Here is a 142,644-nt window from a genome sequence, read left to right as displayed (position 1 = left end):
GCGCACTACAGCTGTCATCAAAGCAAGATCAAAAAGCTGTAACTGCGTATCTGTTGAAAAGACAGAGATATGTGTATTGAAGACGCAGCTTATAAAGATGCTATGCGTCGATAGACCGGTCCTGGCATGCAGCCTGCTCCGGGGGGGAAACCTTCCAGTTCAACCACTTGGCTACAAGCAGATGATCCTAAAAACGGGCAGACAACCTCTTCATGACTATGTGTTTTTTGTTTTTTCACCTTCACAGGTAAGACAAGGACGAAGGAGAAGTACAGGGTAGTGTACACAGACCATCAGAGATTGGAGCTGGAGAAGGAGTTTCATTTCAACAGATACATCACCATCAGAAGGAAATCTGAGCTGGCTGTCAACCTCGGTCTGTCGGAAAGACAGGTTGGTCTCTATTAATTACTGTTTTATTTTCTGTCCTTTTATTGATTAAAGAAACGACAATTAATATCATATAAATATACCTATATAGTAATTTCTATATGAAAGAATTATCACATGGCATAAAATATATAAATACGTAAAATAAGCTGTATGTTTACATGTGCTTCTAACCACAAAAGTAGGTCAGTATTGTCAGGCAATAAATTGTGCCTGTATTTATATTACAGCCGCATAAATTCATTATTGGACAGGGAGGGTCTGCAAATAATTTATGATTGGAAACATAAATTATTTGTAGTTATTTCGGTGATTTAATTACGCTTTGTATTATACATTTTCACATTTCTGTTTGAAATTATTCTATTAAATGCTTAATTTAGTAAATATTCAACATTTTAATGTAATTTTGTTAATTTTGTATGACAATAAATAATTCAGAGAATAAAAAATGTCAGAGTAATGCCTTACTAAAAAGATAAATAAATAAAAAATACGAGAAATGCAACAACAAATTATTTGTTATTTATTTCCTTTCAAGGCCTATTTTTACAGACCTGGATTTTATTTTATTTTATTTTTCATTATGCCAGTGGACAAAATAGAGAAAAAATAGGGAACGCCCAGACTCGGGGAAAAGGTTTCTAATTGGGTGTTTTTATTTAATTTAATTTTATAAAATAGAGAATAAAATGAAAAAGCAATTGGGTTATATATACTTGCTTTTCAGGCCTATTTTGTGGACCTGTTGATGTACACGTTATTTGCTTTGTATGTTAATTATCAAATTATATGAACAGGAAAATATTCATCAAATAATTTTTTCTTTCTTTCTTTTTGCGTCTCCTCAGGTGAAAATATGGTTTCAGAACCGCAGAGCTAAAGAGAGAAAGTTGATCAAGAAAAAGATGGGTCAGTCCGACGGCAGCAGCGGGTCTGTGCACAGTGACCCGGGTTCAGTCAGCCCTCTGCCGGTTCCGGGGTCTCTCAGTCCCACGGACATCCACGGCTCTATGTACCCTCCTCAGGGAATGAACACCTTGCCCTCTATCAGGAATATACAGCAAGTGACTGTGACTCAGTAGAACAGCTCGCCCTGAGGACGATCACACATAAGTGGGCACTCACAGGACACTTGACAGGAAGCCAGAGGATCTGAACCCAAGTCCTGAAGCACAAAGCTGCGGATAAACAGCTGCTTTAAAGCAAGGAAACGCTGGAGGCTCTTCAAATATTAGTTTTTATAGAATAGTTTTAACGAAATGGGGGGGAGAAAATCGAAGTATTTTTAAACTGTTTTAAAACGTTTGTGAGTTAATAAGATATAAATAGCTTATCTTTTTTTGTATTTGGTATGACGTGCATGTGTTTGTGGATAACGTGAGAAATCAGGGACATGCCATTGAAGTATTACACTGGACCTCGTGAAGCTAAATCTAACTGGACAAATCGTTTACGCTTTCAAGCACAGTTTTGTGAATCAATCAAACAGATGGTACGGGTAGAGAGGTCGTCTAATGGCAACTTTGAAAATGTAAATAAAAGGTGTTTTGCAGTAGATCTGTCAATTTCTTTATTTCTGAATTGTTGTGCATCTGGGATTCACAGAATAAAAACCTAACCAGGCCTGTTCACTGGTATATCAACCAGGGAATTATCATCTCAGCATGGCCTTTTATTTAAAATTTAACTGCAAGAAGTTCTAAAAAGCCAGGGACATCATCCGTGAGGCTTTTTTCCCCTTTGATGCATAATTTTTGCGTCATTTCAATGCATCTACTTTTAATTTGGAATTTTAAAAGATTTGACAAGTGTAAACATGAAAAGAGTCGGTAGCCTTGCAATAAACAAAGAGTTTGAGTGGCCTACATGCAAAGCTTGGCCTTTCAGTATGTGGCTAAAAGAATACATGTAAATGTATACAAAAGCATCAGATACAAAAGAGTTAAATGGGATTTTTAATTTCCTGATCCATTTGGACCGGTTCACATTGTAGATTTAAGCCTATGTTAGGGTGCAGTTTCATTTGTCTGGAAAAGGTCAGCAAAGCAGGTTATTGTCATTTAAAGTGAGTAGTTCAAGCCTCTGTAGCTGACATGTGGCTTATTACGGGGTGTTCCTGACTTTGACCCTCTGCATATGTCTGAAATGAGGAAGTTCATTGATTATCCCCGAATATGAAACTTTTATTCTGACATATTCTCCCATTGGAAAAATACATTTCGAGACGGGCCAAGGCACAGAATACATACAAGAACAAGAGCAAGTGGGGGGAAAGAAAAAAAAATAGAACTGGGGAATATTGGGGATATGTGAATTATCTATACTTCATTAATGATCAAATTGGGGATGGGACAAAAATTAACAGCTAATAATAAGAGTAATAACAATAACCCCCATCCTCCTTGTATACACTCATGCACACACCTGCACATACACAAATATTACCGTGGATTATTAAATACATGTATTTTTCCGGTCTAATACCAGGCCTGGTCCTTCAGGACTCAGCTGGGCGATGGTTTCTTCTCCTCTATGCACACTGTGTGGCTCTCTCGCGCGCGTGGCCTCGTGCGTCCGTGCGCGGCCCCGCCGTAGACGTCATGAGCGTCTTACTACCCAACATGGCGGACTTTGATACCATTTATGAGTTAGAAGACGAAGAGGATGAGCACGTAGTGAGCGAGGAGCACTTGCCCAGATACTGTCCGGAGCCCGTGGTTATGCGAGGGGCCGGGCACATCACGGTGTAAGTGGAGCCACGTTTGTGCTTTCTTTCTGTTTCCGGTATCGCCTGTTTAGCTGAGGCTAGCCTGCGAGCTAACGGAAATCAAAACAGTTAGCCATATGTTTGGTCGAGGGTATAGCTGTTTCCCCGTAAACCCACGTTAACGACTTTATGTCAGCATGGCAACCTAAAACTTGGCAGGCGCAGCCGTTGTTAACGTTGGTCAAGTTTACGTGAGATGCTCTTTTAGCTACAAGTCCTCATCCTTGTGTTTTGACTCGCATTACATTACCTGTCGTGGGCTAATTCGCAATGGTTACTGTAGTTTTCATAATTGTTTGTCCCTTAACTGCCTATATATGATGGAGACCTTTGCACTTTATCATGTTGATTAATGGGGGATAGAGCCCGAGGCACGTCCAACCTTCAGAGGGACTTAATAAGATGATGTTTGTCACTGTCATCGCTATCAGATCCACCCTTCATCTTCATCCTTCACCTTATGAGCTGATGCCGAGGCCAAGCTGGAAGCTTTCTTCAACTTGACACGTGGATGCTATTAAGAATAACTACGACAGAAAAAAGCCCAAATTTGAAAACATAATCAGCTGTTTGGAAGGGTGCTGTTGCTGCTAGAGGATTGCTGCACCCTGCTGATTTTATTCTGCAGAACTTTTTCAGACTCAAGTAGTCATCCTCGGGTACTGATAAGGCTGTTATCAGATTTTTAGGGATAAGTTCTGATTGCATGCCAAATATCAAGTAAATACAAGGACTTGCTGACAGTTATTTAATCAATGGACTAGCAATCATGCAGAATCCCATGGATGTGGCTCTTTCATCCTTCTTTACATCAAGAAATAAAGTAACCTCCAAGTGAAGCTGCACTGATTCTCAATTATTAATGTTTAAAATAGCAGTTTGGCTGATTCCAGTGGTGACAATCTGATTCAGATATTCCATCTGTTTGAGCCAGGGAGAGAATTAATGAAATCCTTGTCTTAACAAGGGTTACTTTATCCACTGAAGAACTGAAACAGCAGATCGATATAAAAAATACCCACCATTGATGAAGGCCATCTTATTACCCAGTTCTGCAGTGTTGGTCAACATGTGTACATGGTGACATATAAGTGCATTTTATCTACTGTTTTAAAAACAGTAGATAAAATTTATGCTTTTGCTTAAGCCTGTCAAGAGACACTGACACAAAAGTCAAGACTGTCTTTAACCCATGGGAGTGCAGCATGATCTCTCTACAGTGGGCCTATACACCATACAGAAATAGGAAACAGTCTTTGCTGACATTTTTAGTTTAATGTTGTCCTTTTTTCTGTCATAAAGTTATAATTAAAATAGGTAAATAGTGTTAAATAAGGAGCAGCTAATATATTTTAGCTTTAGATTAATTTTTGTTGTTATTGAGTGTTTGTTTTTGACATATCTGCTCTGTTTTGTTTTGTTTTTTTCAGGTTTGGACTGAGCAACAGATTTGACACAGAATTTCCCTCTGTTCTCACGGGAAAGGTACAGTTGCTTTTTAAGTTTTTCTTGCACTTCAGTCTTGCAGACTGCTTTCTGTTCAAATCCAAGTGGGAAGAATTGAGCAATTAAAGCTGCAGTGATTCCTTAGTTCTTTTGGGCTTTTTACAGCCCTAACTTCCCCAGTCCTCCCCATTCAGCCTTCCGTGAGGGGTTTTGATCTGATGGAAATTCATTATAAGTAGCGTACCACACTGCATAGAAAAGGAGCTGCTGTCCAACTCTGTAAATGAGTAAGCTGGCTATGGTGCTCAGTTGGCGCCCAGTGTTTCGGAGGGTCCAGCACCAGGTGATAAAATAATGAAATGAAGACTCTGCCGTAGACAAGAAAGGAAAGCTTCCTGGGTCAGACGCAGAAACACAAAAAGGCTGCAGGGGTAAGAGCAGGCCGAGGGAAGTGTGGGGCAATAAAAAGTACCTTCGGTATTGTGACCCAGGGTGACATGTGATGGATGAGGTCACAATTATGATGATTGAAGGGTGCAGATCAGGCCCTGCTGGGCTTTATTCTATGGTCTTTGGCTGTTTGCAAAGAGACCTTTGCATCCTGTCATAAAAGATTACGACCCCTGTTTTATGGCGTACAGGCTCAGAGAGGAATGAGCATCCATTCAAGTTGTTTGGCCGGCGCTGCCACAGGCACTGAGCTTATCTCTCCTTTGAGTCCCTCCTTGCCTTGAACAGTCCAAAGCCTGGTTAGCAAGTTGGGGGAATGTATTTAGATCTCATCTCTGGACAGCATCTGCAAATATCTACCTGTTTGGTTTTCTAAAGCTCTTTGATCCTTGTGCACAGGTTTCTTATGCATTGAGAAATCTTTTCAAGTCAACATGACCAAGAAACAATTGAATTATCCAACTTCCTTGTTTTCTGAGAAGTTCCCATGTTCATTTCACTACGTGTCCTGTCCCTTTTTCTTTAGGTAGCACCAGAGGAATTCAAAACCAGCATCAGCAGGGTGAATGCTTGTTTGAAGAAGAACTTACCTGTGAATGTGAAGTGGCTTCTTTGTGGCTGCCTGTGTTGTTGCTGTACAGTAGGCTGCAGCCTATGGCCCGTTATCTGCCTCAACAAGAGAGTAAGTCTCAAATCTCCTGTGACACGAGTTGGACAGTTTAACTCTCCCTTACATCAGTGCTGATTACTCAGGGGCTGTTATAGCAATTGGTCTAAGTGTAGACGGTAATAACAACTTGCGTTCAATAATAATAACTGTTACCTGTTCACGTGTTAAACTGAGTAATGTGTATTTTTGTTTGAATTAACGGGCATGCCCTTTTTTCCCCTCTGTGGTCTGTTCCCGAAGACGAGGCGGTCTATTCAGAAGCTGTTAGAGTGGGAAAATAACCGACTATACCATAAGGTAAGGAGGATGGCTACAGTTCACCTGAGTAAAAGTGCTTAATTGGTCTGTGTCAGTGTGTGTAAGATGAGTATCATCGTGATGGATAAACATCATTAATCTGTTGTGTAAGTTTTAACCCGCCAGTCAGATCTGGTGCAATCTGGTACGCAGTGCCTGAAAGGACCGTGAGGTCAGCAGTAAAAGTCCATGTTAATTTTGTTTTGTCTCGCAGCAACAAATTATAGCTAGTAGCCGTGCAAAGGTATAAAGGAAGCTCTTCAGGGTGTCTGGCCACAGTTTGACCCCAGCGAGACCAGACAGTCCTTCTCTCGAATTCCCCTGACACTGAAGAGAAGATTTCCTTTGTTTGTGCATTTGTGTGTGTGTCTTTGTGTCTGTTTGAGAGTGAGGGAGATGTCCATTCATTGTATCTGTCTTTTTTCTTTTTCTTTCATCAGCTGGGGCTGCACTGGAAGCTCAGTAAAAGAAAATGTGAAAGCAGTAATATGATGGAATATGTAAGTAGGCATGGATTTCTCAACTATGCCCTTTACTGATCAATCTGCAGATCATTTTTAGCTGCTCAACTGTTTTTCGGTAAAATGGATTAATAAAAAAAACAGTCCAGGAAACAAGGATGAGCAGTTTCTATGACAAAGGACCAAAAAGGGAAGTGAAATGTTATATAAATATATAAGTGTTATTTGCAGATTATTTAATAATGACTCATTTTCTAGTGCTTTGCTAGAATGAACTGATATTTAATTGTGAATTTGTAGAAACCTTTCAAAGTAAAAAAGAAAGTTTGTACTTAATAAATGAGGAATTATTTGGTTTTTAGTACCACCTTTCCAGCTCCAACTAAATGTAAATATAAAAGTCAAGAAAAATATATGACGTATAAAGTCTGTCTGTTTATGTAGTAACTTGGCGTAATTAAATGCAGCCAAATACATTCATTGTGTTATAAATCCTCCCTTCATGAAGGTTGTGATGTGTAGTTACTGTTGAAACAGTTTTAGAGAGGTGGCGTGTGTTGTTTGTGTTGCTGCTGGTCGTCATTGCTTTGACAGGTTTTTCTTCCTATGTAACCAACCCCCGCTGATTTAAATGATTTGCTAGGCCGCATGTATGTGAGTGATCCCGCAGCTGATTTTCAGAGAAATCCAGAGAAACTCAAATCTCTTACTTAAACTTAAACTTTTGATTACTTTGTCTTTGTCTGTGTAATAAAGAGATTAGTTAAGTAACTAGTAATGTTTGTGCTCTGGTGAAAACAGTTGGATTTTAACCTTGCGAAATTGTGTTTTTCCTCTCTTCAGGTGATTCTTATAGAATTCCTACCCAAATATCCTATATTCCGACCAGACTGACGAGGCCGTTGCCAGACTGGATGAGTGGCCCTTGAATCTTATCCTTAGTGCCTTGTATATACAGTATGTTGGAAAAAAGGGTCTGCGCCGCTGTGTCTCGTGACGACCCTGTAAATCTCCCAGTACCTTGTACATTAAAATTTGCAACACTGTCACTTTGCTTTAGAGCAGATTTTGCACATTTCCCGACAGAACTACACATGTTCCCTTTGTTGCACTCTGATGTGTTTTTGTTACATGTGAGAAAAAACAAAACAAGTGATACTCTCAAAAAGTGCATTTACCCCAAAGAACCATCAGCCTGTATCCCATCTATTAAATCACTAATCCCTCGCAAAGAATGTGATGCCTCCACCTCCGTAACTATCCTTGCCTTATGTATGATTTAAAAAAATAGAAACTACATGTAACAGGAGGAGGAAGGCTTTGGGTAATTCAACAAGTCTGTAGGCTCAGATGCTGTTTGTTGGGTTTCCCCTCTTTTAATCCAGTTCTTTGCAGGTAGATGGGATGGTTGAGATTGCCTAACGTACAGTGTACGTCATCACCCCGTGTTTTGTCCTTACAAGAACCCTCTGTACATGGGAACTAGCTAGTAAGAACTTGACCTGTAAATACCATGTTAGAATAAGCTGTACAGTGGTATACCATTGTTTACATAAAGTTACTTAGCTCTTTAGTTTTTTTGCCAATATATTGCTGTACAATAGTTTTGATTATGAAAGATGTCTACGTACCTTTCTAGTTTATATGGACCTGTTTATCTTGTAAGCCATATAGTGACTATGTACCTGATGCCAGAGTTGGGACTGATTGTTGCACATGAAGTTCAGGATTTCAGACTGGAGTGGATCCTGAGTTTTCTTCCGGTGACAACAGCAGTGCATGTTACCATGCGGTTTTTGCCAATTAAGATGACATTCAGTGATTGGTCATCCGTTAAAGATGGAGATGATTGGAAGATTTGAATTTGAACTCTGCACTTCCACTCATTTCTCTCCCACCCCCACTAACTTTGTATTAATTTTGTAGTTTTGTACTTTTCCCTGTGCTGTGTTTGGTCCTCCTGAAGTGTTAGGAAGCACATGCTTCTACAGATCCTGATGTGTTGAGCTGATGGTTTCTTTGTTTCACTCATCCTTTCAAGTGTTGGTTTTGTTTTTCAGAATCTTAGTCAAAAGATTGCTGCATTGCATTGTATTAGAGTGCCTCTGGTATAGTTGAAAACCACAGAGAAGTGCAGGTTGAAATCTGTTCTCCTGTACAAAGGAGAGTTTACTGCTCCCAGTATTGTCCCTGTTACATTTTGTTTTGTAAGTGTTTATCATGGTGACCTAATCCCAATGGAGAGAAAATAAATTGTCGATTTTGAATTTAATTTGTTGCCACTTCCTTCTTTTTTCCCCCTTATGAAACCTGTGGTGTGTCATGTTGGTAGAAGCAGGTTGTGACTGACCTTGGCTGATGCACTTTGACCACAGCCTGCTGCCCCGCGATGAAAAATGTGGCTGTTTGTCATGTTTAACAAGGTGGTGAATCGTTAACTTTAACAAGACAGCCTGCAATTACTCAACATATATACAACTCAGGAATGCTGTTACCATAACGTACTGCTGCTTCCTAATGACACGGACCAGCAGGCAGCAAGCCGAACATACAGTTTCTACTGTACCTGACCACAACAAGTACTGTAGTGGTAGGCTTCACTTTGGGGTGGAGGGTTTTATGGTCCTCTGTGCTTTTTGTTTTCACATTCACAGCCTCTCCTGGTTTAGCTCGAGGAAGTGTTCAGTAACCTTTTACTGCTGCAGTAGTGTGAAGTAGAAATATCAATTGTATTGCAACATATGGCATCCTAAAAAGCCTTTTTAAATTATGAGAAACTTGGGGACATGCTACAGTCTGACAGTAGATTCCCTGTGTGGTAAATATACTGATACATTTAGGTTTTGGGGGATTAAAACATCAGGCTTTTAATGGCAATGTATATATATTTAAAACTTATTTAACCTTCACAATATAGACAGAAATAAAACTAGCACCGTAAGTTGGTGGTATGTAAGTGCTTATGAAGTGAAGATTTTGAGAGAACTGGCAAATCATAATTGTGAGAAATCACTGTTGAGGACTTCAGAGCATGATTTTAAAATTGCATAACAGGCCTGTGATAAAGCACAAGATTAAAAGGTAGTCTGTATTTTATTTTTCTTATTCTGCCTTTGTTTTACTAAGTGTTTTATCCTATTGTAAAGTGTCCTTGGGTGACTTGAAAGGCGCTCATAAATAAAATTTATTATTATTATTAATTACAATAGTTTTATTTTTTTAATTCATGGATACCATGGTTACTTTAAAGGTTTTACAGGATGGAATCTGGAAACATTGGCCACTTCAGTCCTTGTGTCCACTAGGGGTCAGAGTGAACAGGCTAATAAACCGTCCAGCCACAGACTTTCAACATCAGTAACTGTAATAACTTATTTCTAACATTTGCACCCTTCCTCTGTGAATACCGGTGTATTTATAATCCCCTCTAAACTACCCATCCATCATCAAGTATAAATAAAGGGTGGCTTGTAAAGCTGTGCCTTTACTACACTTAACCTTCCTCCCCAAAAAGCCCAAAGTGTACAGAACATTCATAACAGAAAGACGGAATGGTTTCATGATTTTATTGAACATAATGAAACGGTGGACAGGCTAATACACACATTACCTGCTGTAAATTTTACAGCCATCCATAGCTTTTCAACAGGTATCTCACCTATAAAGATGCAACAAAGGCCACCGGGAATGTGTCGACACAGATCTATCAGAGCAAGGCTTTGAATTCCCACAAACAGTAAATATTGAGAAGAACAAATAATGAGGAAAACACATTTTTGGTGGAGCAAAACATTTAAGGCAAGTATAGATTCTGCTTTGTCCTTTGATATCTACAAGGCACCTGCTTATTAAACTCGTTCATTATGAGCAACTTTATCATTTGGAAAGAAACGGAAAGATGATATACATACACATATTCAGTGAATACAGATTAGAAAGTTTTGATTAAAACTCAACGTTCGTCAAATAATCTATATTATAATAATAATAATAGCTTCTTTTAAACCAGCTTAAGAGTTTCACAACACAGGTCTAAGTTTCCTGTTAAGAGCTTACAGGAAATAAACCTGATGCAACCCCTAGCAACACAATGCTGACTAAACGCTCTACACATATTTGTTGAGTAAAGAAGCGTGATCTTTACTGTCATGATGTAGACTTCAAATATTTCTGACATTTTAAAATCCTTTAAAATTTGTTTTGTCCAAAAAAAAAAGAAAAAGAAAAAATCTCACTGCTGATATTCTCCATGTAGATGCTAATTTTAAATTAAAAATGTCAATTTAAATCAACTTAAGACTTCACTTTCCTGAAATATTTGGTGTCAGCATATTGTTAACAATAACGCAATTCAACTATGTACATATGTTCATTATCACTTAACATCTAATACCATCCACAGGCTGTATACAAAGGATAGATGCAGCCGTTGTATCATAGTCCCGTTGTGCAGACTCGAGCTGAGGGGGATAGCGGTCACCATATTGGGTTTTTATAACTGGATGTGACGAGTGAGGCGAGGATCCGACTGAAAATCCACAGGACACTCCACATTCAGTCACTTGTCAGTCACAAGGCCGGTCTGCTCTAAAGCGTTCCCTGCTTTATCGTCCTGTTTCACTCCAAATAAGAAGATAATTTACAAGATGAACTATATGCTATATTCATTAAGGCATAAAACTAGCAACTGAGATCATAAACTCATAAGGAAAATGTTTATTGAGGTTATAGAAAAGGGGGCATCTTCCCATAGACTTCTGTACAACGGGATGTCTTTTTGCAACCAACGAAGTCGTCCCCTGCAGGTCATTAGAAAGAAGGCACTTCTGCATTAGTTTCACTTTGCAGACCCTAAAGCTACATTTTTATACACAGTCTAAGATGTAATCGCTACCAAATAAAACATTAGGCAGATAAGCTAAAAATATACATACAACTTTCAAATGGGATCAGAAAGACACTCCAAAAAAACGAATCCTTCCAGTTTGTCTTTAGCACAAAATTCATGGATTGTCATCATTGTTACACGACAATATCGCAAAAAACAGTCCACCTATGGAAAATCATCTATTGTACATGGGATGGTTTTGAAGAACACGCATCTTCGTGTATGACATGACCTCAAAAATCTCAACTGGTTACATGTGGAAGGGACAGTGAGATTCCCAGTAAAGAAAGAAAGGAGATCACAGAATGAGCACGTGAGGTTTGCTATACTAGACTTCCCGGCCAGGACACCACAGTCAGCGTGACTTTATTCTTCTGTAGTTTGAGCATTGGGATGAGAGAGGAGTTGTTCATTCCCACAGTTGTAGCTCCGTTCACCGCCACTATCTCATCACCACACCTGAGAAAGCCACGGGACATTTTTGTTATCAGGGTCGGTGCCGAAAAGATGCAGGAGCGGATGATGTAACATGGGAGTCAAAATGTGGTTAACTTACTTGAGGCGTCCATCAAAGTGAGCCGGTGTTCCAGGCACAATGGTTTTGATGAAGAACGGCTGCTGCCCGTGGCTCTCCTCATAACCCCCAACGATGCTGAAGCCCCAGCTCTCGTTGTTGGTCTTCTGCAGGACGATGTCCCGGCACCAGTGCATGTGACTGAAGAAACGAGTCAGAGTCAGCTCTTTCACATAAAGCAAAAACAGCTCAAACAGCACTATGACCGTGATATAAATGATTATACTGAGTTGGCTTTACCTTGGTAATCCCAGCCAGCGAGTCCACAGCGGGGTCCAGTTGAGGGTGTCATCTCGTGAGTCTTCTGCAATGTCGAGTTCGTCATCGTTAGCCTCGGTGTCCTCCTCTGACTCCTCAGACAGAGTCTGAATGACACGAAGCACCACCTGGGACTGAGCTGTCTGAGCCTTCAGCACAGAAACGGCCTCATTGTAGGTCAGCTGAGTCAAATCAACACCGTTGATGCTCAGCAGAACATCACCTGAAGAAATACAGATGATGTTAACAAGGACAAGGCCAGTTCAGTTAAAATTATTGTTTCTGTGTTTAAAGTGATTTTTTTTAAAAACTCCAGATGTCAGTTCAACCACAGAAAAAGTGTGGGATGGATATAATATTTAAAGAGCAGCTCTTAAAGAAGTCAGAGTCAAGGCTCTATTTTAGGACATCCTCTCAGTTTTAATGGTCCTTTAGCAGCACACTGTATCCTGGAAAAGAGGCAGGAAAAAAAGAAAATTGCCCTTTTCCTGTACTTTTGTAGTGGATTTTCAAACAGAGCTGTCATTTCCAAAATCTTTACACTTATTTATTAAAATACATTGTAATTTTGTTTTCGTTAAAGGCTTAATCGATTGAATTTATGTACAACTATCTCTACAAAAACTGGCTTACTAAATGATTAATCAGTGGACAGAAAAGATGTTCAATTTATTCTGTACAGTGTTGATGGCGTCGATGGTCTTGGAGGTCCAGGGACAGCCAAAAAGGATCCCACATGACTGTAATCATGCATGCCCGTTTATGATGTGTTTAAAAATAGTTTTTTATCCTTAAAGTTACTGTGTAGCCTGTACAGATGACCCAGAGTTTAGGTTTATTAATCAAATGTAATTGACTCTTGTAGTTCTCTTTCAAACATAAATTTAACAAGTCTTACTTTGCACTTTAGTTTATAACCTCTGTTTTGTGCACTGTGTATGTGTGTGTGCACGCACACAAGTGCAACAGCATGTAAGTGAGACTATGATTGCACTCTCCCCTTTATATATATATATATGTATATATATTTTTTCTTTTTAATTTCTTATTTTATGGAATGCTAAAGTGATTTGAGCCAAATGCCCCCCTGTCAAAGTTGGCCGCCTGTCCAGTTCATCACGATCACTGGCCCTAACCCTGGTTATACATGATAGAAAACTGGCATTTATTTGAAACCCAAAAGTGAAAAGATATCATCGTGACATTTTTTGGGATTTTTACATTTTCTGACATGTTACAGGCAAAAATGATTGAGGATATCTGAAGATGAATTAAATATTGAAATAATTTCTAGCCGTTGCCCTTGGCCAAGAGAGCGTTACAAAGACAAGAACACTCTTTTTATTCCTGTGGTTTGTACCTCTTTTGATGGTGCCATCTCGGTGCAAACAGCCTACAGGCTGCACACTTGTGATGTAAACCGGTAGACGGCTGCGACAATCCCTCCCTCCAGCGATCGTGATGCCGAGGGAAAGCCGAGGCTCCTTTTTCAGACTCACGGTCTTCTCCTGACTAGAAAATCCACCTGGAGGATCCTATGGAAACAATGAGACACATTAACACCAAGCAATAAGAAACATATTGACCATCTTCATTGTATCGGTTTTTAAATTCATGTCCTCTACCTCATGTTTTCTCCACAGGAGTTAACCTTTTTTTCGTTTGGCCTAACATGCCAGCTAATCACATTCTCTCCAGGATCACTGACTTAATGGATCCCCCTTACAAAACCACTTGTAGAAACAAATGTGAAACATCTGAGATGGAGCTGAGAGGTAAGGGCAGAGGGAACGTGTGAGGTTCAGCACTACGCTCTCGTACTGGAAAAGATGTGTGGAAAATGACAACTTCAACCAGTGTCCTTGTGGCTCTCTGGAGTCTGTAAACCATCAGAAGGGAAGGTGGGGGGTTCTTCCTCTCCACAGCAGGGAATCCCCCCCCCCCCTTCCCCCCAGCAAGACGAAAAGGCTCGACTCTGCAGGCGAAAGCTAACTGTTACCAGCTTTGATCCTCTGTCTCGCAAAGAAACGGCCAAAAAAAACAACAAGACAGTGGCCCCGTAGCGGCAGAGCGAGCAGCACCCGGGGCCTTTTGATCAGGCCAGAGGGAGGCCCCAAAGAAGGGCTTTTATCTCTGCTCACCATTGCAGGTGTCTGCTCTCACCCCTCAAACGGGGGGTTGCTGTTCTTTCCACTCACTGTGTATGGTACAACTGAGTGTGAGCGACACAGGAGTGAACGTCACAATTACGCCGTGTAAACATAAACATGCAAAGTTTGTAAGACACTGCTACCAACGTTGGGGTGTTAAAAGACAACAGCTGGAAACCACCTGGAAACATGGATATAAAATATATAATTAAAAAAAGACTTGGGAGGAAACTGTTTGTGTGTTACCTTCATGTAGGTGGACCGGCGCCTAAAGTACTGCGGCTCAGGCGTCCTCCTGGATGTTCTGCTGCTTCCTCCTTCCTCTTGAGCCTCCGCAGATCTCATCACCACAAAGTTCACACGCATCTCACTGGCCTGTTGGCACAAAGAATAAAAGCAAATGATTTTACACAAACAAATTTCATACAAAGCTCCTATTATGAATTCCTCTGCCAGGTGGTGTTTACATTGAGGGTTTTGCATGTCTGGTCCACTAACTATCACCTAGGATACATTTTCCATGCTGTGATTGATGGCCCTCCTGGGTGCCTTTGGTCTGTAGAAATTTTAAGATGTATTATGACTTGTAAAGACTTGCTGGGGACAGAGTCCATAATAAACATACTAACAGATGCTTCTTTCATGTCTGTACAAGTTGTAAACAACCTGTGTCCCAAAATGTTGTCAATCAGTTCAATGTTATTTCTTTATATAGCACCAAATCACAACAACATTTGCCTCAAGGCACTTTACATTGTAAGTTAAGGGCTGCACAATAATAATGTTGATGTCACTTTTTGAATAACTTTTGTGATGTGCAAGTCCTTTTTATTCTTTGTGTTTTTACTTACTTTAAACAGCATCTTAACTTTGTTTATTTAAGAAATAAGGGTGCAGTCTGTTATCTACCTGTATAATCTGGGCTGCACTTTCAGGTGTCCCATGCCTCAGGTCATGTCCATTGATGGCCAAAACTTTGTCATTGTTCCTCAGTTTTCCATCCTTAGCTGCCAAACCACCAGCCAGCAGGTCCAAGATAAAAACCCCACTCTCATCTGATTTGCGGATGAGTTTGATGCCGAGCGGCTCTGTGCGCTGGCTCTTCACTAGCGTCACCTGCAGGACTGTACCAGGGTTGTTACTGGAGGTAGCGTTGCTATGGGGACTGTGAGAGCCCGGGGAGCCGGTGGAAGTGGGTTGGTTTTGGTCTGAGCGTTGATCCCTTAATTTGAAACCTTTCTCCTGCATGACGGTGAGCCTGAGGAGGGAGGGCAGCTGCAGCACTGCGATGGCCCGAGTGTGGGGAACTGAAGCCAAGCTGATGTCATTCACCTGGAACACGACACCACAAAGAGGAGAAACAACGCCGTCACTGATAAAGCAGCTGAGCGCAAACATTACCTGCCTTCACTGTGTACAGTTATTTGTCAAGCATAAAAGAGATCAACCTTTCTTGACAGTGGTGTAATTTGATGTGCTTGGAAATAAAGCTTTGTCATATCTGGCTTTAATGCTATTTAGCATGGTTGCCACAGCAAGATGAACATGCAGATTTTGGGTTGTTCTTGCTGTTAGGCAATAGTACTAACCACCGTGTCGCCCCGCAATACAACGCCCTGCATTAATACGATTTCTGTTTTCCAGAAAAGAGCTGACGCGACCTAATTCAATGATTCTGTACAGTTTTCTTTTCACAGGCGGTCCATTTGTGCTCATTGTGTTTCAGCTTCTTTAACACAATTTGGTTACTTTCATAAGTTTCTTTCGGCTGGACAGAAACACCAACTGGCATGGATGCAAAAATAATTGCTATTAAGCAGTACAATACATTTTAGGTTGGATTTTGAACTGTCAGTGAACAGCCTGTACTCATCTGCGTCGTACACACAACCCAACAAACCCTCAACATGAACGCAATAAAGAAAGTTATCATCCATTTCAATGAAGGAAGATGATTCTTCTCATCACGTCCTGCAGATGGAGTAAACTGGCGGCTGATCACTATATACTATTGTGAGGTAAATGAATTGAAAAGAGAGGGGGAGCCATGCAGGATGCCATATACAGACAGAGAAGCAGAAGGGCAATGGCATAAAATTCAAATAAATCATCTCCAGTAGAAAGAATTTTTTTTTCCTGTAGTCAGGAAGTTTTTCTCACTCAGTCTAGACCCAAGCCACTCAGTTGTTTCTTTTGGAAGATCCAAATCTCATATTAAGTCATTTAACTCTGAGTAAATAACTGCGAGTAATCTTCAAAGTCCTCATCACTAGAATGTTGTGCATCTGGAGACAAAACACCATCACACGCTCGTCTCTCATCAGCTGGAAAAAATGAGCGGTGGCATTTCATCTAAATGTGGTGCAGGTCTCATGGCTGATGGCAGGTTAGGGGAACTGATAAATGATGCAGTTTTTGAACTGTATCCAGAAATATTGACTAAACAGAAGCCACAAAGCCATTCTGTGGCTTCCTCCATGCCACTGAAAACATTAAAACCAGACTTATTTTGCCCTTGGCTGTCTAATTTCATACCAAAATAAGCAGAGCATGTTTTTTCCACAAAACCTGTTATGTTTTGTTGTTATTTGGCTGAAGTGAAGCATCCACAGATAGGAAAAACATCTGGATCATGTTTATAATTGCCATTTGTAAAAAAAAAAACAAAAAAAAAAACAACAAATTAGTATTACTTTTGAAATCAGTGTTACATTTAATAATCATTATCTGCTCCACAGTTTAGCTTTTTTCTTCTTTCTTTTTTCACTTGCAGCAGGAATCCTCCCCTCCGTTTACATTGTTGTCATTAGGTTTGTTTAAACACAATCATGCATGCCACTTGAAAAGGGAGTGACTGGAGTCAGGTGGGGACGCCTAAGGGAGGCTCAGGCCTCTCATACTGTCACTACAAACTGTGGATTATTGCTGTAGTTTAAAGTTCATCAGCCCTCAGGGGCCCCCCCACTGGCCTGGGCGCCCAAGCAAGGTGCTGCTTGCCACCAGGCAAGGCAGGCAACTGCTTATCTGTCTGGAAATTCGAGCTTCCTCCCACAGTCCAAAAACCATGCATGTTAGATTAACTGGGTATTCTAATTAGGTGGGAGGTATAAACGTGAGTGTGAATGGTTGTCTGTTTCTCAGTGTTAGCCCTGAACTGGAGACGCTGAAGGAGAAGGATGGACATTACACTTTAGTTTTGTTGTCCTCTTAATAAAATAATCACGATTATCACAGCTACGTAAACATTAATTCCAAGTCTCTTCTGTTTGAAGTCTGCCTCACAAATCTAAGAACAGGCCTCAGCAAAAATCAGTCTGTTGTTTCAATCATCTTTTTAGGTTCACAAACAAAGGAAGCAATTGTTTCGCGTCCTGAAAGCGAGCTGTTCTCCGGTACGGTTTTTGTTTTCATTTCCAGGTCTGGGATTGCTTAGCTTTAGAGGAAAAGTTAAAATGTATTTCACAGAAAATTTATTTCAGAGCAATGTGAGGGTAGAAATCGGATGTGGAATATTCTTGTTATTGATATTCTGCACTCCCATTATTCTCTGCGGAAACCAAACGCAGTTCCTCCTTAATGTTTGAAGACTATTAAAGTGAAAGGCAGTGGGTAAAGTTGCTCAAGCTAACATGACGCACTTGTGCCAGGTAATATTAACCACGCCTTGTTGCCATGGAGACAAAACTTGTTTATCTTGAATGTCTACTTTCCCACCCCCTCTAACGAGCAGTGTGTTTACAATACCATGAGAAGTAGTCATAAGGTGTTGTGTGCGAAACAATTTTGACCTCAACTGTCACGCTATGCCACGACACGAGATTTCTAAATCCCAACACTGAATAACAGCTGAATACGACTTAATCCCAGCTCTTCCCTCGTTTTTGTTTTCTCTCACCTCTAAAATATGGTCTCCTGGTGCCAGCCTGCCATCCCTAGCTGCTATTGAGTCCCGCACAATTTCTTGTAGGACTATGTTTCCCAGCGGTGTGTCTTTCCCCCCCACGATCCGAAGGCCCAGCTCCTCTCCGGGTTCATCTCTGATCAGCTCCACGACAGTGGCCTCGGCCACCAAACTGGACCGCAGCGAGTTGTGGTCTGTAGGAGAGGGAAAAAGAAAAGCAACAGTAATAAACATGGCTGTATGTCCTGTTTACTCCCAGTTCTCTCCTCTTTTTCACTGGAATGAACCTTGCAAAATACCCAATGCAGGAACACCAGCAGAAAGAAGGAAACAAACAAATATAATCATACAAGTTTGAGCTGTTTGGAGTCCAGCTTGACTCTGATTAATTATGTTTTTGTTTTTTGTTTTTTATCTTTGTAAACTGTTCTTATCTTCCAAATATGGTAACTCGCCCACAAGTTAAATTCTAACCCTACTTTACTGAGGTGTCACACTTCCATAGATCCAAAAACACAACAGAAAAGGCAAAGCTGGTTCAATTCAGTGGTGTAAAAATACAGCTATTCACACCAGCACTTTAAATTGTTTTTATTCCCTGCAGGATGTTTCAACACGGCATGCAAGTAAATTGTTAGCATAAACAAAACCTGCTCAAATCCCAGGCTTGGATCTAGAGCAGGGCGATATGACCAAAAACATTTATCACGATATACATTTGAAAATTTGCGATAACGATATAACTGATGATATAATTGACACTAGACAAAATACTTTACAACTCCACAACTTTATTAGTGCAAAAAAAAAAAAAATCAATGTATTTTCACTTAAACAAGCAGCTGTTTTTTATGTGGATTAAAGTTATATAAAAATTTAACAGTGCAAATGCAAATTCCTTGCTGACTGTTTAACCAAAAGGCATTTCCAGTGGAAATTGGCCGACATATCCTCAGCATAACCATGTATAATATCCACAAAACTTAAAAAGAGGTTATACACACACAATACGGTAATATTATGTTGAAGCACAGTACGTATCACTCCGCGAGGCTCCTGCCTACAACAGCCATTATGCTCCGACAGCCCATCAAGCGGTGCGGCTTCGTAGCTTAGCAAAGTCGTACTAAAACATTTGACAGATTTTCCAGCGCCGTGTACATAAAATCGTTTCGAGGTCAGTAAACACAACCAGAATTCATACATAAGGCACACGGGATTATAAGGGACTCTGTCGATTTTCAGAAAAATCAAAGGATTGATTTTAAGTGTGCCGTATTTTCCAAAAAACACGACAATAACGACGGCCCGCAAGCATGCGCTACCAAAAATAGTGCTTTGTTGTGTATCTGACGGACGAAAGCTAAACCAGTTCCACACCACTGAAGTTGCAGCATTTTTACAAACCAATTCTGGTTCATCCGTTTCATTTAACAATCCGCCTTCGCCCTTCTCATTCTCCGTCGCTGCCATGCTTTTTCCGCCATGTGCGTATGAAAACAAAGGCACTGCGCATGCGCCACTTGAAAAGTGATATTTTCGCGATATTTCATTTTCTTATCGTTGCCCGACATTATACCGGTATTACCGTGAACGGTATAATACGGCCCAGCCCTACTTGGATCATCAAATGGGACACTGCCATTAGGACAGAGGATGAGGGGAGGAAAAGAAGCTATAAAAGGAGCATGAATTGTGCTGACCATTTAATAATATTTTCATTGTCATCGTGATATAAACCTACTAAACAAGTCTCCTAAGGCTGTCTGAAAGGCAGTGAATAGGAAAAGTAATTCATATTAAAACACATGAATACCTTCACACTCAACATGCAAATATTTGACAATGTTCAATAAAAACTTTTTCTTAAAAAAATAATAAATTCTTTATTCAGTAAACATAAGGTATTTAGTGCTTGGTCGCAGTGCCAGCAGCGTGCCTTTTAAAACCACAGAAATTGGAAGCTTAGTGCATATTTATTTCATAGACCCAGTATACAAACATTTTCATTGACTGAAACTACAGAAGAAAATAGTAGACGCAATCTAAACAGTGACGAGTGACTCCAGAAACTATTTGGAAGCAAAAACAGGCCCTTCAACACATTAATGGTCTGTGACTATGTGAGGGTCTGTTCGAGTCTTTGTAAAGGTCAGTTGTCCCACAAAACACTACAGCGCAATGCATCAACGACACATGCATTCTTCAGGTGAATACGGGGCATAACGGCTACTCGTCCATGGCGTCTGTAGCTTTCCACATTCTCTTACTTATTCACTTTCTATTTCACCTCGCATAAAGTTAGCTCAGATACACTGATAGCTTGTTTACACATTTCAAGATGCCTCTTACCCCATCACCTCTTTTCTAGCGATGTCACAAGCTCTCAGTAAACGCCCTATTAAGCACAACTAAGTTACAGGGGATTTATACTTAAATCTACCCTGGACCTGACGTGCACCTCCATGTCAGTAGATTGTGATTGCCCTGCTCAGTACTCCAGATACCTCCTGTGTATGTCTGGCAACTTTGGTGAGAATGATATTAATCATTGCTTCAGTTTCTGAATTTGCAGATGTGTGCAAATTCTCAGAGGGAGAATGCTGCAACTATCAGAATGGTTGAAGGCAGTGGAAAAACATTATATGTCCATATATGGTACATTATATGGACCATATAATGTACCACAAGTATTAATGTTGGTGTTGGCCAGTTGTTTAGGTTAAACATTACATATAAAGGATCAATGTTGTAATCAACTGTTAGTTGACTTATACTTTAAAACAACTCTACAGAAATAGAATCCAAACTTTAAATGATCTTCCTGTTGCTGCAAAATTCACAGAAAACCCAAAGCGTGAAGAGCAGGCTGTAGGAGCATTTTTTGTTATGTTTGTGTTCAGATAAGCTGAGCATATCTTGTGCTCATCTTTTTTCCTGAATGCAGAGACAGATATGATCGTCTCCTTTAACTCCCAGCAAGACATTTTGGTGAGAAAAACACCGTCTTCACCAACATTTTAGAAATGTCTATTTTCCCATAGATACTTACATGGAATAACACACTATGACATAAACCAGTAAATCTGTGTCGTTTGTGTTTCCGGGATGCGCTGAAGAGTATCGTGAAAAGGAAACAGAGTGACGCAGAGTGGACCTCAGTTTGTGATTATAACAGTGAGATAGCGCAAACTCTGCTGCACTGCACAGCCTCGCTCTTCCGTGGAAATGGCCTGTGCATACACACAGACCATACAAGTACTTACATGCTTACTCCTCAGCAATACTACCAATGTATTTGCTCCCATTCAGTTAGAAAGCTATGAATTTTACTAGCGGCAAAGATGGTGAAACCTGGATTATTCAACATGATGAAGTTTTCATGCTGGGGGGGGGGGGGGGGGCACCATTACTAAACATAAACATGCTGAGATTTTAACAGAGATCTTTCAAAAATCAAATGACAGATTATAGTTGCACAAATATAAACTTCACTGTGGACACCTGGTACCAGTTGCTTGGCAACTGTGTTTTACTGAACTTTGGTCGGTGATGCCGGCTTGCAAGTTGCTTTCAGGGTTTTTCCCACCCATGATGCAACTGTCTGGTTAAACTGTGTGTTAGCTGGTACATGTTCCTACAGCCAGGCTGATGATTCACCTGAGACAGACAGAATCAAACCCTTAAAGGCTAAAAGCAGCAAATCGCGTGTGTGCCCTGACAATCACCCTACCAACTGGAAATATTCCTGTTAAGCCTAGAAGCTTCTATAAAGATTATTTGGTACTGTTCTAACGCACACCCTGAGAAATTGCGGGTTTTAAAATAATAAAATAACTCCATACCTTCCTCACCTTCCTCATAGGCAGGATTAATGAGCCCAGGCTCGGGCTGATCCCGGGTTGAATTTCGAGACAGTGTTGCTGAGTGTTTCGCATCTCCAGACCCTTCTCCGTCACCCTTACGCCCCTTTAATTCATTCCATGAGGGCCTCTTCCTCTTCTCTGCTTCCTCTCTGAGTCTTCTAAAAACAGGACATCTGAGGATTGACAGAAGCATGAAGAACATTAAAGTGGGTGAATTAGTGATGTTAAAAGGAGTTTAAAGAGGATCTTTTATTACAATTTGGAGCTACAGCTTTATATTCTTTTACTAGAGTATCTTTCCAAACAATTCTCATTTCCCTTATGCTGTGCAGCCCATCAGTCCATCCACTGTCTGAAACAAGCTGCTTTTACTTCCATCCCTTCCCTTTAAAAAACAACTTTCCTCTAATTAGCTGCTCATCAGAAACAACGTTTGAAGAGCAGTTAGGTGATGAAGCTGTGTTCAAGACCAGTGCTGTTGAGATGACAACACCAAGGAAATCCCCTCCCATTGACATCATACAGATCTGACAGAAAAGAAAAAAAACCGAGCATTACAGCTGTCGGAGTTTTTGGCTCAAAGGAATTAATTCTACATATGATTACATCATTTGAACTTTGGCCACATTTAATAGGAGATCCCACCTTTGTAGCTGTATTCATATATAAGTGAAGATAATGAAAAATATTATAGATACATGTACAGGAACGGCTGAAAATGAACTCAGGGAACAAAATTCAATGTTAACTGTGTTTTGTGAGAGCAAAGAGACCAGAGGAGAAGCACTATGCAGATTTCTCTGCATTGCAGAGTGTCTGTTGAGACAGGCTGAATCTGATTAAGCCTGTGCTGGAACCGGTGCCTGGTCTTCATGCCTGAACTTTGCCTCCTCACTGTTTACACAGAGAAGCTGCAGCAAGCTAATTTTCCTCCCACAACTGACTGCGTCATAGCGGCCACTGGATGATAAGCACCACACTCTCCATGTGAAAACAAGAAGAGTGACCTGTGCCTCGTATTGAACACAATAACTACACAGCTGTGTGTTCACAGACAAACTATGCTACCAGCAGTAGCTGGTAGAGTTTCAAAGAGGACACAGCTACGGTGGCCCTGAAAGGTCAAACGGACTGCGAGTTAAGAAAACACCAACAAACGGAAAAGCATACAAAACATGACTAAAATAGAAAAAAGAACGGATATAGAAAAAAAAAAACACATGACAAGAAGTAGAAAAACATAAAATCTCACAAAATACAACAGGAGTGTTTATGTGACACAATAACATGATGGACCAGGTGCAAATGTAACAGAAACCAAAACACGCAAAGGTTTGCACTTTTGGCGTTTGAGGATTCATCTGTGTTGCGAGAGAGAAAAAGATGCAGGTGATATGCAGTTTAAACACATGATTCATATAATACTGTAGATACGTGTTTGTTATTAGCCTGTTAGCTTGTCACTTTTTATTTTTAAATGGCTTTTGCTGCATCTTTTCTATTTCTGTTGCATTTTATTCAACTTCCATTGTGTTTTGTGTGTTTTCTTAAGCTTGAGCACATTTGACCTCTCAAGGCCACCGTACAAAAACACAGCTATAGACGTTATGTTTTTCTTTTCTTTTTTTTCCCGGCAAAGTAATCAGAATTTTCTCACAAAACCCTGCAGATCTTGTGTTTATCTAAGTTTTTCTTCTTGTTGTCGTTTCGACGAGAATGGTAAGCTACAATACTCGTGCCTGTAAGCCAAATATGAGGCTATAAATAACAGTTATCTTAATCGACAAACTGGAAAAAGGGAACAAATTTAGGTGGCTCTTTCCAAAGCTTAAAAAAAAAAAGAAAGAAACTGCCTTCCAGCACTTAGTCATCTTACTAATTAACAAGCCTGCAATAAATCTTTAATCTGTCACATGAATCCCCCTGTAAATCTGTGATATGGCCACTTTACACATCAACTGTCAGATTAACAAACAGTTTCCGCAGTTCTGCAAGGTGGACAGGCTAGATGTCTTCAAGCTAGGCTAAACTAAACGAAAGCCAGCTGTAGCTTCAGATTGAGTAAACAGCCATTCAACACTTGTCTTAACTCTTACCTAAAAAGCAAGAAAGCAAATGTTTCTGAAAAAGTGCAACAGTTCTTGTGACAACCACATGGCCGATGAGTTAGGTCGCTGGTAGTTTACACAAGAAGGCATCAGAGATGAACATGAATATAACATAGGACACATTACATAAACACCATCATAAACTACAACCTTTGTCTGAAGCAGGCAGATGGTTCAAAATGAAGGAAAACTAGGTAAAACTATTGCACTGCGTATAATGTCGTCATAAGATACTCATAATAGCTTTAGAGTTTCATGTGTGTTAGAACTGTGAAGGTCAAACAGTATCCACAGTCAGCATCCCACTGAGTCTTACCTGTTGTGCAGGTGAGGCTGCAATTCACAGCGCTGCATCGTCTGCTGGCACTCCGCACAGTGTGGGCACATAACGGTCAACTTGTCCAGCAGGTTCCTGACCAGCAGGCTGGAGGGACGGCACTGATGTAACTGCAGCCGCTGGCGGTCCACAGGGCAGAAGTCCTGCTCCTTCAAAAAGCTGCTCAAACAATGAAAGCAGTAAGTGTGGCCGCACGGTGTGTCCATTGGCTTCAGTAAAGGCTGCAGACAAATGTGGCAAACCAGTTCATCGTCCACCTCATCCTGGTACTCGTACAAGTGGGAGTCCTGGCTGTCGTGCTGCTGGCCGCACTCCTTACAGACGCGTGCCCACGACAGGCCCACAGTGCTGCTGCCGCTAACTTTGGTTTCTGTTGTAGCCATTATCTGAGAGAGCTCAGTCCAGTTTTCTGTGTCTGGAAAGGATCAGCGCGCTCTTATCTCCTCACAAACTCTTTTAGTATATTTCATAAGTCTACGTTTGCATTCCCACAGCCAAATCCACTCCAGCAGTGAAACAGTTTATCCAGAGTCGAAAATGTTATCTCCACATCTTCATGTTGATTCTCTGTTGAGAGAGAAACACAGTTAAGTGTACAGCAGACCATTCCTACTTAAACTGGGCAGCTACACAGGAAATGACAAATCCACAAAGCTGCAGCAATATGGCAGAAAGCTACAGCTGCTTCCTCTCAGCAAGTTTCCTGAGGGACAAAAGGAATTCTCATCTCAGCTAAAAGTCACAGTGCTTCTCACTGAAAGCGCTGAACTCTGTGAAATGAGCCAGAAGAAAACAGACTAAAGTCAACCTTCTGTTAATGGGAAGGAACAAAGGCAAAGCACGCACGGGAGTAAGAATTCTGAATGAACTGGGCAGAAACACAATCCCCTTCACTAATGACCCCTTGCACCCAAACGGCAGTGGTCTCTATCCCTTTGTGCAGGTCGTAATCTCCTTTTAATTCCCTCTCATAAGAAGAGCACTGATTAGAGAGAAACTGGAGAACTTTTAGACAACCTCTCCAAATAAGAACAAATGAAGAAACATCACAAATTACACCAAATGTACTGAGGTGGATATTGTGAAATCTCCCACCGAGGACACATCATCCATCAAAACAGTTTGTTTGCGGATGGAAATAATCAGTGATTATTTATTAACTGCTTTATTAACTTGATTAGCAAAATAGCTTGATGTACTTTCAGAATACTTTGGACTGTCAGAAAGGCTAGGAAATCCACAAATACCATCAAATACCATCATAAGACACATGGCTTTATCTTACTGATGCAAATCAACTAAAGACAAATGTTCTGTTGCACATAAGAACATGACAAAATGAGCCACCACAATAAAGTCCCTATGTTCAGGTCCCCTGTCTTTGTGATCGCAGCGCTGATTTCAGACACAAAAAGACTGCTTTATCTTCGGTGTTATTGAAGCGACTCACCCGAGAGGATATCTTTGCTGTCAAGCGCCCAGTAGCCACTGCACGCAAAGGAGAGACTCTAGCAGTTGCCTGAAGCCTGAATGAAACCAGAACCCTGCCTCCTCACCAGCAGACCGTCAGAATAATGACTGTGTGTGTGTGAAAGAGAGAGAGAGAGAGAGACTACGTGTGTGTGTGTATGTGCATCAGTGTGGATGTGTATGAGCTCCAATTGCACCGGTGTGAGGAATGCAGAGGGGAATTGAATATAACTAGGCACCATGAGAGGAAAGGAGAAATGGTTGTTCTGCCTCCATCATCAGTGCCTCGGTGTGTGTGTGTGAGTGTGTGTATGTGAGTACGTGCGTAGGTTTGGGGGTTGGTGGCTCAGACTGCTGATGTTGCACTACCACAGGTAAAGTACTCTCAGTAGCTGAATGAATGACTGCAAACACAAAAGCCTGGTTATAAATATGTGCAAACATCGCTCCATATACATGTACACAGGCATTCTCCCTACTCTTTCTTCACTTTGTACAGCCGATACCCATTCCTGTTACGAATCGGGGTCAAGGATACTGTAGCACAGAGACACACAGAGTAAAAACCAGGCTACGCTCCATTTACCTTGAAAACACATCACTCGGTGGATGACGGTAAAGTAAAATCCACCATCTGAATTAATGAAGAGGTAACAATTCAGCCAGGCTTTACATTAAAGGTGCATTTGATTTGTGCTACAGTGACATGCACTAGCTAGTCTTAGAGAGCTTCCGAAAGGTTTTGTATTCCAACACGCCCTCATTAAACATGGCTTCATAGGAGGATAAATAGCATCCTGAAAAATGATGGTAATCTCAGAATCGCTGGCTGTAACGCTATTAGCCTTTTAACCATGTTCCTTTAAAAAAAAAAAAAAAAAGCAAAAAAAAAAAAAACATGACCTCGATCAAAGTACTCATCTTTCTTGGGAATTCCCACGTGAAATGGAGAGTTTTCAAAAAGTTACAGCATAATGTGGTCAAGTAACAACCTCCAGGGCTGAAAAATGAAGCCAAAGTAAGAAAGCGCTACAAACTGCAGGCACTGCTTTTGTTTCAAAGCGTGTTAATCTCTTTAAAATGTCCAATGTCAAAGCAGAAAAAAACCACTTTAAAACTATGCAGAAAAAAAGGTTTTTTGTCTCTATAGGTCATTCTACGCTTCATAACAGGTAAAGATGAATATTTCATAGCTGATCCATTTAAATTGTGTTATTAAGTTTGTATTAAGTATTAGAGGTGTGGAAATGATAAAGTGTCTACTTTAAAACAAAATTAAAGCCCACGCTTATGAAACCAGCGGTTTTGAAATAGATATGGTGAAATATGTTAAGAGGCAACCAAAGAGGAAAGGCTACACCAGGGAACACCTTATCCAAATCAAATGCCTTGTAGTCATGTGACAGCGTAAGCTTTTGAAGGAAGTGTCTGTGGCCCTACAGAGTACTTTGGTCTCTTTTAGAGGATTACCTGAGGTGGCGTTTCTTCAAAGCCGGGCCCAATCCCATGCCTTGATAGCTGATATGAGTGAATCACATGTGCTGCCACACCCTCGGTGAACACAGGTGAGGCCATGTTAGACAGTAATTTCTCAGGTCCATGAGACAGGAGGTGTGCCATGTCTGCCTCTACCTTCCATTAATGTCTGGCATTAAATGACAATACCGCACTTAGAATGGAAAATTAATGCAATTAGTTACCCAGACATGAATAACTCTTAATCATCAGGCGAGCATTTCTCAGAGATTAAACCACATTTTTGCTTATGACTTGAATATGTTCTGAAGCCTGTAATTCCTTAAGAAAATTACACTGCCTTGTTTTTCCTCAGTCCAGATGATGAATCGTTCCAGTGGTCAAGGTAACGTGAGATAAGCAGGATGCCAGGAGACTAGGGAGAAATGTCTTATCATCCATGGTGGAAGTCTGACTGATTACTCTGTGTGTATGTTTTACTCCCTGTTTGTAACTCTTAGCTTTCAGTAACTTTATTATCTATAATAAAGATTACTTTTTGATTGCAAGGACTATTTTTTCTCTTGAGCGTCTTGAACTGAAATTGAATCTAATCTTTATAATCAAAGTTCAACGCCACGTGTTTTGAGCAGTCTCTGAGAAATCTTATGTAACTGCTATAGCAACAGGATGCAAAGTCCTCTGTTTTAAATACAATCACCAGTATTTGCATTGCATATCTACTGTGTGTGGACAAAATCAATAATCATTTCCAACAACACAATAAAACCATAATTTGCCAAAAATGCCTTCCCCCAGTTTAGCTTCTCTTTGGCTCAAATATACATACAAGTAAAGCTTCTTAAAGCAGACTCGTGCACAGTGTGGTGTGGAGCCAGTCTCATAACCACAAATCATGCACAGAGGTCAAGCTTGTTTGCACAAGGCATACAAGCCTCCCAGTGTACAGCAGCCAAGCAAACACCACATATGTATGTAATTTCATTATGTTATTACAGAGAGAAAACTGGGGCTGTAATTCATGAACAAAATCCCCACGAAAAAATCCTCAGCAGAGGATTACTTTGTCAACAGTTTCTTTCTTTTTTTAAATTTCTAATAGTTCAGCATTAAAAAAATTGCATCCTCTGCTCTGGATTCATTTACAGCAGGAGTGACACAAATATAAGATTCCTGTGTATTTGATTCAAGACGTATAGTTATTTAACTGAAACAGGTTAACTTAATCCAACTGTGAACAAAAGAACAAAAGCAGTTTCAAGCCATTACAATAACAACACCACTACACACAATTACACTATAACAGTATAAATTTAATACCAATAGCACAAACAAAAAAAACAGGCCCACTGAGGCATTTTGTCCATTTGTAAACTAAAAATAATGAGTTTACTCCAGAGGCAACCTAGCAAGAAAAGATAAATCAACGCATATCAACTCTAGCAAACCTCCATCGAGATCTGGCAAACACACAGTCAGTGTTAAATACCAGAGCTGTGTGGTAATCAACCAACACCTGCGGCAAGGTCTTTAACCCTTAGAGAGTGTTGCAACCAATACACAAAAGACCCACGCACACATAGTGAAGTTTTTATATTTGTGCCACTTTTGCAGCTTGTAAGTGGTGAAAGAGGTTCTTAAGCATAATGGCTTCTTTAGAGTACATTTATTCTAATATGTGGTGATAATATAAGTCATATACGGTATTAGTTTTCTGGGTAAGTAGACATGTTTTGATCACATGCCACAAAAAACAAGTAGTCTTCACTGCACTGATGTGGAACATCTGGAGTTCTTTGTGGTTTTAGTTTAGGAACGACTGATCCTATTGAGGGCTAAAGGCCACCGTTGGGGAGTGTCTTTGGTTTACATCAAACAGAGTTAAGGTCGATTGTATTTTTCAAAACATCAGGATGAATCAAGGTTTCTCAGCAGAACATCACATTTAAGTAAATGCTAACTAACAGACCCGGTCAGTGGATTTAATACTGTGGCTCATCTTTATTATTTCCTCTCTGAAATTTACATTTCATAGAAATAATAAGGAAAGCAGGCTAAAAACTTCAAACGCCTTCAGATTGAATAAATAACCATTTTCTCTGCATAGTTAAAAATTTCGCACATGAAAAAACACAGATACTCGGTGACAGCAACAGGGGCATCTGCGATCATTTTCCACTCTGCCTGCATGGGTGTGCGTGCTGTCACTGCCACCATAAATAACTCACTGTCCCTCCATTGACAACCGACGGCTGTTGCTGAGCTCCTAATCACAACACCACCTTGACAGATCCAAATGACAGAGGGGGCAATAAAAGCAGCTCTTCATAGGTATCGGCCAGGATACTGGTTAATGAGGCAGGTAAAGTGAGAGCATGAAGACATTGCTTCACCTTCAGCTACACCGTGTGTGCCCCGCGGAGAAAGCGCTAACTGCTACACACCTTGAGCGACTTACTTTTCCGTGAAAGCGCGAATTTACTCGTTTACGCGAACAGAGTGCTCACATGAAGCGTAAAAGAAAGAATACAACGGCTACTAATGATATTTGTACACAGAAACGAAGAGAATTTGCCAAAGTCGAAGCCGAAACTCGTCTTACCTGTGTGAAGGTTGTTTTCCGGAAGCAGAAGCAAACGTGTCGCAAGCTAGAACAGCGAGGTCTTTGTGAAGTCGGACAGCAGCGAAATGAAAACGGCACAAAGTCTGGCCAGTGTCTCCCCCGAGCTGGTTTTCATTAACTACTTTTTTCTTTTCTTTCTTTCTTTTTACCACATAGCAGCCGTTGACCTGTCCCAGGTGCAGCTGAACCTGCAGGCGAAGACTGGGCGTCTTTCCCAGTTTCGAGCAAACACACTGAACCAAAAAGAGGTTGAGCACCGGAGGGAAGTCCATGCAGGTGTACACAGTACCGTCCCCCTTTTCCAAGGCAGTAGGTTTTACATAACAGCCCGCTCTTTCCAGGCAGACAAAACACTCTTTCAAAGCAGTAACTCACCCCAAAGCATTATATTTTGCTTTGATATCTAACTCTATATATCCATCTATGACAAAATGGAAAAAACACTCCCATTATTTTAAAAAGAGACGCATATTCATGCCTTTTTTTTTAAATTTTATTTTCATTTTTTTTAATGATACACAAAGTATGCAAGTAATTAATTTTTTCACTTTTTCAAAGTGCCTTCATCTCAGTTATTGTGAGTTTTGTACAGTGCAACATTCAGTTTTAGATGTGTGAGGTCACAGATGCTAAAACAAAAAACACCAACAGCCAGCCTGTTTACATATAAACTGGTGTGCTGGTAATAAAAACCCACTGTCTGGTTTCTGCATATTCTCTGATGATAAAGAAAATAAAGGCTATATGGTGAGATAGCATGTAGCAGAAATGGATATTCATTTAGAAATATGCAATTCTGTACATATGGAAAGTGTGTTTAGTGTATATTATATCCATTTGTAAATGGCAGCAATAACTCTTGTGCAGTTTTTTGGCCTTTTTTATTTATACGCTATTTTTCTAATATATCTCTAGTTTACTCTTTCTTGCTGGCCCCTGTGCTGGTATAACATGTGAATTTCCCCAGTGTGGGATTAATAAAGTTTATTTCTATTATGAAACCAGGTTTGCAGGGGTTTGACAAAACCTGTTTTGCTCTTTTCCAGGTCCATATTTTTTATTCTTGGACCCCAGTAGAACCCCTTTGTTCATCCTGTGACTAAAAACACGATTTTAGCTCCTTTCCCTTTGGATCTTCATTGGATCCAGTGCAGTTTGCTTACCAGCCTGGCGTCTGGGGGAGGACGCCATCATCTACCTCCTGCACCGAGCTCTGACTCACCTGGAGAAGCCTGGAAGCACTGTGAGGATCATGTTCTTTGATTTCTCCAGTGCTTTCAACACCATCCAGCCACAACTTCTGAGGGACAAGCTGGAGCTACCAGGAGTGGACCACCACATGTCCCAGTGGATACTGGACTACCTCACAGGATGCCCACAGTATGTGAGGACACATGGCTGTGTCTCTGATATGCTGGTCTGCAGTACGGGGGCCCCACAGGGAACTGGCACCGTTCCTCTTCACCCTCTACACTGCAGACTCCAACTCCCCACGCTGCCACCTATAGACGTTCTCTGACGACTCTGCCATAGTCGGTCTAATCACAGGTGAGGACGACTCAAAGTACAGACAGTGGACTCTGGACTTTGTGGACTGGTGCTAGCAGAACTACCTGCTGACCAACGCCGGAAAAACCAAGGAGTTGGTGGTGGCCAGTGACAGACTGCTGTATCCTAGATGCATGAAGGAGCGTTTCTGCAGGTCCTTCCTCCCTGCAGCTGTCAATCAAAACTGCTCCCAACAAACATGGATGTTTACATCAGCGCTGTAATTTGCACTAATCAACCGAACAACTACTAATGTTATAACTTGAACATTATTTTTCTCATTTAATAAATAGATAGATAGATAGATAGATAGATTGTAGCAGTGTGTGTACCCCACAATTCAGTAGCTTGTAGAGCCACCTTTAGTATAACTTGAAGTTATTTCAGGCAGGTAGAGGTCTGGACTTTGGCTGGGACATTGCAAGAGCCTTTCTGTTTAACCCATTCAAGCACTCAGTTAGAGTAGAAAAGTGCTATATAAGAACCAGTCCATTTACCAAATACTATTTTATCATTCTATTGTAGATTTGCTGCTTTGCTTGGAATTATTATCTTATTTCATGACACAGTTTTGGCCAAGCTTAAGTCCTCACATTTGACTTTAGAATACTTTGATATACAGAGGTGCAAAGGTCCTGTGGCTGCAAAACAAACTTAAATCATCAGTCCTCCACCACCGAGCTTGACAGCTGGTATGATGTATTTGTTTTTTACCAAATGTGTCCACTTTGGTCTGATCTGTCCAGAAGACATTACTAGAAGCACTTAATTCAGTAGTTACTTTGTTTCCTATGGAAGCAGTAAATGTCTCTTTACTCTACTGAATGAGCATTCAGCCAGAGGGGGAAGGAAGAACTCTATTTTAACAAAAACAGACCTCCACCAGGCTCAGGAAGGCGCAGCCATGGATAAGAGTTTAATCTGTGATACAGCAGATACATGATACACAGCCTGCATTAACTGTGCGATGTGGTGTAAGGTAACTAAGAACGTTTGCTCATGTACGATCCTTTAATTGTATATTTCAAACTGTCACTGTCTAAATGTGCATTTCTACGATGTTCTGGATGGAGAAATGGGAAGTGTGATACTTGCTACTTGAATCCCAAACTAGTGAGCTTGCAGCTCACTTGCAGAGCTCTCTAAAGGGTTCCTGCTCTGTATTTGAAAAGGCCGAATATTTGAATCACTTTATAGCAGCGCAATAAAACATTTCCCTTTGGGTTTTTTGTTTTTTTTTTGCATGTCTAGACTTCAAATTTGCATCAAAGTCAGCATGAAGATTTTAGACAAAATATACTTTATACATAATTACTAGGCTATAGTGCATATGATTATCCACAGTGGCCGTTGTGATTATGATAGCTGATGCATGTTATGTGTTTTTCTAATTAACTGACACATATACAAATGCCAGGAAGTTAAAAAAAAAATTCACAGCACAGTAACTCAGAACTAGCGAATGCTGGCATTTCCCTTAATAAATTACTTTCCAAACACCTTTGCAAAACTGTAGAAAAATACTAGCAGTTTTGGCACTGCACCAGTTAAAAGGGCTGTGACACATGGACAGTGTAAAGCACGATACCCCCTACAGAAAGGAAGGGAAGTCTCAGTGCCATAAAACCTCTCTGTGAAAGCCTGTTCACCCCAGGATTTATAGCTGTGTTAGGAAGCTTCAATTCAAAGTGACATTTGCTGATACAAGCTCACAGAATGAAGCTCTCCACGAGGCAATACAGATGTCACGTGGTCTGTATTTCATAAGAGAGCAGGGAAGTCGGGCCGCACATCTTTCATGATCTTTAGGGTTTCTTTGCTGACATTATTATTAAAATTAGAACATAAATAAATCAGTTGTAAAAGCACAATGGAGCACCTTTCATTTGATTTTGTGGAAAGATCTTTGCATAATTTAAAATGCTGTGATTGCTTACCCAACATTTTCACAACAACAGAAAAAAGAGCAAATATCTAACTAAAAGTCACTTTAAAGTAGTCCAAACAAATATTATGAGTGCTTGTATTTCATAACAGCACTTTTTGCTGTCAAATTTAAACAAATCATGCCAGAAACATTATTTACAGCAACCATATTGGTATGTGATACATGTGAAATGGGTCACAAAAACTATGAGGGCCTCCATGTGTTGGTGAAATAGATGAGAAAGAGTGACACCATGTGTTTAGGTTAGGTACTATAACTCAATTTATTTTTTTTTAAAAAGTACTAAATGCAAATATATATAAACCTACTAATAAAGCTAAACACATATACACATATTGGTAACAGAGTATCTGTGGTTTTGATATTTATTGATTAAACATGAAACAGGATATCTATCAGAAAATCTCATCTCAGTATGCAGAGCCTTTGTACAGATCTGGTTTCTGTCATTGACAAAAGGCATATGTCTTTCCTTGTCTTTCTTTTTTTGAATTTTGGCCCATGATGAGAAGGTTGGAAGTAAGTTGCAACGACAGATAAAAGACAAACAATGGCCAAACAATAAAATGTATCCCAAAGCCTCGCTCTCGCACACACAGAAAGGACCCACAGCTCTGTGTTTGACTTGTGGCGCCTACAAACAAGAAACAGGCTGTTTGTCTTCCCCGGGATCAGTAAACATCCTCAACACAAACAAGTTCTTCTGGAGTGAGAGAGGAGAAACTCACACCATCAGGGCAGCTGCACTCTCACTCCACCTCAGCCTTTGATGTCCTTCGGAGAGAGCTGATAATGAAGGCTCCTTACATCTTAATTCTTTTAATTGGAGTGTGGATGTAACAGGTTGCTGATACCAGATTCTTTGGCTTGATGAGGAGAAATTTTGTCCAGTTTCTTTCATAAAGAGTCACACCTCTCCTGATAGATCAGGGTAAAAAAAAAAAGACATACGGGGCATGCCTTCAAGCACAGCTCACAAATATTCAGTTTGTTTTCTTTGCTTTCAAAATGACACTTCTCCTAAACAGCTGGGTGCTGTAGTTGTGACCAAACACGACTTCAGCTGCAGTAAAAAGTGTATTAGACTAGTGTTCTTTTCAGGTCTTACACAATGGCGCATGTAAGATTACATAAAATCCATTTTTAAAAAGCGCTGTAATGAGGTAAAAGGTCACTGTGATGTGTTTTTTTAATGATTTTTTGGTCCACTGGGGACCAAGGGCTCAGAGGCATCAATGACATAACAATGCATGTAAGACAACATCATTTAAAGCAACTTGATGAGAATGAAGAAAACTACTAGTTTCCTTCGTCTTTGTAGTGTAACGCTTCTCATTGGGCCTTACTTTGCAAATGAGCGAAGGGGCGTTTGTGTGTGTGGTCTTTTGTTTTTAGCTGTTGCTAAGGGGAAACCAAGGACACTGTAACACTGCAGCAGCTTGCCTACTCCTCCTCTGGCCACTCCAGGCAAAAGAAAGAAAATAAAAATAAAATAAACCTTCTGCAGCTCGCCCTGGGCAAGACAACGAGGCATTTGGTTCAGGCAGCAGCTTGCACTGTAGCCTCAGGTCCTGTCTGGCTTGCACATGATAGATTTTAATCAGTGACTTATGACCCAAACCAGACTACACTCACTGCATTCAAGCTTCAGTAATCTCACAGTCAGCTGTGGTTCGTTTTGGACAACACTGCTAAAGATTTGCTGAGTCATAGTTAATTTTTCTTTTCTTTTTTTACACTGTTAACTGTTCACCTATTTTTTTTAATATTCTTATAAATGCACCATAGGGGGGCTTGGGGTCAAAACGCCATTTTCAGTATACTACTGTGTATATTGTTGTATTGACAAGTCCTTGAATCTTGAATTGAATGAATCTTGAATTTCTTGCTGTTATTTTCTTATAAAATTACATGTTATTTGTAAAAAGATATAAGCCAAAGAAAAGTGTTTGTGCGCGAGTCTAGGGTTCTCCTGTGTATGTGTGCTTAAGACCAGGATGATCTTCAAGGGCCTGCTTGTTTGTACCTGCTGTGTCATTCTGCTCGTCCTCTCAGCATGACACCCTGTAGCCTTGGATCAGCCCCTTTGACATCAAAAGACTTCTGTGATTCTTATCAGATAATATTCTTGTCCCTCTTCCCTCCCTCTTGAGTCTAGTCTCCTCACACTGTTGACCTGGATCACGCACACTGTTCGTTATGGCCCCTTGGTCTTTCCTCCTCTTATCACCGTGATGGCCAGGCCATGATAAGGCAGGTCCAGGCTCAGGACGCAGGGAGGAGGGAACTGAGCACTCTTTTAAGCAGTTGCACAACTTCAAGGCAGTAAAGCACTAATCTTAGCTGTGTGCATGAGGTACTGTTGTTTACACACTCACAAAAGTGACATATTTTCTTAAATGTATTCTGACTTGTGCAATGCAGCTTAAACTTTAGGTATTATTTTAATGTCAAGTTTATATTAATGTGATTTAGGAGTACACCTGACCTAGTCATACTTATCTTCTTAGTTCAGCTACATCTGACATGTGACAACAGCACATCTGTCTCAGTGGCACATGCATTTATGAGTATACCGGCTAGGGCAGACAGACAGAGGAGACTGGTGTCCAAAGTCACGACCCTGCCCTGACCTGAATGAAGGAAATGGTCACACTGCTTGAGACAAAGCAGGTTAAAGGAGAGTCTGAGGGGCTGGCTGGTCAGGCTCTAACAATGGGTCCGTGCTCTAAGACTGTGGGCCACACAAAGGCCACAGAAACCCCCTTTTTCTACTCCCACATTGCAAAAGAGATGGCATTTCACACCGGCCTGTGAACAGCCATTCAATCAAACTACTGTTTAACCCGACCCCTGGCCTTAACAGAAATTAAGATGGGTCTGGCGGGATGTATTTAGGTAACTGGCCACACTGAACTCACTTCACCTAGCCAGCATCAAGTGAACCAACTGAACCACGGCTTTTTTTCAGTTAATATTACAAGACTTTGAATGTCAAAATCTGAAAATGCATTCTACGTTGTAATCACTGCTAAAAAAAAAAGTGGATATTCTTTAAAGCATGTAATCAATAGGTGTCTCAATAAATAGCACCCTGGGGAATAAGAAACATGACCAGACCCTTCGTCTGGGTCAACTACCCTCAAGCTGGGGCTGAAAGAGGCAACCACATGACCCTCTCTCTTCTCAATGGACTGCTCCTCCCTTCTACCTGTACGTGGCTCGGATCAAGGTGTGGGGGCTGAATATCAAACAGACTGAGGCCTTTGATGTGGATAGAAACACAAACACTGATTTGAGCAGAGTCGTAACAGCTTATTTGTTCCCTTTAGTCATTCATTGAGCTGCTTGTTGAATGTGCATGTCTTCAAAGGACCGCTGCATGCACCAGTGGTACAGTAGCTGAGGAGGACCTGAGAGATGGCTGTCCTGGAGAGGTTGTGGGAAGGCCATCTGGCTTCCTGTTCCTTAGATTTGATATTGATTTATTGACTGTACATGGAAAAGATAAGGGGGGGCAGCAGCTGCCAGAAGTTCTCCACCGCATCCTCACAAACAATGGACCTCCTGGTCATCTGCATCCTGACTAAATAGTTCATTCGTAGGTTTTTACAGGGAAAAACATGTGTTACAGAGAAACAAGTGTAATATAAGGTTTGTCTTTTTAAAGTAACGAGAAATGTCAAAGGTCACTAACACAATTACACAAATTAACCCCTTTAAGGCCACAGATTTATCACTAATTTTACACTTTATAGTGTATATAAACACATTTACTGCTCTGCAGAGCTGACATAATGGCAGTTTTAACGTGCGTTGCGATAAATACTGATCCCAATAATGAGGTGCAAAATTGCATTCACTATTCCTAACAACCCCTAACAACCTTTCACAGTTTACACAATCACAGAAACCATTAATTCAAATTTAAGCTCCCATGAATAACACGTCTCCCATTCCTGTTAAGTGAGCCAGGAGCAGTTTGGCCTGATCCCTGTTGTTAGAGGTGTTAAAGCAGTGCCACAGTAAATTGTACTCAAGCCTCATCACCAGTGCAACACCCCCACCCCCCCTTTAAAGAAAGACACACTCACAGAGAGAGACTCTAGTGTCAGCCACCCAAGCCTGTTCCTCTTGCCCACCCCCGAGCCTTTCTTCCCTTCCCCTGCCCACACAAGCCTGTGATGTGACTGTCTGAGATAATGAGGTGAGAATTTTACTGCAGAGCTCTGTGAGCCTGGCACCAATCTGTGAGGAGGAGAGCCACCGGGCTCTGGTCTGCAGGCTCTCTGGTATGGAGCGCCCTCTGTTGATTGCTGTGAGCTCACAACCACTGCTCTCGCGGGTCTGCAATGCACTTCAAAGTGGGAGATCAAGGGTCGACTTGCGCATGACATCCAGAGAATGACAATGCCTCAGCCAGCCTGCACCTACTGCAAGATACCAGTCCCCCAAACACAAAGGGACGCAGGCAGCGCCCGCAATACTTTTCTTCATGGAGGAAGCACATATTCACGACAGTGATATACATACAGGAAGAAGGTAGTGCTCTATCTGCATTCTACACAAATACTGTTGGGCAGAGGCAGTGTGGGAAAGGACGGCAAAGGAGACATACTGGCAACAGATTCTTTGAGGCGCTCTGTTTGACTGCTGAAGCATTAATTGATAAGATACAGCAAGAGCCATCATCACACTGCTTATCTTTACAGAAAGATACCTCATTATCTTGTGTATTTCAAGACAAACATGTATAACAGCGTGATCAAAGCGTTTTCAAAGTGGCCTCTTTCAGCTACTTTAATATTCTATAGTTGAAGCACAGATGTGAATAACAGTCACTCCAGCTTCTCTTTAATAAATAAAAGCGGAGCAGTTGCATGAATAGCAAATACGAACTTGCAGGTTTAGTTAGATCCTGTTCATAATCATTGCTGCAACTGCACCCTGATTGTTTCGTGCAGCAGTGAAAGCTGCTTTCCCGTTCACACACACGCACACACACACACCCTTTTCCACCCCAGCAGGCAGCTAGAGGTGAGCCTCTTGTGATCAGGCTGTCGTTTCCTCTGTTATTCCAGAAAGCCTTTGTAAAGGAGCCAAGTGGCCCAGGCACAGACAGAAGGTGGGCTCCTCGCATGCATCTGAGGATGTCAGGCAGGGGAGGGAGGGAGGGAGGTGCTCCTGGCAGGCAGAGACAAGAAGAAAACAAACATGGAGCTGAAACAAGACAGCAGCATTAAATCCCTGCTGATTTATACAGTAAATCAGACCAGATTTACATTGTTGTTATAATAAAGAAAACACATCAAGGATTTACCTGATTGACACGTGTTAACAGATCCAAAAAAAGGGTTGAGATTAAGTGTATGCTCACTTTAAACAAACCATGTGTTGCGCAATTCTGGTCAACACGTGTTTGGAGAAGAGTACAACTCAAAAGAGGATCCTGAAATTAAATGAATAAGAAAATTGGAAGTCTTTAACTGTCTGAAGTCTCTCAAATCAAGCATTCCCTTTTAAAACTCAAAATCAACCTTAAGCTGAGTAGGAAACTCAAAAAACTGACAGAAAAGACAATGGTTGGCGTTCTGCTGCTGACAAGTGTTTGTGCTTTACAACGTGTTTTATTGTGTGGTCTATGAGCAGGACTGCCATGTAGTAGCCATGTGACTTTTCAGAGCCATGTGACTTTAATTTTTTGTAAAAAAGCAACTATGAAAGGCTGTGGGTGTGGAGCCTGAAGCGGAGGAAGCTGTCCAAGCTACAGACAATACTGGAAAATCCTGCACACAAAGCATGACATGCTGGATAATTACAGGAGCAGATTTATCAAAAGAACCGTTCCACCTCAGAAGATCACAGGAAATCATTCCATCAATCTTTACAACTCCTCCCTATGATTGTTATTGGGAATACAGACCTACCCCTGGATTATTTCCACTTCTCATTATCATGTATGTGATTGTTTAGGTTTGTTCAACTTTGGAGTATTTATTTTAACACACAACAGTTCTTATTTTTCTACCTTTCATGTTTAAATTTAAAGTGAGAACATTATAACAAGGCAGTTTCTCCCCCATGATTAATAAATTATTCGGATTCAAAGCATGAAAGCCTTAAAATAAAAGCCTACATGGCTAAGGTTGCGTAATAGCATTACTGCTGACTGACCCAGTGTTATAATTTTTTTCATTAAGCACAGGTTGAGTTTTAATTTTTTGTTAAACATAAGATTTTATTTTCTAATGTTGAACTTTTTAAGTCAGATTTGTTTGGGGTTTTTTTAATGTTTTTTAGATGATGCAATAAAAAGTCTACGAAAAAGTCTTGATTAATGTGTGTATACACTAATACAGCAGTAATTACACTAATTTACAGAACAATACTGTGCAAGGGTCTTGAGCCACCCCTCAATAATTTATATGCTGCTTCCAAGTAGTCAGACTTTCTTTCAATTTTTAAAGTTTTCTTGTGCAGTAGTTCTCCAGACTTCCTGAAGGTCTTTTAATGTTTTTCTTCGGATAATGGATGCTTTTTAAATTATTTCCTTAGGAAAGATGCATCTGGCTTTTCAGTTGATCAATTAGTCATCTGACGCTTCATCAGAAGTGGTCTCGGTGGAAGGGCGGCTCTCAGAAAACCATTCTTAAGGAAGGGAAACTGGGAGCAAAGGCTGATGTAAGCCAAAGTATCCAAGAACTGGACTGAAAATCAATGACAACAGGTCTTATGGCATGACAAGTGCAAATTTGAAAGTTTTTGTTCATCATTGTCAGCATGTATGGAGAAGGTCAGGAGAGAGGTCCAACAGTGAGTGTTTACAGCCATCTCCTAAACACAGTGGACACTCTGTTATGGTTTGGGGCTCCATTTAAGTTGGTGGTGTTGGGCATTTTGTCAAAACTGATGTAAATATGATCACAGAAAAGCACCATCGGAGTTTGAGTCACCATGCAATATCATCTAGAAAGCATCTGATTGGAAACCGCTTAATTTTTCAGCATGAATATGATCCCAAACACACAGCCAACTCAGTAAAAGCATACCTGGGTAGAAAAACAGAAGGGAACATTATCAGTCATGAATTGGCCTCACCAGAATGTGGACCTCAACATTATTAGAGCAGAGTGGGATCATCTTGACAGAGAACAGAACAAAAGGCAGCAAACATCCAAAGAAGAACTTTGAATGTCCTTCAAGAAGACAAAGAAAGTTCAAGATGTGTTGAAGAACAAAGGTGCTTGTACCAAATAATGATTTTGAAGAACTTTTATGCTTTTGCATCTTTTATGCTTCTGATAATCAGCAGGCATGACTCACATTTGTAGGGACTTTAATTTGCGGCATTGCATCGTCTGTACGTAATAATTGATCCGAGGTCAAAGCGCGCCCTCTGCTGTTCAATGCTCACCCACGGCAACGACCAAAGTGACGTGACTGTCACATTACACCGCCGGTCGGGATGGGCAACGGACACCTCCTTGCCATCTATATTTAGATGTTTAACCTGTATAAGCAAATCCTAGAAAACTGCAACCATCGGGGGAGCCAGGCGGTTTGGAGCATTAAGGCCAGGCAGCAATGGCCACAGTGAAAAAGGACGACAGGCTGACGAGGTCTCAGAGCTTTGTGTGCGTCGGTTTCGCCGGGTTTTTTAGCAAAACTGTCACGTCACCTTTAGAGGTGGTCAAAATTAAAAGTCAGGTGGGCACCTTTCACTCCAAGAGGGGTTTCTGGCAAAGTTTTCTCATCATCTACCAGAATGAGGGGCTTAGGGGATTTTGGAAAGGAAATCTCGCCTCTTGCCTCCGGTTGTTTCCCTACAACGCAGTTCACCTCGCAACATACAGAAAGTGAGTAAAGTTACTTATACTTATGGTTTGTCTCACGCTGTGTGGACTGCAAAGCATTTTATGTGATCGTTCGACCCAAATTTATCCTAAATAGTTTGTTATTCGACTTGGGTCACGTGACGTCGACTTTGCGTTTGTGTTTTGAGGTGTAAAACGGAATGAAACACGCTGAAATTACAGAAAAAATAATATTCAAGTTAATTCTTTATGTATCAGGACCTAAAATAATAAAAAATAGTTGACGTAAATGGTCTGTTTTTTTTTTTATCCCTGAAGTTAAAGATGCACTTCCTGTTTCTCTATGTGAGTCGCACGCTCCATTTTAAGCCAATCAGAAGGCTGGATTTTCTCAGCCGAGTTTTAAAGTCGAGGGTTGTCTCTTCCCCGGGTTTTGTCTCGCAGGTAGTGTGCCGTTATTAACCATCGTATTCCTGAGGTGCAAAATGTTATATATTCCCGAAACTGGTAGAAAATGGTAGAACTAACGTTTATTTTCTCATAATTTCGGCTTACTATCGAAATTGCGTTTATTACTGAGTAGATCGAAATGTCCAATTTTGACTTATGGATGGCAATGGAAGACACTGGCGTCACTTCAAATTCAGTCAAACCTTTAAGCCGTCCCATTTTTTTTTCAGTAGACTCAAGAATCCTTCAAATTTATTAGGTTAAACTGTTGAAATAGTTGTTTTTGCTTGACAAATTGCTCAAATTATTAATAAAACCACATCCACAATATTTGAGATTTGGGGTTTCGTTCTTTGAAGATGTCCCAAATTTCCCAGCCCCGCTTTGTTAGGGTTTGTTATATGTTGCAGCTCTGATACGTAGAAATATAAGCAGTTGGATGAACTTTGGTTTGGGTCTGCGAGTCCTGTGGTTTTACAAAAAATCCCAGTGAGAGGAAATAATGCCTATGAGGCAAAAATGAGGGCATGTATACCGATTCACTGCTGGGTAACTTCAGGACAAAACACAGGCAGTAAGCAGCCGGCAAGACAACAGTAATCCCGCAAAGAATAGCAAATCTACTGCCTACTATCTGTATTAGTCATTATGTTTCCCGATGAGGTGTTTTTGTTTCGTTTTGTTTCTTATACGCGTGTGCGCACATAAATAATACGCCCTGAGTGGCCAACCTGGTGTCCTATGCTGTACACACAGTTCCAGGAAAAGAAGGCCTTTTCCTATGTGTCTGTGACACTCACAAATACACACACGTGGATTCAGTTATTCACGTGCTTCTGTGTTGGAGGCTTCCAAGAAGTGCTCTGAAATAAAAATAGGTGCAGTAGATGTCCGAAAAAAATATTTCAAAGCAGCAGAGCTAGTCTGACTGCTCTGAATACACTTAATGTCATTTGCATGTGTATTTTAAATACTAACACGATGCATAAACAAACAGGGTGGCCTTCGATGTTGTGAACAACCACTTGGATCTTGTCTTTTTATATATAGCTATCTATTTATACATGTGTATCTATATATCCATGTGTATGTATTGTGTTGGACTGTCTACAAGACAAACTGTCTTACAGGGACATCTGAGTTTTATTTCTCATAGATTTATTTCTTTCCTCTGTGTGCAGGATAGTCCACCTTCACATGGATGAACTGGGCTTCATCTCTCAGTGGAGAGCCATATTTGCTGGTGGACTGGCCGGTGTTGTTGCTGCTCTGGCCACGTACCCGCTGGAGGTGGCAGAAACCAGGCTGATCATTCAAAACTGCAGGCAGCCCACATACATCGGCGTGGCTCACTCCTTGTCAAAGATCTACAAGAACGAGGGGCTGCTCGCCCTCTACAGGGGATTTTCCCTCACTGTCTTGGGTTCGTATACACGTTGCTACAAACTAATTCGTTTTTAGTGGATCGTGTAAGATTTTGCATATGAATCTCATGTCACGAAACTCCACCTTTACCTTTAGTTTCATGTCCTTACAGGTGCAGTTCCCTTTTCTGTCGGATGTTATGCAGTTTACATGAACTTGGACAAGCTGTGGCAGGAGCCTCCTGTTCGCTTCACTCCCCTGCAGAACTTAATAAACGGCTGTTTGGCAGCAGGAGTGGCTCAAACCCTCTCGTACCCTTTTGAAACTGTAAAGCGGAAAATGCAAGTAAGTTTACAGAACACCTTTTCTGCTTGTGGGGTATGTTTGGAGAACTGAAACAGGACTATTTTTTGTTTTTTCAAGCTGGAAGTAATTAAAATAGAAACATAAAGATAGATACACCATAGATATTTTTTTAAAGGTGTTAAATGGAAGTGTTACAGCTGCATACCGATGCTGGAAATACTGTGTTGGTCTTTTTAATTAAGTTCATATTTCTTCTACAGATCTCTCAGCTGCTGACTGAGTAATTGGGAAATGATTGTAAACACAACACATTTACAGTGTAGATGCGCCTACATGCTGGCTGTAGTACCATATTTAGTCCATAAGAGGGCAGTAGATGTTTACCTAAGTACGGGCTGACCTTACTCAGCCACTCAATGATTTTGAGTATGTAAAGTTAACATCAGAATTACTTCAGTGGTGATTTACCTAAATATAAAGAGAAGAGATATTTACTGCATGTGTTTTAAAATGTTATAATCACAGGAGTCGTTGGTCTCCACCATGTTGCTTTTAAATAAGGGTGTCTATACGCTGCAAAGGACTCATTGGGAACAATGGTGTGGCAAAGGACAGGATTCTACATCCGGTTTTATCTGCCTATTATTAGATGGGTTCAGCAGAACAAGGTTCAACAGCAGCTGGGAATGTGAATGTGTCCCAGCTCTGCAGAAGCTATAGATATGTTCTCTAAAGATAGCCAGCAACTATCAGACAGCCGGCGTGTGTTTCCAGTCTGCTGAAGCATCGCACCGACGTCACTTACTTTAAAGAACAGTCCTGCGTAAAGGCTTCATTTAGCTATTCAGCTGTAGTGTCTGTCATTAAAAAGCTCAGAGTTAAACATTAATTCGGGACAGAGCACAGAGAATGGGGGGGAAACAGCGGATGATGTTTGCTGAGGCTTGGGGTAATGATTTAAGACGTGTATAGTTTAACTTGCTGGCTAGCTTGGCTAGCTTTAAGTGTCCTCTACAGATGAAGCTGTTTGAATAGTCCTATTGGTCTCGTGCTTTATCCATGAAACACAATAATCTAATTCTGATAGTTGCTCTCTGAATCTTTGGCACTACTTTGGTGGCCCCTCCAACAATATGAAGATATTTTATATTTACCTGTGACTGTCCTTTTGCATTTACTGATAAATGACAGCTGAATAAAATCAAACGCATAGTGTCACAATATTATGTCCTCTGACCTTCCCGGTTCTGAGTTAATAAGCACCTTCAAACTCTGATTCACCATTTCCTATTTTGGCTTTCATTCTTTTTAACAGGCACAAAGCGCCCGTCTTCCCCATTTTGGAGGAGTCGACGTCCATTTCACTGGAATGATCGACTGTTTCATACAGGTGATTAAACACAACGGCGTCCTTTCACTGTGGAACGGCCTTACTGCCAACACAATAAAGGTATGATTCACTTATACATTGGTAGCAATTTCTTGTTATATGGCCAAAGTACGGGTCTGTTTGATCTTCTGTTATATAAATAAGAGCATTTACGTGTTTTACGCAGGAACAAGGGGCGGGGCATGGAAAGCAATGTTTAGTGTGCGTAGTTCACAGCAGGAATTTCACTACCAAGGTGGAACAGCATGCTCCGCTCTTAAAGCTACAGATCCCTTCATAGCCCAAAACTGTTTTTACTTGTGACCGTTTTAATGAAAATAAAGTGCATACCGAGTACAAGTTCTCTGTCGATCTGTGATCAAAATAATAAAGTGTTGGCGTGACTTTAAAATGCAGTTGTCTTTTGTTACTCCCCTACAGATTGTTCCCTACTTTGGCCTTCTTTTCACCTGCTTTGAGATGTGCAAGCAGGTCTGCCTTTACCGCAACGGTTACATTATCTCCCCCTTGAGCTACAAGCTCACACCGGGGGTCGACCAGAGCCTCGGGCCGAACGAGCTGGAAGAGGTCAAGCGCCACTTGAAAAACAGGAACTTTGGCTCAGGGGATTCGTCTTTGAGAAATCGATGGTGATGCTTTACGTGAAAGATGCCTGGTTTATTAAAATAAACGAGAGAGAGGGAGCGAGAGACTGAAAAATGACACAACAGCAAATCCAAGGGCATCCAGGAGCCTACCTCTCTCAGACTTTTACATTTTATTTAAAAGTATTTTAAAAAGTTGTTTACCCATCCATGATTTACGATGGCTTTTTACCTGACATGTGCCTTTTAGGATAAATATTTATTTTGGGAGCTCTTTGCTGCATTAGAATCAGTGCCATAGTCTGCTCACATAAAATAGTTTTTAAAAAAATGCTCATGGATTTTGTGAACTCTGACCATCATGAGCGCCATGTGACAGGTTATAATTTTAATGTATGAATGAAGGCAAAATTTTTAATGAGTTTTAAGTTAAAGTATGTCATTATTGATGATGTATTCCGCTAACATGGCAAGAAAGAAAAGTGTTTGTGAGGTTTAAATGATTTGTTTTTCATTCTGAAGGTAAAAACATTGATTTAACCTCCTGTTTGCTGAAACCCACATTCCTCTACGGTGACTTTGCCCTTAAGTTGTCTGTCAGCAGTCTAACCCGTTTTCAATTGTTTAAAGTTACTACGGACATGCACCTTATTTAAGGTGCTTGTACTTTACAAGTATTTCCATTTTCTGCTAGTATAAACTTGACATTGACCTCTACTGTTTTGTTTACTCCAACAAGCTACTTTTCAGATTCTGTAATATGTGACGGATTATTATATGAAAAGATATTAACAAGAATTTTTTTTATAGCTGAATACGTTTACTGGTTTGTTTCTGCATTTTCGGTCAACTCTTCAACCTCCTCTCTTGCTTGTAGTGGTAATTTGCTTTAGGCCAATTTGTTATTTGGTTTAAAGGTCTGTGTGCTCAGGTTGAGAGTGAAATCAGTCAGGTGACTGTATCACGTCAGCTCACGTGGGCAACTCAGTGGCAGCCAAAGGACGTTAACAGCTGGGATGACCTTTACCATAACTGTGAGGCCTCATCTGCCCCAGAATGACATTTGACACGACCTTCAGGTTAATCTGAATAAGAATGGTAATAATATAACGCCGTGACGGCGCCTCTCACTTCTGTTCAGATGCGACTTTGCAAGTTTTGAAAAGTCGCAAAAGTAATTCATAAACTTTCCCTCATGCGGGACTGATCTCGTGCCTCGATTTATCTGAGTGACAAGGGAAAGCTCCAAATCTGAATCGAAGGTCATCGCCTGGCCCCGCCCACTACTCCTAGAGCCGGCCAATCGCAGAAAAGAATCGACGTTCACGTTTTTTCTCGCGCACAGCCTCCTTAAATCCCCTCACTTCTAGATAGGATTCGGCCATTTCAACCCCACCAACAGAGTAGCTGGACGGCGGCTGATAGCAACTGAAGATGAGTGAACAAGCTATTTCCTTTGCCAAGGACTTCTTGGCTGGTGGTATCGCCGCTGCCATCTCTAAAACAGCTGTAGCTCCCATCGAGAGAGTGAAGCTTCTGCTCCAGGTGAGTGTGAACTGCTTATATCCCTGTGCAAACACCTGAAAACCTAATGACACTGTAATTATTGACATCAGTCACATACGTGTGTTGACTACTGCTGTTGCTCATTTGCAGCTTTTCTTCTTATTTCTTATGTTTGGAGGGGAAATTATTAAGATGCTTATGCATGTGGCAAATGGTTTAAAATCTAATAGTAATGGAAATCTGCTGCATCGTCAGGAGTAGAAACTGGGCTAAAAATAGTAAATCGAAGCGGCTCTGTCAGAGATTGGTGCAGGCACAGATGAGGAGCGAGCATAATCGAGGCGCACCACACTTGTTATGTAATAGACCGGCCTGAATGCTCGCATGAAAAGCGGCATTGTGACAGGAGAATGTGACCGTCTGTTGCCACTGTGGTGTTTAAAGTTATTCTCGTGTCAAGACAGGTCATTAGTTTGTCTTGACATCAAACAGCCAAGGTCACAGCAAGGTTTGCGCCATGGCGCTTCACTGCTGCATTGGGCCCGGCCTCAGCAGTGGCAGGGGGCGGGGCCGTGAACTGTTGAATGAAAGGGCTGTCCACCTGCACATGAAAGCAAATGTGTGCGACTCAGTAGAATAACGGGAATCTCCCAGCTTAGACAACTCAGAAGGTGACCAGGTGAAAGCTTGAAGAGGAAACGGGATATGACGAGCTTCACTTGTTGCTGCCTCTAATGCATGTCTCTGCTTTGTTTACAGGTGCAACATGCCAGCAAACAGATTGCGGTCGACAAGCAGTACAAGGGCATCATCGACTGTGTCGTTCGTATCCCCAAAGAGCAGGGCTTCCTCTCTTTCTGGAGAGGAAATCTGGCCAATGTCATCCGATACTTCCCCACTCAGGCCCTAAACTTTGCTTTCAAGGACAAGTACAAGAAGATTTTCCTCGACGGCGTGGACAAGAGGAAACAGTTCTGGAGATACTTTGCGGGTAACCTGGCATCTGGCGGTGCCGCCGGAGCTACCTCCCTCTGTTTCGTCTACCCCCTCGACTTCGCCAGAACACGTCTCGCCGCTGATGTCGGCAAAGGGGGCCACGAGCGTGAGTTCAAAGGTCTGGGAGACTGCTTGGTGAAGATCTTCAGGTCCGATGGCCTTAGGGGTCTGTACCAGGGCTTCAACGTTTCAGTACAGGGCATTATCATCTATAGAGCTGCTTACTTTGGCATCTATGACACAGCAAAGGGTGAGTGTTTGCTGAGAGACATTACAAAGCTTTATGTCTTTTTACATAGCAGTTTTTAGCCTTGTAATCTCACCGGCTAATGTTTCTCTTACAGGCATGCTTCCTGACCCTAAGAATACGCACATTATAGTGAGCTGGATGATTGCTCAGAGTGTGACTGCCGTAGCTGGTCTTACGTCCTACCCCTTCGATACTGTCCGTCGTCGTATGATGATGCAGTCTGGACGCAAAGGAGGTAATAAAACTCCAACAAAATCAAAGTATAACTTCCTCTTCTTTTTTTCCCCCACTGTTCTATTTAAATGAGGTTGTAACATCTGTGTGATTCTGTCTCTTCCCCTTCAGCTGACATCATGTACACGGGCACCATTGATTGCTGGAAGAAGATTGCACGCGATGAGGGCAGCAAGGCCTTCTTCAAGGGAGCCTGGTCTAACGTGCTGAGAGGCATGGGTGGCGCCTTTGTGCTCGTCTTGTATGATGAGCTTAAGAAAGTCATCTAACATGTTTTTGTATGTTCACTGTTCATGTTGTGAAGTTTAACTGTAACATATCTTGTACATTTGGAAGGACTTAAATGCCGAGCTATATTTATAGGGACCAACTAGTATTTTCTACTAGTTGTACTGGGGGAATATGTTATGCACTCTTCTCTTGGCCCATTCATTTTCTTTTTTGTTTTGCCCCTTACCAGAATGTCATTCCCTGAACACAGGAACCTTGCCAGTAAGCGAGAAATAAAGGCAACCTACAGAGTGAATCTCCGGCCTGGTTTTGAGGTGTAATGCCATGTATAAAGTGTACGCGACAGAGTGTGACTGAGATCCCTGGCTGCGCGTCTCCTCAGTCACGCCTCCTGAGGAAGATATTTGGCTGCCTCTTGTGAGAAATGTAATCTTAGACTTGCAGGTTGCAGTTGGGGGGCAGCCAAAATCAGCTGCGAACGTTGACCCGCAGACGATATTTTAACCGAGACATGCTCGCAGCGAAATGATTCACAGAAAGTCATTAGCTTTAGCAGTCTCCTGTGCATTTACAGAATTATAAAATAGTTTCGAAGAACATTTGCACAGGTGACTTCCTCTAGGATTACCTGTTGTAAGGTGGATTATTCCAACCTTCTAAATATACTTTTATCTCCTGCCAAGCCTCTTCTGACTCCCAACTGGTGTGACTGACGACTACGACCTTGAGCCATTTGTCCAGTTACCAGTTTGACACACAAGTTATTTACTGTCACGCTGAAGGGATCTCGGGATGAAATGAAAGTGTATTGGAGGAGATTTCTGCATTCTGGCTGGTTATTAAAACACATAAATGACAATGTAGAGGGTTTCTACTGGGGTGCACTGCTTGTGTCCACGTGTATTTAAAGGGGGTGTCATAAATTCCTGCTGATACATGATCCTGGCATGCGTAAAGAGGCACATGATTGTCGCTTGTGTAGGACAGGACATAGTGTTCTTACTGGTCCAGCTAATCGAGGGTGGGCAGGCCATTCTATAAAAGTCAGCTGCAGACTTTGTGCTCTTTGGTTTAACTCAACTTTGGTTCAGTTATGTCTGTTTAGTTAAATTCAAACCTAGCTTAATGTTTGAAAGTCAAGAGAAGTGTATATTTAAACAGTTTGATCTAACAGTGGCATCCTGACACATGCTGGGTATGAGACCATGGGGACACTTGGCCACTTTAATCTGCTCTCTTTATTCAGACATGATAGAACTGCTGCCCCCTCTGAACATCATCTCTGCATTTATGCATTTTTTTTTAAAGTTTCATTTTAGAGGAAATTTGACAAATGTTACTAGTAAAAGAAACTGAGGGGGAAAAAAAATCTTTGTAACCCAGGTTCTGGATCAGTGCAGCGTATTCAAAATCTCTAGCCGCTGTGGACTGTTAGCGCCCCAGAAATCCTCCATGAGTCTTAAGTCACTGCTTTAATTACTCTTACCATGAGTGAATGAGAATATTAAGGTCTTTGACTCACTGTGCAGCTCTTAAAGTTCATCAGAAGTTTAATTCTGTCACTGGCAATGTGCCTTTAGTGTTTTCCACTCTTTGATCCAGTGATATGTCCTCAAACTTAATCACTTACTTCCAAGATGACAAGCAGAATTAATCAAATTAATCTTGATGAGACACAATGACTACGACTTAGACGCTTAACCCAAATTGATCCTGAGTGGAGGACACAGTGCTGCTAAAAAGAGGCTAACAGATTACATGATTTACTCAGCTGGACTAATCTTGCTTTCAGTGATTCACAACGACTTGGACCCGACCTCTTACCCACAGAAATTAGTTTTAATGCTGTTTTCTCCAGTCTGGTCTGAAAGGCCCTTCTCAGCAGGTAGCCCATAGTTAATCCTTCATTCAGTAGGCCTCACGTTACAGCTGTCCCATTACAGCTTTAACAGGGATCACAACCTTTTACTCACTGTCTGCGTGGCTTAAGATATGCCACAGCTCCTTGAAGTAACACGAGTCCTTTACTCAATTCCTCAGTCATAAAAATAGATGAATTTTGCTGGTGGACTGTATTACTATTTCTCAATATTATTTCATAGTGGCTCCAGTAACCACTTGAGTAGCGGTTTATACATTTGCCTAAGAAAGATTTAGTCCTGGGAGTAAACACAAAGGACATCCACAGTAAAATCTCTGCCAAATCAAACACGCAGAGCTGCCCACTGTGGCAACCCCTCATGAGTAAGGGAGCAGCCGAAAGCAGCTTCTTCTCATTATTTTTAGTACCTTTATTACAAACAGAAACACACGCTGCTCCCGGACATTTGCAGTTTTTATGATGGAGAGTAGGCGATAGCTTCTTAAGTAAAGGTTGCACTGCCACAGGGGAAAAAACACTAATGACATGTAAAGCCACATAAAAAAAAAAACATTACCTGAAGCATAACATGACCAAATATAAACATAAACTCACCCCGTGAGTGTTATCTCTCTGTTTTACTACTAAAACTGAGGCTTTAATGTCTCATTACTAGTGTTTTACTGTTATTATGTTGTTATGAAAAAATGTGGTGTCGTTAAAAAAAAGTAATATTTACACAAAATGAGTACAATGCTGTGCTTATGTAAAAGTACATAGTTACATTCCCGTACTACGCTATGCAGGTCTACGGATCACTGAAGATACCCTTTACTACCCTTTACTCTGGGCGATGAGAAACTTCTGTCAGCCGGGCTGTTGCGTAATTTCGGCTGTTAGACCGAGTTACGTCACGGGGTCATGACCTCAGAGCTTTCCACTCATGGCAGTCTCTTCTACCGTATCTATCACATGATCCCAGTAAAAACAAAGACTCGCATATGATATTTGCTCTAATATATATTAATACAACAACGATTCTGGTACATTTAAATGTTACTATGTTAAGATCATTATGCGGGTGCTTTTTGCGTGCTAAATGTGTAAATAAGCTAACTATTACAAAACGTGCTGGAAACCTTTTATTTTGAAGGTTTCCAGCACGTTTTGTAATTGTTAGCTTATTTATACAATTTAAGTCCTGCCAGACATCAGACATGGATTTTTAAGATTTTATTTTTATTGACGACAAAAAATAAATAAATAAATAAATAAATAAAAAAGAAATAAATTGAAGAGCAGTGATTGCGCCACCTTGTGGTCTTTAGAAGAAACATCACAACACAGCTTTGCTAAAAGCTCTAACGTTATATTTAATGGAAAATGAAGCAGCCAGAGTCTTTCATGTTTTGTTTTTTAATAACGATAATACTCTATTTAATGTAAGCTTTCATGAACACACACACCTGTTGCTATCTTCTTTCTCTCTCATTCACTCTTTGTCTGTTTAATGAGCTCCACATCCTTTTCTTCCTTTCACTGGCCCTTGCCAGTATCACAGTCTGAAATAATGAAGCAGTGCTCAGAGAATTTTTCTTGGGATGTGAGCAGGAGGAAAAGAAGCAGAAGGAATAGACTTGTTTTCCTTGTCCAAATAAATAAATAATAAGTTAAAAATAAGGTTGAACCTGAATGTTTAATTTGGAACAAATACATCATATAACAATATACTATTCAGAACTTGTCACTGTGTATTTTGCAATGTGAAGTTGGTTTTATTAGTGTGTGTTCAAATATGGAACTTTGCAGAAGTGCTGGACTTTTTCTTTTAAGTGGCCAATATTCAGATATTTTTAATGCATCTGAATACACGATCTTTGTTTATGTTGTCCTGAATGACAGATTCTTAATCATGTCGATTGTATGAAAGACCAGTGAAAATTTCAAGCTTTTATCTTTAACAGTTCTTTAGATCTTAAAACATTCAGTGTTCAAACATTGGCTCAGCTTTCGATGTTTGAAAAAATATTTAAGTATTTGCTTTATGAAGCTAAAATTTTCCAGCTCTCATTATATATGTTCAAACACTGGACCATAACATGTTCATGCAACTCAGAGATCCTAGAGCAGAAAATGTTGTCAGAGTTTGCTGATTTGAGATGGAATGGTCCACATGATTAATTTGATAAAAGTGGAAATTTGGAGGACTTTAACCTTTAATGAAACATTTCTGTGTTGTTAGATTAATACTTTTTAGGCATCTGAATATTATTTACATTTACTGAAGTACAAGTTCACAGTACTTTATCTGAGTACTTCAGGTACTGTGTGATTTGCAGCTTAAGATCCACCAGCAAAACTTCTTCTTTCGGGTGCTCCTTCTAGGGGTCACCACAGTGGATCATTTGCCTCCGCCTCACCCTGTCCCTAACACCCTCTTCTATCACACCAACCCTCCGCATGCTCTCCTTTTACAAACCTTCTCTGAGACCCCTCTATTTTCCTCCTGCCTGGAAGCTCCATCTTCAGCACCCTTTTCATCAGTGCCACCTTCTTTAAACCATACATCATACTAGGTCTCACTACTATCTTCTAAATCTTCCCTTTCACTCCTGCTGCTGTCTTTCTGTTACAAATCACCCCTGACCTCCACCCTGCCTGTCCACTGCTTTGGTTGGTTCGCCAAAGCAATAGTATTTAAGATAAACCAGCAAAAAAACCAAAAAACAACAACAAAAAACGGTAATGAAAGATTAGAGTTAATGAACAAAGGAGGGAATCACCAATCAAGTATCATATTCGTAAATAACTCGTGTTTTGGTGCTTACGGATAATTTTGAATAGAGTCGTATTGTGCCACTCTCGCTGTCAGGTAAAGGTGTCGCCTGTAGATGGCACCCTCATACAATTAACTAGTCGGCACTCGGGGCCTGCCCCCAGCCAATCACAGCGCAGCTTTAAAGCAGTTCAATAAAGTTCGCTTTTTCCGCTGTGTGACTTCGCGCTAAGAGGAAACAGTCGCTTCTTGTCCGTGCAAAAGATGTGGGCGAACAAACCTACTCTGGCTGAATGTAACACAGTCAGGCTCGAAGTGACAGATACGAGCAAAAAGAGCCTGTTTTAAGGAAGGAACATGTATCTATGGCGCTTCTCCATCGCCATAACCCTCGGCTTGGTTTGGTATTGCTCAGACTGCGGACGCACACTGACTCAGTACTTATGTTTTCTTCTTTGCATTTCCACCCCGCTGCTGTCTGCAGTCAGCGGGCGAGAGAGCGGCACACAGACGGACGAAGAGGCGAAGGACGACCCAGTTCAGGTAGTTTGCGCAGTTGTTTGTGTTAAAACTAGTTGCAAAACCACCGTAGAAGTGTTAATAATTACAATTGTGAGCGTGAGGTGCGTTTTACAGTCACGTGATGGTATTTTGTATCACCTTATCACCCTTCTATGAATCACCGGTGAGGGTTGAAATGAGGGTTGTTGCTTGTTTTACTCATAACTTTAACGAAAGACCACACCAAAGCGTAGGTGGGTCATCCCCCATGTTTACACACATACCTGAACTCTGAAAATGTACATTAAAAATGAAAGTGTCCAGAGTCCTGCACTTTAATGCTGCAATTTTATAGCCCCTGGCTTTTAATTCACAGTGTTCCTGTTTTCCAGGAAACTGTTGTTGATGACTTGATTGATGGAGACACACCGGACCTGGCTGTGCCGCTGGAGTCTCAGTATCCACACGTGAAGAGATCTTTGCAGCAAGGTGAAGTATGTCTTTTGCAGTGGAGTAATTTGTCTGTAGAGGACGGGACTGTGTCTGTCATTGCAGGTTAGCAGTGCTTTACACGAGGACCGAAAGTGAGGGGTCAAAGTCGGGCCTGTCTCAGCAGATTTTCAGTTCTGTTTTGACTTGATATAGTTGGAAAGAACAGTTTTGCGTTGACACAGACTGGAACTGGAGCTCCTGTTACACAGAATGTGGAGGGATTTCAAGGAAGAAAAAGCTAACCAGCACACCCACAGCAGATGGGTATGCTACACATCACTGTGGCTGTTAAGCAGGAAATAAGATGGAGGTTTTCATAAAGCTTTGTGTTTATTTATGCGCTTTTGAGCACTGGTAATTGGTTTGTGGTAAGCCCAGACCATATGAGGTTTTTAAACAGTTTTTCCTCTTCCTGCAGAGATCTGCAAACCTGTGACAAAGTAAAAAGATAATATAGCTTCTTTTTCTTCTTCCTGTTTTTATAATGATACAAATGAATATGCTGTCTACCATTTGGAGCTTATGTCTGTATCTATTGGGCACCACAAACATATCTAAAGTCACTCTAGAATATTTAATAAGAACACTTTTTAATTTTGCATAAATCTTGTTTCATTTTTATACAAACAAAATAGAAAAATGCCAGATAGTTTGCAGGTGTCTTGTACATTAAATATGCACCCACCTGGAAGTTTGATTGGTGCACCCGTTTAGCTGCCCCTAATTCAAAAATCTAATTGGCCAAATCGCATGGCAGCAACTCTGTATATTTAGCAATGCATACAAATCAAGGTGACCTGGTGACATTTGAAGTAGGCATGAGGAATGGGAAGAAAGGTGACTTTAAATTTCGTTGAATGTGACATAAGGTTTTGGTGCTACATGAGTTGGTCTGAGTATTTCGCAAACTGCGCATTTACTGGGGTTTTCACAGCTCTCGTTCTGGTTCTTGTTTACAGAAAATGGACTTAAAAAAGAAAATATCCAGTGAGCAGCGGTTCCCTGGGCTTAAAATGCTTTGTTGATGCTAGAGGTCAGAGGAGAAGTTCGAGTCAGAGTTTGGAGTAAACAACATGAAAGCGTGGATTCATCCTGCCGAGTATCAACAGTTCTGGGTGGTGTTGACGATGTAATTGTGTAGGGGATATTTTCTTGGCACATTTTAGCGCTCTTAGTACCAACTGAGTATTGTTGAAATGCTACGGCTTATCTGAGTATAGTTGCTAACGATGTCCACCCTTTTATGATCACAGTGTGCCCATCTTCTGATGGTAGCTTCACATCATAGATGTAAGGCAGACAAATTTGCAGCTGTGGTGTGATGCTATCATGTCAATACGATTAAAATCTCTGAGGACTGTTTCAGCAAGTTGTGGAATCTGTGCAAAAAAGAAATATGGCTGTTCATAATGCAAAAGGAGTACTAGCAGGGTGTAACTAATGAAGTGGCCAGTTAATTGCTAAATATGAATAATTCTCAAATATCCCTGCAAATTAAATGAGAAACTGTAACAGCCCCACATTAACATTGTATTTGATGTTTCTCAGCGTATCTGTGAAATAAAACTGAAGTTGTGCTAATATCAAGAAAACAACAGCAAAAAACCTGCTCAGTGAATTCACAGCTGAGTAGCTGAACTCCAGATGGCCTGGTCTTCAAAATCTCGTCGCGGAAATGTGTGCCAAGATTTATATAAATAATTCTGGACTTCAGAAGTGGGAGCTTGAATTTTTCTTTAAAAAAAAAAAAAAAAAGCTTAAAAGTCAGCGCAGTTGTTGAATTTGATGCTCAGGAGGTGAGCATGGGAGCACAGTGTGAATGTAACTTTCCTTTGTGACTGACTTGCTGTGTGCCTGCTGTCCTCGCAGTGTTTGAATGCGCCTACGCTCAGCTCGTCCTGCCTTGGTACACCGTCCCCGAGTCGTGCGAGCAGCAGCCCCTGCACCAGGTTCTCAGCAGGGAATTCAACTTTGTAATCGACCGCATCATTGAAAGGGCCAAAGACTTTGATGTCTCCCACGCAGTCGTGGGCTCCATTCGGATTTTGACCCAGCACTTGCATAATGCGAAGCAGTCTGACAGGTGAAGCTTTACACTTTCTTTTATTTAATAGGATTCAGAATTCATGCTGTTGCTTCTTTGCACTCAGTAACATTTGAGAACTCTATAAATACCTCCAGTGTTTTTTATCACCTATGAATAATTTACTTTTTACTGTACCTTGCGATAATGCATTTTTCCTAAGGCACATAGTTTTAAGAGTAGTGTGCCACATCAGAATTAAGATTATGATCACGCACTTGTGGCGATAAACACTGAGCACTTACTCATAGTTGCTGTTCTTGTTCTTTTGCTTTCTCTTTCAGACAGCTCTTGTTTAGGTCCAGAGCAAAGGAGATTGCAGTTCTCCGAGAGCTCTCTGATGCTCTGGTATGTAACCTTTTCCCCAAATCTCTCTGGGGCCAAGAAGTCAACCGCTGTGCCTTAAATGAGATCATTGCCTTAAAGGGTAAGGAAGCATTAAATCATCTCTGCAGCAACAGTCTTATATAAGGACTAAGCCTCACATGAATTCTTTGAGGAGTGCGAGTTGTGTGTAATCCCTTATTGTCAGTGGCATTGTAGAGCTTAGACATGAATCTTAGGTTACATAAAAAGAAGGCTCCTTCTGCAGTGATCTGCCAATCCCCCCCTCAGGGTTTTGTCATTTTTATAGTAACAGATGAAATGCTTCATCCGGAGAGAGACTTGCTGTGGGGTAGGTTTTTGCAATTACGCATGCAATAAGTGATTTTTACAGCTGTGCTGTTTGGTGGTTAGAAAGTGCTAATTTCTGGCAACTGCTCATAGATCTGTAACTAAAAGATTTGGAGTAGTTGGCAATGTTATTTGTAGCTTCAGTGTTGCAGTAAAAATTCTGAATACTCATTTACTCTAGCAATATGGTTTGTTTTATCAATTCCAGTTATTCATTTCACAGAGGAGTTGATGTGACACCTTTAAACACTTAATATTTTGAGGAAATGCTTTAATTTTCTCTTATTGCAAGTTTTATGCGAGCACTGTCTTAAATATAAAGATGGAACCAGCATGTTGTATCTTGCATAATATGTGTAAAATCCGAAGTGTGCATGACACGTGCTTCTTTTATGGGGATTGTAGGGTCTGTATGCATAAGTATCAGGGGTGTGTCTAGCGCTGCTTTTCTGCTGGCTATTTTGAAGGTGCAAGTGGCTTTGTTACTGCTTCTCCTTTGGATTATCACCAAACCTCAACGCTTGCACGTGCAATACATACATGCTTAAGTACCACCAGAATTACCTCTGAGAAATACACCTACAGTATTTGGTAACTAGAATAATCAGGTTGCTGATCAGTTGGGTCATTACTTTTCTTGTTTTACTGATAGTCTGGTTAAAGCTCCATTCCAAAGACCTAACTCAAGGGATGAACCAGTGTTGTATGAACAGGCAACTTTGCAAAGAACCCATTTTGAATTGTGCTTTCAGGGACTTTGTTGCTAACAGCATGTGACAAAAACTCGTCATTTGTTCCCATTTCTTTTGCTGAATTTATGAAAAACCCCAAAGACAACACAGTTTGACAGCAACAACAAGGTGATTCTCAAAGAATTCAAATTTGGCAACATATTTTGGCATGCTGTGCAGTGTCTTTAGTTAAAAAAATAATAATAAATAAATAAATAATAATAAAAATGAGTAAACTGGACAAGTAGAGGGTGGGTGTCAGGCACTCTTTCATATGAAAAGGAAACTAACAGAAAAGACTGTAGCCCTCTATTTTCTAGCACCCCATACTACCATAAATTGAACGAGTAGTTAAGGAAATAGATGGATAGAAATCTAGATTTCAACACTTCCAAGTGGAAACTGAGTGTGTGTGTGTGGGGGGGGGGGTACGCTTTTTAATTCCTTACATGCTCCCAAAAGTTGGCTGATTTAGTTTTACTGATAATCCAGGTTTTTAGGCTTTGTGGGTAACTCAGTGGTAGCTCCCCATCAAAACACAAACTGAAGGGTGTTCAAACCACAAAAGCAGATTAATTAACATATAAATGATTTGTTTTTGTCTTACAAGCTTTCATAATGAGAAAAGGCAAATTTATATTTTAAATGAAAAAGCCTTTTAATCGAGGCTACATAACAGCAAAAAACCTTTGAATGAATACAACAAACTCATACAGCGGTTGGAACAAAACCCCTAAAAAGTCAAGTTGCATGTAATTTGCAAAGCAGTTTAAGTGCAGTGTTAAACGGTGAATGTTTTGTCTTAAACGCCTGCGTGGGAGTCCTAGGTTACTGCGATGCTGCAAAGCTAACTGGAGAGTCGCCAACAGGCTGTGATAGTTGCTACTCTTGTGGGACCTGCTTAGCAAAAAATGCAATCTGACTCGAGCCGCCATAACTCAAGGCTGAATTTAGAGGTTTTTAAACAGTTGAGGATGCTGCCCATCAACTCAGTTTTCCTGGCAGCAACTTGCCAGCCACCTCAAGAGCTATGAGGCGTAGGTAACACAACCTTGCAGGATTACACTAAACTAACAACTAACCAGGAGGCCACTGTTAAGTGTTATTTATTCAGGCATATCGCAGGGATTTTGGGCTTCTCACCAAAAAATGAGTGCATTTCCCAGTACATTTAGCCAGTCATTTAACTGTTGGAGCTACAATTACTGATCAAATAGCAATATTAGTGATTCAAACAGGACCGTGTATTAATGTTGGCTGTTTTCTCAGGATTGGGACATTTGGTTGCATGGCTGTCTGACCCCGACAATCTGAACCAGCTAGTGGTGAGCCAGCTTGCCATCGTGACATCCAAAAACTCAGTGGAGGAGCTCTATGGATCAGACACTGAAAAAGCCTCTCTGGCTTCACAGGAGAGCAAAGGCGAGGGGGGAGATAGTGATGTGTGAGTGGCTGTCATCTTTTGCACCCCGCTGACTTGACTGAACCGTAGTGAGCCTCAAAGCAATGACTGTAACTGCCACCTTCTGCGTCTGAAATTGGAATTGACCTGGATTTGTTTGGTGGCTTTTTTTTTCCTTCTCTCCCCCCGCAGGAGCTCGCACGGCACAGGGAATTCAGACGGCACCAGGACCAAGGGTAAAGGGAAAGGTGTGTTTAGTGATCGAATTGTAGCAGCTTATTCAATCCAAAGCTCTGTGAAACTGTGGGAAATGGTACATGCGGTTTCTAGTTTTATCCTTTTACCAGCAAGAAAACATTTTAAACTTGAGGGAGAAGGCAGATGGAGTGGGTGGTGGGTGTTCTGAGGCTAGATGACCGCGCTTGTGCAATGTCTTGTACTACAACTGTTTGATGAATGTGTTGCAAGCTATGTGACATGTTGATTTCCTTTACCAGCCTCCCTTTCAGTGCAGAATTAGTCCCCTGTTTATCTTGCTTGTGTGTCCAGAAGGCTAATTACACAAACCTCAAGCAGAATGCCAAATAATTCCTGCCATGTCTTCATGCAACTCTGATCAATCCAACAGTAATGATGTCTTAATAAGAATGGATTATGTCAGGATAATGAACCTTGTGATATGATAAATATACAAATCTTCTCCAATGGTTGCATCAGAAACACTCATCTGTTATAATCTCTGACATTTATTTCAGTCTGATGTGATTTTTATTAATTGTTATGCTGTCACATAGATCATAAAATTGAAAGGCTGATCATGCTTGCCTGCTGTCATGCCTAACTGAGCACGTGCTGTTTTGAGACTACTTTTTCTCTCACATTGTCTCACCACCCACTGTTGCTACACTTCCTCACAATGCAAGTGTATTCCTGTTTTTCAGCCAAAGTGGTGTTCATTATCGAGAGTTCGTTATTGTATACAAATGCATATTCGAGAGGGGGACATAATTTGAGTATAAATGTGAGTGAAAATAAAGATGTCTCTCTCGCAATGTAATGTATGTGTTTTGGGCTTTTTTCTTTTCTATTTTAGGCAACAAGTTAAAGGAAGGATGGTCAAAGTTTGTGCACAAGATAAAGTTAAAGAAAGCCAAGAAAAAGAAGATGAAAAAGATGGAGCAGGAGCGGTTGCTGAAGATCACAGCCTACAGGGGAGACTTGTCCAGCGATGACAATGTCAGCAGCAGGGAGGGCTCCATTCGCAGCCAGGAGGAGGAAGACTCTGACGGGGTAAGGCTGCTTCATATAATGCAGTGTTATAAAATGAAGACAATAATTTGCCAGACATAACAGATTCATTACTGCTTTTGGCCATACGAAATTAGGAAGATGGTGATCTGGAGGACTACCTGACAGCCGTTCAGGAGGACATGATCGAATTCAAGCTGTCATATGAGATGTGGCGCGTTGGCCGCTGGGCTGTCAGCATCCCGAATGTGAGTTATAAATATCAGTGACAGTGTGGAAAGTCCTGGAGGCTTGTTATCTGTCTGCAGAGGCCTTGTAATAGCAAGCACAATGTCCTTGGGTGACATGTTAAAGTTTTGAGCTGGATTTTTTTTTTTTTTTAACAGTAGTTTACTACATTGTAGGCTGACTGGGAGGATGAGAAGCTAATCTTCACTGTTCACCTGGAGGAAAAAGACAGTCCTGAGAACCTCCAATGGGACATCAAGAAGAGCTACATGGATATTGTACACTTCAGCAACAGATGGCAGGTAAAAGGACAAATGAAAGTTCTGTTTTGTTGTATCTTTGTTCCCAGTTTTCTCCCTTAAACTGGTTTGTTGACTTCTGATTTGCACAGTTATATTGTAAGGTACAAGACGCTACAATTTTACAGAGAAAACCCCAAAAATCAAAGGTTTTGGTCCACACTGACACGATGGCATCACACAGTTCCTGCGGTTAGGTGCACATTAATCATGTCAATCTTCCACTCCACCACATCCGAAGGGTGCCCATACTGGATTGACATCTGGAGATTGTGGAGGCCATTGTTGTGTTCACTATAAATGGCCTGTATTTGTATAGCGCTTTACTTGTCCCTAAGGACCCCAAAGCGCTTTACACATCCAGTCATCTACCCATTCACACACTGGTGATGGCAAGCTACACTAAACCAGTTTGAGATGATTTGAGCTTTGTAATGTGGTGTACTATCAGAAGATTATGTGTAAAGTGCATCTCAGCACCATTACAGCAGCACCACTAGCCTGAACCGTTGATTCAAGGTAAGGATGGATCCATGCCATCCAGAAGTTGCAGCAGAAAAGGACTCATAAGAGCAGGCAGTGCTTTCCCAGTCACTGTTTTCCTTTTTTGGTGGGGCTGCGGGAATTGTAGCCCGAGTTCCCTTAGCAGAAATGATTGAAACCCAGTGTGGTCTTCTGCTGCTGTAGTTTATCTGCATGTTGCTTGTTCAGAGATGCTACTCTGCATGCCTTGGTTGTAACTTTACGTTCCTATAAACTCAAACAGTCTGGCCATTCTCCTTTGGCCACTGGCATCATCAAGACATTTTCACCCAGAGAGCTGATGCTGAGTGGATATTTTCTTCTTCCTTTGAACACTAGAGATGGTTGTGGGAAAATTCACAGGAGAGCAGCAGTGTCTGAAATATTCAGATCAGCCCATCTGTCACCAAAAAACTGACAAATTCCAAATTCAAAGACTGTTAAATTGCCTTTCTTTCTCATTCTGATCCTCGGTTTGAACTACAGCAGATTGTCTTGACTATGTCTACGTGCATCGACTGCCATGTGATTGGCCGATTAGATATTTGTACTAAGAAGCAGTTAAACAGATTTATGTAACGAATTGCTCAATGTGTAGTTATCATAAATAGAATAAAGTATTAGCTGAATTTCATTCCTCCCTGTCATTATGTTAAAGCCATTAACTGAGGAAGAAGGAAAATCACAACCACAACTACTTTTTTGGTCCTCCTAAAAGTGGTAAAAATGACACACTACACTTAGACTTTTAGAACAGTTTGAAATCAAGAAAAACCTGGTGGGCTGGATTTTATTTTATTTTTTAACTGACAGGTCACAAAGAGTGAGAATAAATGGGGTTCTGTCGGACTCAGTGTTCTCCTCCACAGGATCTCCTCAAGGGTGCGTCTTATCACCCTTATCATTCATTCTCTATACAAACGTGTGTCAGAGCAGATATGAAAACAGGGCCGTCATTAAATATGCAGAGGACTCTGTTATTGTCAGCTTACTGAAAGAGGGTGAAACTAACCACAGTCCAGCCATTGATGACTTTGTTCAGTGGTGTGAGGAGTCTTATCTCCAGTTGAACGTATCTAAAACAAAAGATATGGTTATTGATTTTAGGAAACAACAAAATGGGTACGGAGTCACTTTAATTAAAGGTTAGAAAATAGAGCAAGTACAATCATATCAATATCTTGGCACCATAATCAATGAAAAACTGAATTTTGATCAGAATTGCAAAACAGTTTGTAAAAAGGGTCACCAGCACCTTCACTGCCTCAGGAAACTTGCTCATTTCCACATTGGCCAAAAATTTTTTAGCTTCGTTTTATCGTTCTTTTGTTGAGTCTGTTTTATCCTTTGTTTGGTGGCATGGGTTGGTCAGACCTCTGTCACAGAGAAAAACTCACTGAATCGGATAGTGAGATGGTCCAGTCGTCTGATAGGTGAGCCACAGTCTTGTTTAGCCTCCCTGTACTCTAAACAGGCTTTATAAATCCTTAAAAATGGTTCCCATCCTCTACGGGGTGAATTTCAGCTTTTCCTCAGGACAAAGTGTTATAAAAACAGCTTTGTCCCTGTTGCTGTTACTGAATTAAATAAGAACAGTTTTTGATTCGAAACGTTAAATTACTATATATGTGCTACAGTGAGGTTTATATTTATTAGGTATGTCTGTTTTTGAAGGGATGCCAAATGCTATCATTTTTCTGTAAAGCAAATTTACCTTGCGTATGGGTATAAATAAAGTTACCTTACCTAGATTTACTTGTCACTGGATTTATTTCCCTTCCTTTCACTAAGCTGAACTGTGTTTGGGGAGCTACGGAGAGTCTTGTTGAATGAAATCAATTATTGGCTTGATCCTCTGTGAATTGAATGATTATCTGAGTCATTGACTTCGCATGCAGGGAGGCACAGTGAAGCAATGTTTAGCACTGTCACTTCAGAGCAAGAATGTTCCTGGTGCAATCCTCCCATGTGCCTGCGTGGTTTTCCTCTGGATATTTGAGCTTCCTCCCACAGTCCAAAGACATGGTGATTTGACTAGATGTGACTGTGAGAGAATCTGTGTCTCCTTGTGTAGGCACTGTGGTGGATTTAAGGTGGATGGATGATCATGTCCAAGTTGCATGCAAGCAAACGAGATAATGATACAGAAGTGAGGGGACGTCAATCACCTTTTCAATTAGTGTCTGTCACTTGGTTTTTAAAAAGTGCTTGTCAGTGAGCGATGAGAAGGCAAGCTATGTCCTCAAATCAAATGTCTAAAGGACAAGTTTTCATTCCAAATAAAACTTCTACCCATTTTAAGTCGTCCTTTCTCCCTATGCTGGTTTAGAAAAGTTTCAGTCTTGTACCAAAAACAGTGCAACTTGGGAAGATGTCAGTGAAGCCTCATGTTAAATTCAGATCAGCTTTAAAATGCACTTTTTTTTTTTTTTTTTTTTTTTTTTTTTTTTTGTTTACATAGGATGGATTCTGACTCTGTGTATATGTGGACATAGAATAGTGTAGACAGACTTTGCTGGTGGTTTCTACAGGTTAGGATGCTAGGAGTGCCACCGCTGCGGTGTGCATAGGCAATAAAAAGGTCTTCGTCACATAAAAATAAAAAAAAGAGAAATAAAATACAAAATAAGCACACCATGCTCTTATGTTTTAATTATATTTCATCTTTACATTGTAAATGTAACATTAGTGTTATCTCATGAAAGACTTGATAATTTTGGCATTTTCATTTACATTCAGGGAAGCATTGACTCACGAGTTGAGGTGGAGCTGGTGTGAACAACAGTGCATGTATTAACTTCTTGGTAGCAGTATAGTGAGACTGCATTTCCTAAGAATTAAATGAGTGACCTATTATTTTGAAATGCCACGCGCGCTTTTTCAGTCTGTATTCATTACGAGGCGTTCCCAGCAGCCGAAATGTCAGCATGAAACATTGAGAAATGTTTTCAGTTATATTGACTAGTATTTGCCCATTCTACACTATTATTATTTTAATTATTATCATTAGTCAGAGGTGATTCCAACATCATATAACTGAAGCTTTGTGGATGTAAATGAAATGTTGTTATACTGATATCAAAATGATACGGATGCTTTTCTAAGGTGCATAGATGCTACAGATGAGTTGTTTAGCACGTTGTTAGGTAGTTACTAGGCAACATCATAACGTGCTAAAGATAAGAAACTTCAGATGCCTGAGCTTGCACAAATCCTCATCACGTACGAGGAGTTCACAGGTGAACACAGCGCTTTGATGACCACCTGTTACAGTTCTAAGCCTTCAACTGTAAAAACTGATTAAGGTCTCTTAGGTCAGCTTTAGGCTTTTAATTATGGTGTTTTTTTTTCCTTGTCTTTATCCAGGACTCCACCAGCCTACCTGGGGTCTTGGTGCTGGAGGAGATGGAGGTCAACGATAAAGTTAAAGAAGAAGCAAGAGTATCAGTGGAGCACTTCCTGCAAGTGAGAGAGATCACAAGGCTCGGATATGTTGATAGATAAACACTTAGTGTGTCATGTCTTAACAATGTGTCATTTTCCTTCCCAGGAACTGGTTTCCGATAATCTGATCGGCCACACTCAACCAGTATTTCAGTTCCTCTGCCCGCTTGACAAACTCTTGAATGAGGAGAAACATGGAGGCGTTTGGGGCCTGCTCAGCGGCTTGGCTTACTTCCTCACTCCCAGCTACGAAGAAGATGAGGTAATGTTTCACTGCCACTTGTAATCAACTAGTCATTTTAGAGTGTTTCCAAGGTAACGGAGTTTTGCTTTTAGTTCTGGTAATATTAAGAATGATTTCATCGAGGTTTCTGAAATCTCGTAATGTTGAAAAACTGTCAGATGGGATAAGAGCACAGAAGCAGACAGACTTGTGGAGTATGCCACATCAGTTTCTGGGCACACCTGATTGATTGTGCCCTGGTGATCTTCAGCCCAGCTGTCATGGGATGAGAGGTATATGACCAACTAACTAAACAAAAATTTGGGGTAGTCTAAACCTGCCATTAGACACTTATATTTCGGAGAAAGCAAAAGAAAAAATGATTACTCAAACTGTCAGCTGTAAACGTCGCTCAGAGTGACTTCCTGGTTAATATTGACCTGATTTCAGTTGTAGACACAGATGCACACACTGATTTCCTGTGCAAAGAGAGATTATTTTAAGCAAAGGTGACCACCGTTTCCAAAAAAAAAGTAATTTGGATCATTTTGATAAACTCTTGGCCTATGTATAACTTGTCTGATTGTATGACTGCTTCTGTTGGACTTACTGTAGTGCTGCTGCGTTCAACATTTATTTAGACAAATTTATTTTAGAATCAATAAAACAATAACCAGAATCGGCGTCTCTCTTGTAGTGCGAAACTATTCATTTCTACCTTCTGTCTTTTTAAGGATATTTAAATTAATTTCTAAATTGCAAACTCAAAACAGAAGTTAAATCTGATACGATGGGAAGCTTTAGAAACAGTTAAGAACAGCTTTTATTGATTTTTAGCTGCTTTTTTTTTTTTACTTTTTGTTATAAGAAAGTGGTGCTAATGGTTGTAACCTCTGGCTCCAAGAGAAAGTGTGGAAGAAAAAAATACCATCTTAACAACTTTAAAAACATCCTTTTGATTTCTTTGCAATATTAGCTTTCCTTTTCATTGAACATCAGATGGACATTTATAGATGGTGATATTTGCTCTGATATCTACAGGTGCCGTTATTGCTCGTGTACAGTTGGTTTATAAATTATAATTATATTACCACATTTGGAAATTGGCAGTGGGTAGAGATCAGTAGCCACTGCCATAATTTAAAATGAATTAAACTAAAAGGCTTGCATGGGTTTTCTGCAGCTACTCCAGCTTACTCCCACAGGGCCGGTGTTATTGACTGTAGGTGTGAAGCACAACTCCAGATTGAAGACCAAAAGATTTGGCATAAAAAGCACAGCCACTGCCTGCTGTGGACAGTTTACCACACCGTTTCACTTCAGTTCTTTGTGTGTTTATAATTTTGCCTCATCAACGCTGGCTGACTGACGAACAACAGCACAAGCAACCGTGATCCACGGGCCGGTTGTACCACACACTGTACAGTGTCTATCTGGCAACAGAGCTATTTGTAGGCAGACGGGCCATCCCCAGCTAGTGGACAGTGAACGTGCTACATCTGCTGGACTATAAAATCCACTTGAATGGTTGGTTGTCTCTCTGACCCCTGTAATAGAATGGAGACTGCCCAGGCTGGGCTCTGCCTCTTGTCCTATGACAGCTGGTGTAGGCTTCAGCTTCTCCACTTTTATGGAGCGAATTGGAAATAAATTCCCAGTATAGTTGTCACAAAAGAGGAAAACAAAAATGCTATGCAGTTTTAAAAATGTAAAACCTTTTGAAAAGATGGGAATTGACTACCGACGGGTAAAATGTGGTATAGCTTCAAGGTGTGAAAAGAAGTCCCTCAAAGCAACGTGGAAGAACCTTAAACCTGCATTCTTTTTAATGGCCATCAGGGGGCAATACCTGTAGTTGTGAAAAGATTTCTAAAGGACTAGAAAACCTTGAGGACTTAAACTATATAAACTGACTTTGTTTTGTTCAATATGACCCAAAACCCAGTGACAGCGTTGTAAACTTTGGTCATTCTAAGTGTGGGAATTATCTGCAGAATGCTTATTGGGAGGATCTTTTGGGGAAGGTAAAGCAGGTCAGTAGGGAAGTAGTGATGCACAGTGGTACCCATAGCTAGTGCACATACACCCATAGTGAAGTTGAATTTTGGTCTGCTGGTTCACATAATTCAACTTGATAGCCTGCAAATGCATGTTGGTAGCATCTGTCTAAAGGTCAAACTGAGAAAATGTTGTAGACTTCTTCTAGAGCTGCAGAAATGATGTACAGCATTTCATGTAACAAGAAACATCATGTAGACGTGATGTAATTCCCCTTTAAATATTTCTTAGTGAGCAAACGTATGGATTCATTTAGTCTCAGCTCTGTCGTGGAGTACAGTCAGAAAGGCCAGTGCCTCAGGGACAGCCTTCACAAAGAGATTGTTTTGTTTACTTTGCAGAACTCGAGCATGCAGCCCGGAGCCCCAGATGAAAACACAATGTCATCTCTGCAACTAGAATCAACAGCTCAGTCTTTGGAGAACCACAGTGCCTCTGATGTCCCCAGTCAAACTCTTCCATCTATTATTATCTCCCAGTACGATTCCCCTTTAGAACTGCCTGAGGAGACTGACATTAATCCACAGCCTTCTGTTGACTCAAAGTCCTCAAATGAAAATGGCTCCCAAGAAAAAAACGAGGATTCTGATAATCCCTTAACCTCTCACTTTAAAACACTCTTCAAAGGATTTGGCCGATATAGATCACACGAGTCTCTGGCCTCAACAAAAAACGGCAGTGCGGAAGATGTGCCCGACTTGGGCTTGCAGCGGGAGGGTCCAGAGGGCTCGTCGTGGCTTCACTTCAGTGCGAGGTCCAATAAAAGGGAGAAAACGTGTTTTAGGTCCGGAGGACTGTACAAGGCGAAAGGAAAGGAGGCACAGGCTACACTGCAGAGAGGGGACAACTCCCAGGCTCTAAAGAACCAAGTCAACAGGGAACAGCCGGAGGCGACCAAAGCCATATTTGATCTGCTGAAAGAAATATCCGGTTTGTTTTAATGTTTAAAGCCACTTTGTACTGTCATGTATACTTCACTCAACATTTTAAAGCACATTGTAGCTTTTTATATTTATTAATGCATTCCTTTGAAGACTAGGCAAACAGCTGCTTTGGTTCATTTCAGTACAAGAACAAAATTAACCTGTAGAGACTTGAAACTTGCCTGAGAAAGTTAATCCTTTGTAGTGAGTATTTGGTCTGTGTGAACTGTCACGTGGGATTTTAAGGTGAGAGCATGGCTTGTTTTTAAAAGCCCAAGAGTGGTGTATTCACACTCTCTCACACAATGAAGGGCTGACAGCTGGCAGCCGCATTATGTTCTCAAAAGATTTTCTGCAAAAATAAAAACCTTTTTGCTTCGACGGTGCAGATTAAAATCGTGCAGGTCACAAAAGAAGTCTTAGACAAAAGTGCAGCCTTGATGTTCGCTGTGATGATTTATCAACCTCAGGCAAACCTCACAATCATGAAAGGCCCCCCCCCCCCCAGTACTGAAATAAACTGCAATAAGCTCAAAGGCAGAAAAATGTCTGTTTATATTCTTTATGATAAAAGCTGTGGTAGTTCAGAACATCTATTCTATTTGATATGTTTTGACACTTAAATTGGATTACATTGTATCTTTTTTATAATTTGGCACTTTGAGAGAGTTAACAAGCCAATTTTATTTTTATAGCTTAAACCTACAAATTGGAGATTTGCCTCTGGGCTTTACAGTGGTGTTGTACCTCATGTTATGCAGACGTCCATCTGTGCAGCTACAGCTTGATGTGCAGATGAACAGAATTATTAGCCCACCTATGACAGTATTCCCCAAGAGGTGTTAAACAGAGCGAGGAATGTTTTTAGCACAGGTAAACATCAAAGTTTTATTTTAGATGATTACATTATTTTTACTTTGCACACAGAAATAAAAGACAAACTACCAGGGGCCAAATGATTAACCCCACTGATGCCAACAGTCAGTTGTGATTGGTTTTTGTTGGACAGCCTGCCGTCGTTTACCGTTTTCAACAAGTCTTGCATGCGTCTCCTGAGCAGTCGCAGCCCATTCTTCTTCATCTCTTTAGTTCTTCCAGATTTGATGATCTTTTAGTCATCCAATTTAATGGGACACGACTGGTTACTGTGATGTTGGAAGACAAAGCAATAACCCACACCCAGTTTTGCTGCTGACTGCTTGAGGTTTTCTGTCAGAATTATTCACATATCCATCCTTCTTTACGATTCCTTCCACCTTGACCAGATTCCCAGTTTCAGCATTCAGGCACCGTTATACTCCCACCACTGTTTCACTGTGGGTTCTGTGTTCTTCGGATTGTACACCTCTGCTGTGTTTCTCCAAACATAAGCAGCATCTGTTTGTTCAAATAGCTCTAGTTTCACTTCATCTGTCTACAGGACAAACTTCCAGTATAGATAATCTTTCTCCAGGTTGTCCTTAAGCTTACTTTAGTCTGGCTTGAAGTTGTTTCTCCTGCAAAAACCTTGGTCTTCTTTAAGCCTACAGTTCCCATATTGGCCAAGTCATGACAGTTGTTCTTTAGTCACATCGCTCACTAGTTTCCTTTCCACACTCTTCCCATCTCTGGCAGGTTTGTTCTTTATTGTGTGGCTTATTGAGTTTCTTGATGATACTTCTCGCACCAGTTCTTGACATGTGGAAATGCTGTGATAACTTTGTATATCCATCCCCTGCTTTGTGAGCATCAACAATTCTTTTTCTCAAGTCCAAACTGATTTCTTTTGTTTTTGGCACAGTGCTTTCTCAAATGACAGCTCAAATCTTTGAAGAAGTTTTTCATACTGTGTGTAAATTGGAAGATAACCTTCATTTTTAACTTGACTTTATAAGCACTGAGAATTACAAAGGTAAAGCCTGTCTCTGCACAGCAGCAGGGGGGCTAATAATACTGGCCCTTTTTTTTGTTTTCCTGAAATAAGTAAAGTTAAGACAAGCTAAAAACATGCAACATAGTGCTACTCTAAGATGACACTAACACTCTTATTTCCCTTACAGGAAACTCCTTCCTCATAAATATCTTCGACACTGTTCTGAAACCTTTTATGCCCATTCTGAAAAAGTAAGTGGCACCAGCGCGCTCCCACGGGTCAAACATTGTTATATCCCGGTCTATGAATGACTCATGAGTTTTGCATATTTTTCTCCAGGAAAGTGAACTCTTTCCTAAGAAAGGTGAACCCAACACAGGCGCAGATGGCTTCGTACATCGACAACCTGCGCAGCAAACTGTGGCCAGAGTCTCCTCCACCAACGCCTCATCCTCCTCGTACCGATGAGGAGAAGGACGAGACCAGGGATCGAGCGCATAACCTCATCAATGCCAAATGTAACAACACCTCTTTGCAGTGCAGCAGTTGATTTGGCACTTAATAATCCATCTAAAGTTTTTTTTGTTTTTTTGTCTTTGCCATAGATTCAAATGTTTTGTTCCTGAAGAAGACGGACATGGAGTCTGTGTTCAATCTTTTCCAGGACAGAGAGGAAAACAAAACCCTGGTTTACGTGAGTATGCAAACTTCCTTTTTCAGCACACCTCATTTTTTGTATCAAATTCTCACTTTTCACTGTATGTTGCACGTAAATCTTTGTTCTTTCTCACGTCTCCACTCCCGTAACAGATGCTCCTGTCATTTCTGTTGAGAGAATTTCTCCCCAGTGAGTTTTCACTGAATGAGAGTGCTGCTGTTCTGCAAAAAGTGACCGGCTCCACCAGCTGATCGGTGACCGCCTGTTTTTACCTGTGCTGAAGTTTTTAAAGTATCCAGTTATTTATTAATCATCTTAAAGTGCCTTAAAATGTTTGAGACCACATGTTTCGCAGCCTTTTCATACGTATATAATTTTTACTTCAAAAGTACTGTGAATATTTTGTATTGTGAACTGCTTTTGTATACCTTCACATGTCAGGTTAATGAATTGTGACTGGTGTGTACTGGAAAACATTCTTTGTGGGAGCCAACTTAACTTTTATTGTTGACCTCAAGAGAAGAAAGTGGCCTATACGTTATATTTACAGGTTGAATTTCACTCTGCATGATTTAATAATTGTTTTTCAAAAAATGTTTTCACTTTGAGAGTTTCTGTATGGTTTATACTCTGTTAGAGTTAACTTTTTTCAACTATTGTGAAAACAAAATATGTCACAATTTAAAATTGCCTAAATGTGTCAAACCGCTGCCGGCACAGCTGTCAGTGGAAACTTGAAATTATGCAAATGTGAATTGTTCCAAATAAAATATTTTAATAAAGGTTATATCCGTCTTTGTGTATAACTTAAAATTAGACTGAAACTGTGTAAATGTGAGCTCTAAATTTGTTTCTGATACCAGCAGCACATTTTCTTTGAAGCAAAACCTGAGTAAAAGATGATTCATGCGGTTTAAATGGGTTAATCCTCTAAGGGAAATCGCGTTAGTGAAGTGTGAGGTGTATGAAAATAATTACGGTTATAAATTCACTGGCTTAAAATACCTTGTTAACGTGCAGACACCATTTATTTATTTCATTCCTAGCGGGGAATGTTTAGCGGGGTCTACATGTTTGATATAATAACTGGTACGGTCTTAAAAAATTAGGCCAATTCAGATCTTTAAAAATGGGAAATGCTTTTGTTTTCAGTTCTAATTAAAAGAACGAAACAAACCCGATGTTACTAGATGAAAATTGTACATGACAGGATTATTCTGGTCCAGGTCACACAAGGGAGATTATGGCCAGTGTAACATTAATTTTTTCATTCTCCTACTCGAGTCAGGTAGCAACACCACTGAACCAAACTCTCATTTCCACAAGAAAACTGTTAAATCTGATTTAATCCTATTATCAGCCTCAGGTGATCAACGAGAAGTCAACATAATCTTATGACGAATATGCAAGTGAATTCTTTCCCAGACCATCAACTTGTTTATTAATTCACTTTGACTGGCACAAAAAACTAAAGACTGTCTTTCAGGGGGATCATACCAACTTCAGTGTCTGTGAATTTTCAGGCCACAACAATCTATTAAAATGTAGGACATATTTATATCCCAGACAAATACATTTTCTGGGATATAAATACGTTAAATAATGGACATTACATTATGGGTCAGGGGGAGTAATTTAGCAGACATAAGCATTAACATTATATTGAAACATACTCACTGGCCACTTTATTACATGGCAGCAACTCTGTGAAATTATGGACATACACATGGTCAAACTGAGCGTCGAGCGGAAGAAAGGTGATTAAGTGAATTTGAACGTGGCATAGATGTTGGTGATGGACAGGCTGGTTGGAGTATTTCAGAAACTGCTGCTCTACTGGGATTTTCTCACATAACAAGCCCAGTGTTCACAGAAGAGAGAAAATATCCAGTGAGCAGCAGTCCTCTGGGTGGAAATGCTTGTTGATATCAGAGTTATGAAGAGAATGGCCAGACTGCTTCTAGCTGAGAGGAAGGCAAAAGTAACAGCAGAAGAGCACACTGGGTGCCAATCCTGTTAGCTAAAAACACAAAACTGAGGCTACAATTCATCCAGACTCACTGAAATTGGACAAGAGAAGATTGGGGGGGAAAAAAACATGGACTGTCTCGATTTCTGCTGACATTTACTTGTTAGTACCAGAATTTGCCATTAACTGGCTGTAGTGGGGGATGTTTTCTTGACACACTTTGGGTTCCTTGGTACCATCTTCATTGCTTTGCAAACATCTTCTGATGGTTGTGTGCGGGAGGATAATGTGCTAAGGTACAAAGCCAAAATAATCTCAAACTGTTTTTTTTCTTCTTTTTTTAAAAACATGTACTCAAATGGCCTCCACAGTCAACAGATCTAAATCCAATAGAGCACCTTTGGGATATTGTGGAAGAGGAGATTCAAATCAAGAATGTACAGCCGACAAATCTGCAGCAGCTTTGTGATGCTATCATGTCATTATGGGAACAAAACAGTAATTTAAGTGAGTGAATGTGGCATAGTCATTGTGGCCAGGTGAGCTGCTTTGAGTTTTTTAGAGAAAGCTGGTATACAGGGACTCAAAATTTGATGTTTTGTTTGAATAATTGACTACATTTAAAAATTAAGTGTCAGTATCGATAACCACGTACCACCTAATGCTGGATGTGCAATAAATAAGGGAGATTGCGTTGACTTTGCTGAAGTGTCCTTGAGCAAAACAGTCTTTCCGGTTTCCCCAGCTGTTACAGCTCCTCCCGTCCAGCAGGTGGCAGTGCCGTGATGAGCAGGCGCAAACAGCCCGCGATGTTCAGTAATCCAAGATGTCTGCGCCCTGAAGGATGCTGCTGACGGCGTGAAGGTACATGACAAGGAACAGGTAAGATGACAGTGTGGCTTTTCCCGTTTCGTTTGGGTTCAACCCGGCGCCGTTTGACCTGCTAATGAGGTTTAAAGCAGAGACGATGTTTGATATGTGCCTGTAGCTTCGGCTGTCCGGTCAGTCTGTTGTCACAAAGTGCTGCTGCTGCTCTGCGTCACGCTCATTTCTGGCTTTTCGGGGTTACAGTTGCCCGTCATCGCGTTGTTTGATTTATTAAAATGATAGGATGGAGTCTAAAACCAATGCTTTGAAGCTCCCGCTAATATTAAAGCATCTGCTTGTTTAACAGCTGTGGACAGATCACCGGTCAAAAACTAGATCCTGTAAATCAATGGGAGCCACTTATATCCCGGTATCTGTATCAGCTGTCTTTTATTAAGTGGCAACACTACAAGATATCTAAAGATGTTAGCATATCCAAATGAAGGACCTTGGAAATATGAAGTTTCTTACTTTGAACTATGCGTAGAAAGTTTGGCAATTTTTTTCTTCTTCTTAGATTTCATTTCGTGTGTTTTAAGTGTTTTGGGTAGATGATGATTTTCTGGTGGCACAAACAGATTTTATCAATGGGGTGACACGTGGAAACCAGGGAGAGACAAATGGGGGGGGGGCAGTTTTGATACATTGTTGGCAATTTGTGAAAATTGGCAACCAAAAAGAGTCTGAAAATGGACTGAATGGCTGCAGTGGACATCGCCATTCTGCCTAATCACGTTTTTTACTTATGTCACCAGCCACATACATGCCCAAGGCGGAGCAGAAGAGAATTCATATGCATTTATGTGCCATAGAGACCAATTCCCTTCATGGTAGCATGAGTAGCATTAATGGTCCCTTCAATGCTACTCAAGGTCTGCACTTTGATATTTACAATATGAAGGATCATAGGCATGTTTTATCGTCTCTGAAGGGGTCCCCTTCTCCAAAAAAGGGAAAATGCTAAGCACAGAGACACAGCCAGAGGCATCTAGATAAAATATCATCATCTTCCTCCTCACCTCAAGCCTATTCTCCTGAACTGAAGTCATGGCTCTAACACACAAAAACCTGCATACTGCACATGCTTATTTATTCCTTATATTGTCAGCAGATTAGGCATGCAACCCCTCTGTCTCCAGCTGTGAGCTGGCTAAACAGAAATAAGAGCTGGTTATAAGCTAACATTATTCCAGCTAATGTTAGGCCTCCCTCTGATAAACAATTTGATTACTTTTTCACATCTTATGAGAGTTTATTCACCAAGTGTCCAAGTTTAACAGTGTTAGATCCAGCAGCCAACTAAGAGCTAACAGAGGCAAAAACCATGGTTCTTACTAGAGCAGGGCGATATGGCCAAAAATATTTATCACGATATATATTTGAAAATTTGCGATAACGATATAACCGACGATATAATTGATGCGAGACAAAATACAACTCCACAACATTACTAGCGCAAAAAGACAACCTTCCATTTATTTTCACTTAAACAAGAAGCTGGTTTTTATGTACATTAAAGCTTTATAAAAATGTAACAGTGCAAATGCAAATTCCTTGCTGAAAGTTTAACCAAAAGGCATTTTGCCTTTTGGTTAAACGGGAGGGATTATAAGGCGGGATTATAAGGCACATTAAGCGAAACAAAGCAGTCAGATAAATCAAACTTTATTAAACTCATTCTTCTTGCTTCCTCCACTTCTGTACCATTGATTCATTAATGTTGAATTCTCTGGCAGCTGCTCTATTCCCATGTTGTTGCAGTATATTAATGACTAACCTCGTATTGTGGATGGATTATCTCAGTTGTTCTCCTGACTGAAGTTTGGTCCGTTTACAGCATCCTGCCATGCGATTGCATTTGTTTCTAACCATGAGGAACCTTCACGTTAACTTTTATAAGTGGAAAAGTGTTAGTGTTCGTCCTCCAGCTTCACTGTTTATGTTATGCTAACATAGCTGTGTCGCTAGCGATCACGTAGCACATCATTATATACCAGCTAGCCCAACTTCAGTAACCCTACAAACGTCACTGCTGTTTAGTTTCCTGTCTCCATTTATGTTGGAAGTGATAGCAGAGCTGTACGTTTGATTTTTTTCAGAAATCTCTCAGTCAGAACATGCAATATCATGCTTAGGTAACTAGCGAAACTAGCGAGCTAACTTCCGCTAGCTTCCTGCTAACTTCTAACTCCGTTAAATGTAATAACTTTTGTTTTCATGGATGCCTGGAAGTTAAACTTCATAGTTACACCTGGTAAAGCAGCAATGCTGATCGTTTTATTAAAGATGAAAGAATTTAGACAGTTTTTAACTCTAAGTGATGCTGCAGTGTTGTTTGACCTGAATATACGGAGTTTAGGACCCAGATTACTCCCAGATTTAAGAGCATCTTAGTCCGACAAATACGACAATAACAACGGCCGCTTGCATGTTCTGCAAAAAAATGTGCTTTGTTGTGTATCTGACGGACAAACACCAAACCAGTTCCACATCACGGAAGTTGCACCATTTTTACAAACCAATTCTGGTTCATCTGTTTCACTCAACAATCGGCCATGTGCGTATGAAAACAAAGGCACTGCGCATGCGCGTTTTACTCATATTCTATCACGATATTTCATTTTCCTATCGTTGCCTAACATTATACCGGTATTACCGTGAACGGTATAATATGGCCCAGCCCTAGTTCTTACCTGCAGAAAAGTTCAGGAAGTTCCTGAACGACTCACATCAGTGTCGCTCTTATTAGACCGAAGTGAGCCTCACTGACTCATATCGTGCTCCTTTCACAAAGTTTTACAAGCTCATCTAGAGCAAAGACATGAACACATATTAACAGCTGAGGTAAACAGCAGGCTGGTAGCCTACACTCTGAAATAAATGGCAGATATTTTTGTTTGTCCTAGAGTGGCCACTATAGCTACAGTTATGCACTTGAATGGGGAGGGTTAAAAAAACAGCATTCATTGGCAGCAATCTACAATCTACCAACATATGTTGGTGAGATTATAAATACCAATTTTAATCTTACTGAAGTAAGAGGAAAAAAAAAAAAGAATAAAAATATACCTAAAGGAAAACATCCTTGTTTAATCGTCCACATTATATTACTCGATCATAATTATTGATTCATTAATGTGTCACTGTGTTGCAGCTGGAGTTTAATGTAATTAATTTTGACTTCTTCTGCCTGGTGGAGGATTTGTCTGAGGTGCAGAAGCATATTATGGCGAGGTTTGCTTTCGTTGCCATGCCGCTGTCTCTCATATCAAACAAGAAGATAGTCCTTCAGAGCGCTTTGGATGAATGTTTCGCAAATCTTTTCCTGCCAATGCCACCTTCAAATGTTCGTGCCCTTCAGCCCCCACAAAATATATCAGTTATTAACAGTAAAGAAGAACCCAAATTACATTTCTCCGAGGCAAAAGTTCACACAATAGCTTTCCCAAACTCAGTTATTTAATTTTCCCTACATAAATGATAAATCATAGATATTTAACTTAGTTTCACTCAGTGTTATTCCCCTAGAGTAGCTTAATGTGTCACCAGGGGAAACACTGCTGTAGAGAAACAGGAAACAAAGTACCCTGGCTGAAATTCATGCCACAGTTGTTGCTTACAGTGGATGCCCTCTTATTCATACACATGGGACTGAAGTTTGCATGTTACAACCCTTCATCAGGAGGGTCTGTCCTATTAAGTGTTATATTCACCCATAGGGCTGTTCGATATAACGATATCGGATGACGATTACGCTATCGTTTGTTTCGTGGTGTCGCAAAATAAACTGTTTATGGCAATATTTTTTTCACCGTTTTGATGGTCACTGTAGTGGCTATATTAATTTCTTAAAGTTCTCTCTTTCTTTTATATTTAATATAACCACACTACTGACGGACAAGCGCCTGTTTTTATGCGTTGTGGTTAGCAACAACGACGGTAACAGCATCGCGTGTCTGCTTGTTTATGTTCCACATAAACCTTTCACAATAAAGCTCAAGATCCTGTTGAGACTTTTCAAAATAAACTGAATCACGTGAAAAAGCAGATTATTTACGGATGAGAATTAAAAAAGAGCCGCCAGGTGCTAAAAAATAAACCTTAGACTCAAACGTTAGAACAGGCTTTTCCCCGCAGCACGCCGTGTAATAAATACTCACAAAGAAAACGGCGGCTGTTACAACTTATGTCTAAAAATGTATCGTTTCATGCATCTAAAACACTCGACTCCAGCTACATGACGCGCAGCTGGAAACATTTCCCGCAAGACGAGCTGCCCGAGATGCACAGAATTTACAGAAAATGTTACATTTTTGTGATTTTTATATCGTTATCGGACGATAGAATTCTTATATCGGGATATGAGATTTTGGTCATATCGCACAGCCCTATTCACCCACCTTAATTACGTGAACATCGAAGCCTGCTTGTTTCTTAATCATTTCTAACTGAGTCCGAGTTCATAGCCAGCTTTTGAAAAAAGAATGCACACATGAAGCTAAAAACAGATAATTACTACTTCGTTTCAGCAATTATTACAGCACAGTGCTGTGATTAACTCTTAGTGACTTCATAGTGCAGTGGTTTACACATTCACCCAACAGGCTGTGGTGACCTCTTGTGAATAAGGGAGCAGGTGAAAGTAGCTGTAATTAACTGTAAATTGCAACTGTGGTTGAAAAGCTAATAAATTATGTGACATTAAAAGCTGTGCTTATGTCCATCTTCACTACCTTCACTCACCTCCTGATATTTGGATGCATCATTCCAGATCATATCTTAACCTAAGAACTTCGATTCAGGTAATGATAAGATTATATTTCCTCTAACCCGCCTTGCATTAAAATTTAGTTGCTGTTACTGCAGCCCAGAATATTCAGGTCATGAAAAGCTTTTAAAGGCTTTTTGATCCATTGTATCAGAGGTTTGAATTGGCTCATCGCACTTCCAAGAGTCGTTCAGCCAGAGAGAGTTCCCCCCCCCCCCCCCCCCCCCCATCATCTGCCGTTTTATATTTTTCTTTTAGTAGTTTTTCATGCAGAACAATATAAGATTAAAAAGAATTTTCTCTGGCTGGGTTTAGTTTTTGTCTTTCCTCACCTGGTTGGAACCTGCTGATTGATATTAGAGTCGTACTGTTCTTCCTTTGTCCCTGAAAACTTAAAGGGATTCTCTTTAAATTGCAAAAAAAAGTGAAACTCAGCTATCTGCTGCTTGAGATTAAAGATTGTTTTAAGTAATAAACGACCGATATGTGGTGGGTATCAGCAGTAACTGCAGGTTTCTTGTAGGTATTCAGTCTCTGCTAATTCTGGTCTGTGTTTTTGAGGTCACTAAGCATCCACCTGCTTCTGCTGTTATATATTAATGATACTTCCTCAGTACTGTGACTGTGAGGTCCAGCTGCAACGGGAGCTCAGACCCAGAGGGGCAGATGGCTTCAGAGTTCAGACTGTTTACTGTCACATTCTGGCTGCTGTCACACTTGGCTTGCAGTTTCTGAAGAATGAATTTTATAATGTCAGAGCTGTGTGTATCCACATGACACCCGGAGATGGCTGAGATGCTTCTCCTGTGTGTAATCATCGAGATGTGTAGCTGTACTACTTCTCCTCCTCCTCCAGTATTACTTTTCCGCGTTGAGGCGTCCACAACACAGGGAAGTCTAATGAGGCCACACAAATCACAGATCCTGCCACTTAAACGTACAACATCCTGTTGTGAATTCGAAGATATTAGTTCTAGCTGAACATGCAGTCTAACTCTAGCATGCTTTTTAAGACACCAGTCGGTGGTTTTGATGTGTGTTGTGCTTTGATACCAGGAAAAAATGGCTGTGGTGTAGCCATAAAATATAAAACAAGCTCCCCGACTGCAAAATATATCAGAAAATAATGCGGAGTCTGTGCTGTTTTCACTTTTATTAATATATTTCTCAAGTACCCTCTCTGCTGCTGATTCGTCATTGTTGTTGTTTGTTACTTTTTCTAGATTTATTCCAAGTACAAGCAGTTTGTAACACATTCTGTCTTGCCAGTCGAAGATGATGGGGCGAGGGAAATGTAATTCAGAAGAGCCAGTAAAGAAAACTGCCTCCCTGGGATTTGATCACAGGCAAGCAGAGATAATACATGCAGAGTGTTGGAGGGCCGGGAGTCATCACTATTCAAGTACAAGGTCCCGGTTTAAACCTGAGCCACAGTGATTGGCATGTGCTGTTTTAGTAGTCGAGTTCCCTGATATTAAACACGATCATTAAAACAATGCAGATGAGAGCTGCTGCTCATTAACTGTCTCCTTTTTGCATGGTGGCTTCTTATGAGTTTGGCAGGAGATGTCACTCGCTATGTGGCTGTTTGACAAAACATGAGCATCTTATTAAATGAGATAGATTTGCTCCATTTAAGCCTCATGAGCATCTGTAGGGTAGGATGCTGTTGTTGGACTACATGGCATTGATGTTTCGGTCGATCTAAAGGTGATGGATGGACCTGAGTTTAGGCCTCTGAGCGGACCAGTCAAGTTCTTTCACACAAGACTGGGAAGCCATGTGACTTTCCTGGAGATATTATCTTACTGAAATGATAAGCCACCATATCAATGTAACATACATGTCAGAAAGTTGGGAAAAGGGCAATGAAACACTGGAAAAGCTGTGTAATGCCTAATAAAATGTATACTTGGTTCCATTTTTTTTAACAGCCAAATTAGTTAATTAGTAACATGACTGGCTACAAAAAAGATCATCCCAGATCCCACAGATATAGATTATTCAAAAAGTAAAAGATGAGTAAGGTTTCACCACTTTATGAAAAGGTGTATGTGTGCAAAAGATTAACATAAAAACCTGTAAATGTAAAACAGAAAATCAGCTCTTCAAATGTCTCCCACATGACCATCTAAGATTAGCCTGATGAAAAAATTCTCAGGGAAAGATACACCTCTTAATAGGATAAATACAGAATATCAGGCCCCCATTGTTATTATTTTAGTGGTAAAAGATATTTCAATAGAAATGAAAATGAGAGAGAACCTCTTCAAAAATTTTGGATATAATATTAACAGACTTGCTATTTCTAAAAATGTTCATTTGAATTTGGTACACAGTGATACCCGGGGAACTTCACACTGAAGCTGGATGAAAATGTGTTCTTCTCCATATTCATGCTTTAATATCTGAAAGCATTCACCTGATTTAAATTCTATTTTTTTTTAAATGCCACGTGGTTTGCTGTGAATGAAACAGCAGTCCCCTACATGGAGAATTGTGATTTCTACAGGCCTCCAAATCTGTGGTCATAGATCAGACATCTGTAAATTCGGGGATCCATTATTGTATGCTAACTTGTTCAGGGCTCGCAAAATTTCAAAATCCCTGGTAGCCCTTCGGGCAGGGACTCTTCAGTTTTTGGTAGCCCAAAATAAATTTAAGTAGCCCGAATAAAAAAAGAGAGCAATTTTTTGATTGATGTTTTGTTTCCTGTTTTGTTTCCGTATAATATTGTAACGGAAACAAAACATTAATCAAAAAATTGTTGAAACACAAATTACAACATTGTATAAAAATTACAATCATCAACTCAAATACTTGGTTCTAATTGAAAACAGCAATTTCTATGAACTTGTAAGAACTGTGTAGGACATGAATCAGTCTGTGTCAGATCCTGAATTTGAAATTTCCACTGAAGTCACGGGTAAGAGGCAAGTGGAACCAAGATCGAGGCCATTTGCTTTTTGAAGTTTGCAAAGACTGCTAAATTGTGCCAGTGGTAGTTCACTCTTTGCAACATAGTACGCTGTTCTAAACTGATTTTCAGGTTTATTTTTAGTATGTTATTTGCAATTGGTATTTGTTCTGGGAAAGATATTGCAGACTGAGCAATGCATTTCTTGCATTTCTCATGGGTTCTAATGGGGGCCTTTCTTAAAATTACTGGTCCCAGTAACAAAGGCGCTTGTCGACTCAGAAATCGAGGGAAAACCAACAACACACCCGGCAGAACATTATGTTATTTACACGGGTGCACATGGTAAATGGTAAATGGCCTGTATTTATATAGCGCTTTTACTCGTCCCTAAGGACCCCAAAGCGCTTTACATATCCAGTCATCCACCCATTCACACACACATTCACACACTGGTGATGGCAGCTACATTGTAGCCACAGCCACCCTGGGGCGCACTGACAGAGGCAAGGCTGCCGGACACTGGCGCCACCGGGCCCTCTGACCACCACCAGTAGGCAACGGGTGAAGTGTCTTGCCCAAGGACACAACGACCGAGACTGTCCAAGCCGGGGCTCGAACCGGCAACCTTCCGATTACGAGGCGAACTCCCAACTCTTGAGCCACGATCGCCCACATAAGTGGTCCGCATGTGCGCATTCGCTGTCAAAATAAAAGACGCGCACCAGATAAGAAGTTGCAACGCGCGTTTGCGTCCATATAAAAGGCACTGTTTTTGTTCGCTAGAGTGGGATTTTCACGGCACATTCCGCACCACATCTCTGTGCGTTCATCATTTGTTTGAAGCCAGCTCACCTCCTGCAACCACTTTTCTGAGAATACGCGCTTCTTTTGTGGTTCGGACTCCTGATATTTCTTTGTAGGTGGAGGAACACCAAAGTAATTGCTTAAAGGAGCTTCTTCGACATCTTTAAGAGTTCTAAACAAATGTCTGTCTTCCTCCAGAAAATCTTATGTACCCAAACACGCGTTGCAACTTCTTATCTTGTGCACTCTTTTTATTTTGACAGCGAATGCGCACCTGTGGACCACTTATGTGCAGCCCTGGTTATTTAGCTCGTCATATTGCAGCCACAGAAATTATTTTGTCCATGAAACCATAAAGCTGCACTTTCTTTTTGGCCTTATAGTCTGATTTGTCATAACTTTTCCGTTTTGTGGTAAGCTTTTCTTTGGCTGTCACTTCTTCACCCTGACCTCTCTTATTTGGCTCAGCAGAACTAAAATATATATCCTGCTGCTTTTATACACACACACACACATAACGGTCAGCGATTCTCTGCGCGATCAACCTCTCATATGTTTAAGCTGCGGGAGATTTCACTTGTCATGTTTGCATAGTAAGCTAACGATTGATAAGACGATGTCAGAGGAATTCGTGCGCAAATGATCGTCACTCACCAATCAGTGCTGTCGCTCTCTATACACAGTTCACGCGATTGCAAAGTGAAAGCAAAAAACAAGCGCAAATTCAAACGGGATTTCAATATGTCACATATTGACAGTGGCTCACCGATGCCAATGACATAATTACCCAGCTACATTTCCGAAAGAATGCAAAAGCATTGACATATATTTTTCCTTCCTACAATAGCCCGACGGGCAGGGCAGAGATAGATTTTGGTAGCCCGACTGGAAAAATCGCTAGCCCCGGGACGTCGGGCTAGCGATTTTGCGAGCCCTGATTGTTCATATGCAGGCTCCACCATCAGCCAGCAGGCCTAGCCAGGCGCCATCATCAGAAATTCCGCTTCCGGGTCCCTCGTGGTGGCCGCCTCGTGCTCTCGCTTCAGTATGCCACCCAAGAAAGGCCCAACACCAGAGGAGGTTGAGGACATTAAAACCTCCCTCGGAGCGCTGTGCGGAGACGTGGCCGCAGTCAGGGCACAGCAGGAGCTGCTTCTGGGGCTTCTGGAGGAGGTAAAACAGCTACGCCTCCAAAATGCCGAGAAGGACAGACGGATCATGGATCTCGAGCGGCGGGTGGATGAGCTGGAGCAGTACACCCGTACGAACGACGTGGTCATCAGCGGTATTAAAATCAAGCCGCGCGCATACGAGCGCGGTGGCCGGGAACGTCGGGGAGCCCAGCGACGAGGAGACCCGCTCGGTAGAGCAACAGGTGGCGTCCTTCCTCCAAAGCAAGGGGATAGAGATGGACCTGGAGCACATAGAAGCATGTCACTCACTGCCCAGGAGGAGTGACAGACTGCCGGCCATCATTATGAGATTTGTCAATCGGAAGAACAAGGTCGCACTGCTGAAACAAGGACGCAAACTGAAAGGCACGGACGTTTTCATTAATGAGCATCTGACACGAAAAAACGCAGACATCGCGAGGAAGGCAAGGCAACTGAAGAAGAACGGTAAAATACAACATACATGGGTAACAAACTGTAAGATTTTCATTAAGCTAAACGGGACACCAGAAGAGGCAAAAGTACTGATAGTGAGGAACATGGAGGATCTGGACAAGTATAACTGACACCAATGTATCAATTACACCAGGAAATGACATGGACACGTTGAAATTAGTTCTTCAACAGAAAGTAATTGATCTAGATTGTGAATATAAGGAGCATAATATAATAGATCCAGAAATAGATTCTGAAAGTAACTTTCTCTCTTCTTTTGTTAAAAATTTTAATTATTTCACTCAGGAACAATATGAAAAAGAAATTAACCTAGACGGGAAGCTCTCATTAATTCACTTTAACAGCAGAAGTATGTACTGTAATTTTGTGGGGAAATACATATAAAAATACAACTAATCCATTAGTCACAGTACAGAAACGAGCACTGCGTATTATTCACAAGGCTGGTTATCTAGATCATACTCACAAATTCTTTCTTCAGGCAAAATTACTTAAATTCCAGGATCTGGTTAATTACAATACATCCATAATTTTGTATAAAGCTTTTACTAAACTTTTACCGGCAAATTTACAAACTAGATTTGAAATTCGAGAAAAGGTTTATAATGTGAGAGGCTTTGGAGAATTCAAATTACCCAGAACTCGAACAACCCGTAAAGGCTTTTGTGTGTCTGTATGTGGTGTGAAAATCTGGAACAGTCTGAGTTTACAATTGAAACAATGCAAAAATATTCATAGATTTAAATTTCTCTACAAACAGTTGGTCTGGTCACAGTATACTCAATGATGGGTTTTAGTGTGCTCTGTAATGTCTGTCCTCTTACCATTGCTGGTATGGATTCCAAAATAAAAAATAAAAAATAAAGTGTGCGTATGTATGTACATATATGTACTTGTGTGTGTAGATATATATGTATGTATATGTATGTGTGTCTGTTACTTGTAGTTATTACTGCCTGTTACCTGTGGTAATGCAATTTATAATTTATATATTCTGTATTCAGTTATGAAGGCTCTAATTGTTGGTTGCGAGCTGCCGCTTAGATGCTTGTATCTGCCCGGGGCTGTTGATGGGTCTGTATGCAATGATGGGCGTAGCTGCGGGAAGTTTATTGTTTTTTTTTGTTGATGAGTGAGTATAGGGGTGGGATTTAATAAGTTTTCTTCGTCCCACTCCTTTTTCAGGCAAGTTTTGTTTTTTGTTTTGTGTATTTTATGTTCAATATAGGTATTTGTTGTGCCTGAAAATGAATAAATAAATGAAATGAAAAAATGAAAATGAAATAGTCATAGCAGCAGATATTTACCAAACACGTTTGAAGGACCTAGCTCAATTAAATTTTAAAATGGGTAACTGGCTTGGTCAGCAAGTTGCAGCCTCAAGCGGCGGGCTTCAAGATTGCAGTGTTTGTCATATCTGTGTCGGCTCTGTTTTTTAACCCTGGAGGTGTATGCTCGGCTATAACTCTATCACATAAAGAAAAAGACATAGAAATAAGCAGAAATGCTGCCTTTTCCGAGCCTGACAGACGGAAAGTGAGAAACAAGAAAATCAAGAAGAGCATCCAGCTTATTATCTGTGATTAGTTCAGACGTGTGGCTATCATTTCTCCACATGGCTGAATTCAAAATAAGCATATACAGTTATGTCCACCTATTTTTTTAGATGCTGGTACAATTGTTTTTTGTAGCTATTAATTATTCATTAATTAGCATAAAGTATAAAGTACGCAAACAATTAAAGAAATTCTTTGCCATTTTGAGGTATTAGAATTATTTTTAATGCACCACCCCTATTTTTGGGGAGTCAAAAAGCAACCCTGCAAATGAAAATAGTTTTCAATAAATATTAACTCTTATTACTATATTTATTTATTTACTTACTTATTAATGCTTAATACTTTGAGAGGAATGCTTTGCAGATATGTCTGAAGTCAGAAGCCAAGGTTTTCTCTTTTGTGGTGCTTTACCAGGCCTGTACTGCAGTTCTTGTTGTGGGTATTTCTGCCTTGAGTTTCTCATCAGTAAGTGAAATTCATTTTGGGTCGGGTTAAGATGAGGTAATTCACTCAGCCGTGGCAGAAATTCCGACCTTCAGAAACCCCTTAGTAGCCTTCACAGTCTGTCAGTCTGTACTGTGAGACACCATCCATGCATCCTTGCTGCTGTTGGGCGAGTGTAAGCAGAAAGTGTAACTCTATTCACTTCAGAATTCATCCATCTGTCTCCTGTCACATCATCAATAAAAACTGATGACCTCGTGCTATTGCAAGCCACACAGATCCATGTAATCTCTACATTATGGTGTGATATATCTACCTGCTGGGGAGTTGTGTTTTTTTTTCCACTAAGCTGGATGCTGTGGGTTTTACTTTTTCTTTTTTTTTTTTTAACCATTATTTTTTTTTAAATCATGGAAAGGATTCCACGATCATCCACTGCTGTTGTTTTCAGTGAGTTCATTCACCAATCTGATGAACCAATGAACCAATCTGTTGATATTCCTCCCTGTTTGATTTGTGTTGCTATTATTGTTGTTGTTATTATGGCCTGTGTCACTTCCATAAGATCTCATTTATGGTTTTACAGCCACAGCATCCAAATATGGCTCAACTCCAGACTGTTCACCGGTTTTTAATTTATGAATAAATAATATACACAGCTCACACCTAAAAAAGCAAACAAAAACAACAACTTATGAGTGAATTGTACAGCTACATTTCAGGTCCAGAAAACAGTGGATTGGCTGTAATTCCGCAGCACTTAATAAAATATTTACATTGAACCCCTTCAATCCAAGCTGGAAGTCTGCACTTTCAGCCTGTATCCATCATATTTGTAACCTTATAATGAGATTTGGTTTTATATAAGGCTATTTTCTGTAAAACTGATTACTTACTGAAATGGAAGTAAGGAGTTGTTTATTTCTGAAATGCACAGCCAAGAGCCCAGAGAGATGAGACCTGCAGGTTCAGATTTGGGTTAAACCAGGTAGTGCAAGTTCCCGTTTTCAGTCTTGAGGGATCATTCAGACTCTTCTTGAGTTCTTCTTTTTATTTGACTGGCCTTTAGCACTTGGCATTCAGCGATCAATAGCTCCAGGGCCGAGGTTTGATGGGATGAATACTAATTTAGTGGAACAGCATTGGCATATGACTGGCTCTCTATAACTTTATATCTGACGTTACCTCTTAATCCTATTGAGAGCGTCCTGTGTGGCACAGTGAATGATCACAGCCCAGTACATTTGTTCTGTTTGGTCACTGCATTAAGCCCATCGATTACAGTTAATCTGTAGCTTCTAATTCGTAGCACGGTGCCATCCAAACAGATAGTGTATCCAAGAGTTTCTTACTGCCTGCTGTGAAGGACCTTCCCGTGCAGTTTGTTTTGCTGTTAACAGATATTTTGTCGCCTTTTTTCATTCAAGGACACCATTAGTTTATTGCGGCTCTAATGCAATTCAGACTTTTCTGCATAGATGAGCAGAAACATAAAATTGCTATTATAATTGTAATATGCTTGTGCTTTTTTTCTTCTGGTATCCAGGGACTTCAGCTTGTCTCCAGGGCTTTTCCTCCTGTTTATCTTTAATATGCAATAAAATGTTTGACAGCAGAGTTGTGTAGCAGTGGCAGTGGTTATCTTAGAAGTCAAATGCACGTGTACCACTGACTCATTGTGAATTTCCCTTATATGAAATGTAAAGGTGATTGTTGCCACTAGATGGACTGCCAAACTAAGAGTTGAATAAAACAACATGTCAGAGGTGTTTTAAAGTCTGCCTAGAAGATAAGACAGAACTTGGTCTGTTTTATTTGGAATTTCAAAGAATACTAATCATGGTTTCTGCTTGGAAAAAGATGCTGGCAGGTTTTTATCTTTTTAAAGACGAGGAAACAGAAACTGTTTTTTTTTTCTCTTAAGGCTGACTGATGAGAGCAGAATAAGAATACTTCAGTTTCTGTCAGGGTGTGACAAGATTATACTCTCAGGGCAGGAAGTATCGAGTAATGGATCACGCATTGTAATCTGCTAAACTACAATCCTCCTAATTAGGGCTGGGAATTATCAGCCGAGCTGCAGATACCATGTTATCAAAACACATGAGACACACAAGCAAATCAAGTCAGAGAAAAAAAGAGCTCCGCTAGTTAGAAAATAAGGTTGTGACATTGATAAAATTATCAGCTGATAATGACAATGTTTAAATGCAGGTAAAAGATCTTAATAGATGGTGTTTAGCAGGTATAATGTTTATCATTTTAATTAGTGTTTTACCATGCAAAGAATACCCAAATGAGCTGTGTAGCTGAGGGTGATGTCTTTAATTTCCTGGGTTACACAATTCATTGTGTTAGAGTACCAATTTTAGTGCCAATTTTTAGGACAATCTAGTCAGTATTCATCATGACATTTCACTTAAAACCTCAAATGTCAGATACAGGGGATCGCCAACTTTTGTGGCAACAAATCTGATATAATATTTCATGAAGTACAAAGTTTTGACCTCCTCGCTGTACTACATCAAAAGTCAGGAGATCAAAAGTCTTTAGGATTTTTCCTGTGGGCATAATGGATATTTGTATCAAATGTCAAGGCAATCCATCCCATAGTTGTCACGACATTTCTTTCAAAACCACAAATGTCAACCTCAGGAAAAGTCAGAGGATCATCAAAGACTTCATTATCTGGGCGACGTCAACATCTGTACACAATTTAGCGGCAGGCCTTCAAAGAGGTGCCATGCCACCAGTATGGGTAGAAATTATAGATAAAATATGAGAGCAGTAAGTTCACATACAAGTTTCCCATCAGCCATAATTTGACCTTAGTTGCTGGAAAAAACAAAATAAAACACTGAGGCATGTCTTCAACTAGGTGTAGATTATTTGGGCTGCTCTAGATGAAAGATTACCAGTTTTAAAATAACTGTGGTGATGTCTTTGGTTAGGTCTCTTGAACAGTGGTTGAACGTCACACAGGGAGTGTTTCCAAGCAAACTCTGAAACTTTCAATCGTTCTTTTATAAAAGGAAATGAGTTAAATATCATCCTACAACCCATAGTGTTGCACCTTCTGACAATCATTAAAAACAAACCATAAACATAACAGAAAAATGTTAAACAACAGTTTATTTTCAGTTTCATGTGATAACATGATGATATGTTTTGAACCTTTAACAAGGTAAAAACCTCTGGTTTTACAGGACTCTTTGATGAAAATCCAAGTTCTCCCCATGAGTCAGTAACTTGTGGGACTACCTTTAGCAGCAATAACTTGACTATTGCTTCTGCAGCATTTCAATCAGGTTGTGGTCTGGCCTTTGACTGGGACATAGCAACACCTTGATTCTTACTCAGCCATTCTGTTGTCTATTTGCTGCTGTGTTTGGGATCATTGTCCTGTTGCATGACCCAACTTTGATGCTAAGCTTTATCTGCCAGACAGATGGCTTCACATTTGAGTCTAGAACTCTTTCAATGACTTCAAGGTACAGGTACTCTGGCTGCAAAACAGCCTCTAATCACCATCTCACAACTGTCTGCATGACAGTGGGTATGTGGTGTTTGTGCTGATTTGCTGAAGTTTGAATTTTTCAGATGTGGCGCTGTGCATTATTATCTCCACTTTGGTCTGATCTTTCCAAAGGACATTGTTCCAGGAATCTTGTGGTTTGTTCAGATGCAGCTTTGCAAACTTAAACCATGCTGCCATGTTCATTTTAGAGAGAAGACGCTTTCTCCTGACAAGCCTTCTTTTGTCTTTTTCTAATTGTTCTTTCATTCATTTTTATATTTAACATGTTAACTGAGGCTTGTAGACCTCAGATGTAGCTTTTGGGTTTGTTGGCTTTTCTCTAAGCATTTCATGGTCTGACCTTGGGTTGAGTTTAGTGGAACATCCACTCCTAGAACGATTGTGGAATTGTACTAATGTATATCTGAATGCTCCAGACCAGCAATCCTGATGATCTGTTAACCAAGTCAATTTGATTACAACCACCTTGCTGCTACCCAGCCTTGTAATTTCTGTGTTTTGTTTTTTTTTTCCTTTTTCCACTGGACTGCATAGAGTGCTGTGAAAACTTTCTTTTGACATGACTGTATGAACACAATGCTGTGATAAAATCAACATGATCTGCAAATAAAGATTCTGAGCTAAAATAAAATTGAGTGAAGTGAATTTGAGGTTCAGTTCGCATTAGTTATGTCCTCAGTGGCGACGCGGCTGCATTGCCAGCTTTTAGGATTATTATTAGATCTTTTCACTTCAGTCATTGAAGCTTTAATAAAAGCAAGAGTTACAATGGATCAGTGGGAAAAGGGAGATATCAGTGGATGGGATGAGGAACTAGTCTCACCGCTACAAGCATTTCATTTCACTTTATATATACATTACTTTGAAATCCTTGATAATAAAGTCATATTTTTCATCAGGTAAGTATCTGGGAGCTGAGGAGACCAGCTGCAGGATTTTAGAAGATGAATGTTGTCCCTTTCTTGTCTGATATAGAATTTTATCTGCTTAACAGTCCTGGACCTTCTTTGTCATATTATTTTTTCCATTTTGTTTTCAAATGGTGAAAGGTCTGGACTGCAGGCAGGCTAGTTCAGCACCTGGGCTATTTTACTATGAAGCCATGCTGTTGTAATAGCTGCAGTATCCAGTATAGTTCTGTCTTGCTGAGATATGTAAGCCCTTTCCCCAAAAAAGACGTCATCTAGATAGACCAACATATGTTGGTCTAAAACCTGTATATACGTTTCATCACTGATGGTGCCTTTCCAGGTGTGCAAAAGCTGATTATGTCCCCTTTATAAAACTCTTCTATAGTCCAGAGCATGTTTTCCAAAGGTAATTTCAAATTACGATTTGTCTGACCACATAAGTTTCCCACTTTGCCTCAGTCCATTTGAAAGGATCTTTGACCCAAAGAAGATGGTGGCCTTTGTGGATCTTGTTCTTCTTTGCATTTGTTGACAGATGACAATTTCTGGAAGCGTTCCTGTGCTCATGTAGCGATTTCCATGATACAGTTGTACCTGTTTAAATGCAGTTTAAACAGTCCTGTTTAAACCCACCTGATCCAAAGATGGTGGATTTCCCAAACTAATATTCAGCCTTTTCTCTTATACACAGATTTCTTCAGATTCTCTCAAACTTTTGATATTATGATGTGCTGTAGATGAAATAGTCAAACTCTTTGCAGTTTTACATCAAATTAACTTGTTCTGAAATTGTTCCACAATTTGTTGACAGGTTTTTGCAGATGAATGAACCGCTGCACTTCTTTTCTTCTGAGAAACTTCCTCTAAGATGCTCCAGCTTTTTCTTTTTAATATCACTTACTTTTCCAACTCCATGTTAACTTTTTTGAGACGTATTGCTGCCATCAAATTCAGAAAGAGCTAATATTTTTCATGAAATAGTAGTATGTTTCACTTTAAATATTTTATGCGTTTTCTATGTTCTATTGTGAATAAAATATGGGTTTATGGGCTTTGAAGATCATTACATTGTACATGGTGTCCCAAAACCTTTGGAGCCGGGACTGACATGTGCACTTTTTACATTAAAGTCAAGAAAACACAGGACACAGGATTACTCGACCACAGCACCTTATTTGTGTGACATTTCTTCCAGTTGTTATTAATTTTGTGCCAAGGGGGAAGTAGCATGGAAATAAATAGTGGAGGCATTGCTACTGTTTGTCGTAGCCCTGAGGTATTATCATCATACAGTTTACATTCATCAAACCTGATAGCCCGCCCACATTTATTAGATCCATGTCATGCAGTGTGGATTGGTTGCTGAAATCTCACAGCTTGTAGGAGCCTTCAAGTTTGAAAAATATGTACCACGGTGAATTGTTGAGGCAAAAGTTAATTTTTTAGCTCTGCAACACCAAAACAGTGTGCCATCTGTGAAGCATGATTGGTTTGAGTAGCATCAGATCTTTTAAAAAAAACATTCTCTATTTAAGGTGAATGTCAGGCATAAAAGTATAACAAGTTTTCAAGTTTATGTATACCACGGTCGCCAGGGTGGTTCTAATTCAAAGAGTAACACCGCAGGGAGAAGGATTGCTTTTAAAGACGCCATTGATACTCTTATCTGTTGGATTGGCAAACACAACAAAGAAAAATCATTATTATCCATGTGAAGTCACCATTTCAGATCTTACGCTTGAAGAGTCCGAACCTGACATAACCCTGAGATTTTTCACCTGTGAATGAGTATAAGACAACTCGTCTTCCAACAGTATGTCAACTTTTCTGCTTTAAATATTTCCAATATTACATCATGCCAATTTTCTATTGTTGATGGGGTAGGGTTTAGCCATTTTCTAGTAATAGTCTTTTTACTCCTACAACTTTATATCCCTCCTCAGCATTAAGCAAGGAACATAACCAAGGTAAATGGTTTCAGAGTTTAAAGGTATTTGTTTTTTAAAAACACTGTTTAATGTCTTTTGAATGTCAATCCAAAACAACTTAAGCTTTGCTTAAGCTTTGGGCAGTCCTAAAATATAGGACTGCCCATATTTGTCTTGATGTTGGGCTTTGAAATATCTCATTATGGTGATCTCTGCAAGTCAAAGAGTTAGCTGAAGACCATTGGAACTGGTCTTCAATTTTGATTGGTTAGTCTGAACTGGGTCTGACTATGCTGCCATTTCTCACAAACCAGAACTGCAAATCCCATCATCATGTCTTGCAATTATTGAAGAAACAATTAATTTAAAATTAATTAAAAAAATGTCAGAGCAACAGTTCATGGCCTGAAGCTTTGGAAGGGTTTGCTGATGCAACAGTGACCCAGTGCACGCAAGTAAATCAACAATTGAATCGTTAAAATGTGAATAAAATTTGAAAGGGCCGAGCCAGAGCCCAAACTCTTTGACCTGCAGTGAGCTGTAAAATCACTCAAAGAGAAATTTGATCGCGCTATCGGCCCTTCTGGCCAACACCAGTAGGCGGTAGGTGAAGGTCCTTGCCCAAGGACACAACGACAGAGGCTGAACTGAACTGAATGAACTGAAACAGCTTTGTTAGGAGGAATGGTTACTCCTCATCACCGATAAGGCTCATAAGTACCACCATCCTGAAATATATTTATATTTATATGACTATTGGCCAATAGATTCATATTTTGCACTCACTACAAATTGCTACCAGCACCTGCCTTAAAAATCCAGCATTGGTCAGGCTCTAGTTAGTACTAAACCTTGGCAAGCACAAGTCATTAATAAAAGCTGTAGTCTGGTGTGCATGAGTTCCCGCAGGCCTACAGAGGGAAAAGCTGTTGAGAATAATAAACCAACCGCATAAAGGTGCTCTGATAGAAATAAAATGGGAAAAGCCTTCAGTGAGGCACAGTTTTTATTTTAACACACACTTACACTTCAATCTATGTCGCTATGCTTCTTTTGTTGAGATATTCATTCATTTGAAACTCAATCTGTGCAGCTGGGAAATTGTTCTTTTCTCCCCCAACTTCTTTTAGTTAGTTTTAATTTTGCGGAGATATGAAGACGGGAAGGCAGATAATGTGCAACAAAGGTTATTGAACTGCTCTTGATTAGGTGTTGTTCCAGGTACGAAACCAGATCCTACTGAGAAATGAATTACTGTTCAGCTTTTATTTCATCAGAGTGCAACTAAAAGATTTAAAAGATGTAGAGAGAAGAAGAAAAAGACATAATTTCCTCCAGGCTGATACAATGTCTGTGTCATTTATATTGAGCATTCACTTTCAAACTAAACACACTGCTTCGAGACCATTTTGTCCATTTTTCAAGACTGTCATTTTATAGAAAATCAATACCCGTAACCTTCACTTGTAAATAAATAACAGATTTAGAAGCCTCATTGATGTTGACTACAGTTTGGCTTGCCTCCTAATTAAGACTAAAGAGAACCTAATAGCCTAAACAACAAACAGCGGTGGGCTTCGCCCGTGCAATTAAGCCCACATTTTTAATACCAAGTTGATTAATTTCTTTAATCAAAGTCAGTGTTACCCTTGAAATTGAGTCACTTTTAATTATGCTGAAACACAAAACAGAAGCTGCTGATACTGCTCTGTGATAGCCTGTAGAAATTTCGCAGGCATATTAATGGGCAGGTGATATAATATAGGAGTCTGGTTTCAGATGATCTTTTGACAACAGTCTGTGTAGACCTGCATATTATCATGACAGGTGGAATTTTTCTCGAGCTTTTCCTCCAGCGTGCTCAGTTTTATTGACATGTTTACTTCTGTCAAAGATGCCTCCCCTCGATCAGTGGTAGTTTATTCGACAGGCGGCGGGGGAGCTGGAAAACTTCCAGATTTTCTTGGAAGTATTATTTTTAGAGTTCTGATTTTGGTCACCGTGGCTGTTTTATTAAGCCCGAGTGTACGAGTCGACGATTAGAGACTTGTTTTCACGTTCACGTGGAATACCTTTGCGACTGAGCTATGAATTTGAGTCGAAGTGGCAATTTGGAGTATTGTCCCAGATTTGCTTCGGTTTGTGCTTTATTATAGCTCACCTCACCTTCTTCTATTAGGCGGTAATTTAAATGCTGGGTTTGTGGCCCGTCATTTATCAAGCATGTTTTAACAAAGTGCTCTCACGCAGTAACTCTACGCGGCCCAAACAAATTGCTCTTTCTGTCTACTCCTTGTTATCAATGAAGCTGTTGCCAGTAATTGCCGTAGGAATGTAATATTCCGCCTAAAGAGCAGCTCAAAATTGTGTCTTTTCCTTTCAGATTACTTTGGCTTTGATTTGATTATTCACAGCAAAAGCATTAAGCTAGCTCTGATTGAGGCTTTTCATGCAGCCTTGAACCATGTTTTCCTGCTTCTGCGCTGTTAATGCAGCTTCATTCCTTGACTCTAATGTAAATTGTGCTGGATGAAACGCACAGTCAGTGCAGTTTTGTTGCCTTATGTAGGTCAGTTCTTCTCCAGCGTTCACTGCTTGGCCTTGTGATGAGTGATTTCATTTTGCGAGGGAACTGCAGTTTTATTATTCATACTCCAACAGAGATTGGAGTTGCGGTGCATTAAAGCATGACGTTGTCATTTCCCCGCTCGTAGAGGCGTTATTCCCTTTGCTCCAAATTGGAATTAAACCCAACATGTGATGCTGGCCCTAACTGTTTAGGAACAGCAACCCTCACCACACTGTTAAGCCTCACTCTCTGTGGATGGTGCAGTGTGTCATTTTATTGGTCAGTTACTGTGTTTTTTTTCCCCCTCTGTCAAATTGATGTTTGAGTTATTTAGCTAAGCTTGCCAGTTAAGCATTCATGACTTTTTCATGAGTCATTGTTTGATAACAGAAGTGGCTTTTCTCACTTCAGATTTAATGCATACTGGTTCTCTGCATTTTTTAACTGCCTCCAAAATTGATCTGACTGCCAACAATTTTCTACAATGAAGTAGCTGAGCACATTAGGTGAGTACTGTGAAATTGACCTCAGAAAAGTAGCAGCGTATGTGAGTCACATTGTAAAGACAGCTATTCAGGGAATCCAGACTAAATGGATTCTATTTGGAACTCTTTCTGCAGCGTGCGTATAACCTTAATGCCCTTACAAATATTGCCTCACAGTGGCTGCACTTTAACGGCTGCTGGATAATCAGCAATCCACACAGAATCGCAACTTTTCTTGGGTGTAGCTTCCCACTGTTTGTTGCTCTGAAGCAGCGTGAGGTCCCATATATCTTTCTGGTACTGTCTCTTCTGTTGATCTAATTGGATACCCTCTGTTGCCTACAATGAATCATTGCTGGACCCCTTCCCTCCCCTCAAGTACTTATTTTTATTGAATGCAGGGTTCCCCTGAATCACAAGTCTCAACTTTAAAACTTGTATTTGTCCCTTGGCTCCAGTCAATGATCTCCCCCCAACCCCCCCCCTACAGCTGTGTCAGTATCACTTTTATTCCAGCAGGGGATAATAAGACTCCTTTTATGTCTTTTGCTTCCCCAGAGAAAGGCCAGGAGTTCAGGCCATTCTTCCCACTCTGCTAATTGTCTCCTGATTTGGCAAATGCATTTTAAGGTGGAATGAAGAGAGCCGACCCCTCTTTGCATTCGTACGAGGCGGTGACACATCCGCACCTTCTCAGTGTATTTTTATGAATACACATCCCTCTTCTATCCTTGACCTCTACAGATGCAGGGGAAGCTTTGACGGAGCACAGACAGTTAAGTCTCAAACAGAAGTGAGGCGATGGAGGCGTTTTTGGCATGCACTCCATGATTTTTTCTTTTTTCTTCTTAGTGAAGTTTAAATCCTGCTAGTTCTTAGGCTCTCCAACGTGGCAGGCATCTCACTCAGCTGCTGATCCACACTGCAAACACCTCCAGGAAAGTGGCTCTAACTGAGCCGATCGAAGGCAAAGATTTTTTTAATTACTCGCCCGCTGCAGAAGGGAAAGGCTCGGGTTTTGCCTCTGGGTATTCGTATCGACTTGGGTGTATGATGTTTTAATGAGCCTGGCGTGTGAATGATTTGTTGCTGTTGTATATGCTCGAAAAACCTAATTTGTTTGTTTTTCTTGTGCATTTTCAGTGGATGGATTCTCAGTTGACTTGGAGGAAGATTTAAGACTTTCCAGACAGACCAGGATGTCAAAGATCTCCAAAGCAGCCAAGGCCGTGAAGAAATTGGATACAGGCAATGTAATCCGGGCTATAGTGAGGTCAGGACAGGCTGCCCCTGGACCTCCGCTAGGCCCCATTCTGGGACAGGTAAAATTACTCCTGATTTCACTTCTTGTTCTATCTGTTCGCTCTGAGTAATCACAAGTATTAACTTAATTGAAGGAGCAGTGCTTCATTTTATCAACCGACCTTCTGAACACAGCACTCATTAACCGCAAAGCAACCCGATCCTTTCCTATTTTCACTTTGCCAGTCACATAGTTGCCTCTCTCCCCTCAGTCACCTCATCGTACATCCCCACCTCCACCTCCTTCTCCTCCCTATTCATATTCCCATTCTTATTCTAGTCGCACAGCTCTATTGTGCAGGTGGGTGCCACACACTGCCTCAGTCTGCAACTATTTTCTCACAGTTTTCAGGCCAAACACACCAACACCTCCACCCACAGCAGCACCTGTCCATATACATTAGCCTCACTCTTTACAAGCCGGCTGATGAAAAGGGATTGAACCTGCGAAGGTTTTGTCTTAAATTCTTCTGTACTTCTTTCTGCTTCAATTGCTCCACAGAGACAGCTGAGGTAGTCTTGTTTTTTATTGCTCGGGGATGCACCACTACAACTTTTTCCCCACTGATGCCAATTCTGACTAGAAAAATTTATGAATTGGCCGGTACAATAATAAAATAAGTCAGCAGTCCTCGAGCAATGAGCAATGATCAAAGTGAAGAGAGCGGGTCAGAATAGCAGAGGCAGAATTTACTTGGCCATTCACTGCTGATGCTCTGTTCATTAACCTCCTCTTTGTTTCTGATCACAAAATTGCATCTGCGTTGAATTTTTCTTGTAAAGTTTAGATTTTATTTTATGCCATAAAAGGTTCTATCTGCTGCAGCTTTAATAGCCATTGAGGAATTAAAGTTTAATTGTCCTTTGAGAGATAGAAAGAAAGCAACCCAAAGGCTCATTCTCTACATACAAATGGTTCAGTTAGCCTCTTTAATGGACAGTACTCATCAGCCGTGGATGCTGTTGCACACTTGGAAACCAGATCAATTCTCACAGCTAATCCATCTCCGTGACATAATGACGACACTCAGACAAGAGAATGGAAAAATGTGCATAATTGCCAGAAAAGCGAGCGCCACATGATTTATAATATCACGGAAGGTAGCTTTATAAGTGAAATCAATCGAAAATATCGTATTTCTCTTAGATGACATCATCAATAGCTGCACCATTACTGTAGCTCTTCTATATTCTGTTGTCACCAGTTGAACAACATTAACCACAACATAAAAATCTGGTGGCTGCGCACTGCTTCTAATAGCTTAAATGCAGGTCATTCATTTACTTACCAGGGTTAGTAACGAATAGCTTAACTTAACCTGGTCTCTATGACAGGCCAGGACTTACATTTGGGGCTTAAACCCCAAAGATTTTAGATCATTTTAAACACTTTTCTCTATGACAAATATTTTCTCCTATTTAATAATAAAATAAGCTAACTTGATCCGCAAAGATAATGACAACACACTAACAAAAATGTTGTGTCTTCCTCCCCCAACCCCAACCAGTCGTGGCAGATGGCTGCCCCTCCCTGAGCCTGGTTCTGCTGGAGGTTTCTTCCTGTATAAAGGCTGTTTTTCCCTCCCACTGTCGCCAAAGCGCGTGCTCATAGGGGCTCATATGATTGTTGGGGTTTTCTCTGCTTTCTTTGTGATAATGTAGGGTTTTTGCCTTACAATATAAGTAACCTTAAGGCAACGGTTGTTGCAATTTGGCGCTATGTGAATAAAATTTAATTTAATTGATAAAATTGTTTTTACGCTAAAAAGCCAAAACTTTTAACATTTTGGCATCCTGATCTCACACTTTATGTGTTTGATTAAAATATACAATCCTATTACACAGCTTGAATGCTAGATTTTTGATGTTGATGCAGTAGCGTTTTGATCACTGAGAAAAAAACATTGGTCAGTGTTTTTCTTATAGATTTTCATGTAGCAAAGCACACAGTTGCTGCATTTTTTTTTTTTTTTTGGCTGGATATGAATCTCCCATTCACACCCCAAACGTGCTCTACTTGATTGAGATCTGATTTTGATATGGCACGACCTTTCTGACATGGTGCGTTATCGTGTTGGAAGCAGCCATCAGAAGACGTGTACACCCTGGATATAAAGGGATGGATATGGTCAGGAACAATACTGTACATTTAAATGATGCTCATTTGGTATTAAATCTCTACTTGCCTGAACCATTGATGCAAGCCAGGATGGATCCTTGCTTTCACGCTGTTTATGTCGAATTCTGACACAGAAATTGTAACTCGTCAGACCAGGCGATGATTTTCAAGCCTTGTATTGTCTAGTATTGGTGAACCCCTGCGAAGTCTAGCCTCAGTTTTCTGTTCTTAGTTACTGGGTTGACACCCTCTGCGCTCTTCTGCTGCTGTAGCTCGTCTGCTTGTGTTGTGCGTTCAGAGATGTTGTAACAAATGGTTATTTGAAGACACTGTTTCTTTCCTGTTATCTTGAAGCAGTCTGGCCATTCTCCTCCGGCCTCAACAATGCATTTTACCCACAATTGCTGTTCACTGGATATTTTCTCTTTTTCAGACCATTCTCTGTAAACTGTAGAGATGGTTTTGTGGGAAAATTGCGGTATTCTGAAATACTCAGACGAACCTGTCTGGCACCAACAACCACGCCATGTACAAAGTCACTTAGATTTCGGCAGGTTGTCTTGACCATGTCTACATGTTTAACTTTTTCTCCCTTACATATGACACTTGACCCCTTTACTCTTAACGACACATCAGTATATATGAATAAAGTCGTGACTTAATGACCATCAGCTTTTCCGAGGGTAGCTCTAGTAATCTGTGTAGGCAGAGCTCACTCCCACTAACCTTTGACATGTCATGTGATTAGATATCTGTATTAATAAGCTAATGAGAATTTCCTTCCAACATAATATCTGTATTGTTTCTATGCAGATGACAGAATTTTTTCTCCCCTACAGTCTAGTGAGTTTTTCAGTTACTCGATTTTAGAAATGAAAAGGAAGGACTGTCTTAAACCCGCAATAACCGCTCACATGATTTAGTGGAATAAAACTTGTTTCCGGCTTCAGGGCTTCTCGGCTCTACAGAGAAACTCGGCATTGTTAAAGTCATTGCTTCTGGCCTTGATTTAGTTTTGCTGCTCTTATAGTGGTGTTTTACAGTCCCATAATTGATTTAAAAAACAGTGCTGCACACTGCCTCCTCAGCACCAAACAGAAACAGTTGGCACAGTTTGCTCGTGAACTTTTTAAAGCATGTACAACTGAATGGCCAGAAGGAATATTGGATTTTTAAAAACTCCAACTCCAAATGAATGCTATTTATATCCTTATCTGTGGGTTGTGTAAATAAGCAACTGTTTGCTTAGGTTTAGATATATAAACTTGAGAGCTGATAATCGTCACGTTAAGATGTTAATACAGATTTTAGAAAATATGCTTCATTTTTGTAGTACAGCAATGATGATTCCTTCTGGAAAACAAACAATCGTATTCTTTCTGTCCAAAAATAAAGTAAGTGGTGGATCTATGCTTTCATCTGAGAGCACTTTCCGCTGCTCTCTCATTGTGCAAGTGGTTGGCACAGTGGCTGGATCCATATATTTGACTTGACACAGATTTTGCACCAGATGCCTTTCCTGACACAACCCTTCCATTTCTGTGCATTTGGGACTGGCACAAGTCACAAACATTGATCTGGCACAAGGAGTGCTCGGGCTTCTGACCTCCTGAGGAAGGGTTTGTGTCTCCTTGAACCGGAGTGCTTTCGCATGTAAGGCACATATGTTAACCACTGCACCCTGGAGCCACAGGATCTCTGCTTTCATCTACCATCTTTTATCATCTGCTCAGAAATATAGAAGCCAAAATTGAACTGCTACCATGTGTAAGAGAGACTGGGAAAACCCAGTTTTATCCTCTCTTTGCTGTTTACCAGTTAGATGTATAATTGATTTTAAGATTTTTACCGATTATATTTAAAGCTTCCTTCCCCTGCAGCTACACTGGAGACCCTGAGTTCCCCTGAGCTAAAGCTGCGAATTAAGAAACTCGCTCTGGCTGTCAGTCAACTCTAAAGGTCATTGAGATTTTACATCTGGCACATTTAGGGAGCTTCAAAGGTTAATTGAAAATGAACCTTTACAGCTTTCTGTCTAATTTTGTGTCTAACATGAGACATTATAAATTTGAAGCATTTGATTTGAAACTCCTTTTGTTTTTTTTAATAGAAAGATCCGTGTTTGTGACTGACAGTTGACATATTTTTACTGGCAGCTAACCATCAGACATGCATAAAGACTCAAACAATAGCAATCATGTATTTATGAGCAATCATCCTCCTCTCTAACATCTTCTTGTCAGAGTAACGTGAGTATTGATGTATCTGCATCACTGGGGAAAATGGCATTTTTATCTATATATATATATATATATATATATATATATGTTTTTTTTTTTTAGTTTTCTTCTCCCTGAAAGCACCGTTTCCTTTCCCAAAGATGTTACGGTTCAAATTTGCTACCTTTAAAGATGCTTGGATTTTTGGAAACTCACTCTGACGCCGAAACTAAGAATAGTGGTTTCTTTACCAGCCTCACCAAGTATGCAGTTTCGTCTTCTCTGCCTGTCTTTGTTTGTATGGCCTGTTTCACCTTTGAACACTTGTTCCTCGCTGTATCTTGTCAGAATATTCTGTTTGAGCACGAACTGTGTTAAATAATGCATACGAGACTCCACTGAGTCTATTTTATGCGATTAATTTGAGATTTTCTTACTTTCTCACACCACACTTGGTTTTTATTTTTAAAGCTTTCTTTTTAACCTCCACATTTAAAGGTTTTGATTTCATGGTTGCAGTATAAATACGCAGTAGCTGCAACATGAGACAAATGTAGTTCTATTTAGGATTCAAGGTTATATATCTGTATATTATATACTGAATCAATACCTTAATCTCACACAACGTACAGTGTCATCAGATAGGATACAGTGAGCTCCAGTGACTGTTTATAACTCAACTGTTATAAAAATACAACACCTACAGTTTTTGTTAATTTATTAATTTATTTAAGGCTGCAAAGTATGGTAACTTGGTAACAAAATGGATCTAGCTTTTGTTGTGCTGTTTCTGGAAATAGTACTTTGGTGCAGGAACAGCAGGAGGGTACTGGACTGGAATCCAGTATTGGGGTCTTTCTGTGTGGGAATTGATTTTCTTCCCATATTTGCATGGATACCCCAGCTTCCTGCCACCATCCAAAGACATGCATGTTAGATTTACTGGTAATTTATAAATTGATATAGATGTAAATGGTTGTCTGCCACTCTGTGTTAGACTGTGATAGACTCTGCCTCTCACTGCATGAGCACTGTGTTAACCTCCAGCCCCCCATGACCTTGAATTGGATAGGTGGAAGACAATGGATAGATGAATATAATGTAAATTGATGCCATCAACAGGTTTTTGGATTGCAATTTTGAAGCCTTGTATGGTGCATTTTTGGTCCGGCTATCCTGGTATAATTGGAGCTAGTCTATATTTACACAGCACGGTTGACCTGGGAACTTATCAGCTAATGGTAGAAAACCACTTTACTTTGCTAAGAAGGGTCATATGTAAATCTTTATGATATTAAATGGGGTGCTAATTTTGGCTACTTAATTTGGGCTTAAAACAAAAACTATGTACCTGAACAACTGAACATTACGGTCCTGGAGTCTCACTCATCCGTCAATGAAAATAACCACGCCCCTAAATCTAGAATAAGAAATAGACTCATCTGACCTGGAAACCTTTTTCCAATCATTTGTCCACTTTTGGTGAGTCTGTGTGAATTGAAGCCTCAGTTTCCTGTTCATAGCTGATGGGTGTGGTCTTCTGCTGCTGTAGCTCTTGTGCTTCAAGGTTCAATGTTTTGTGCATTTGATGCTCTTCTGCATAGTTTGGTTGTAACTTGGGGTTATGAGTTACTACTGCCTTTCTACAAGCTGCAAACAGTCTAGCCATACTCCTCTGACCTCTGACAATGACAAGTGTTCAGTGGATATTTTCCCTTTTTCAGACCTCTCTGTAAACCCTAGAGATAGCTGTGTGGGAAAATCCAAGTAGATCAGAAGTTTCTGAAGTACTCAGAACAACCTTTTTGCCATTTACAGCCATGCCGTGTTCAAAATCACTTTAATGACCAGTCTTGCCAATTCTGACGTTAAGTTTGAACTTTGTCTTCACCGTGTCTACGCGCCCTAAATGCTGCCATGTGATTGACTGACTAAATCTTAGTTTTATAAAGCAGTTTAACCGGTGTACCTAGTAAACTGTGCGGTTTAAACACTTTGCGGAATATTTAAATAAGAGAATTTAATTCCCATTAACCTCTGTACATTTGTCATGAATAGAAAAATTGACTATACAGACCAGAAATTTAAATCCCTGTGGGGGGTTGTGTGCTTTTGGAGGCATGCCCAAGTGGCCCTTTGAGGAGCTGGGATACTTTATGGGTGGTATTTGTCACTAATTTACAGTTTTGATTAGGCACAATTAAAAAGGCCATGTTTTTTTTTCTTTCTGGAATTCTTTAAGGTCACTAATACACTGATGACGAAGACACTTTTATCCAAACAGCCCTGGGTTATCAATTTTTGACTTTCATTTTTACAGCTCTTACTGAACAAATCTGGGGATGTTTTTCAGGTATAAATTTAACAGCAGATAGTGTAGGGCTTAAGGGATTAAACTGCATTGCTGTCAGGACCTCTATAGTAAAAGGGAGGTTGTTATTTCCATCTGCAGTAATTTGTGTTTGGCTCTGTTCCCCAACTTTTCATAAACATGCAGAAAGCCAGACCAGAGGAGAGCAGCAACAGTAAGACCCGAGCAGATAACAAAGCAGCCCTCATACTGACAAACAGCTATGACATCAGTAAGGTCAAACACACATGAGGGTGGAACTAGGAAGGAGGTGGGTTGCAAAGCAGCTTGATGCTCTGGGTAGACAAAACTTAAATAGTGTGCCCTATATAAAGCTTACAAACTGGCTGAATCTTTTGTATCAGACCAACTTCCAGAACGGGATTAAATTTAGTAATAACCAAGTAAATTTACTTACTGTAGTGCTACATCGAGGTATAGTGAAGAGTTAATTGTACTTTTGACAAATTCCATTTTATTTCCACATATCTTCATTTCAAATTTATAACACTTTTTACTCTGCTGCTTTTTTAGCTTTACTTTCTTTGCAGATTTAATAAAGGATGTGATAGGATGAGGAGCTCAAAGTAGAGCTGCTGCCTCTCCAAAACGAAATGAGTCAGCTTACATGGTTTAAATATCTGTCTAGGAGGCTTCCTGGACACTTCTTAGATTAGATATTTCAGGCCAACAGGAAGAGGGACCCAGCGAGACCTGACACTCGCTGGAAAGATTGTCCCTCGGCTCGCTTGGGAATGCCCCGGTGTCTCCTCTGTAGACCTAGACCTAGAGGCAGGGGCTGAGGAGGGTGGTGTGCTTAGAAAAAGGAGAACGGATGCAGTCAGGAAATTAATCATAATACATTACTTGGTTTAGTGCGACTAGCAAATTATAAAGTAGCAAATGATCCCCCATTTGTAACAGCTGCACCACGGATGAATGATTACACGCAGATGCAACAATAAGCATAATCTAATTCGGTGTTATTGTGAAACAGACTACCCTGCATAAATTACACTTAAGTTGATTTTGATGCTTAATTGATGCTCATACTCATGATCCAGTCATATTTACTTTAACAGGGAGATGCTGGCATTATTTTTTTTTCTTAATATTTTCCTCCCACACTTTTTAGAGTGCAGTATAATACAGAACTGCAGCAAATCTTCAAATTTGAAAAAGTGTAATTATCAGCAAATTGGCACTAATTGATTTGACATAACGATTTTTTTTAAATTCTCAAAGTGGTTAGTATCTAACTTTCTATTAAGTGGCAGATCATTTCGACCTTTGTTCTTTTTTTCTTTTCTTTTTTTCTTTGACTTTATGTAATTTCGGCATTACGTAAATGTCACCTTAACGTCTGAGACCTGTATTAGTATGCGTTTGTCTCCACTATTGCATTGCATATCATAAGAGTCTCAGATTCTTTTGCATCATTTCTTTCTGTTAGAGTATACTTTGAAGTTCTCTCCAAAAGCAGCATTGCTGATGGTGTGTGTGCTCTGATGAATGATTTAGACATCTGTCTGTTAAATGTGTCTCTTTTTTTTGCCAGAAGAGATGGGCATGAGCTCGTAGGCATACTGTAGCTGTCGCCGCATCAGGGGTAATGAGGTGAGATGGGCTGCAACGAAGTGCTCAACCAAGCAAAACAAAGCCATATGTTTGTCTAAAGGTGCCGCCTTCTGGACTGTTTGAGATGTCATTGTTGTCGAAGCAGCATGTTGTGTGTATTTGTCTCTGTCTGTTCTCTTGTTCCATCAAGCTCACTGTGTGTGTGGAGCAAACGCTAAATAAATGGCAGTCAGCAGCCACTCTGCTTCAGGCAGTAGCCCCGTTCCTTTAATCTTAGCCAGCCTCTCCCCCTCAGCTTTTTTTTTTTCTCCTTGTCTCTAACCACTCTTGACAGGGGAAGTGCAGAGAGGTAGGCTGCCTGTCGGCTGCAGGGCAAATTTAAACAAACGAGAAAAATAAAAGAAGGAATACAAGACAAAAAAAGGGAAAAGTGACAGCTCTGGTACATGAGAATAATTACAGGCTAGAGTGAAATCAGCACAGGCGAGAGGAAGGGAAGGATAAGGAGCACCGGAAAGAGCGGCAAAAGAAGAATGGAAATAGGTGCGTAGCTCGAGCACTTTTCTTCAGGTTATGGGAGTTGGTGGGAGCTGAGGGAAAATGCTGAGCATTGTATTCAGAGTCTAACAGGTGTAACAAATTCTAGGAGGTAGTCATTTGCAGAGGCAGCTGCCTATGTAGCTGCTGCTTTTAGTATAATAGAAATATGAAGAGGTGCCCAACAGGGACTGCATCCAGAATGCATGTGTTTGAAATGTAGAGTGGGCAAAGTAGAGGGAGATGAAAGAAAGAGGGTAGGCGAGAGCTGGATGCTGTCTACTACACTCGATATCCCTCTGTGGTTTTTCCTTAAAAGTGTATCTGAACTGGAGAAAAATTCCCCACAGAAACTTTAAATGAATTTCTTTCTGTGGTGAAGCATGTACATTAGTCTTAATACATCCTGTAAATGCAGCCTGTAAATCAAGCATAAAGCAGCGAGAATGAGCACTTGCATTTTGACAGATAGCCTCAATTTCAATTAATAGGACCATTAAAGCTCAGAGGACAGGCTGATGGGTGCATTCATAGCCGCTGTGAGCAAAGAGCCAGTTCTCTCTGAAAAACATCACACGCATTTACTACAACTCTTGACATGCGCACCCCATCACATCAAGACTTCTCCCTCTCTCAGCATTAACGGCAGACAACACAACAGCACACTCAAGGATTACCGCGAGAGGATCCGAGCTGATGGGGCCGCTGGCATAATTGTGATAAATGACGGCCTTTCGTCAGTGTGCCGCTCCATGGAGCAAAGAGCGCGCTGTTGTGCCGAGAACATTTCGGGAGGCTTCCATTCGCTTAACCAGTTCAGCATGAAGACAACATAAAAACATGCAATTTCCTGTGACTGCACAATGAGAGCTGATTGACTTTAATATAGTGGAGGTTTTGCAAGGAGGAGGCGATTATTTGCCTCTGAGGTCTCTTGGACTTGAATAATTTGGACCGACTCCTTCTGTTTGTGTGTGTGTGTGTGCGCGCGCGCGCGCGCGCTTTTCTGCCAATAATGCCTCTTTGTAATGGCCAATGAACTGTCAACACTAGGCGACTATGAAATACTTTATTAGTTTGCGGTCTGTCCTGGAGGTGTAGCTGAAAACAGCTGTGGAATAACTTCACAGTATACACATGGCATATGTCCAAGTTCCACATGGTACACATAATGTGTACGACAACCCAGGGGCTCGTTGCACCATGAGGAAACAAGGCACTTGACTGTACTGTACATCCTTTACGCCTGCCGCTCTGAGCCACACTCCAACGTTTGCCCGGCATCTTGATAAGTTTGTGAATGAATGGATTCACCCATTTTTGAAATGGAATTAAAAAGATGATTCTTTTTTTATATATATAAAATGAAAAAAGACATTTGACGGTTGGATACATGGCTGGAATGAATGACACTTTAGGACAAGAAGAGATCACAAAAAACACGAGTTTTAAATGCATTTTGAACCTCTAAAGGGATTACTTACATTGGTATTCAGTCTTGGTAAACAATTTAGTAAAAAAAGAGCTCTACTGTACACAAAGATGACACAAAATGCTCGATGCCCACCTTTAAGCCCAGCCGATGAAAGATTGCATTACTGCAAACAGCGTCTTTTGTAGCTGGCTACTTGACTTGCGTACATTTTGTTGTTTGTTAAAATTGCTGCTGGATGATTTAAACAGGAAACGGTAGTGAAGTCTACCTAACTGATGTGCATTTAAGTTAGATAAAACATGCCATACAAATTGTAAACAAAGTTTAGAGATGTTCTACGGTGATGCCCGTGAGTCTGCAGGTTTTCACTCCAACTAAATGACAAAGTGACTGATTCCTCTCATTAACATTTTCTTTCAGACAAGACAAACTAGTACATAATATCAATGAGAGAACAACCTTGGTGCAGGGACCCTGCAGAATATATCTGGGAAGTCATGGGAAAATTAAATCTATTATAGAATACAAGAGGGGGAAAAAATCTGAGATCCTCATCCTATTACAATATTGTGAAAAACTGTATAATTGTACCTCTTCGGGCATGTAAAAAAAAAGGAAATCTTAAAGTAGAATCACCTGCAATCGTGATTACTTTGATTTAAAGGGTCATCAGGTTAGACTGTGCATTAACATACTGAAGCACGGTGAAGAGTTCTTAGTGGTAGATGGCTTTTGAATGTTGGCTCTGTGGTATTGAAGGAAAAAAAATGAATCACCACTTCTGTGTATTAAAGTTTTCGCTGTTTCTCTGCACTGTGAAGTGAAGTGAGAAAATGTACGCTGAAAGGTCAGAAGCTGTGTTTTGGCATCTAATGGTCTTTTGGCAGAAGAGAGTCGAGTCTGATTTTTTTTTTTTTTTTTTTTTTTTCCTGAAACCTCATGAATCTGTGCAACAAATTTCTGTTTCTCGCCCCTAAACAGCTGCAATGAATCAGTGATAGCAGATATTTATCAGGAAAGCAGAATTCTTTAAAAAAGGGGGGAAAAAAACAAATCTGACAATGCAATTCCACAAACGTGATGACAGCGAAATCAAGATTAAACCACGATGAACAATAGCAGACTTCAGCACACATTTCTGAAAAAGTCTTTACAATCTGACAGATGGGTTCACAGTGTTGACTTTTAAAAATACACATCCACAAATCACGGCACTGCTTTTAGAGTTATTCTGAGCACAACAAGATGTGCACAAAGCCAAACTTGCCAAATGCAATTCCACAGTTCTGCATTATAACCTCCGCTGTTGTACTGAAATTCAGTACAGTTATCTGTTTGGATGTGATACCAGCGTGAATTTTCACTGTGGTTGTGGTGCACGCCTGTGTGCACGCGTGCACGTTCAGAGTGATTCTCTAAAGTTCATGGGAGATGAAAGAGGGTCCTAAAGGCGTCGCTGTGGGCTCCAGGCTGACGTGGGAGAGCGAGTGGCTTTGAGAATGAGACAGTGTGTGATAATTAGAGGGAGGAGCTTTCCCCTGGGCCTGGCCCTCTCCCTGCTCTGTACCCGTGTTTGGCAAGGTCGAGTCTCCCGGTTCTGCTCCTGCCACAGTCCCGCCTCCTGCAGCACCGCGCTCCTGTTTATGTCTCTCCCAGGCTGAGTTCAGCTTCACAGCCAGAGCCAGCAGGTTCTTGCCCAGAAACACAGTGGACACGCGGGGGTCCCTATACCACAGCATCCCTGCACCCCTCAGGGCTAAGGTGAAAATATTGATAGTGACCAAGCTAAGCCAAGGGTACAAAGCCTCCTTGCGGGGTCCTCTCTGTCCTGGCAGACCAGTGGCTCCCAGCTCTGTGAGTGCCACACACGGCAGCAGCAGCAGGAGGGCATAGCAGTAAAAGAAAACCAGACCCTCAGCCCAAATGGGCAGCCTCTGCTCTACAATCCCTCCAGTACCGGCTGCAGACCCTCCTTGGGCTTCCCACAGCCCCGCCTGCAGGTCCAACACATCCAGCAAGTCAACCACCACCCAGAGGAGCCGGCCCCGCACCTCCTGCTTCCTCCGCTGCGGAGTCATGTGGTCAGCTCCTGTCAGGATGAGAAACAGGGAGGGTAGACAGATGGACAGCAGCAGCGTCAGGGTCTTTCTGGCCAGAGGATCAGGTGGCCGACGCTCCTGCCTGTAGTTGTGGCAGACGAAGAAGAGCTTGAGCTGGAGCAGGGACAGGAACAGGAACCAGAGGGCGTTGGCAAATCCACGCCGTGGCGACCGCGCCTCAGACACCACGCCAGCTGAGACGAAGCGCAGCGCGAGCAGGAAGCCCAAATCGCCCAGCAACACTGCCACATATTGCCACACGCTAGGTCCTGAAAGACCCCGAGCTCCCAGCATGCTCTGCTCCAGCAAGTAGAGGTCCACCACTGCCATCGTGCTCACCGTGACCAGGGTTGATACGCACACCTGGGGCGTAGGCACCATGCCTGAAAGAGAAATACACAGATGCACTGTGGGAAATCTGTTGCATCGACAAAATTCAGAGTCTGCTCACATCGATGTGCTTGGTGCCATCTGTCCCCAGTAAAGCCGACAAATCTGCAGGATAAGAACATGCTTGTTTTTTTTGTTTTTTTATTCCTCCCCTGAAAACAAACATGTAAAACAATTTAATGCTGGTTGCTATGGTTAAAGACAATAGCTGCAGAGTAAGCAGTGAGAACCCTTCATCTTTGGCCAGAGCTACATCCACCCTGGCTGCTCAAGCTGGGAAGCCTATTAAATTGTTTTTTCTTCCCCTCTGCAGCTCTTTGAATTAAACAGTCTTCATTTTCCATAAAGGTCCTAACATTGCTGCTGTTTCGAAGTTCTCAGCTGTTACTTTTTTCTGTTTATTGTTTCTGATCCTTTTTTTTCTCAGCTTATTCATTATTAATTAATTGCATTCAGGCGCAGCTAGGTGCCCTGTCAAAGCCTTTTCTTTGTCTCTATAGCGTGCCGTGTTTATTCTCATACTGTGCTGCAGCCTTTAATCATCCCAAATTCCCCTATCATTTCGGATGAATATTGATATTTTTGCTATTTGTTCAGAGATGCGATCGTCTCGTGTCGTTGTGTACACACTGTGCATTCGTGTGAGTGCAGGCTGGCAATGCTAATTTGGCTGAAAATGAGGTTTCACGTTATTTTGTCACAGCTCCTATCTCAGCCACAGACAGTATAAACCCCAGTATTGATTTCAGCATGAGAAATAATCACTGACTTTACAGTGCAGTCGAACCAATGTCTCTTTATCGTATTTAGCTGAAAAGCACAGCACACACCACTGGACTGTCTGTTATCTGCCCAGCACCACTCCCGGGTGTCAACCCATCAACCGGATCGATGGCATTATAATATAAAATCATTACCAGCTCAGATGTGTCCTAACAGCAACAGTTGAGCGTGATCGAGCGAGAGATTGTCAGCATGATCGCGGCCTCTGAGAAAAGTCTCTCCGTGAAAAATGTGTATTGATATCTTGCCGATGGAAGACACATCACTTCCCCCACTGTAAGACTAACAGGAGCTCTGCCATCGTTGAAGAGGGCTGAAGAACTCCACTGGGTAAAAAAAGGGTTTTGAGATAGTGTGTGTGTGTGTGTGTGTTGGGGGAGGAGAGTGAGAGAAAGAGGAGAATAAGACTGCAAGTGAAAGATTAATAGGCCTTTTGGCTGTCTACATGCCTAATAAAGTGTTACTGCATGATGGTAATAGTTCATAAATAAGCTCAGGGGGAGAGGGGGGGGAAGCGATGAAGAAGGAAAAGAGTCAAATGCAGATAGAAAGTGACTTCCACCCACTTACATGAACGCGTGCGTTTCACGAGCCTGCTCGGTCTGGATGAATCCAGATGCATTCATCACGGCGACTATTGAAGAATCACAGACATTAAAGGTTTGTTCTGAATCCGATGAATCAAAGAGATGAGGAAAGGAACTATCTCGACTGATTAATCTCCCCGGAGGGACGGTGGGAGGACAGGCGTGGATCATGCCAGCAATGTCTGATTGTCTGTGAAGCCTTTTGTCTCACCGCACACGGAAACTTGATTATCATTTCCACAAAATTGAATAAATTTCACCAAGCCGCAGATTGAGAGGATATTGGAATTTAAATTTGTTTCCTGGGGGACAACCCCAGCCTGCAGGAGAGGAGCAGGAGGAGGAGGGTTGAAGAAGTTCACATCTACAGTTGCAGCCGGCTTTCAGGAGGTCGTGGCTTTCGGGTTATTCCATAGGCACCTTAAATTTTTACCCTGCAAATCTATCCGTCAGCCGGCGTTTATGTTTTGACTCCCTGTCAACGGGGTGTAATTTATTCTGCTCTGAGTGAGAGACCGGGATGACAGCCCGCGTGTCCACTCAGCTCATCAATAATGACCAAATTCATCATTCTGCTGTCTGGGAAGTGACACTGCTGTTGACAAGGTGAGGCAGCCTATTCCACTGTAAGCATGAGTGATGGCACATAATAGTGTGCAGCTTAAATATTTGTGTATTAGCATTAAAAATCCATTTTTTCCCAGAAATGTATCCACCTCTTGTCTTCCTCACATAAGGCATGAGTGCATATTGAATAGGTAATCATCCAAAAAGCACTTCAATTCTTTCCAACACACACACACACTGACGGAAATGAAGCAAAGGGGGTGGGGTTGCCACTTGCATTTGTTTCCTATTAATACTAGGTGATTCCCGGTTGAACACAAATGCATGTAGAGCAAAGATTAATTTGTCTGCACCTACAGATCATCTCCATAAAACACCCACCGCGGAGCAGTAATTTTCCTAACAGACAAAAATTCTTCACAACTTATCACAGGTGGCACAGGAGCACCAAGGGCATCGGGACAGCATCTGAGCCATTATGTGCAAACCCATTAATTAATAGAGTCAGAGGTGAGCAGCCTCTGATAATGCTGAATAAATCCTCTCCCCAGACATTAAAACATCTGTTGATTTATCAGGTAACAGCCCCAGAGTTTCCCGACGGTCTCTCTGTTGTATTTCTACACAGTTAACACATTTTTCTTTTCTTTCGGGTTGAAATGTGGTTATTTGGAGCTGCCCAGCACGCAGCGCTGCCTTGAGACGTCCTGCATCCTTTAACGATCTCTATTAAAGCGCTTCTCTGCAACACCTGTTTCATAACCGCCCCATTAACAGCAGGTATTGTGGCTTCATCCGAGGATGCCTGTTAGTAAAGTAAAGCAAAGCTTTTAGTTACCCAAACCATTCGTCTTGCACTTGGGCTCGATCTTCCTGGCTTGATTTACAGCAAGTACTGAGGGGTTGTTTTTTGTTTTTTCCACCCCGTTTCCTCCGCCAAGTAGAAGCGCTGTCGGTGACCAGTAAAGTCTTTTTTTTATTGTCGCTGATGAGCCGCGCTCGGCGATAAAAGTCTTATTCTCTCAGCACGGGTGTTTGTATACAGTCAGGCATCAGGAGGGGGGCTCAGGGAGAGGCTGTAAGAGGGCAAAGTCACCGCTACTGCCACACCAAGCAGACTCGAGTTTGAAGGAGCAGAAAAAAAGGAAAAGAAAACGAAACGACTCGTACTTATCAAGATTTCCTCCTCCGTGCAGATCTGGCATGGCAAATCTCTCCTTCTTCGGGCTGCATCCGCGGCTGTTGCAGAGGCTCGATCTGGGTCTGTCGCCTCCCGCAGTGTCGGAGTCTGCTGCTGTCGATTTATCTTTTGAAATAGCAGCGGGGGCAGAGAGCCGTGCAGGGCTGCTGCTGGCGGCTGCTGCTGGCGGCTGCTGCTCGGCCGGGCTCGGGCTGTGCGGAGAAGTCGGTCAGAAGTGGAGCATCAGCGGCGAGGCGATCCCGGCCGATCCTCCCGCGAAGATGGCTCGTGTGAAAAGAGGCAGAGCGGTGCAACAGCGAGGGGAGGACGGGGAGCAACTCACTCACGCTGTGTCCGAGTTTGGTTGTGGTGGTAATTTGTAAGCAGGCTACGTGCTCCAGCACAGACCTCCCACCCTCCCCCGGTTTCCCCTCCTTCCCTCCACCATCAGCTGTGGAAGTTTATCTGGAAGAAGATGCAATGCATATTTTAGAGCACTCTGTCACACCACAGTCTCTGCTTATGGTAATAATGATGATGATGCCACTTGGAGAAGATTAGTTGCATTGTTTGCGAGCAGGCTGATTCCTTATTTACCCTTCTTTGCCTGAAATAAGAGCGGAGGAAGTGGAGCGAGAGATGCTTATAGCCTGTAGACGCATTTAGAGCTCAGAAGGCAGATGTTACAAGTTTAATTAGGCTTCCTTCTGTCTGCTTACTGTCTTAGTCACACAAGGAAATCATTCCTCTGTTGTAGATTAACTCATTACAGCCGGCTTAAAGAGAAGGATTGGGAATTTTCTGGGACGGATCTGCTCAAAAATGAATCGCTTGGAAACTGTTTAAAAATACAAAAAAAGGCGTGTGGCTCATTTCCATGTTGGAGAATTCAATTTCAGCTCCTTTGTCAGCCGCAAATGAAGTTTGAAGGAATTTCACAGTGTCACGTTGTCCTCAAGGTCTTGCTCCTTCGAGTGTATCTGTTGGCACCCCAGCCTGCACTTTGAGCAAAGGCTCGGGTCCTCGGCTCTCTCACTCATGTGGCTCTCAGCGTGCTGGGTTCATAGAGTGAGAGGTTTAATCAGACTGGTGAGAAAAGGGATGGAGAGTCATCCTTCTTGTCAGATTCAGCTCTGCGCTCCGCTGGCTTCCAAGAGAGAAGAGATTTTCCATTTTCCTCACTTCAGCGTTGGTTTTTATGTGTGTGTTCCTCAGCCCTCCTTTTGTTACCACTGCCTCTCTGTCACCCCCATTCTCATGTTTATCCTATTCTCTCCTCCATTCTGCAACTAACTCCCCCCCCCCCCCCCCCCCCCTTCTTTCTTCTTTTTCTTTTCCTTCCCCTGTGGGTGTGGTTGAAGGTCACCGTGCACACTGGCTCACTTTCACAGAGGAAAGAGGGAGAGTGAAGCAGGAAAAAGGACGAGGGGAACAGTGAGAATAGCAGAGGAGCGTGAGGAGCGGGAAGGCTGTCCACAGTACTGTGCACTCATCACTTTTTTGCTTTAGACATGATTGGAGAAGTTTGGAAGGACACATGGGCTCGCAGACTGTCCAAGAATGCTTAAGGCGTCAACAGCGAGCCATGGTCCGCATGCTGACCTCCACAAACATGGCTTTATCCTCGATGTCATCTCACGACCTGAGACGTGCTTGAAAAGAATGCACCACTTCTATAATCAAAGTCAGTGCAGCAGCAGAAGCAGTGATATTGTCTGTTTTATTCCACACATTTGTCTTTCTTGTCAAAGCCAGCACCTACATTACCCACAATTCAGCTTTATTGCCAACAGTTGGGATTCAGTCATGTTCTGCAGGTTGTGGCTAATGAAGCCTGGAGCTGCCGGCCCCCAGCAGAGATGAAGAGTGGGCTGCACAGGTTCATGTTTCCCTGGTGCCACATCACCACATCGCTTAATCTTTAAAGTTCACTACCGCCTTTTAACTCAAGAGACATCTTTGCAAAATATAACTCTTTGGTCATTTTTTTAAATATATAAACAGTGGACAGTTTCAAAACAATCAAGTTGGGTTGTTGTTCACATGTAGAACGCAGGAGGAGGCATGTTCTCGCTACTGGCTCCATTTTTTGTTTTAGGCTGCCTGTGTAGAATGCACAGGGGGCACACACTGCGAGCTCACGACAATTACCTAATCAATTCCTCCTGGTTGTGGACGTCACATGGACTTTGTAATGAGGAGCTGGCTGCATAAAGATCATTAAATGTCTGCTCTGGCCGTGCTGGGCATTTGTGTTCTCAGCATAGCTGGATATAGCCTCTGTGAACTCACTGGATAGTGAGCTTCACTTGTGAGGCATTGACCTAAGCCTTGCCGGCCATCGTCTCCTTGGTGTTTTTGAAAATGAACTTGAAAAATGAGAAGCAGCTGTGACAGAGGCACACTTGCAGAGACTTTTCCATAGCAAGCTGCCACGCCCTGAAGCTAACTCTGCTTTGTTGTTTGTTCTACATGCAACCAATGTATATTTGCAGGTTGCAAGGTGAAATTGGTTGCAAAGACCAAAACAACAACAAAAAAGCCTCCCTGTGTTTGCTTTACAGGTTGTCATGCACACCAAACTAATCTCCAAGCTCTAGAATTGAGAGAGTTGGCCTTCAAAGTAAAAGTTTCACTCTTTGAAATGTCTTGGTTTCAGCAGTAAGCAACAACTTTTATTTTGAACAATCACTTTGCAAGTAGTTGGCAGTTGTTTGCAGACGAGTCTTCTACGCAAACTGCGGGCAAGCACTCCAATCTGCTACTAACCAAGGCAATTGCAGTGAGTTTTTTGATGCAGCAGCGTATATATCTCTGCCACAGAGTTTACCTACTGACAGTCAGCAACTTGCGCCAACCAGTTGTGACTCCCCAGTCGGGAAATGCACATTTCTCCCTACAGATAGGTGGCCCCCAGAGGGTCACTAACTGGTCTGTAGGCCTGCATGATTGTGGCTTAGTAATTGAATCCAGTGGTTCCTGGAGTTTGTTTCAGCAACCGATTGCAGCTAGTTAAGACTACTCATTTTTCCCTAGCAACCAGTGTTTGGTAGGAAGGCACCAACTGGTCTCTAAGCCTGTGGGACTGGATGGGCAGTTAATTTTGTTTTGGAGGGCCGCACCAATAATTTGAACTCAATTCTGTCCAATATTGTTTCAGTTCACTTATAAGCGTATTGGTGCGGCCCTCCGCAACAGTCCCATTTTTTTTATGGAAAGATTAATTGCACAACCTTAGAAGACTTAAAATTAGGGACCGAAACCATAAAGTCATCAGGAGGTCACTGATCAAGTGAACAAGTTTTCTTATCTCGGTATACTTTTTGCAAAAAGGGGAAACCTCTCTTTTCTGGCTCTTGGAAAGAATGCAAATTTAGATCAATTGCACAATAACTTTATCTTTTATATACAGTCTGTGGTTTCCCCATCCCGCTGGGTAATGTCTGGAAAAGTTCATGCCTGCAGTGCATGTGCGAAAAATGGCTTTTATCAGCATTCGCCTTTAAATAACCCCTCTAGAGTGCAAAATTCAATACTGGCTTTCCGAATACTCCACAAGGACAACGCTACTTTTGTCAAAACATTGCTATCAGTTTTTGCTGCAGTCTTATTTTATTCCAGCCTCTGATTTTCTTTCTCTGAGTGTTTTGCCTCCACATGTCACGGTGTCTTGTGATTTTTCTCCAGCGTGGAGCCACAGCTGCCTGCAGTTCAGGCTTCCGCGATCTCGCTGTAGTCTCCACACGTGATTAATCATGTGAAGTGGCAAAAAGCACAACAGTGTCAAGACTGTGAGGGGGACCTAATGGAGTTGAAAATGGGATGTTTTGTCGTGATGCAATCCATTTTGTCGCACCGCCGCCTGCTTTCGCTGTGCCCTCAAACAGCAAATTCTTCTTCTTGTGCCAGGTATAAAAAGTAAAAGCCGTGTCTATTTTAAGCAAAGAGCCACACAGCAAAAACACCACTGAGAAGTTTTGGCTTTTTTTTTTTGCTCTTTGTAATTTGGTTCACTCTGTCAGTTCTGCACTCGTGCTCGTTTGAGGAGCGCTCCTTAGCCCCTTTTGTGCGGGCCTGGATCCTTGCCTCAGCACAGTTCACTGGAGACTGGGGGTGAAAATCGTTTTTATTTTCCACTTTTAAGACTAATCCACTCACTCTGCTGTGGAAAATCAAGTAAAATGCATGTCCAGCGTGAACTTAATTTAGTTTGTGCTGTTTGCTGTGTGCGGCTGTGTCTGTTAGACCTAAAGTGGCCTCGTGCTCAGCCTCTCGCTCTCAGTTACCCTGCAGCGGAGGGGTTCAAGATGAAACCTAATCAGCTGTATGACGCTACAGCGGGGCTGAATGTGATAAAATGCCAACACCGGAGCAGATTAAATGAACGAGTTAATGAAGGTAATGAATGAGAGTGTTTCACACTGAAGAGTTTAATTAACCTCGCCTCCCACCACCCTCTCTCCACTGTAACACCTTTGTCACTGTATCGCAGCCCTCTTCTGTGCCGACCACACAGGGGCAATTTATCGAATGGCCTCTTGTGCCAGGGGCAATAAATCCTCCGTCCTGCCCCAAGGCCTTAACCTGCATCCGTACCCTTTATCTCCATGTTTGCCACGCTTCCATAAGCACAGTACTTTTCTTGACCTATTCCCTCTCTCTTTCTCATCTACCTCCAATCTTCTCCCTCCTCCTCTTCCTCTTCTCTTTTTTCTTTCTTTTCCTTTGTCTCATTTCTTCTTCTTTTTTTTTTTTTCTTGTTCTCTCAGATGCAGAAACACCTGCGACCACACACGGTGCGCACTTCCTCCCCGTCAGCAATCCCCGGCAGCTTAATCTGCACACACACTCACTCTTCAACTGATAGTCTCGTCAGATTAAAATGAGGCTGAAATATTCATGCATAAACATGCATGCACACTCACCCATATTTATGAGGACGTCCCACAGCCTTTGCTTTACTTTTGTCCTATTGTTCGCTTCAGACAAACAAAACCCCCTCTCTGTGCTCAAATATTGACCACGATAGTCGGCCACATTCTGACAACTTTAATACACCTCAGCTGTCTCGCTTTCTCTTTCTTTTTCCCATTCCCATCCCTACTCTTCTTTCTCACTCACTCACACACACACACACACATAGTGCCACACCAGTGCTACATCTTGTTAAAAAGAGTTAGTGAAGCTGAAAGGCCAATCACATTAACACAGAGAGTGTCAAAAAAGACCAGAGAGAAATATGGTGGAAGGGTCAAATCAAACAGACACTTCTCAGATTTTAATTGCAAATGCCTAATTGCTCAAATAATTATGAGTAATCAGACTCGGCCGCGCTGATCTCGAATGCATCATATAGCAATTACTCACCACTGTCGCTGCTGGATTTAAAAGAAAGAAATATCTTCGTAGATTAGCGCTTAATCCCGGTGCCTAGGATCGGAGAAGGCTTTGAAGATGTGCGGCTCAATGTCCTCGTCCACAGCCGCCGCGGAAGACCCCGCCTTGGGTGACGGGCTGCGGCCATTTTATACTGGAGAGCTCTAATCGGTCATGGTGGAGGAGCGAGGATTTATCCAGCAGCTCGGATTCGAGGATGATTAGATGCTCAGATGCAGTGAGAGGGGTTAGCGATTTGGCCAGGGCATGAATGTTGCTGTTCCAGCTCTCCCTCACTGATAAATGTCATGGGGAGTTGGAGGAGCCAACCTTGAACCTTGCTTTCATGGCACGCCAGCCCGATGCTACATTTAAAGACTGGGATTTCAATTATCAATGTGATTCAATCGTGGTTATTACTGCAGTTAGACTATTAAGTAGCCTGAGGGCAAAATAAAACTTCATCTTCAGAGGCTGAGGTACCTGGACTTCTGTGGAAGAGCTTAATTAAAATATGATTACCTGTCTCTGGTGCATACTAAAATGTGTATGGAGCTCAAGGCAAACTGCCTGCTGTCCCAAGAGGATCATATCAAGTGTTGTCAGGCCCTTATTTGCCTTGTTTTCCACCTTTTTAGAATGATTTTTTCCCCCCTGTTTGTTTGAGCCCCTTTTAGCAGCTAAGAGCTGTCTGGTCAGGAAAGGTCACGTGAAGTCTTTGCCTCTGTCTATCTTTAGCGCAGTCCCTTCTCTGTCTGCATAATTTCTCACTGTCTATGCTTAAGCACATTTTAGAAGCATCAGGCATCATCTCTTGCTGGTCAAGGAGCCCATTTCATGGCTTTGTGTGGCATGAAAGGGCCGTCGGAGTCGGTGGGAGAGATCATTATCTGACATGAGCTTACAGAAGGGAAGGAACAGGAGCTGAATGTGTGAGGCAGAGCCCGAGGGTTTGCTTTGACTTCTACTCAACATCGCAGCCTTTATATTAATCCATATTTAATTAGACTTTCTTTTAGTGCTTGTTTACTCTTGCTGTGTTGTTGTAAGGGAGGCGGAGCAAGGGAAGGGCAAGGATAGAAGGTAGTGAGGTTGACATGGGATTACTATTAATAAATACAAGGGGAGGGAAGGTAGAGCCTAGTGAGGGCTCCAGAGACGAAGCTGTGTTTCTTTTCATTAGTAGGATATTGTAATTCAGATAGAACCCATCAGCTCAAACAACGACCTGCCGCAGTTCGTGTGATGTGCTGAAATTTCAATCAGTTTGTTATTGTGTTAGCAGATGCAAAGAAACGCCAGTGAGTAATGCGTAGTAGCATTTTAGACGCTGATGAGGCGATGCGGTTGTGTAGATCGAGCGACTGATTAGCATTCATCAGGTGCTTTTGAAGCCGTTAGAGGAGATGATGTTCAGAGAACTTTCTGCTCCGTTAACTTCAAATAAATGTCTTTCCCAACCTGTCGTTGGAGAATGTCTCGGGATGACTGACTTTTCATCAGATCCACTATTAGAGCTGCTCGGTGTGCTCTGTCATGGAGCAGTAGAAGCTCGTGAGTCCATTAAACTGCGTATTAAAAAAAAAACAGGCTTTTTCCTTCTCTCATTTCTAAAATGAACATTTCAATCAGTGTGTTGCCTTTGGGAAGGATGGCGGGTGAAGGTCAGTTTGAATTTCAGCAGTAATAATTAGATTCTTTATTAGTCTTTGCCACTGAATTCATCTCCAAAAAGGAGCGCTGCAAAGGAGCAGCGTTGGCCGGGTGTTGACTTAATGTCACCCATCCATTTTGCTTTCGCTCTGGTTGGCCTCGCAGGAGCTAGAAAATGGGAGCTCATTCATCACTGGGTTTCTCTGGCTCTGGGCCCCAACATGCATTCAGTCATAGCTCGAGTGACAAACACACACACACACATAAACACTTTGTCTGAAACAACAAAGGGGCTGTGTGCACACATGCACATCTCAGTGGGACGTGTAAAAAATGTCTCCAGCAAAATATCAACACAGACACACACTCACCCACCATATATACACACACATATATATATATATATATATATGAGTGTACAGTGTCACATGGCTGCTCTCTGAGCTGCTCACGTGTGAATACAGTCAGACCGCTGAAGGTTTCTGATTGATTGATTGACTGACAGCAGCACAGGCATCTGTATTCTGGCAGCACATTGTGACATGAGTGATGCTTTGCTGAATTTTTTTAAGAGCTCATACATTTTAAAGCAATCCTCCACCATGTTTATTTCCCTCTCTTCTCCACCCCCCCACCATTTTTCCCCATCCAGAAAGGAATCCCCATCGGGCAGTTCTGCAAGGACTTCAATGAGAAAACCAAGGAGCTGAAGGACGGCATCCCTCTCCCGATCAAGATCCATGTGAAGGTATGTCTGTGCAGCTCGCTGTGGGTTTGTCTAACCCCATCCCTGACCCATTACACATAGCACTTAGCGCCCCTCCCTAGCACGATTGTGGCTAATTCCACGAGCTGCATAACATTATCGCAGCACTTCCATTATTCATACTCTACCACGAAGTAAGCCATTCCATTTGCATTCATTAATGAAGCAATACCCAGAGGAACCTGCAGTCAAGAACCATTAAGTGCATGCAAGAGATGTGAATTACTCCAAAAAGAGGTGTTATGTTTGTAGTATTTATTTCACACAAGAACATATTTTTTGACTTCCTCATACTTCCCTCCCACCTTTTGTGTGCTGTGTCCTCGCTGCTCTCTGTGTGTTGTGTAATGAGGTTCACAAGGAGGGAAAGCCTAATCCTTTCAGAGGCGTGAATTTATTTTGACATGCAATATCCAGCAACAGCTCTGCCATCACATCTGGAGCCCTGCTTCTGTCTATCAGTGCAGTGCCATCTGCTGGTGATTTGTAGCGTTGCAGTTCAAGCTGCACAGTGTGTGTGTGCGCATTCTGCGTGTAATGTTTAGTGTGTGCGCATGCAACATGTGTCAGCCTCTGAGAGGATGTTTCTCTGCAGGCTTTCACCTCATCCTTGTCAGTAGGTTTAAGCACATCTTACAGTCCCTTTCATCTTACTTTAAAGGAACAAATTGACTTTTTCAGACATTCCACTTTTTCACTTTTCTTGCAGAGAGTCAGATGAGAAGATCGATACCACTGTCATGTCCGTGTGTGAAAGCCGGGAGGCAATTAGCTCAGTAAAAGGGCCGGAGGCAGGGGGGCAACAGCTATCCTGGCCTCGTCTGAAGTTAGAAAAAAGTGATGCTTCCATCATATTTCTTCAGACAAAAAGACCAAAAGCCTCAAAAAGCTGTCGTGCCAGCTCTTGGTCACAGCAGCTCTTTAAGCTTAGCTCTGACATGCTGAGTTGCAGCTGTAGACGATGAGAATGTCATTAATTTTTCAGGTGTTTGAAGCCAGATATTGTACAAATTAAAGTCTTGACCTGAAGAAGTCAGAAGATTGTCCAAATTATTACAATTCATCCTGAGTGGGGATGGATGTGAGGAAATACTTCTTATAGTTGTTGAGATATTTAAATCTGGAAGCACCACAGCTGTAGACTTGCATGAGTGAAACAGTAGTTTTGCAAGAGATATGCAGCACACCCCCAGCAAACACTGAAACAAAGTATTTAACCATTTGCTTGGGATAATGTGTATATGTTACAGAAACGCATGTCAGAACTTATTTAACAAATGTTAACTGTGATGTATTTGATGGCAGAGAGCAAATGATTCTCCAAAGGGTTTTTTGGGTTTTTACAGTCTTCTACACAGAACTCCTGATTATGAAGCAAGTAGTAAATGAATGAATAATTCCAGTCACATCTGAGAAGTCATTTGCTAATGCCATAGACTGTATCTAAAAGATGGGGAGGGGGGGACCTCCAGGCCTGGAAGTGAAGCCAAACCTGTTTTCTTTCTAATGACCAGTCGGTCGCTAAACAGAGGTCAGATTATATGGAAGTTTTTCATTCAGTTTTTTTCCTGTTCGGTTTTATAGTCTCAGTCAGTAGGTTAAAACATTATTAAACACAGCTTGAGAATTCATTTTAAAAATAAGCCAATTTAGAATCTCCAGTTAACCTAAGATCAGGCATGTCTTTGGACTGTGGGAGGAAGCCAGATTATCCGGAGTGAACGCACACAGAAATAAGACGAGCATGCAAACCCACACAGAAAGGCCTCAGCCAGATAGGGGAGTTAAACCGGGACGCTTTGAGGTTACGGGGCTAACCAACAAATCACCACAGTGTACACTGTGCCACCACAGTGTAAGTTGAAGTTTTAAAATAACATTTTTACACTGGCTGTGTTGAAATGTCTTTCCAGCATGCTACCTATGGTAAACAAACACAATTATCTGAGATAGTGTGGCCTAAACGTCAAAATGTACCAATAAGTAACAGCCTAAGATTACTATATAATATTGTCGCATGGAAACACTATGACGGTCACTTCCCATCATTATAGAGTGACCAGGCAGCTGGTGTGGTATGTAAAATGTTTTAAGTAAATAACAAATAACATTTAGAATTTTATTATTTCAAAACAAGGAACGACAAAAAGTAACCAAAACCAAATCCTAGGACTGGTATTGGTTCATACATAAATGGTACCGAAGAAGAAGACGCTGTGTCCAGTATCGTAGCTGTGTCCAAGTTCAGGAACCGCATCCTCCTCTGCCAGCATTTGTAGGCCGATTACGTTACAGCGACACGACAAAGACTGTCCAAATTCGAAGACTCCGACAAATGCGGCCCAGAAATGCGTCCTTCATTCATGCTGGAGAATTTACTCCGGTGTCCTGTTATATTTTAGATAGCAAGGAGCAGACGGCTGAGTTTATTAAACTTCACCGAAACAATCTGCAAATTTCATTAAAATTTAATAAACTATCATCTTGTCTTTATTTTTAGTTAGCACATACCGTAAACACTTCAAGCTGTAAGCTAATGATAGTTATATAACAGCAGATGCTGCTGGTGCAATAAGCTGTTTTGCGTCCAAAGGATGATGATCTGATTAGTCGACTAATCGCAAAAATAATCGGTGACTAGTCGACTATCAAAATAATAGTTTGTGGCAGCCCTAGTCGAGATCAAGCAAACAACATAAATCCTGTTAATTAATGAGTTTTAGATTTTATTTGGGCAAAACCAGCAAATCTGATCATCTGACTCTATATTATCTATAACCATATTCTCCAAAATGCCGAACTCCTCCTTAAACGTCAGTAGCTGTTCCTTTGCTCCCGCCCCCTCTTTATTATCCATCTTTGAATTTTCTGCTTGCTCATTTTGCTCGTCAGAAAAATCCCCGAGCAGGTGTTTTCTCTTCAGAAACAACAGCAGCTAATTGAACTCTTACAACCAACAGCTTTTCCACAGAATAAATGATCTTCCTTCCATCGAAAGGTCATATCGTGCGAGATAACATGTCTCCGATGACAAATCACCTGCTCCGCGGTGTTTTCTCAGCTCAGCCTGCACTTTATTGTCTCATGTTTGTTTAAATTTTTATGTGACAGAAAATAGATGATGCAAAGTACTCTCCCAAGATGGTTTAATGATTGCATTGGCTGTCATATTCTAGCTAATAAAAACCTCCAACCAGGGAATGAATCTGAATTTGGTGGGGGGGGAAAGCAGGGTCAGAATGACTCAGTGAGGCTGAAGAAATTATTTTTGTTTTGGTCCTGAGGGGAGGACGGAGAGGGTAAGCACATGGGGCTCGGGAGCAGATGTGCAGCAGCACTCGGCTGAACACGCACATAGTAGACAGAAAAATGGAAACGCCTCATGCAGATGGCTTAGATTACTTCAAAGTTAAGTGAGTCTAGTTCATGTAAAAAGCAGATGAAGTGGCACAAGGGATGTTAAAGCTGTGGAAAATGATAAATAAACACAGAAATATCACCCGACACTGCACTCCCCTCTGCTCTTTGTTTTGGTCAGTGGCCTTTTCTGTTCTGATTCAGCTCATCTGTGTTATTTTCATGCCACAGTAGGCGGATGTTCAGTGAAACAGCTCAGAAAAATCCACTGAACAGTAGATGCCCAGCACCGAACAGCAGCAGACTATCACTGTTAGCAACTATCAGCTGAACATAGTGGAGCATTTAGTGGATGAAGAGTCAGCTACTCCCCCGGAGGAGCTGGTGGAGCTAAACTAGAGCTAAAAAAGACTCCCAATTCCTCAAATGGCCTGAAAGATGTCTCCAAATCAATAAATACGCTTTGTATCTGCTGGATGTGTACATAAACAACTAAGGGACTCATACGGGAGCAACTTGTCAATCCCAAGGTAACCCTGCCCTAAATCGTGGCTGCATTGTGATTATGGTAGAGATCATAAATTACAACCGTACATCTTAACTGCACTAAAAAAAGACTTGAAACTACACCTGAGACCATAAACTCGCCAGGGAAATTTTTGCCGAGATCATAAAGCAAGTGAGAAGTAGGGTCATTTTCATTAAGGCTGCAGTGGAATAGTCCAAATAATCCCCTCCTATGTCTTCTTCTAATCACTTTTCCTCTGCCGTTGATGGAAAACTTCATCAAGTTAAAAAGGTGTGAAGGAGAAAGTTGGAGAATCCGACTGCTTAGTAATGAGACGGCAGATGTTGTTGAGTTGAGTCATTTAATCGGAAGGTCAGTGATTCAGTCTCGCTCCAGTCCGCATGTTGAAAGTCCGTGGGTGAGATACAGTATCAGAATGTGTCGGCACAGTACGAACACAGTGGATATTGACTTTGTAGTGTAAGAGTGGAAATCTAATCTATCGGAATACCAGTCTGTTAATCATCATCATCAAAAGCTTGTCCTCACACAATGTGTTTTTACTGCGTTGGTTCATGCAGGTCGCACAAATGAAAAGTAGCCTGTGACTGAAGTCAGATTAATTTACGATAATCCGAAAGGCTGCAGAACAGCGACGCTTAAGCTGAAGACATAACTAATGCAGCCCGATTTATGGGAAAATTCTAATAGAACATTTTCTTAAAATATAAACTTGCATTCTTCACACAAGGCAGCAACTTCATACAAAGTTTTTATTACAGCTGCATCCAGCATCACAGTTCTCCTGAGAGTTTAACACTGCACTTGACGCAACAAATTTTATTGTGACCAGCTTGCGATCATTTCGCCTTTGAAATGGTTGCCTCGAAAACCAGATGCAACCACTCTCGAAGACTGCGATAAAACGCCAGCAAGATTGGTTTGTGCCTGAATTGGGTCAAACTGGCAATTTCATGCGGTGATTAACTGTGATAAATTGTTAAAAATTGCAAATGTGTTGCCATCTGCATACATAGAAATTCACCAGCCTCAGAAACTGCATCACAGACCCTGCAGGTCTGCGATTTAATGACACAGGCGCTCAGCACTCGGGCTTATATGCGGAAATATGACCAATCGGCAACTCTTTGAATCAAGTCCCCAAACGCAAGTCGTGCACATTGTTGCAGACTGACTCAGATTGATCACAGTGTGCTGGCAATGTGTTTACAAATTAGACAGCACTCTGAATGATACAGAAGCTGGGAACGCACAGATAATGCAGACGATGCGACACCGAACAGAGGGAGACAGAGATGATGAAGAGGAGAGATAACAGGTGGAAGCCACGGCTGAAAACTGTAGAAACGACAAGACTGAGGGACGTAAACGGAACACAAGATAAAGAGAACAACAATTACCAAAATTAAACAAGACACAACTGAACGAGGAACAGGGGAGACAAAAATACAAAGACTAGAGGAACAGAATGGGAAAACTAAAGGGCTTTTACTAAGTAAACCTAAAGATTTCTGCAAATGAAGGCATGAAATAACCCCAAAAGGAACTTGTGTAAGGCAATAAACAAGATATAGAAATACCAGAAAGCTAAAGTCTAACAATGCAGAATATGAAACCCTAATTCAGAGATGAGTAGAAATACAAAGTGAGATTGAGGTTCCGTCCTATCAGGTGACCTGTGCGCTTGTCTTGTGATTGAAAGTGGTCAGCCACTTTCAAGGTTGAGGGTGTTACATGCTCGAGCTCTGGGTAACTAGTTGGTCACGGCAGCTACTTGCAATCGGTGGCTGGATGTGAAAAAACATAAAATTTTTCTTCCTAGTTGCAAGGAGGTTGCTGTCCTACTTTTATTCTAATGCAGCTGAGGCATTAAAAGGTTCACAGTGAACCAGCAGGTTATGGCATAAATTTTTTCCATAACAGAAAAAGACAAAATAATAAGCTGCCTTGTTGATCGGTGCAGTAATTGACATCATAACCTTGAAAACATCTTATTTGAAATAAAGGTTCTCACAGTGGAATAAAGAAAATGTAAATTCTTCAAATCCACAGGGTAGGATTAATACTGTGAATTAATTCGCCCTTAAAACATGAAGCGCACTGCCTCCAGACCCCGAAGAAGATCGACTAATATGCGATTATCTTTGCTTTACTCATGTGATAATAAAAGCTTTTTAACTTTTTGCAATTTAATGGGCCTTAAGTTGAATTTCCAGAAAAGTCCTAATCTTGTGAGAAGTAGGACCAAGCTATGTTTTTATATTGCTGCGTTAAGACTTTCAGCAAACTCAGCAGTACAGGGAAACCAAATGACTCAAGACTGTGTTTGAAGATTATCCGCCATGTTCAATTATCTGAGTTAAGAAGGTTAATCTGTTTGTTCGTTCAAACCAATTAGACGAATGTCGTAATTCTCCGCCAGAGTTGCTCTCGTGATGCGTGGTGACGGCTTCAGAGCAGACTTTAAAGAGTCACGCTGGAAGGTAGAGCTGCTTCTGACGTCTTACCTCAAAATCTAATTTCAAAATGAGTCGGAAAGAGTTTTCGAACTCGACGAGCTGCTGTGAATGTTAGCTCAGCTGCTGCAATTAGATTTAATTTGTGCTCCTCATGCATTAGCACGCATTCGGTTCACAGAGTCGTTTTCTGAAAAAATAATTAGACGGTGATGTTTGCAAAACCCAGGAGGCCGCTTCAAAAACCTCCCCTATTATTCTGCATGAAAATGTTCAGTCCAGTGCATGAAAATAAATTTTTTTAACCAGTTTCTTGCTCCTCACAATGATGATGTCAGGTCACAATCACCGGCCACTTTATCAGGTAGACCTTTTCAATTGCTCGTTGACATAAATATCTAATCAGTCAGGGAGCAGCGAGTCAGTGCTTTAGGCACATAGACGTGGTCAAGATGACCTCGTTTAAGTTCAAACGGAGCATTAGAAAATGAAGAGAGGTGAATTATGTGACTTTCTGTGTGGCATGGTTGCTGTTGCCAGACAGGCTGTGTGAGTGTTTTACAAACCGTTCTGCTGGGATTTTCACACTGCTGTCTGTAGGGTTTACAGATAATGGTCTGAAAAGAGAAAATACCCAGTGAGAAGCAGCAGTCTGGGTAAAAATGCCTTGTTGATGCTAGAAGTCAAGAGTAAAATGGACAGGCTGCTTCTAGTTGGTAGGAAGGCAACTCAAATAATCAATCATTTCAACCAAGGTATGCAGAAGAGCATCTCTGAATGCACAAGAAGTGGAACCTCGAAGCAGATGAGCAGACCTCACTGGGTGGCACTCCTGTCAGCTAAGAACAGGAAACAAACTACAGTTCACAAAGACTCACCAAAATTGGAGAATTGAAGAAAAAATGTTGCCCGTGATGTGACGAGTCTCGATTTCTGCTTTAACATTCAGATGTAAGCGTCAGAAGCCGGTGCAAACAACATGAAATTGTGGATCTGTCCTGCCTTGTAGACGTTTGGGGTGATATTTCCATGCCCCACTTTAGGTCCATTAGTAACAAACACCACAGCCTGCCTAAATATTGTTTCTAACCATCTGTCCATCCCTTTATGACCAGTGCACCAATCTTCTGATGGCTGCTTCCAGCAGGATAACCCATCATGCCACAAAATTCAAATCATCTCAAACTGGTGTCATGAACATGATAATGGCTTCACTGTACTCAAATGGCCTCCACAGTCACCATGGCATGGGATAGAAGATTCACATCATGTCAATATGGACCAAAATTCTGAATAAAGGCAGTTCTGAAGGCTAAACGGGTCCACCGGGTACTAGCAAGGTGTACCTAATAAATTGACCAGTGAATGTACCTGACACGTCACAGCAGAAACTGTCATGACCCTCCATTGTACCATTGTGCCATTGAAACAACCCAATTTGCTCAGCTGTTTTCTGGATTGGGAGAGAACTCTCTTTCTATTAATGATTGTTTAAGTGCCATTTCACTCACAATGTCTCTGCTGACCTCAGTGACGCTCAGTAGACGCGTGTTAGTCATGTCCTGGGCAGCTTTAATCTCTTTTTGGCCGAGCCTGTGGGCTTTGGCTGTGCATATCCCATAACATCATGGTTAAAGTTCTCTTGCTGCATGAAGTCGTTTCATGAATTTAGGCTTGTTAAAGGCTGTACTGTGTTTTAATGTCATCGCCCTGCCAACATCCAAGTTTGTGATAATTCAAAAACAAGGTGATGTAGGAGCTTCAAATTGATACTGTAGCTAGGGCTGTGCGATATGACCAAAATCTCATATCCCGATATAAGAATTCTATCGTCCTGATAACGATATAAATCACAAAAATGGAACATTTTCTGTAAATTCTGTGAATCTCGGGCAGCTCGACTTGCGGGAAGTGTTTCCAGCTGCGCCTCATGTAGCTGGAGTCGAGTGTTTTAACCGATGCATGAAACGATACATTTTTAGACATAAGTTGTAACAGCCGCCGTTTTCTTTGTGAGTATTTATTACACGACGTGCTGCGGGGAAAAGCCTGTTCTAACGTTTGAGTCTAAGGTTTATTTTCTAACACTTGACGGCTGCTCTTTCACGTGATTCAGTTTATTTTGAAAAGTCTCAACAGGATCTTGAGCTTTATTGTGAAAGGTTTATGTGGAACATAAACAAGCAGACACGCGATGCTGTTACCGTCGTTGTTGCTAACCACAACACATGAAAACAGGCGCTTGTGCGTCCATAGTGTGGTTATATAAAATATAAGAGAAAGAGAGAACTTTAAGAAATTAATATAGCCACTACAGTGACCATCAAAACCATGAAAAAATATTGCCGTAAACAGTTTATTTTGCGACACCACGAAACAAACGATAGCGTAAAATGAAACGATAGACGTTTTTATATCGTCATCCGATATATATCGTTATATCGAACAGCCCTAACTGTAGCTGTATCTACTAAAAATCTTGGACGAGTTTGAATCTCAGAGTTTCTGAATGTGATAACTCAAGAATGGGGTGACATAGGATTTTGGTGCCAGTATTTTTATTTTTTCCAGGGGGATGAAAACACACTGGTGTTAATTTGGGGGAAATAATAATTATGATCTCTGTTAAACACTGTCCCATGTACTTTGGCTGTCCTAAAGCACAAAGCAATACCGAATATAGGGTCAAAATCAGGATGTTAAAATCTTGGTTACAATAATATTTATACATTCTGCAAAATCTCATGTATTCACACTCTCAGGGGTTTCATGGGTGTTAATATTGGGTGTCTCTCTTTTTCCCTCTCAGCCTGACAGAACGTATGACCTGACGATCGGCCAGCCCACGGTGTCTTACTTCCTCAAACAAGCGGCAGGAATTGCAAAAGGAGCTGGAAAGACGGGTGAGAGGTCTTGCCTCAGTCATGTATCTGCTCTTACTAAAGTTTTCACCTGCTGTGTTCTGGACACGTCTCTTCATGGACTCGGATTTGAGCTTTGCTGCGATTGATGTTAAATTCATGACATATGGGGAAACGCTGCGGCAGAGGTGGGAAGTGGCAAACATGGTGTGTTAGGGAAAGAGAATTATGGATTTTCACGTTTTATGCTTCAAGCTACCTTCAGCTGACTCCTGCAACGCTGACGTACTCACCTGTGCACACAGATTTCCAACTCGCTTTGCCCTCCTTCAACCTTTCTTGATACATGTAGTGAATTTTATATTGTTTTATTTATGCTTCGCCCTCTGTTTTGTGTGTGCGTCAAGGTCACGAGACGGCGGGGATGGTGTCCGTCAGAGCAGTGTATGAAATCGCACAGGTGAAAGCTCAGGACGAGTGCTTCAAAATGAGGAACGCCTCCCTTGAGACGGTTGTGAAAAGCATCATCGGCTCAGCTCGCTCCCTGGGCATTAAGGTTGTCAACAAGTAAGTACCAATTCTGTACTTGGTGTACTTCTAATCTCATTTTATTGAGCTATCGGGAAGCACAAATCAAATGTTTCAGTGCAGTGAAAGAATCCCAACAAGTGTTAGGCTGAACAAGAGTGAGAGTACCAGATGGAGAAAAGCAGGCAGGGGAATTTAAGTCTTCATCCGAGCTTTTCAGTTCTGGGAATTCAACTGCCCACAGTTTGCTGTGAGGTGAAAAACTTCTGAAAACATATGAAGAAAAGCTGTTGACATAGTGGGGTGAAATGCATCCAGAGTACTGATCCTTTCTTGCTAGATTCCTCCAAACTTCCTCCTGTTAGGATCCAGTGCAAACCCACTGATGCACGGCAAACTGAACGCAGGATAATGTAGAAGGGAATTAAAAAGATCAGCAGTTTTTCAACAACACCGAATCTAGGTTTTTCAGACAGGATCAGACTGATATCCTTATCCTTATTTCATTTCATTTCATTTCATTTATTTATTTATTTTTGCCGTAAACAGACACAGAGCAGTGAACAAACAAGAGTGTGCCAGATGGTAATACATACGGAGTATTGACATTATGAAAACAGAAAATAACCAAAATATATAAGAAGGACTCCGTACACTGTTGGGTTAAGAAATAAGTAAAGCTCATTGCTTGTGAGAGGTAATATATCAAGAACAGGCCCCCACATCCTATTAAATCTACCCTGAGTATTTGGTTTACACACAGGTAATTCTTCTATTTGTATAACAAATAACATCTCCAGTGTGCAAAGGTGGGTGGAGAAGAAAAGAATCAGTTTATTGGCAACCAGCATTCACAGAAGCAGAGCGATCTGGATATGAAAGTTAAAAGGTTTCTACAGAGCATCCAGAAATTTCCAGTATGTTGTTGGGTTTAATGTCTTTGGACAAGGCGGATGACAAACACTGGAAAATTTCTATTCAATACTCGCATAACGTCAGGCAGAACCAAGGAAGATGTGCGAGGACCCCCTCAGTGAGGCGACATTGGTCACACTGTGAGGACACAGATGGAAAAGATGGAAAGCTGGGTTTTGTTTCAGAGTAATACAACCTGTGCATCACCCTGCACTAAATCAATCTGTAGCTCACATTAACTTATGAATAAATAACATTGCCTTTTCCCAAAACAGTTGGCTGACAGTTGTGTGTTTGTGACCTTGGCCCAGTATAAAAGCTGAAGAGACAGCAGTGAAAAAGCAATCAGCAATCTGAAATCGGGTGTTTGCAACCTGGAGAGAACAGGAAACACTGTTTTATAAGTAGGAAATGTTTCCTTACCGCAGTGTCCGAATTGAAGAAAAGTCTGCATTCCTTCTAAACTTTACTTTTTTAGACAGTTTTGCCTTTATTGGACAGTGAAGATCAAAGGAAGGTGGGAGAAAGAGCAGGGGATACATGCAGCAAAGGGTCGAGGGCTGGACTCAAACCCGGCCAAGAGGCATGTGGTCGCCTACTCACCCAGTGAGCTAAACTCGTGCTCAACCTTCAGTCTTTCTAATGACCTGAAGGGAATGATTCATCTGTTTGGAGAAACTAATTTAGATTACATAGCAGACTATGAGAAAATAACCCTATTACTTATTAGGATGGGGTTTTTTGGGGGGGGGGGGTTTGTTAGCATCCACGTTATAAAAGACAACAGCAGCCAACACGACAGTCCAACAGCCAGTCAAACATTGTAACATATGGGGGTATAGAGAAAGGCAGAAATGTGCAGTTAAGCAGGATTTCAGCAACATCATGCTGTCTTGTAAGACAAACCAAGCCGCTACAATAACACAATCAAAGACCCAATGAAACGGTTTTCCTTCCAATTTGAAGTGCATTCTTGTCGCTACATTTTCAGACTCTAACAAAACGGCCTCAGCATCCGTTCACTTATCACGGTAGATATTCATCAGTCCTCTCAGTCGACCGCCACTCATCATACTCCTGAGATTCAAACAACTGAAGCAGCGCTCAGTGCTGGCAGTAGATGTGGACAGAGGTCACTAATGGAAGCCTCCATGGTTCAGACTCCACATCATAACACTATCAGCGGTAACTTTTGCAGACTCTAAACATAATCCTAACGGCTTAATACAGTTTGTTTTTTGTTTTCCAAAAACCCAGAGAACAAAAAGTTCCTTCTAAGCTGCTTGTTTGCCTTCTAACACCCAGAACACATGAAGTCCAACATTATATGCAGTTACATTAAGACCAGACAACGTTCGCACATGTTTGCATCCCAACATTTGTGAAAAGATATAAACCCAGAGAGAGGTTCTGATTTTGTTAAAATTGTGTTTATGAGATGATTAAAAAAATAACTCGCAGGATACTCCAAACTTGATTTTATAGCTTAGTACATTAATGCAAGAAATGTATCGTTTTAATCAAGAGTTTGAATTTTTATTTAATCCTCCATGTAAATTTAAAGTCCCATTGTGGAGGAAAACAGACGATGAAGCGAAATGTGCTCTGCCGCTCGCTTACCTGGTGATTGACAGGTTGCTGCTGGATGAGTCTGCGGTTTCCTCGGGTTCTCAGTTAGATTCATCCCTCACGTTTGACGTCTGGACTCATTAAAAACAAAGATGCTCAGCTCAAGGCTTCAAAACCAGTGTTCAAACACCAGTGGGTAATGTCAAGGTGGACATCATTTTATAGAGTCTGTGGATGCTGTAAATGTGGCCACTGGATGCCAGACTGACTCTGTCAGACACACAGAGACAGCAGACATTGTGAACATTGTTTGCAGTGGCTCCAAACAGTCACCGTAGGGTTGTTTTTGGAGTGCTTTTGATTGGCTATTAGACATACTGAAACCCAACACCTGAGACCTTCTTGCAGTGCGAGGTGAGTCATTGCACGGACCTGTAAAAGCCCCTAGTCCTTTAATAATGAGTATCGAGCTAATGCAGCTGCACATTACACAATTAGACTTCATTAAGACAAATTAGAAAAATGTGCAGAAACAGTCTGCTAATATGCTAAAATGTTAAAAACTATAAATCGAGCAGGGTTCCAGGGTTATCATTTGAATACTTAACACTGTTATACAATATCTACAACCAGTGTATCACATCACACCTGGCATTCAGTGCTGAACTATGATCTTTTATTCTGAATGTTTGTGACTGACGTGATTTGGCTGCTGCTACGATGAAAAAGTATTTGCCCCCTTTCTGGTTTCTTAGGTTTTTGCATATCTGTCCCAAATACATATTTCAGATCATCAAACTAATTTTAATATCAGACAAAGATAACCTGAGTAAATGCATTTTTTAAATGATGATTGCTAAATCTAAACCTGGTGTGAAAAAAACAACTTCTTTCTTCTTTGCTAACTCATTAGTTAATTGTGATTAACCAATTTGTTGTTGTTTTAGAGAGCTGGGTTCACTTTCACCTGCCACACTCAGGACTGATTACTACCAGATTTTTTTTAATAAAGAAACCACTTAAATAGAACCTGTCTGACAAAGTGAAGGAGGCTAAAAAATCTCAAAAAGAAACACATCATGTCACAATTTAAAGAAACTCAAGCAAAGTCTTTGACACCTGTCAGTCTGGAAAGGGGTACAAAGTCATTTCTAAGGTCTTGATACTCCAGTGAACCACAGTGTGAGATCCATTATCCACAAATGAAAAAACCCCAGAACAGTTATGAACCTTCACAGGAGCAGTGACCTACCAAAATTACTCCAGGAGATCACAAAAGAACCCAGAACAACATCTAAAGAACTGTTGTCCCAAATTGCCTCAGTTAAGGTCAGAGTTCATGATTCAACAATAAGGAAGAGACTTGATTTCCATGGGAGAGGTCCAAGGAGAAAACCACTGCTGACCAAAAAAGAGCACAAAGGCTTATCATTGCCAAAAAGCATCCTCATGATCCCAACGACTTTTGGGAAATTATTCCTTTCCCAAAAGTTGAACTTTGAAGATTTGTTACATTTGGCATAAAACTGAGTTCACGAAAAGAACTTCATACCAACAGTCATGGTGGTCGTAGTGTAATGGTATGGGGCTGCTTTGCTGCTTCATGACCTGGAATTCTTGTTGTAAATTCCAGAAATGTGAATTCTGCAGAAAATCTTCAAGGAGAATGTGCAGGCATTACACGGTTACACAGCAGGAAATTATCAGCAAGTCCACCTCTGGATGGCAATAACATAAAATGACTTAGGGCCTAGCCAAAGTCTGGACTTAAATCCAACTGAGGTGCTTTAGTATGAGCTTAAACACACCGCCCGTGCCCAACGACGCTACAGTGTGGCTGAATTAAAACAATTCCGGAAAGAAGAGTGACCCATTGTAGGACATCACTAACACTTGATGGCAGTTCTTGCTACCAAGGGCGGCACAACCAGTTATTGGGTTGTGCCACCCAAGCTGTCTTCTTCCTCATGGAAGTAAAGAGTCGATGTTAAAAGAAAGTGAATTTTCTTGCTGTAAACTACATGGTTAGGGCGGTAGCAGTTCATTTTTAAGCGCAAAGGTGTTTCCATAGTGAAAAATGTGAAACCCAAATGTTTGAGTGAAAAAAGAGGCACAATCTGGTGTGATAGTTAAATCAATTACATTTTGTTTTCTGTTTAAATTCTAATTACAAATTCACTGCTTAAGGAAAACAAATAGCGTTAGTAGTTTACAGTACAAAGAGAAACATGTTAAAACGCTCAGTTTTTGCTCCAGGTGTTAAAGGGTTAACTTGCAAATTGGGTTCTGAGTGTGTATTATGATTACACTATGAAAGCAAAATATGCTCAAAGTCAGTATGCATACCCTTGATTTTCCAATGTGCTCTTAATGGGCTCACCCACAATGTAGTTCAGAGAGGCGGTGGAGGAGCTGCCCACAGCTGCGGGGGGAAAAAAAGAGAAGTGTGGACAGTCATTAAAAAGCTCCGCAAACAAGCCTGAAAACACAAAATAACTAGTAGACCTTTGGAGAGAAGTGATTTGTTTCCTGTGTGGGATGAAAGTTTGATTCCAAGGCTGCAGAGGTTTCTGTTAGAATAAAACGACTAAACGTGTTTTTTTTTCCATATACTGACTGCAAACGCAGCATGCCGAAGCACGGCGTGTCGTTTATAGTGACTGTAGAGGTAGTATATAGTGCCAAATCAGAGAAAAAATGGGATGTTATGAGTTTGTACGTGTTGCTTTGGATTGCTTTTAGACGAAGCGACACAAACCTGTTCGCTTTGCGTTTCTTTTTATCCTTCAAGATCTTTATCATTTATGACGTGCACAGCATTTCATGTATATTTTTTTTTATAACGTAGTTTAGTATTCAGGCTCTATCATCTGCTTCTGCCGCTTCCATTTCTACTTCAGCTAATAGTGCTGTATTTTTCCCAGAATCAGTTTCTCCCCCTTGCTTAGAACCTAACTTGTCTCGTGGCTGCAGTGCATTTTGATTTATTGGGAGTACTGTCAGTGAAGAAATTGGTATCTCTGCCTTTTTGTACAATGAAATTTTCCCTGGATGGGTTGCTGAACACTGCTGCATTGTGGTGAGCTCCGAGAGAAGTCGGTGCTCTTTCATTCAGGGGACTGAAAACAAAAAGGGGTTTGGAGTTAATGTTGCAGATAGCTGAAGGATTTCTCCTGTCAAGTTTAAAAAATAAGGGTGTATCTCTGTCCTCATCTCCAATCTTCCTTTTCTCTCTCTCTCTCTCTTCCTCATCCTCCTCTCCAGTCTATCAGCTGATGAGTACAAAGTCTTCCTGGAGCAGCGAGAGGAGAAGTTGAAAGCGGACGCTGTGGCAGCAGCAGCCGCTGCCGCCGAAGCTTTAGCGGGCAAGAAGAAATGAAGTCCTGTAACATCCCTGCATTTCTCTTTATATTCATTTTATACATTCATGCAAAAACACTGTTAATGTGTGTGTGTCTGAACTTAATAAACACAACGTGTTACACGACACCCTTTCCTTGTCTTTCTGATATTAAAACTTCCCTTTAATGGCATACAGCTTAATTTAAGCGTTTACATCGCCTACATTTCAGCAACAACACCCAGTTAGATTTTAAAAATATTTACGAGCCTGCGTGATTAATTTCCTTCCAGCTCATCTAATGAAAATGTAATTTCTCTGTCATGGAAGGATTTGTATATTCAGTCTCTTTGATGTTATTATCTATTATTAACACTTCTGGAGGCAGTTTGGGTATTTGACAGGTTGTGCATATGGTTTCCTGCGCATTTCAAATGTTTTTCTATCTATCAGGGATCTGAGGGGTTCAGCACATTAATTATTGCACAAATCACAGGGACCTCGGGCGGTGAGAGAATTATTGACTTTCAGACGAATCTTATCGTTCTTCAAACTTCTGTTGTTCAAATTAATGACTTTTAACTCCTTAAACTTTGTTTAAATGTGTTTGGTCTGCCAGTGCTGACACAGCTCGTTAGGTGTAACTGTCAGTCAAATAATTTGAGTAAAAATTATAATTATTCAGCTCGTAAAATATGAGGAATACTTTCGTTTATCTGTACTTATTTACTGTGTTGTTGAACTGCTCATGGAACATAACAGGCAATTTAAAGTTAAGACCTTTTACTTTGATTTTTTATTTTTATTTTTTGCTTATTTATGATGTTTTAAAACCCTAAATTATTACTTTACTTTATCCTCATTTTTATTCTATCAAATCAAGATAAACTAGCATAACTCTCAGGAATCTCTAGGGCAGGGGTCCCCAATCCCAGTCCACGGGGGCCGGTGTCCCTGCAGGTTTTAGATGCGTCCTTGATCCATCACAGCTGATTTAAATGGATAAATTACCTCCTCAACATGTCTTGAAGTTCTCCAGAGGCCTGGTAATGAACTAATCATGTGATTCAGGTGTGTTGACCCAGGGTGAGATCTAAAACCTGCAGGGACACCGGCCCTCGTGGACTGGGATTGGGGACCCCTGCTCTAAGGTTTACAGAGTGTGGTCTGAAAAACTGAAAATATTAAGTGAGCAGCAGTTCTCTGGTTGATGCCTCCTTGATGCCAGAGGTCAGACTGCTTCTAACTGATAAGAAGGGGACAGAAACTTAAATAACTGCTCACTACAACTAAGGTATGTAGCCTCTTAGAATGCACGACATGCTGAACCTTGAAGCAGATGGGCCTCAGCAGCAGAAGACCACACCGGGCGCCACTTCAGTCAGATACGAACAGGACACTGAGGCTACAATTTGGATGGCCTCACCAAAACTTGGACAAAAGACTGAGCACGTTGCCTGATCTGATGAGTCTGCTGTCACGTTCAGATGGTGGGATCAGAATTTGGCAAAGACAGAATGAAAGCCTTGCATCATCCTGCCGTCCTCCCTCACATCAACGGTTCTGGCTGCTGGTGCTGTAATCGTGCGGAGGATATTTTCTTGCCTCACTTTGGACCCCTTAATACTGAGTGGCGTTAGCACTAACAGCCTACCTGAGTATTGTTCCTGAACCTTTATGACCACAGGGGTACACTGTAGCTGTATTTGGAGACTAGCAATTGTTGTTGTTTTTTTGTTTTGTTTTTTCAAATGTCATTATTTCATGTTTTTTGATCAAAAGCAAAAAAATAACATAATTAAAAGAATTACTAGGTATATTCTCAGGTAGAAATAAACATGGTTACTTGCAGAAATGATCAACAGTTGCAATCATTGGCTGTTGCTAGAAGAGGAGTAATTGCTTGTTTATGTATTTTTTTTTTTATACGTGAATTTTGCACACACTGATCACCGATGAGGTGATAATAATTAGAGCAACTCCATATCATGCAATGCTGAATGGTTCTAATTGGGTTCTGGGATTAATATTGATATTATTTTAACAAATAACCACATTTCTCCAAAAAGCCCTCCACTGAGGCTGAGACCTCCCTCTGCTCTGCTATGGTGACTCTGAAAATATCTCCACCAAGAAGCAGTGGAGATGATGTGGATCTAGATTCCTAACTTCCCAGGTCGACTCCCAATCTAATATATGATGAACTAGGCTGATCGGTGGAGGCCCCACCCTCCAACCCACAACAGCCTATTGCTGGCAGTCCCAAACACCACAGATTCCCCCAGGTGACATCTCTCTTTGCTCAACGCGATAATAATAACAAGTTTTTAATGTTGTGGCTCATCAGTGTATATCACAAAGATATTGGTATCCAAGTATACTCTTTAATCCGTGATAATGCAATAATAAGACCACCCTTATCATCCAGTTTCACATTAGCTGTGTCTATACTCCAGGTTAAACAGTGGAGATTGGATCTTAGTTGCACCTGGAATTTGATTTGGTTAATTTAGCTTGAAATATAAAACAGTTCTCTCCTCATTAGCTCTTTTCTCGCATGGCTTCATCCACAGCGTATACTGTACTACACAGCATGCTCCTCTTGTTGCAGTGCTTGTCTTTGCCAGGAGATAGCAGCAGTTAGCTTTGCTGTACTCCCTCCACTCACCTCCATCATCAACACTGCAGCAGGTACTAGTGGAACAAAATGTTCACTTGCAGAGAAAGGGTGGATGTTTAAGCCTGTGCTTCAACGTGTACATTAAAGGCTTATTTTTTCTGCTTCGTGGCACTGATAGTGAGACCTGAAAGGAAAAGATCCATCCATCTATATTCACTTATATAAATAATCATATATGTATTATGATTTAAAGAAAGCAGCAAATGGATGTTTGCATGTTTGTTATTTTTCAGTTTTGTCATATCTGGTTATGTCCATTTTTTCCACTGTGTGACAGTTTGTCCCATATCCCTCCGTACTGTACCTCTAATTTTAGCCTCTGCTCACTCCTTCTTTGTCTCCCCTCTCTCTCCAGCCCTCCCCTCTCTGATCCTTCAGAATAGAAGCTGAGAATAGATGGGAGGCTGTTTCAGTCAGAGCACTTGAGCAGGAATGCCTATATATGGAGTCTTACACCACGCCAAGCGCTGACAGAGTTGCAGGTACATCAGTGAATGTGGGCTACTGTGATTTATAAAGAGGGGTGGCGGGGGGGTCATATGCCTACTATTATGTGTGTGTGCGTGTGCATCATCATAAGTGGGAGGCCAACCGTGTGTGCCAGCGTGCATGCAAAAACCTCGATGCCAAGTGTGTGCGTCAGTGTGAGTCAGATAGTGTCTCATTCTGTCTCGTCATGTGTGTGCGTCAGTGCTGTTGCTGAGCGAAACTCGCTCCAGGGGAAGAAATGGAGGAGAGCGAAAGGGGGGAGGGAGGAGAAGAGGCAGGGATGGTGGGATGATGATGGTGATGATGATGATGATGATGATGTGGCTGAGGGAGGAACAGGGGGGCTTGACTATGACGACACAAGTGCATCAGCAGCATTAAGTGCACTTTATTATAAATGCATTTGTATGACAACCAAATACACTTATAAGCATCACAATAGAACACTGGTCCACAATGTCCATACTGCAGTAAGTAAGATGTTTAGAATATATTCCATCTTATGCAATAAAAATCTTTTTCTTATATGTACAGACCAATAACTGTTTCATACAAATGTACAAATGTGTACAACCTTTCTGAAAAGAACATATGCCTACATCCACAGATATAATGCATATGCATTAACATCTTTTTTGTTTTTGTTTTCAAATATCACACATACAATTATATAATTTTACACATGTATAGTAACTTAGCCTTTAATAGCTAGAACGTAGGAATCAATCCTTTACTTGACCGTAGACAACTCTACGTGAGCATGTCGACACCATGGGAATTGTACCATTCTCAACCCGTGTCGCTTGGTAACTGAATAGAAATAGCACCCCGTCCGTATTTTTATTTTTTAAAACAAAACTTTTGTATTCTAACCCCTCTCAAAAAAGAAGAATCGCTCATTCACATAGTCAATTGTGCCTCACTGCACCGCGCTCCAGTGGAGCAACGATGCAACTGTCCATGTTGAATGGACATGATAAAGAGTTCAGAGTTCAGCAGGTCAGGGCCATTTCAGGCACACAGGAGCCGCTATAAGCTGCCAGCATTTCAAATATTGATGCTGCAAGAATATCCAGCCGACTGCCATCAGGCCAGGAAGGACCTGAAGAGCCCACATTCAGAGTCTAATGTACAGTACAAAGTAGCAGTGGATTTGTGGCATGATCAGAGCCCCGGCAAACTTCCAGACAATCTCTTGTTTGGTGTTGCATCTCATAAAGCAATGGGACACCGGCAACAATACTGAGATCTTCACATGCCAGGATCTCCTCACATGTTTTCTTTTTTTTTTCCTTTTTTTTTTCCTTGTTTGCACATCACATTGATACACAAGATTTTAGATGGAGAGATAAATATGAAATGTTAAAGGTCTGAAGTCGCAAACTCAAAGCTCAAAGTATCTCAGGTTTTGTTGAATATGTTTGGAGATTTGTTGTCGCCTTGAAGGTTGTGAGGAACAGCTGTCTTCCAGGTTTGAAGACTGGAAAGAAGATTTCAGACAGTTTTTCGGTGAACTGACAGTGTTCATCCTAAAGGATTTAAAGAAATTGTAAACATTTGACTTTCAATACGTTTGAGGTTTGGGTTTGCGTTGCTGCATGTCAGGCAAAAGTCCTCTAGATCATCTGTCCTTTGAAATAACAAGAAATGTATTGTTCTGGGTTTTTTTTCCCATTTTTTTGTTCACAACAGATTTTTCACTACGAGTGAATACAAATGCGCATCTGGAAGTTATACAGCGCTTCAGAGAGGTGTCTCTGCCTGATCATATCTGAAGCTCATGTAACAGAGAAGCTTGAGACACCACGTGGACTCAGAACCCAGTCAGTTATGGGTCCACGTAGTTTTGCACCATCATGTTGAAAATCGCACCAGTTTTGTTGTAGTATACAGATAAATGACTGAACAAAAATATAAAGCCAATCTTTGTTCTTCGGAGACATGTAGGAGTTAAAGTCCTTAAGTTGTATATACATTATGTATATTTATACACTTAAATATTTTTTACTTTTCAGTAAAAGGATCTCCACAAAATATGACAATATGCCATACTTAATGAAGTAAGTCACAGACTTATTTTAGAACGGAGGAACACTTCCACTCCCATCTGAAAGACAGAAAAGAGAAAAGAGAGAAAGACACAATCAGTGGGGCATTTTCATTTGTGTTTTGTCTTATTAAACGAATCTGAGATTTTACAAAAGAGCAAAGGAGAGGGAAAGCTTCTTACCTTTGTGGAAGCACTGTGGCGATGGATGACATTGGAGTTGATACAACTCAGGTTGTTGCCCTAAGCCAGGGGCGATCGAGGCACCTGCCCCAAACATGGGTTCCAGGACGGCCAGTTCCTCCAGGAGGGACTGAGTGCAAGACACGGCGGGCGTGGGCGAGGCGATGGGTGTGGAGGTGGTGGGGCTGGGGGAGGCAGTGAGGATAAGGGGAGGGGAAGCTGGGATGGAGGAGCAAGAGGACACAGGAGATGACACCACCTCGATCTCCATTGCTTCCTCCGCTAGCCCCTCCCCTTCCGCCTTCACCCCGGCCTCAGCAGCCACAGTCGCCCCGCACCCAGCCATGGAGTTACATTGCGCCGATTGGACGCTACAGACGTGGCCCACTCCCTCAAACTGGGAGGGTTGGCGCCAACATACTGGGGTTTGAGGAGATGTTGGGCTCGAGGGATTGGGCATAGGGGAGGTCAAGGGGGAAGAGAGGCCAGGTGACTGGGAAGGAGCAAATTCATCTTGGAGGAGGGCTTCTAGGATGCTCTCTTCAAACAGAGAATCATCATCGTCGAGGAAGATGGGGATGTCCAGACCTCTCCACGCTTTGATGGGATAAAACTCTTTCAGCATGTGGACTGAATCAGCAGTTTCAATGGCTGGAGACAGGAAGGGGGAGGGAGGGGAGGAGGATGGTGATACAGAGGGAGGAGACAGTTTTGACAAGAGTGGATCCAGGTAGAATCCCTCTGCCAGGGAGCTGATGTGTTGAGCTAGAAGGGATATTTCCGCCCTTTCCTTCTCCCTCTCAAGGGAGAAAAAGGAGAGGCAAGGCTGTTTACCAGGTGATGCCTCGGGAGTCAGGAGGCCTTCGGGGGGGCACTGGAGGGGCCCCAGTGGTACATCTACATACAATGGACCCCGTACCTCAGGAAGGGTCATCACTGTGCAGTCCCCATCTCCGGGGCTGTCAGGTGTTGGGGGCAATTTCTCATACAGGGAGACACTGCAGGGCTCGATGGGGAAGAGGAGTTCAGTAGATGGGGTAGGTAGTGCAAGAGGAAGTTTGGTAGAGAGGGTGGTGGGAGGAGCAGGGCTGGAGGCAGTAGTTGGCGGGGCTGTGGAGGATGCCGAGGGGGCCAAGGAGGTGGTGGCAGTGGCAGTCGTAGCGGAGGGCGGAGGAGTAGTGGTGCCTGTGGGGTCGAAACTGAAGAGGGGTTCGCCAAAAGGAAAGCTAGCCCCACCCACCTGGGGGGTGTAGGGGGGTGTGCACACAAACTCTTTAGTCTGCTGAGCTTGTGAGGTGGGCACAGGGGGGAGAGGCAGGGGGAGAACTGGCAGTGGAGGGTCGAGCTGGAAGGAAGGTGGCAGGAGAATGTTCTGGGTTAAAAAGTCTAAGTCTGCTACTGTTTCAACAGTGACTGGAGTGGGGGAGGAAGCAGCTGATGGGGTTTCGGTGGGATGCTGCTGAAAGAAGCTTTCCTCCTCCAGCGAGGAGATACTGGAGCGAGGGTCACCCTCCAGCTGCATGGCCTCGGCAGCAGAGCTCCCTGGTTCATCAGAGGAGCCCACACTGCAGCCAGCAGTGCTGAAGTCAAAGGACTGGCCGGACAGGCCGCTGCTGCCAGGAGTGA

General features: G+C 41.3%; 9 protein-coding genes across 15 annotated transcripts in view; 6 read left to right on the top strand and 3 right to left on the bottom strand.

Annotated features, from left to right (window-relative positions):
• The window catches only part of cdx4 (caudal type homeobox 4), a 3,706-nt gene extending 1,807 nt beyond the window's left edge, over nt 1-1,899 (top strand). The window contains exons 2-3 of the mRNA XM_082507361.1: nt 248-393; nt 1,242-1,899. Coding sequence (XP_082363487.1) covers nt 248-393; nt 1,242-1,475 — 380 coding nt within the window. The 3' untranslated portion in view covers nt 1,476-1,899. The remainder of the gene's footprint in view (nt 1-247; nt 394-1,241) is intronic.
• Nucleotides 1,900-2,967: 1,068 nt separating this feature from the next.
• Nucleotides 2,968-8,756, top strand: chic1 (cysteine-rich hydrophobic domain 1). The gene is made up of 6 exons (XM_082545000.1): nt 2,968-3,139; nt 4,591-4,645; nt 5,583-5,738; nt 5,967-6,023; nt 6,464-6,523; nt 7,328-8,756. The coding sequence occupies exons 1-6, from the start codon at nt 2,994-2,996 to the stop codon at nt 7,376-7,378; spliced, it is 525 nt and encodes a 174-aa protein (XP_082401126.1). The 5' UTR covers nt 2,968-2,993; the 3' UTR covers nt 7,379-8,756.
• A 1,280-nt stretch (nt 8,757-10,036) lies between these two features.
• On the bottom strand, nt 10,037-30,362 carry lnx2b (ligand of numb-protein X 2b). Of its 3 annotated transcripts, none has more exons than XM_082509242.1 (10): nt 30,115-30,362; nt 24,546-25,133; nt 22,110-22,294; nt 18,250-18,449; nt 15,264-15,686; nt 14,601-14,729; nt 13,565-13,739; nt 12,187-12,427; nt 11,929-12,087; nt 10,037-11,831 (listed from the first exon to the last, which is right to left on the bottom strand). In XM_082509242.1, exons 2-10 carry the CDS (start codon nt 24,947-24,949, stop codon nt 11,696-11,698), a joined length of 2,052 nt encoding a protein of 683 aa, XP_082365368.1. In that variant the 5' UTR covers nt 24,950-25,133; nt 30,115-30,362; the 3' UTR covers nt 10,037-11,695. The 3 variants fall into 3 exon arrangements, with proteins under 3 accessions (XP_082365368.1, XP_082365366.1, XP_082365367.1); XM_082509240.1 differs by having other exon boundaries at nt 22,101-22,294; nt 30,115-30,361; XM_082509241.1 differs by lacking the exon at nt 30,115-30,362 and adding an exon at nt 26,017-26,123 and having other exon boundaries at nt 22,101-22,294.
• Nucleotides 30,363-41,020: 10,658 nt separating this feature from the next.
• Nucleotides 41,021-46,355, top strand: slc25a43 (solute carrier family 25 member 43). Its single transcript, XM_082510164.1, has 5 exons — nt 41,021-41,487; nt 43,077-43,318; nt 43,433-43,605; nt 44,882-45,016; nt 45,377-46,355. Exons 1-5 carry the CDS (start codon nt 41,216-41,218, stop codon nt 45,587-45,589), a joined length of 1,035 nt encoding a protein of 344 aa, XP_082366290.1. The 5' UTR covers nt 41,021-41,215; the 3' UTR covers nt 45,590-46,355.
• A 536-nt stretch (nt 46,356-46,891) lies between these two features.
• slc25a5 (solute carrier family 25 member 5) lies at nt 46,892-49,052 on the top strand. The gene is made up of 4 exons (XM_082510170.1): nt 46,892-47,085; nt 47,806-48,292; nt 48,387-48,527; nt 48,638-49,052. Exons 1-4 carry the CDS (start codon nt 46,975-46,977, stop codon nt 48,793-48,795), a joined length of 897 nt encoding a protein of 298 aa, XP_082366296.1. The 5' UTR covers nt 46,892-46,974; the 3' UTR covers nt 48,796-49,052.
• A 4,517-nt stretch (nt 49,053-53,569) lies between these two features.
• LOC309719264 (uncharacterized protein) lies at nt 53,570-71,520 on the top strand. The gene is made up of 16 exons (XM_082555257.1): nt 53,570-53,937; nt 54,288-54,384; nt 56,257-56,470; nt 56,755-56,897; nt 59,146-59,320; nt 59,471-59,526; nt 60,372-60,568; nt 60,664-60,774; nt 60,931-61,056; nt 64,942-65,040; nt 65,126-65,281; nt 67,642-68,230; nt 70,263-70,326; nt 70,415-70,593; nt 70,681-70,769; nt 70,886-71,520. The coding sequence occupies exons 1-16, from the start codon at nt 53,752-53,754 to the stop codon at nt 70,982-70,984; spliced, it is 2,580 nt and encodes an 859-aa protein (XP_082411383.1). The 5' UTR covers nt 53,570-53,751; the 3' UTR covers nt 70,985-71,520.
• A 1,943-nt stretch (nt 71,521-73,463) lies between these two features.
• mrpl11 (mitochondrial ribosomal protein L11) lies at nt 73,464-135,766 on the top strand. The gene is made up of 6 exons (XM_082555202.1): nt 73,464-73,584; nt 96,267-96,445; nt 119,951-120,046; nt 129,216-129,309; nt 129,675-129,834; nt 135,544-135,766. The coding sequence occupies exons 2-6, from the start codon at nt 96,323-96,325 to the stop codon at nt 135,656-135,658; spliced, it is 588 nt and encodes a 195-aa protein (XP_082411328.1). The 5' UTR covers nt 73,464-73,584; nt 96,267-96,322; the 3' UTR covers nt 135,659-135,766.
• Nucleotides 106,104-118,005, bottom strand: tmem265 (transmembrane protein 265). Of its 3 annotated transcripts, none has more exons than XM_082555119.1 (2): nt 117,637-118,005; nt 106,104-109,145 (listed from the first exon to the last, which is right to left on the bottom strand). In XM_082555119.1, the coding sequence occupies exon 2, from the start codon at nt 109,141-109,143 to the stop codon at nt 108,079-108,081; it is 1,065 nt and encodes a 354-aa protein (XP_082411245.1). In that variant the 5' UTR covers nt 109,144-109,145; nt 117,637-118,005; the 3' UTR covers nt 106,104-108,078. The 3 variants fall into 3 exon arrangements, with proteins under 3 accessions (XP_082411245.1, XP_082411246.1, XP_082411244.1); XM_082555120.1 differs by lacking the exon at nt 117,637-118,005 and adding an exon at nt 112,260-112,502; XM_082555118.1 differs by lacking the exon at nt 117,637-118,005 and adding an exon at nt 111,928-112,348.
• Nucleotides 135,767-139,156: 3,390 nt separating the features above from the next.
• The window catches only part of npas4a (neuronal PAS domain protein 4a), a 6,019-nt gene continuing 2,531 nt past the window's right edge, over nt 139,157-142,644 (bottom strand). For all 3 annotated transcript variants that reach the window (XM_082554989.1, XM_082554990.1, XM_082554991.1), the window contains exons 7-8: nt 141,019-142,644; nt 139,157-140,895 (exon numbers count right to left, since the gene is read on the bottom strand). The exon at nt 141,019-142,644 is cut by the window's right edge and continues 140 nt beyond it. In XM_082554989.1, the coding sequence (XP_082411115.1) occupies nt 140,867-140,895; nt 141,019-142,644 (1,655 nt within the window). In that variant the 3' untranslated portion in view covers nt 139,157-140,866. The remainder of the gene's footprint in view (nt 140,896-141,018) is intronic.

Source organism: Aulonocara stuartgranti (genome assembly GCF_965226115.1).
Source record: "Aulonocara stuartgranti genome assembly, chromosome: 2".
NCBI classification, from domain to species: Eukaryota; Metazoa; Chordata; class Actinopteri; order Cichliformes; family Cichlidae; genus Aulonocara; species Aulonocara stuartgranti.
Note: the sequence above shows the minus strand (reverse complement) of the source record. Positions and strands in the feature narration are given on the sequence as shown.

Bases quoted from the DNA above. Each gene is read 5' to 3' on its own strand.
- chic1 (XM_082545000.1), top strand. From the start codon at position 2,994: ATGAGCGTCTTACTACCCAACATGGCGGACTTTGATACCATTTATGAG. The intron at 4,646-5,582 runs GTACAGTTGCTT...CTTTTTCTTTAG, and splicing joins CCTCTGTTCTCACGGGAAAG to GTAGCACCAGAGGAATTCAA. The intron at 5,739-5,966 runs GTAAGTCTCAAA...CTGTTCCCGAAG, and splicing joins TTATCTGCCTCAACAAGAGA to ACGAGGCGGTCTATTCAGAA.
- slc25a43 (XM_082510164.1), top strand. From the start codon at position 41,216: ATGGCCACAGTGAAAAAGGACGACAGGCTGACGAGGTCTCAGAGCTTT. The intron at 41,488-43,076 runs GTGAGTAAAGTT...CTCTGTGTGCAG, and splicing joins CACCTCGCAACATACAGAAA to GATAGTCCACCTTCACATGG. The intron at 43,606-44,881 runs GTAAGTTTACAG...TCTTTTTAACAG, and splicing joins CTGTAAAGCGGAAAATGCAA to GCACAAAGCGCCCGTCTTCC.
- mrpl11 (XM_082555202.1), top strand. From the start codon at position 96,323: ATGTCAAAGATCTCCAAAGCAGCCAAGGCCGTGAAGAAATTGGATACA. The intron at 96,446-119,950 runs GTAAAATTACTC...TTCCCCATCCAG, and splicing joins TAGGCCCCATTCTGGGACAG to AAAGGAATCCCCATCGGGCA. The intron at 120,047-129,215 runs GTATGTCTGTGC...TTTCCCTCTCAG, and splicing joins CGATCAAGATCCATGTGAAG to CCTGACAGAACGTATGACCT.
- LOC309719264 (XM_082555257.1), top strand. From the start codon at position 53,752: ATGTATCTATGGCGCTTCTCCATCGCCATAACCCTCGGCTTGGTTTGG. The intron at 59,321-59,470 runs GTGAGTGGCTGT...CTCCCCCCGCAG, and splicing joins GAGGGGGGAGATAGTGATGT to GAGCTCGCACGGCACAGGGA. The intron at 65,282-67,641 runs GTAATGTTTCAC...TTTACTTTGCAG, and splicing joins CCAGCTACGAAGAAGATGAG to AACTCGAGCATGCAGCCCGG.
- slc25a5 (XM_082510170.1), top strand. From the start codon at position 46,975: ATGAGTGAACAAGCTATTTCCTTTGCCAAGGACTTCTTGGCTGGTGGT. The intron at 47,086-47,805 runs GTGAGTGTGAAC...CTTTGTTTACAG, and splicing joins GAGTGAAGCTTCTGCTCCAG to GTGCAACATGCCAGCAAACA. The intron at 48,293-48,386 runs GTGAGTGTTTGC...TTTCTCTTACAG, and splicing joins CATCTATGACACAGCAAAGG to GCATGCTTCCTGACCCTAAG.
- tmem265 (XM_082555119.1), bottom strand. From the start codon at position 109,143: ATGGTGCCTACGCCCCAGGTGTGCGTATCAACCCTGGTCACGGTGAGC.
- lnx2b (XM_082509240.1), bottom strand. From the start codon at position 24,949: ATGGCTACAACAGAAACCAAAGTTAGCGGCAGCAGCACTGTGGGCCTG. The intron at 18,450-22,100 runs GTATGGAGTTAT...CCTCTCCTACAG, and splicing joins CTATGAGGAAGGTGAGGAAG to ACCACAACTCGCTGCGGTCC. The intron at 15,687-18,249 runs GTGAGAGAAAAC...GTCGTGTTCCAG, and splicing joins CAGGAGACCATATTTTAGAG to GTGAATGACATCAGCTTGGC.